Source organism: Drosophila guanche, unplaced genomic scaffold, assembly GCF_900245975.1.
Source record: "Drosophila guanche unplaced genomic scaffold, DGUA_6, whole genome shotgun sequence".
In the NCBI taxonomy this organism is placed as follows: domain Eukaryota; kingdom Metazoa; phylum Arthropoda; class Insecta; order Diptera; family Drosophilidae; genus Drosophila; species Drosophila guanche.
Window position 1 is genome coordinate 5029135 of NW_022995751.1, and position 133212 is coordinate 5162346.

Genomic DNA, 133212 nt, shown 5'->3' on the forward strand with positions numbered 1-133212 from the left:
TTCATTTTGCTTTTATGCATTGTTTTGTTGTTGCTGATTATGCCTTGCTTTATTTTTTCCTTTTTGATTTCTTTTGGTTTTATTTTATAACCGGTACAATCGGGTATATTCGATGCGTTTAGATGTGGCAAATAGGAATTCCTATTATGGGGAGTATGTGGATAATAAGTTGATGTTGGGCTCTTTGAACAGCTGGTTGTTGGAGTACTTTTAATGATAAATTTAAGTACTTGGTTATAGTTTAAAATAGTTTTACTGCTTACAGGGTATCTGAGTGTTGTTACGAGTGCGCCGCAATTTCCAACTTTTGTTTTGCCGGCAACAATGGATTCTAGATTCAAGAGGGAGAGGTACTACTGCCCCTGCCACAGTCTCCACCAACAACAATAGAAAATTAAATGTATAAAAACTAAACATAACAGCGCTGCGTCCTCTGCACTGCCCTCCCTCTCCCAGAGAAGGCTCTTTCGCTCCCTCTCTTTTCTCACTCTCTGTTCGTATCTTTTCTATAGTATTTTTCACACAATAATCGTGTAGTAGAGCCGAGCCGCCAGAAACAACAACAACAGCTACCAAATTTCGGGTGTGTAGAAAAACTTGCGAAATATTTTCCACTTGGCACGCAACGCAGCATGGCCGGCCCGTATTCGTAGACTTTTCTATGCGAGTGTTTAAGTGTGTCTGTTGCTATAATTTACTTCATGTGTGTGAGTGCATTTTACATTTTTAATTTTATTTATTTGTGATACAATTCTCGGTTGAATCCAAATGCACAACAGATTTGCCCGGTTTCAAGTGTTTATTAGTGGGCAAATAGCTGGAGAAGCTGTTGTTTGGTAGTGTCTGTCTAACGAATTGTTTAGTGCCCTATAACCAACTAACATTTGGCTAGCAACTGCAGTTTGTTGCCAATAAAATAAACCTTCTTGATTCTGCCATTATAAATAGTTTGGCAAAAATCTATTGCACAGTGTCGTGGTGCGGGTGGGTGGCTGCAGCAGTGTCTCGGCCCTCCTCTTTGCTATCATTGAAAATTCAATTTCAATTAGTGTAGACTTGTTGCTTATGAGCTATGTACTAGAGGATGATGGGGATGCTTCTGCTACCGCTTCTCCTTGTGGCACTTAAATGTCATATTTTACTCGTTTTTCCCCCCGCTTTTTGGCTCATTTTCTTGGCTCATATTTTCGCAAATTAAATTTTTATTGAGCGTATCGTTTGGGCATAATTAATTTTAATTGAGGACACAGATAGAGAGACTCTTGGAGGTACACACAAACACGGTCATTGGGGTTCTAAATTTAAAGGTTTTTATTGGGTCAAAACAGGAACTTGTGGCACGCTGGCAGATAAGAGCAAGGAACCGTCCTGAGCTGTTCGCAGGAACCGCACAGAGGAGAGCACTTTTCACACCTCAAAAGCCACAAAAGAGAGTGCCTGTCTGTCAGTCCGTATGTCCGTCTTGCATTCTAATTAACTTCCAATTCAATCATGGCATTCTCTGGGCCTTAAACTGGCCCATCCTTGCAGCATGTGCGGCATTGTGTGTGCTCTCAAGTGTTACAAGTGCAAGTCCAGGCAGCAGCAGCATCAGCTCCACAAAAGGCCAACCAACGTCAGAGGGCGCGAGGGTGGGAGGAGCTTTGTATGCAAAACATGTCCGATAGCCAGCCAGTGCCAGGAGGCCAGAAGAGCTCTCCTTTGCCTTCTCTTCTGCTGCTGCTGCTGCTGCTGCGTGTGTGCCTCTCCAATTGACTTTTGCTGTCCGGCAATTGTGTGCGTGTGGCACAGGTAAGAGTGTAGCAGCAGGAACAGCAAACCGCAGGCAGGACAGGCAGAGGCACTGGCTGTTGGATGTTGCCTGTTGACGTTTGCCGCAACTCATTTGCATGCAACAGTTGAACAAAAACAGTTTTTAATTCAATTTCTGTCGAGACTGCCGACTCGAGACTGCAATGGCAGGCACCCAAAAGTAGACGACCGACTGCAGCTTATTAGCAGCCATTGTTTCTGTATAGAAAAAGAAGAGGCAGCAACAGGAGGGTGGCTTCTGTGTAGCTTGGCCAAACAATCAACGCAATGAAGCGTAAATATGTCAACAGTAGAGAGAAAATGTTTTTTGTTTATCAAGAGAGTGTCCACATAATGCCAGTTAAGTCGCCCACCTCACGCCGCTACCCACTCAAACAACATAGTTGGTCAGGCAGGCAGTCAATCTGTCACTCAGTCAGTAAGTCATTCAGTCAGTCAATCAATCGGTCAGGTGAACCAACCAGCGACGTCACGAATCACAACAGCGCGCACGGCAGCCACCGCCGCTCCGACCAGTTATCATTCAGTTTACCGGCGTCCGCTATACATGACAGACGGTCGATATCTGTTCTCTCTCTTTCTCTCTCCCGCTCTTTCTATACTCCCACCCGCGCTCTCTTAGAGACTGATAATGCTTCAGTCGTGCGATTAGTTTGAGGCCTAAACGCTGATAACAGCATTAAAATGTGCCCGTCTCATATTTAATCCCCCCCAAAAAAGTAAATAAAAATAAAAATAATAAAATACACAAAAATGATAAGATTTAAACCCACTTGGGCGTGTTGAAATCAATTGAAAAAAAAGTGTGATAATAAATATTATTTCAAGTGGCGAAAAAGTGAGAAAGTAGAGCAAAAGCAGGAAAAAGAAGATTTATAAATGGAAGAAAAAGGAAATAAAAATCATTAAAATGCAGTAACAAGCGATAATGTGATTTATAGGAAAAATATTCAAGAGAAATACTCAAAACGGATTAAATTTTGGATAAAGTTCAATTAAAAGCTAAAGGTGATTTATGGCAGAAATGTTTAAGAATATTGACGGGCTATAAATATTAAGTGGTTAAAAATAGTTACAGTAGAGTTTATTTATGGGAAATATTACAAATAAATACTCAAATGTAGTGCACAAGCAACAGACTGACAAATATAATCAAATTCCATTCAAAAACGGTGTAAAAATAGTTAAATAAAACAACAAAATGCTACACGAATGCTGAATAATCCACATAGTTCATGGAATATGAATTTGTGTTGTTATTCCCTTAGAATTTACATGGAATAAACAATTGTAGTCGTCGTTTAATGCTACAAATACAAATCGCCACTACCTCCCCCAATACCATGACTCACATGCCCATTGATAAGGCCAGACAAAAAGGTCGACAACAAAAAATTGCACTTGGCAGATCAGACCAAAACAATATTTTCCATTTTCAATGCCAATCGGAGCGCCGCCTGCCTGCCTGCCTGCCTGTCCAAACCCCCCGTCAAAAATACAACACGCTCCTGCAAATTGTGTGTTTGTTGTGCTGTTTCTTTTGTTGTTTTTATTGTTGGTTGGATTGTTGTATCTGTTTTGTTGCGTTGTTATTGCCAGAGCTACCTGACACTTGTCAAACGGCGATAACATGCGAAATTTCTGGCAAACAACAAGCCAATATCGATACCAAAAAGGCAATACAAGTTTATGCATATTAAAAACTATAAAATAAAATAAAGCGCCTCGCCATAGATTATTTTATTATACATATGTACAGACTATACACAAATACATTGTATATTTTCGATGACTGCTGCTGCTGCTGGTGTTGCTCTGTGGTACGAGTGGAAAAACACGTTTCCAGCATTATGACCAAAATGAAATGAAATGAAACGCGGGTAGATAGAGCGACGCTCCATTCAGTCATTCGCTTGGCAATCGCCAAACGATTTCTTGGCGCTGGTGAAAAGTAATTTTCATTTGAATATAAATACACTTTGAAGGAGGTTATTAGGTTTTATGTTTGTTAGTCCTAAAAGGGGTTGAGAAGTTATACGAAAAGTATCTAAAAATGTGCACTGAACTTTAACTTTCGATAGCTATTTTGTCTCGCTTTTATCTGTGTATGTGTGCCCCATAATGAGGCAGAGGTTCTCCTGTAAAACTGAAGTTTTCTATTTTTGAGAATTTATTTACTTTAAACCTCCTGCAAGAAGCTTCGTCTCGTTGTTGCTTGATTCTATATATTTATCCATAAATCGTTCTTTGTTTTCCTCCTATCAGCAAGTGTATCTATTTCTTCGGTTACCCAAAACCCAATCCTTTCTTTCTTGTTTTTTTGTTATGGGGTATTTTTCTATTCTGTTCTTTTTCACTGGATGTACTGTATGTGCGAGTACGTCGGTGTGTCTGTGTGCCCCCGCGCGCATTTAAATGGGTTTTCGGATTTCGTCTATGACGTCTCTGCGTATTGTTTACAAATATACGTTTCAATTTGCAGCCTTATATACATTGTACACCAGCGGATTATCCACGAGTATCGTACACCCACCCAACCCAGCGACAGCGACACATGGCACTGAGGCTATCCGAGTATTTGTTGTTGCTACTCTCGCGGATACATTTGAATTTTTGTTCTTTCTACTATGTTGTTTTTCTACGTTTTCCTTTTTGTTCTTTCTCTCTGTATTTTTTTTCTGGTATTCATGGCGCTTGCATAATCCTCCTTTCCTTTGCGCTTGTCGAAGCTGTCAGCAGCGATGTTGCTGCTCTTGCTGCCGCTTCTAATGCTTGTTGCTGCTGCTGTTGCAGCTGTTATTGGCATTCAAATGAATATGTAAATGTCGCATCTCTTCGATTGCAGTTTTTTGCATTGGTCACGATTTGCAGCAGTGTGTAGAGCGTGGGGGGGAGGGTCATAGAAGTCAGTGTATGGCACGTTTTTGGTGTGTTTCTCTTTTTAATAATTAAATGCCACAATCGTTTCCTTTATTTGATGAGCAATAAATTTGCCACGTGACTAGACAAATGGGGCAAGGTGGGTTTCACTTTTTGTTGATTTATGCAAGAAAGAGGGGGCCCAGAAGATAAACTGCAAAAAAAATTGGAGGTTTATGCAGCCGCCGACAAATTGCCAGGTTAAATGCGAGCAACTCGTACGACAAGCATCGATTATGTTGAATAGTAACGTTAACAGCATCCTGTTTCCTCTACCCCTCTCCCCAAAAGGAAGTTGTATCTTGCCGCACAGGTAGAGACGGAGCAACATTTGGCAGTGTGTGGTGTGGCACAAAGCGACCTCAATGTTGTAGCATACTTTGCGGCGCGTTGATTCGTGTATGGCTCCTGGCATCTTATACACCCATCTACCATGCCATCAGCCCACCAGCCAGCCGTATACATAATTGATGTTTGCTCTGGAAGTAACGATGCCACACACACACACACACCCACACACTTTTGTAGGTGAGGAATGGAATGGAATGTGCTACAACTTCCGCCTGAACTTCCGTTACGGCCACTGAATGATTAGTTTTGGTCATGGAGTGCCACAGTTTCTGTGCCTCCTGCAGGCCCATGAAATCAAACTAAGTGCTGAAGGGTCATTATGGTTTTGTGGCAGAAAGGGAAGTAATTTCAATCTTGAGAAAACAAACCAAAGATGCTGATGTTGCAGCCCCACTCATAACATATTGGAACCCTGTTTGCTATACGTCATTCACCAGGGTATCCACACAGCTTCCACTTCCATGGCTACCCTTTCCGTCTTGGTTTTACACTTGTTCCAATTGACTGAACGAACCCTTAACTTGCGTGTGTGTACCTGCAAATGCTTTCATGGCTCCTTCAAGGTTATAGTTTTGTCAACGCCTGTACACACCTGTTTCTACCACTCTCTCTCCACCACACTTTCGCTCACCTCCACTCTTTCTCTCTCTATATATTGGATTGTGTAAAGGTTTTCCTATTCTCTATTGATTCATCGTAAAGTGCTGTTTGTTCTTGCTTTGATTATATTAAAAATATAATTCGTTGAATATTAATATTCCTCTATATGTATTTTGGTGTGTTCCTTTTTAGCGCACCATTAAGTTTTCACTCTCATTTCCTTTGTGTGTTCTCCTTTATATTGTTTTCTATTGTCACTTGACAAATTGCAATGGCCAAGGCGTTGCCTCCTGCCAGTCTCCGCTGCCTGCCGCTTGCCCCCCGTGTGTGCAGCCCCTGAAAGTTGAAGAAGCGCGTGTGTGAGTGTGTGTGTGTTGTGGCCAAGAGAAACCACTTGCATTCGCTGCTGCTGGCTGCCACAGAAATAGAATTGGCAATGGCTTTGGTGGCACAATCTCATGCCATGTGCCTGCGTGTGGACAACATGTCGCGCCACCATGCACATAGAGCGCAGTGCGGCAATATGCAATGATGAAAGCTATGCTGCAACAAGCCAGCAGAAAGGCGTGGGTGGGTGGCGTCGCGTGGTGCATGTTTGTTTGGTTTCTTGGCGCTCTGCTTTAATGACCAATAAATGCAGCAGAAGCAGCGGCAGTGGCACACAGAACGGCATATTTATCTATTTATTTGCATAGCGATTTCAAATTTAGTTTAAATAAACAAACGACAGAGTAGAAAAACCGACAAACTAAAAGCATGAAAGTGTCACAGCAGTCGCCCACGTCACAGCAAAGAGAGAGATAGAGGAAGATAGTGAGTGTGCGGAGGGGAGGAGAAACAGCTGCTGCTGCCGCTGCTGCTGCTTTTGCCGTCCTCTAAAGTGTATTAATAGCCGCCATAACAATGTATGCAGAACCTTTTTAAGCTCCGCACAACAGAAATAACAATCAAAGTGGAAGCAGAAAGCCAAAAAGACCATTTGCCAAATATAACCAAAAAACGAAAACAAATAACGAACAAAAAAAAAGGAAAAACATTTGACAAGTGCATGTCATTCCGTCCGTCTGCCCGTCCGTCCATCAGACTCTCATGTCTGGGTGGGTACGCTATAAAGGTTCTAAACCGTTTTTGTCTTGCCCGACCGACCTATTTATACACCCCTCCGAAATGGTGGCTAAAATAAGGATTATTGCATAAGCTGAGGCGTGTCTGGGAATGTCCGCTTTGGGGCAAATGATAGCCACATGATGCAATGCCCAATGCGGAGGTGCCAAGTGCCAAGATATTTTCGTCGCAATTCGCATTACTGTCGCCACCAGTTAAATCATTTTGCGAATCATTTTATTTGTATGCAATTTTCGATATGCATCTCCCATTCAACGCTATTTTATTTGGTGCAATTCTCAAGTCAAAAACATGCCATAAAAATCGGAGAAACACTCGACTCGGCAAACGCGTAAACAGAAAGGGGGAATATCTGTAGAATAAAAAGACTGAGATATTCTACAAAGAGATACAAAGAAAGTTACAAACGGGAGAGCTACAGAAGAGATGTTGAAAAGAATTTGTAAAATAAATACAAAGTACGCGCTTTGCTATATTTTCTATGCGATGAATGGTTGATGAGGCAGGGAGCTAGGAGGGCTGCTGGGTTGGTTGCTGCTGCTACAAACTAGGTTACTTGGCAGCGTTTAGTGTTTAGCATAAATAACTAGCACACAAGAGGAAGAGCTGCCTGCTCTACGCCACCAAAGGGTGGTGAAGCATTTGAATAAATAAATGTGTTAAAAGAGATGGAAAAACAAAGAGAATACAGATAGAATATGTACATACAGCAAGTGAGAGGAGGAGAGGGCAAATTTAATTAACACAAAGATTCAAACACCTAATGCAATAGGTTTAAATTGTATGTATGTAAATAATTTGTTATTGCATTCCATTTTTTTATTACAAATACTTCTCTGAGATGCACACCCCTAGGCTGCAGCTCAGTTCTAGCGATTCTGGTTTCTGCATTCAGACTAGAGAAGCTCCTCGCATTTGTCTTTTCTCTTGAACTTTAATTCGACTACCTGTCTTTTGCTTCTCTCACGCAATTTTACACTGTCTCGCAATTGAGTTATTCCATTGCCCCCTCTCAGCAGCAACAACAGTCGCCACACCTGATTCCTAGCTGCTCCGATTTTTGCATTTACAGTGTAATCTCTCTTTGTCGAACATGTCCGATCATGTTCTGTTTCCACTTCAAGCTGCGCTGCAAACTATGCTCCCTCAACAACAACAATGCACCACCCACGGCTAAGACGACGACGCTCCCTCTCAAGCCTCGGTCGCAGCAACCCTCAACTTCCACTAACCAACGGGACTTTACTTTGCTGCGTACCTGCGTGTTCGTCAGTATATTGCACTCTCAGCAGCAAACGGTTTCAGCAAACAAGCATAAAGAGGAATAACCAACAACATTTGCTGTTTAGTTTCTTTGTCATTTGTTTCGACTTACCGACTACGAAAACACCCTTTATTCTACAAATCTGCAAAATATTCATTCTTGGATGTAATTTTGGAGTAGCTTTAAAGCTAAAACAAGTAAATTTAATTACACATATATTAATTATAACCATAAAGAAGAGGTTTTCAAATACTAATCGAACACATTATTTTCTGTTGATCTCTTTGCAGAGTCTACGCACAGCGTGGACGGAGGACCTGCATCGTGGCGTTTAACGCTCGATCAGGATCTATTTGACACGCTCAAGGGTAGCTTTCCCAGTTGGTTTCAGAGCGGCACGGGTGCTGCAGCAGCAGCCAGCAAACAGCAGTTGCAGCTGCACCAAAAGCACCATCAGCACCAATTGGTGCCCAGCCACAGTGTCATACCCATTACCATAGACACGAAAATCGCCAGCGGCAACAGCAACAGCAACAACAATCATACACTCCAACAGCAACAGCATCACCAGACAGCGATATTGAGCCACAGCTCGAGCTCCGCATCGCCCGCTTCCTCCATTAGCTCCAATTGCTCAAAGAAATCCAATAGCAGCAGTCTGAGCAGCTGCAGTAGCAGCAGCAGTTGCAGCTCCCACTCCAGTGGGGGTGGTGCAGCGACGGCGGGCCGCTTCCTCAACAAATCCACCTCCACGTCGCCCAGCAAGGGGCTGGCACGTACGCTCAAGGCCACCCAAAAGACGACGCACAACGGCAACAGCAACAGCATCAGCAACAGCTGCCAAAAGGTGGGCCAGCTGGTGAAGTCGGCCTCGTTGCATAGCCTGAGCAGTGGCAGCAGCGGTTGCAGCAACGGTAGCGGTAGCGGCAGCAGTGGCAGTGGCAGCGGCAGCTCCTCGCTGCTGGCCACCATATCCACATCGCCACTGACCACCGTAGAGCTCATCTCGAGTGCCACCTGCAACGGTCTGCTGGCCACCAGGCTCAGTGGCAAGGCCTTGCAGCACTCCTTTCAGGATATCATATTGCTGCACGAGGCCTACGACGATATGTCAGAGGGTAAGTCACCGAATTATCTTGTGGAGCCTCCTTTTAATTAGCATTTCTCTCTTTGTGTGTGCAGGCGAGCAGCGACTGCATGCTACATTTCTGGGCAGCAGCGATGATGGCAACAATTCGGACTGCTACGATGCCAGACAATCACCGCCAAAGGCCATCGTGGATTCCAGTCCCCTGCAACCAGCCATGGACAAGAACAAAGAATGTGAGTTTGCCCTCAGCTGAATGCTGAATGTTGAATGAAAGAGCAGAGTAGGGCCCTAGATCATAGTCCACACCCACGCCCACGCCCAAAAGAGCCATCTTGTGGCGGCTGTTTGGCATTTGTCATTTGGTTTTCTGTGTGTGCCTGTGCCTATGCCATTGGTTTTTGGTTAGTCATAAATGCTGCTGCCTCATCATCAGTAGCAGCAGCAGCAGCAGCAGCAGCATCACCGTCTAGAGAGCGTTTTCCCCGCATTTACAAGTTTTAATGAAGCTGTCACTGGCGCAACAGGCAGGCACTTGGGGCATACGGCAACAACGCAGCGGGTACCCATTCATAGACTGAAAAATGTTCTCTAAATTGTCAACAGTTTTTCCCCTTGCTGCTGGCCTACATATTTTCGTTGGCAGTTCGCTCGAGTGAAGAGAAATATTCTTATTAATTTTGAATGGCCAAAAAAGATGACAGCCGTGTCGGGCCATTGGATTTCATGTGTGTGTCTGTCTGTCTTTCCGTGGCATGGGGATGCACACTCGCTAATAGTTTTGACAGCTCGTGTCGCCTGCATCAATTGCATGGCATTTTTGTTCTTGTTGGGCCTAACCGGAAATGCCAACAAATACGAAAGAAGTTCACACGTTGTCTGACCCTGACAAAAGGTTTCAAATATTTACGAATTTTGCTGGGTTTTTCTTTTTGCAAGCCAAAAACTTGCCAGAAATAAACAAAATTGAGAGAACTGGGGCAGGGGTTGGTGCTGGGGCAAGCAAAATGTTTCCGGCAGGCGCCCAAAAAGTTATCTAACAATAAACTGCATATTTAGCCGCAACCACCAGCTAGAAAACCTGCCACTGCCACAGTCCACCGTCCAGAGTGCACAGTTTTTGGGTGCAAGTAAACATTTTGCCAACAAATTTATTATAAACACATGGCTGGCCCAGCGCACACACAGTCAATAATGGGGCGTCGTTGGCAGTGGCAGGTCGGTGTCGATGCTGCAAAATGTTTTGACAAATAAACACGATGCACGCGACCCCCAGGGGGGACAGCACAGACGAGGCAGGGAGAGAGTGGCAGAAGAGAGGCTGCGGCTGATTCAGGAGCGACAGTTGCAGCAGGCCCTGTTTGTGAATGAAAGGAAGCATACAGAACTCTACAGTGGATCCAAGGACTATCTTTCTGTGTAGATATTTGTTGTAAAGAAAAACTGTATAAAACTTTGAATTGTTCCCATTTTTGTGTGCGTATTTTCTTACCCATCTAGCCCACTGTGGGCTCTCCTCTGGCTGCCATTTCATTCATTTTCCTAGCACTGATGATGGGCCAAATACGCCATCGTTTGATCACGTAATCGATTTTATAATCCAATATATAAATACACGTATCTGCTTGGGCTCTCTACCCACTCTCTTTCGCTTAAATCTATCGCTCTTTAGCTGCTTTCTCGTTCTCTTTAGACAATTGTTTACCTGACCTTCGTGTTTCGGGCAACACTCATGGGGTGGGACTCTGAGAAGGGCCACCGCAAACAATGCCAAGAAAAAGAAAATAACATTTGTTGTAGGTGGGAAGCAAAATGTCTGCACAATTTTTATTGCCTTACGCATAAAAACTTTTATGTGTTTAATTTGGAATTTATGCTATTGTTTTTATCAATCGGTCGGTACGGCCCACGTGAAACGTAAACAGAAGTATCGGAAGATTTAGCAGCCAAAGCAGAACACCAACAAAACACAAAAAATTTCGCGCATAATTAATTTCTCAAGGGGAGAGCGAGCGACAGTGTCGTCATCGAGATATGATTTTCCATGGAACCAGCGCCATCTCCCATTTGTGTGTTTGTTACATGGCCAAAATATTTTCGCACTGGCTAAATATTTGTAAACAAAAACAAGACCTGGGTGATTCTTGGAATTTTCTATACCCTTTTCCCAGCTGAGAGCATTACGATGGCCAGCAGATGTTTTACAGATGCTCTGCGGCAAAGTGTATCAAAAGATTCGGCAACCTTGGTTTGTTTTCCTCTCTTTTTGCGCACATTTTTGTGTGGCACACTTCAATCGTAAATTTGGGCGCCTGTTCAGTCAACAGCTGCCGGTTCTGCAACTGCCTCGGCCCCTGCCATTTCGCCTTTTTCCGTCTGAGACAATTACGCGCCTTGGCAGCTCGCTTGACTCTTTGTTTTTTTATGATGATTTCCGACAAAGAGCCTAAATTACTTTAATAACGTCATCGTCGCTTTGATGTCGACTGTGTTGTGGCGTCAAGTGTTCCACCGTTCGGTGTCTGCTGCTTGACACAGGCTAACCCACTTACTTGGCTGTGGCAGAGAGTACACGGGCAAACCGCAGCAAGGAAATCCACCCGATCCACCCGATATTTTTGTTGATTTTTTGTGTGTGTGTGTGTTTACATTTAATTTCCGGGTGCTACTTCATCCCTTTAGCTCCCATGCTCATCCTCTAAGGCCCTTCCTGCTTTGTCCTTAATTCGCATTATTTCGTTTTAATTATATGGCTGGTTGGTCATTTTGTGAAACATTTTCGCACTGCCCTCTCCCTATGGTGCTCTGTCCTGAATGCTAATTGAAGATAATGTTATTTGTGACAACAGGTCGTATGCTTAATATGTCAAAGCATGAACCAAAATTACATTAACCGAAATGCAGCCGGCAGGCAGCAGCAGCTTTCAGCATTTAAGGCATCCATTTTGTGTAGCTAATGAATCAAGAAAGGGGAAGGGGCGAGGCGACTAATGCCCCATCAATTGATTAATTTTGGCTACAGTTTTCGTTTATAATTGAAATTGGATCTTAAGTGAAATCCAGTCACCGTAATCAATACGATTTTCCGTATAGTCTCTGCCTCCATGTTGTGGGGGGGTACAGTCGCTCGCTCTGCCTCTTTTTTGTGGGTGTTTGTGTCTGCTGGAGTGGCAGCCAGTCGCCAAAGTTAATTGACATCAATCTGTCATTTAGTCAAGCCGAAAACAACAGTAGGATGTGGGAATCTTCTAATCAGATTATTACCTAATTCTTGTGCTCCTTTCTTAGTCACTTTCTCTTGTTTTTTGTGGGGTCCTTCCTGTCTTTCGCACTGGCTTAAATATTTCATTTTCGAAAACGCACAAACTTTCTCTCTCTCTCTCTGTAAAGTTCCTGGGAACATAAATACTCTTCACACCATAATCGCCCGCACATAAAGATATTAAAAAGTTTTTCTTTTCCTTTTTGTTGTGTCTGTCTGTTTTTTGGCCCATTTGCAGCTGCCTTCTGTGTGTTTTGTTTGGGCTCGACATTTATTGCGTGCGCCTCCCTCCATTGTCAAAATGCTAGAAAAAAGGCGAGAAAAGTTTTTTCCAACGCAACAAAAATTAACTACGAGTAGATTTTACCCCCACAGCGGTTTTATGGGCCTTCCATGTTTGATCTCTGGCATTGTTCTGCGATAAATTATGTTTGATTTGTGTGTCGGCAACTTGTTGAATGTTTCTACTATAATTTCTGCTCTCTGTGTCGTTTTTTGCAGCGCTCAAAGTGAAGCTAATGGTGCGACGACCCCACTCGCAGCTGGTCGAACAGGGCATCATACCATGTAAGTATTACCGATAGGGAGAGAGGGAGTGTTCACCACTAGATCCGCAGATCGATAAATTCCCCATTAACCCCACTTATTTGGCTCAAAGCAGCTGCTTTACGGCCCAAAAAGGATATGCAAATACATTTCATTTGAATGGCTTTCAAATTTATGCGCGGTACCGCCCCCAAAATGAAACGAATAACGGAAGAAGCTAAATCAAAAAAATGACAGCGAAAAGAAAAGAAGGGAAAGGAAAGGAGAGGCAGATAGAGTCCTGCCCTAGCAAAAAATACGCAAATTTACAAACTAATTCAAAGCTCTCGAACGCCAAGCGAAAGTGAAAGTAAATTTGAATTTAAATGATAGATTTTCCACAGAAAAGAAGGAATATCCATAGCCAAACTTGGAGGGAAAAGCATACTTAAGGCAGAGAGAGACCAAGGAAATTGAGGCTTTACTTTATTTAGTTATTCAAAAATGCATTAAAGATACACAGAGAAGCTTAGTATTCCTGGGGGGTCTTTAAACAAAGAAAAGTGAATTTACGCGGGGTACAAGTTTAGCCAAAAGTCTCTGCAAATGTAAGCCTAGATGGAGAATAGTTAGAGGCAATCAAAGATCACGCCTTTCCACACATTTTTCCGGCAGTTTTAATCCAAATTTTCCCTCTCTCTGTATCTCTTCCTTAGCTCTGAAAACCTCGCCCGCCATCCACGAACAATGCAAGCAACTGGAACGCGCCAAGACCAGCGATCTGCTGAAGGCCAAGATCCAGCAGCGCCCGAATCGCGAGGATCTGGAGCGGCGTCACATACTCGAGGAGGATGAGTGCCACATCGATCCCAGTCTGGCGGAGAAGCAGCGCATGCTGAAGAAGGCCCGACTCGCCGATCAGTTGAATTCACAGATTCAGCACCGTCCGGGGCCGCTGGAGCTGATCAAGAAGAACATTCTGCACACGGAGAAGCCCATCGAGAAGATCGTGAAGGAGGGCCTCGTCTCGTTTAAGGCCACCAGCGAGGGGCTGCTCACGCGGCCCCAGCATCCGCACAGCTATGTGACTTTCGATGAGGATTCGCTCAGCTCCGAGAGCGACACACGACAGACGCCGCCACGTCTCGATGAGGCGATGGTCGTGACACCCACGCTGCTGACAGCACCCTCACCGCCCACGGATGTGCTGCAGGTGGCCGCTGCCTCCGCTGGGATTGTGACGATGGCACTGACAATGCCCACAGTCAGTGGTGGTGGTCAGTTGATGGTCAGCTCGCCGCAGATCATCCAGCAGCAGCAGCAGCAGCAGCACCAGCAGCCGGCACAGCTGAAGGCAATGGTGCTGGCTGCACCTGTGCCTCCGCCACCGCCTCCACCGCCGCCGCTGCCAATGGCCAGCATCGTGAAGGTAAAGCCGGAGACGGCCAATCTGTTCGAGGAGCTCTGCCAGAGCGTGGCCGGACCGGCGGCCAATCAGTTCCTGCCCATGCCCATGCTGGCATCGCCCTGCTCACTGGCCTCCAGCAGCACCTCCACGCTGAGTCCGTTGTCTTCCATTGCGTCACCGCCGCCGCCAGCCATCACCCGTCTGCATCTGCAGCCCGTTTCCGTCAAGTCGGATGCACCAGGCAAGGACAAAAATCGCAAAAAGTCCAAGTCCAAGCCGGTGTCCAAGGCGCGCACCATTAAATTCCACGAGTACAAGGGTCCGCCGAGTGCTGCCGGCCAGAAGGTGGATCAAACGCAGCCGGAGGAGACCTCCTACCAGCTGATGTTGGAGCAGCAGAATTGTTTGCTCAAATTTCTGGAGAACCTCAACAAGAATCAGTCCATATTGCCGTCGTCCGCTGCCGCTGCAGCTGCAGCATCAGTGGCTGGCCCAGCCACGCCCTCAACGCCTAGCAACAGCATCACGGTGACGACCAAGACAGTGCCGGCTTTGGCCTCCGCTCAAACAGCACCGATTCCAGCTCCCATTAGCTTGCCCAACACCATCTCCATCACGAGCAGCTCAGGCGGAGCTCCGATGAACTTTGGCGATGCTGCCATGCTGACCACGCCCACGCCAGCGGTAACACCCACACCGCCCATGCTGTCGCTAATAGCCACGCCCCACCAGCACCACCATCAGCAGCAGCAGCTCCAGCAACACCCACCAGTAGCTGCTGTGGTGCTGCCGCCAGTGATTCTGCAGCATCCCCCGCCACTGCCCTCGCCAGCGCTGTCTGTGAGCTCCTCCATACCGCCCAGTCCGGCCACCAGCTATGCAGAGTCCAATGCCACGACCCACAGCAGCGCCTGCATCACGGACATAACGCGACTGGAGAAGATGAAGGTCTCCGATCTAAAGCAGCACCTCAAGCGCTGCAATCTGCCAGTGTCCGGACCCAAGCCGCATCTGATTGAACGCCTGAAGCCGTATCTGCCCCTAGAGCCACTGGAGCCGCCCACTCCTGCCGCCAGCACCACAACGGAGGTGATCACAATCAGCGATGCAATGGACACCAGCAACCCGCCACCCGCGACCATGGTGGTGTGCGATGCCGGCATGGAGCACGAGCAGATGGATGTGCAGCAGCAGCAACAGCAGCAGCAAATGGACACCTCACACGCCATGACGATTGTGCCACAGCAGCCACAGACAGCGACGATCATTCTGACGAACGAGGAGCTGCTACGCGAGCAGCAGCGAAAGATTGACGAGCTGCAGCGTCAATTGCAGCGCTCGCAGCTGGAATTGCAACAGATACGTCAGCGGCAGCATCAGCAGCAACAGCATCACACAGTGGTAAATGCCATGCCGCCACAGCAAATCACGCTGATCACCACAACAACATCGAATGGGGGGCCACAGAAGACGCTGACGGTGCTGCCACAGCAGCAGCACGTGGAGAAGAGCAACAGTAGCAGCATACCGGCCAAGGTGACAGTCAAAGCGGCAGCAGCGAGTGCATCTAAGCTCAATGGAGTGCAGCAACAGCAGCCACATGGAGCAGCCAAGAAGGCAGCGCACGCCAACAGCAGCAGCAACATTGCCACAAACCCCAATCAGCCGCCAGCGCCAATTAGCCAGAAGATGGTGGTGAAGCAGCAGCTGGAGGCAAAAATACAAAAGCAAAAGGCAGCGGCAGCAGCAGCAGCAGCCGCACAACAGCAGCAACAGCAGGCGCTCCAACAGCAACAGCAGCAACAACAGCAGCAGGTGCAACAGCAGCAGCAACAACAGCAGGTGCAACAGCAGGTGCAACAGCAACAGGTGCGCCTGCTCACGCAAAAGACACAAACTGTACTCATTCCATTCAACACCAACAACAACCAGATCAACAACAATCACATAAGCAATGCTCCAGCCAAGAATCAGGCCAAGAAATCGCATGTTGCTGCTGCCACAGTGCCCACAGCAGTCACAACAACTGCAACAATACTGCAGGCAAGCAAACCGCTCACAGTAGGAGCAGGAGGAGGAGGAGTGGGAGCCACCACACCGCACCACAACAATGTGGGTCTGCTGTGGAACGAGGGTAACCAAACCATCTTCCTGGTGGGACTCAACGATCAGCAAATGACGGCACATACGCTGGGGAATATCAGCCTCACCGCCACCACCGCCACAGCAGGAGCAGCAGGAGGAGGACCTGCAGGAGCTGCACCTGCGCCCGTGAAGAAGCTGCTGAATGGCCATCAACGCACAAACTCCCTGCCCAGCATTGTGTTTCCCATTGAAGCCAAGTCCATTATAACGCAACAGCAATTGCAGCAGCTGCAGCAGTCGCACTTCCAGCAGCAGCAACAGCAGCAGCGTCCGCCACAGCAGCAGCAGCAGCGTCCGCAGCAGCAGCAGCAGCAGCAACAGCAACTCATCCAATTGGACATCAAATCCACGACAGCTCCACCGCCACAGTATGAGGAGGCCACCAAGCAGCTGGCTGCCAGCAAGGCAGCGGCACTCAACGGACTGGTGCCGCTGGTCAAGATCAAAGAGGAGCCTGTGCAGTCGCCAGCACCGCCATTGGCGCTGCCAGTGCCAGCTGCAGCACCACTGAGCAATCAGGTGAAGCGCAAGTCGGCGGGCATCAAGTCCGAACAGGTCAGCGATGTTCTGGACATACTCATCAAGCAGGGGGAGCTGCCCGAGAGTGCGGCCCTCGAGCCAATCACACCGCTGACGCCACTGCCCGAGCTGTCCATGTTCAATGGAACTGTCACACCGACCACAGCAGCGGGTGGAGCCAGCATTGTGCCACTGGTGCCCAAGCTGGAGGCACCGCCCACACCCCAAGCGGCTGTGGCCACGCTGGACATGGCCATGGACACAAATGACTCGCACGTGAGCTTCGGCCAGCAGCACACGCCGCATGGTTTCATCGAGAACATTGACATGGGATCACCGCTGCAGCCGGACACGAGTGCCATTGATGCCGAGAGCGTGGCCAAGACGCTGGACATCTTCCTGGAGCAGCATCACGCCACGCCACCGCCCAGCACGCCGCCAAAGAGCAGCCACAGCGGCAGCGAGAAGCCCAACAGTCCGGATGCCAAGCTGAATCATTTCGATGAGTACGAGCTGCTGGAGCTGATGTCGCAGCAGCTGGAAATGGACATGGGCGACGACTCGAACACCTATTGCACACCCAACACTCCCAAGGGTGGCGGCAACAACAACAGCCTGCGACGTGATCTCAATCCCAGCCTGCAGCCGTGCATCAACGAGCTGCTCGATGCCAGCAGTCCGGAAAGCGTGCTGCTGAACAACAATCCCGGTGCGGATGTGGACTTTGATGCGGACAGCTTTGTGGCTCAGCTCAGTCAGCATGTGACTGGCGGCAATGGCAACAGTCCCCATGTCGACTCCAGCAACTCCTCGAACAGCCACTTCAATGGCACGCCCATGGACTGTGATGACTTTGAGAGCACTCTCAATTCCTTCATGCAGGCCGTCACACAGCCACAGGCGGGATCGCACGGGGGAGATTACTCCTCAACGACGACAACGAGCATGGCCAATGGCATGAGCGGTGGCAGTGTTTTGGGTGACTCCAGCGGCGGAGCAGTTGATGCGTTCAATGCCAGCGGCGATATCTTTGATCTGTTCAACATAGATGACTACAAAATGAACTGGGCCGGCGATTTCACTGTCTGATGCTACATTTAACAGGAGCAAAACTTTCATTTCCCACTTCCCTTCCACAAAAGTTTCTTCGTTCCGTGTCAAAAACACAAAACACAATCCAGCGTGGTGCTCACATTTTTTTTTTCTCAAAAAATATATAATTCCTGAAGAATTCGAAGCAATTTTCGAAGATTACAACAAACACACACCAACACACACTTACACAACAAATCCTATTTATTTTCTAAATGCATTTAAAACATTTGAACGTCAGTTGAAATTTCGAAACTTTACTATTTCCAAGAAACGACAAAAACAAAAACCAAAACACAATGCCAAGCAAAATTGCCGGGGAGTGACACTCCACCACAACAAAAAACAAAACAAAAAACATAAAAAAATACACCATATACCATACTTTTGCACCCTTTCCTAAATAAGCAACAAATACAAGAAAATAAAGAAACAGCAGCCAAAACAAACCATTTAGAAAAGCATAAAAACTTCATCATAAAACGTAAGCCAAAACCATATAAAAAATCAAAAAAAAAAAAATGCACTCAATAATAATAATAATACTGTAAAGATTGATAAAGAAAAGAAAGAAAAAGTACATGTTTCTAATGAAGGTCATTCCAATCTGAAAATAATGCGAGTGAAAATCTAACCAACTAAAAAACAAACACAAGAAAGCTATAGACACGCAGAGAGCGAGAGAGAGAATGCAAATGCGAATGGCAGAGCGGAAGACATGAATGAGCATGAATGAGAGCGAGGAACCAGGAAATGGCAAAAGCAAAGAAAACCCCATAAACCCAAACTACAAAAAAGAAAACACAAAAAAAAGCAGTTTATCTACATAAGAGATCGCCCCACACCCAAGTGAAAACACATTCAGTAATTTTGTTTTAAGTTCTATTTAAAATGAAATGAATTAAATTATTTAAGGCTTTAAGGACAAGCCAGGCTTAATTTTAGTAACAAAGCGAAATTATGAAATTACAAATTTGATAAGTATTTCCTGCAAGGAAAGAAAAAGCCTTTAAAAAAAATGTAGTCGAAGAAAAACCAATCTAAATTAAAATTAAAAAAAACAATTTTTCTGAAAGTCTTTTAAGCCAATTAGTGAAAATATATATATAATTAAATATTTATATATATATTCTTTTTGTTTGCATTCAGCGAATTCCGTTACTTAAATTAATTCTAATGCAAATTTTATGAAACGTAAACTTAAGGCGAAAATATTTCTTGGGGTTTCGATCCTGAAAGCGGCGTGTACTTAAACGCACATTTCTAGGCAGTTCGGAATTGTAATTGTAAATCCAAACAGAGAACCCCACGCACCCCCTTTCGGCTAAGTGTATTTTGTAGTAAATGTAAATGTAAATGGAGGGCATGCCAAGCATTCGGACATATATTTGAGTGTTGTGCTCAATAAAATAAATTACAATAAATAACATGAGTTAAGGCAATGGAAACATTTCAAGTAGGAAAACGAGTGGCAAAACACACACAAACACAATTCAAAATTGCTAAAAACTACAACCACAAACCCCATATATTTGTATAAGTATATATATATATATATTTTTATATAAGCGAATTACATATGTATATCGTACATCTACGTTTAGCTCTAGTCTCTAGCCGGGCATCCACACACTCACACACAACTACATTTCTCATTCTCCGAAACACTTGACACTCGTTTACATCTGCAATAACCCACTCTAATTACTCTATTCATATTTGAATATCTAACTAATACTATGCTAAAGTACTCTTGCTCGTACAATATACAATTATTATTAATTATTCAATCATTGACGCTAGCTTCGGAAGAGAAAAGCTTAGAGAGAAACGTTTCCATTTGATAACAATATGAATTCATGAATTAATTTAAATACGTTTATTGTTAGCAGCAATCTTAAATACCATTAAAAACTAAACTTATTGTTTGATTAATTCTAAATCTTAATTAAATAAATACATACATACTACAATATATCTAATTTAATGTTGGCTTGAACTATTTTTTGTGCGTTGCGTTTAAAAGAGAAATTCATTTAAATACAATACAAAATAAACTCAATCACGTCATAAACAAACTACTCGTATGTGTAATTTTTTTGAGAAAAAACAACAGCAACAAAAGCATCAGAAAAGAAATCTAAAACAGAAATGAAAGGATTAAAAAGGATCTATAATTACATAACAAGTGATATACCGATATACTTATATATACAATACTATATATATTGAAGATGTGCAAGAATTTAATGCGTAAATAAAAACCTTATTCATTTTTCCAAAAAAAGATTAAAAAACAAAAGTGTTTGGTTTGATAAAAAATATATCCCTCGTATAGAAATTGGATGCATCCTCAGCAGATTTTATTATACAAATATTCAACCCCAAGGATAATGTTCTGTTTCCTTCTTTAATTATTTTACCGATTGGCTCCCTCTGTGGCTTAATGCTCCCTGGAGCATAATAATTACGCATTTAAGCGCATTAGGCTCCAAACACAAAACACAGAACAACAGACGAAAGGATAAATTCCACATTAAAATTAAAATCAATGGGGGTACGGAGTATTTGTATAATACTTATAATCATAATAATTTTGTGGCAGCCACTCCACGCCCACAACAGGAGCAGCAAAACAAGGCTTATCATTAGGAAAGGCAGCCATTGCTTGATTGGTGGGCGGTCCACTGTCTGCGGGAGGTTGGGTGTGTCGTGGCAGCAACCTCTTTAATACGAGTTGTTTATTTTTAGAGCCGAAACGAAATCAGCAAACAATATGGGGCAAAATTGCAGTGGCAGCAGCAGCAGGAGTAGCAGTAGCTATGGCAACAATTGTCGGATATTTCGTAGTTGGACTGCTGCCAAGCGTTATGGCTATGCCACACGGCTCGAGGCCCACACAGACAGACAGAGCGACAGGAGAAAGACGGGCATGCGGCTGTCTCCTGCTGTGTTTTGCTGTCCGAAGCATGCCGAAGCAGAGACAGTCGGCGACTCATCAGTTCTATCTGTGTGTATATCCTTTGATAATAGACTTCTCGAAAGCTGCTTCTGAGCCACTGCACCCATTGTGTGCGTGTGTCCTGTTTGGGTAATCAGCTTTTGTTGGCAATTTAACAAGGACAAGGACAATCAATGGTCATGCAAGGATTAAACTCTACTCAAAGCAGTCATAACTGTTGTAGTATGTGCTTACCATTAGCTCGAATAACTCGTTCATATCCATAGAAAATTATGCATCTAGTTAGAGTTGTTTTTCGACATTGTTGATGGCACCGCACCACAGCGTAAACAACCTTTGACAACAGCTGCAATATGTGACAGCAACAGTTGCCCCCCACTCATAGCCCGGCCAGTGTCGCTCCATTTATCCACTCATCCCAACACCCCGCCCACAGCGAACTAAATTTATACAAACGCTGACTGTAATTTGCGTTATTAAAATGGCGTCAGTTGCTTACCAAAGCGAAAAGTAACACCCTGCCCCACGCTTCGGCTCATACAGACGAACGACACCATCGCCAACGCCAACGCCAACGCCCACGCCCAGGTCCTTGTCATTGGAGCCCTGTGCGGCCATGGCTCCTCTAATTGTGTTCGAGCTGCGCTACAAAAGATGGAGAGAGACCCCGAGACCCACCACTCAATGCAGGGTGACCGGCAACAAAAGTCAAGGCGAGCAAATTGAGATTTATTTTCGTAAATTTGCTGTTTGGCGAGTTCCATTCTATGTATGGGTAATCATTCGATTGCACAACTATCTTGATAAAGTTTAGTGGATATATTAGAAGAAATCGTATTGTAACTTCAGTAGAGGCTTCCTGTTTCACTGTGGCCGACACTTTAAATGACCCACGCAATGTGCGTATTTTCCCATAGCTTTTGTCTTTTGACATCGTCAAGCAACAAGTTGGCCAAGGCCAGGGCTTGGGGGCTTGTTTTCTTGGATTATTTTATAACTTAAAGTCCCTTTCAGAGCTGGTAATTGGTTTAAAATCTCTTTCTTCCCATTTAGAGCAGCTCCACTGCAGTTCTAGAGCCTTTGAAGTGGTGTGGGTACACTTAATAGTCACTCAGAACCAGGCAGAGCGCTTCCATTTATGTACACTTAGTCCCTTCACTGCCCCACATTCTTTTAATATTCCTAGGCTTCCACGCAAATACAAACACACACCAGTGTTAAATAAAAGTCAGATTAGCAGATTTACATTGAACAAACTAAAGAAAAGAAACAACACAAACTAAAACATACGCAGTTCAAGAAAAAGAACGCCAGAGTACGCAAGTAACGGGATCCAATGAACATATGTACATACATACAGATGTGGGTGAAGGAGATGGAGCATCGTCGTTATTGAGAGTGACAAGCAAGAGAGCACAAGTATTGTGAGCATTCCTGAATGAAGGGTGAGAAGGTGGTGCGAAATGTGATGGCATTCGGCAAGGTGTGAAGGAAGGTGGTGCCTAAGTCAAGGTTAATCCAATGACAGCGTGATTTTTTATTATATCCCATCTACTGATTAAATACCATTTAAAGCTATTCAACTCTTTTAATTACTTTGTCAGACCCTCATTTTATGACGTCACAAGGTAAACATTCGTTAAAACTTTGATAGCGCAGCCCTGAAATCGATCAGTTGCGCATGCAGCCCTCGTTCTGCGCGAGCAAAGAAAGAAAAGAAGATGCACAGAAGAAGAAGAGTCAGTTTCTTTACTCTTTTCGCGTCGCGTGCATTTGCTGTATCAAAAATATTAAAATACTAGTGAAATATTCAATAAATATAAAAAACAATGGGTTTTAAATTGTTCCCGATAGAATGCGGAAACTTTTATATTGAAAAAGGTGTAAAATGGATGCCAGTTTACCCCCGCACTCCCTGGAGGCTCTAAATGCGCATTTTCTGTTCCCTGCAGTGCACCGTTTTGTGGTTGATGGATACTCTTAGTGTTAAGTAAGTGAGACTAATAAAAAAAGAAGCTGTTCTTTTTAGAAATGCTTATTAGTAATAGCTGCCAAGCTTTACTAAGTGCAAAAACTACCTAAGCCGGTTACACCGCAATTTCAGCATCAAAATGCCACAAGAACAAAATCGAAAGCAGACGACACGAAAATGTAAAAGTGTATGAGAGCGAGAGGGACCATGTATCGTCATGTGACGGATCTTCCTCATAACCTGCGTTCATATGTTTTAAGTGCGTACGTGACAAATATGTGGGTAAGAAGGGGAAAAGAATAACAGCGTGTAGAAATGAACTGTTGCTTCTTTTGCTTTTCCTACATTCCATTTCATTGGTGTGAACTTGTTCCAATTGTTATTCCGTCTGATCGATATCAATTAATTGGTCAAAAGCATACCTGCCCGTGCGTACTATAAGTATTATTTTCAACTTTCCATTTGAATAAATAGAGGAATTTCCTGAGCCCGACAAGTTATGACCTACTTGACGGCAATTTCCATGCGCATTATTCAGAGTTAATTACTTTGTCAAATAAATCGTTTTGCGACGCCATGCCGCCGCCACATAGCTAGCTCTAGGCGGTAGCGGAACGCGGCACCCCCGCCATTGTCTCCCACGATTTTGGTTTTGGGCGTGAAAATTCAATTAACTTTGTTGTAAATAGACAGAAAAATACGCGCGAAGAAGGTGGCTGAAACCCCACAGCGGAATCTGTGGGCCCAACTATTTCCATTGTAGCAACATTCAACAAGGCCAAACGGCGGAGGCTCGTCGCGATTTTTGCGTCCTTTAGTCAAGTTTATGCTAAGACCACTTGTCGTCCTGGCAAATTGTTCTAATTAAGAAGACCAACTCGGCGACAAAGTTGGCCAAGACCAAGACCAAGACAGGGCAAAGTTGCGAGTTTGGGGCAGGTAAAATGCCAAATTAAAATCGTAATGAAGCACTTAAGTTGTGTTCTCTGAGACAGACCTTTTTTGCAAAGAGACTCTCTTCAATAGAGTCTTTCGACTTTTGTTTAAAGTTTGTTTTGTCGTTGAAAATATGCTAAAATTTCCATGAGATGTTGAGGTTCTTGTACATTAGTTTTCCCACGAAGTGTAGGCTGGTTTGCCCATAAATAGGGTATTAGGCCTGTACTATGGCTTCTCAGTTAATCTCATCTTGCGATGTTCCTCTTAATTTTGCTTTTGCTGGTGCGTGGGCAAGGATTTGAGATTCAAGTGGCTCCGGGCATTAGCGTCAAGTGCTCGCTCTCGGCTGTCTTTCTTGGGGCTTCCACATAATTAAGTTGTAGCCATTGAAAGTGGGCAAAGGATTATGCGGGCCGGGGTCCCAGTTCTGTCCAGTCCAGAGTCCTCTGTCTGTCCGCATTAATTGAGTGTCATGGCGAATGCAAAATGAGCTTACGCCTCCGGCAGGACATAACCATCACGACAGAGAGATAAACTGTCAGATGACAGTTCTCTTCTGCCATTGCATTTGCACTTGGCCCGTGTCACGATGGTTAAATAGATTTTTAATCCAGTTTAATGGCAGAACCATTAGCTGGGAATTGACTGGGGGATTTGCTTCTCTCTGCGGAAGATCTGCCTGGACAGATCAGAGATTAACTGACAGTTGCACTTGCACTTGACAGACGTACAACTCAATCGAATTCTAAATCCAATTTAATGGCCAACCATTAGCACGGGGCATGGGGCATACATATCATATGAAGTGTAGGTTTTTCCTTAACGTTTTTTTCTCTTTTTCTTTATTGATTGGACTTGCTTCTGCTCCTGCCCCCGTCCACTCTTTGGAACCTTCCACCTTACCGACCCCTGGTCAATATTTGTTTGCTGTTTGCTGCGCTCGGTTTGATTTTGTTTGCCTTTGCAACAGCAGCAGCGAGCTAGCGAGCGAGTGTTGTGTGCGGGTGGGGAAAAAGTTTTGCCACAAGACTCTCCACACACACACACACGCGTCCCTCCCTGCTGTAGCGGGTGGCGTTTGCAAATGCTGGGGGTATTCCATGGTTAAACAAAAGCATTTGCATGAAAATGTTTTACTTTTACTTTGAGTTTTGTTTTTATTTTTTTCGTCTGTTTGCTGCAAGAGCGGAAAACGCTCGGTTTGTTTTGTGCCTCTCGTCCTCCCTGCACTGCTGCTAATTGAAGCTGAATGTGCGGACTGCTGGCCCTGGCCCTGTCCCTGGATTTCGGGCAACATTTTTGCCGCCTCTTATGTGGAGGGGGCCCTGCGGAAAGTGCGCAGACAGTGACGGTTGCTCGGCTCGGTTTACAGCTGCCTGTGAAATGGAAAACTTAATCTGAAAAAATCAATCTGCAATAAAAATAAAATTAAGCAACGGCTCGTGAAAATCCCGGAGACGATGCGACGGAAGGCACTAAAAGAAAAGCGGGAAAGCGCCTAGTGTGGCGGAGGGGCGGGTGCTGGAGTAATGGCGCAGGAAGCTGCCTAAAGAGGAGAACCGAGGACACGCAAGACCCTTGCCGAAAGGCGAAAGGTGTGCGTCAGGATTACGCGGCATTTCGAGCGGGTGGGCGGGTGCTGAGACTGTGCTGGGGGCATAAAGGCGTGAAAGGGACTGTCTGTGTGTCGGGATGGCCGTCGGTCCAAAGGATATTCATAAATAAATATCTGCAGGCATACAAATTGATAAGCTGCCTGCCTGCCAGCCTGCCTGGTGCTGGCTGTCTGTCATGAAGGGTCCTGAGGTAAGACCCCCCTCCGCCACCATCCAGAAACAACAACAACAACAGGATGCCAGGGCCTGGCATCTTAATCGACAGACGACGCTGCATACCTTTTTGGAGTTCCACGGAATCGCCAGGCTGGCTCACCGTGGAAAGGATGATGCCAGGGCCTAAGGATTCCGGACTAAGGTTGAAGCACAAACACAACGCAATACGATGACTGGCTGGCTACCAGGTAAACAAAGTGGGTAGCCCCTTCCTCTTCTCTCTCGTCGTGTGTGCTCTCTCTCACTCTCTCTCTTTTTTGCAGCATTCTAATGCCGTTCGTCCTTCGGCAGGCGCTGCTCCTTTCACACGCAATCCCTGTCCGGCTTTGGCTGGCCCCCCGCCTGGCATTGGCACATTTTCCTTTTGCTGCCACCTCAGCTTTTTATACACTTTAATCGGATAAGAGTATTTGGATGCCGCTCGTTCCGCTTCTGTTTAAAGTATTACCATCCTTGAAGGTTTTCCCTAAAGCTATTCTTTCTCAACATACACCCTGTATTGCTGAAGATTGGATTTCAGCAGCTTTAAATATTTTCCCTACATTCAGTGAAAAATAATTTAAATTTCATAAATGTCAGAAAAATTCTTTGGGAAGGGCATCCACGTCTCGAAGTTCACGAGCCTATACACAATTCTTCTCTGGTTTTTTGTTCTCCATTTTTTTTCTGTCCCCTTTCTTTTAGTTGCTTCCTTCTCCTGCGTCCATTGAATTTTATTGTGCGCTCAAATTGTTTTGGTATTCAAGCTTAAAGCACGCGACTGCCTCTATGGCCTGCCTCGTATGGCCATCCTCTTTCCTGCCTTAGTTGCTGCGTGTGTTTCTGTAGCTCCTGCTGCTACTCCAGCTCCTATTTCTCTTGATTCTGTTGTTCCTGAAGTGCTGCTGGGTCCATTGTGGTGTTTGTTGTTGGCGCTCATCCTGTGTGAAGGTGCTAGCTGTTGCCTCGTGCTATGTTTTTCTCGCATCGGCGACGTTTTGCACACAGTGAGAGAGAGTGGCAGAGAGTGCTGGCCTTCCAGCATATCCTGTTGCTTGCGAAAACGCAACCAGTTGAACATTTCCAGTGGCGCTCTCTCTGGGATTCGGCCCTCGGCCCTTGTTCTTCGGCTTTCAATGTCGGCCTTGGTAGACTTTCTCTCTCTCGCTCTCATTCTTTCTTTCTCTCTTTTGGTTTGTTGCGCTCTGTCGCTCTCTCCCTATCTTGCTTAGTCTCTATCTCCCTCTTGCGTTGGCTTTCGGCTGTTGCTCTTGGCACATGTTTAACGCGCAATTATTTTGGTCCTGTTGCGCTTTTTCCCTGTATCTGTGTGTGTAGGTCTTTTGGCCGAGTGTATGTGTGGACAGTAAGTGTGTGGGTGGCTGGTTTTATGTGTGTGTGGTACTGCGTTTTTGTGTGCCTATAAAAGCCAAATTTGAAGTTAATGAAAGGATGTCATTTTCATAACTTTTTGAACGGGTTTTTCGAGTATTCCTTATAAATTTATAAATATAATCAAATTTAGCTAATTCTCAATCCTTTTAGTGGAAAATTATAAACCAGAAAATATGCAAAGAAAACAACAACTTTTTTAAGATTTATTCTCCTTCGTAAATATTAAAAAATACTTCCCACTTTTCCATACATTTAAATAATAAATAATTGATCAAATAAATAATATCCTGTTGCATATTTAACTTGCCAAACATACATACATATACATACATAATTTATTATGGATTTTTCATTAATTAATTAAGTAATCTATTTTGCATTCTCCAACTTTCAGGGGCCACATCGTGAGTCGTGAGTCTGGGCACAGGACACCTACACCTACACCAACAAATCATCATCGGCAGGAGTCTCCAGAAGCAGTAGTCGTCCCCAACCATCGAATCAGCGTCTGGGCTGTGTGGCATGCAACAATTATGGAAAACTCTCCACATCGGTGTATTCCGATTCGTGTAGAGAGAGCGCCGCGGCGCACCTAAAGCAAATGTGTGGGCGTGGGAGGCGGGGCCCCGCATGGCCAGAAGGACTTACACGGATACGCAGCAGTCAGGAGGCAGCTGCCGCCTGCATCCGCATCCAGGGAAATCGTTTAGCTGTTGCTTTCCACTCGAGACGCGAGATACGAGACGAGACACGGAGGCACGGCTTCGGGTCGGGTCGTCACGATGCTGGCAAGGTGGAAATTGATATTACTTTTTAATGCCGTTGCCAGCTGTGTGGCTCGCGACGAGAGCTTTCCAGTCCGAGCCTCCTCTGAGTGGGACAGAGAGAGAGATACAAGCAGAGAGAGAGAGAGAGAGCGTGAGAGTCGCACGATTGTTGTGTGTGTAGCAAAAGACTGCCAGTGCCAAGCTCGTCACAGTTCGAGTTGAGCCGTCTCGTGAGCAGGACATAAAGCGCGGAACCTGCCACAGATTAGAGTGCGGAGGAGGCCCTGAAGCGCCACCAGCAGTAGCAGTAGCAGTAGAAACACCAGCAGCAAGCAGCATCAGCAGAAATCCAGTACGAACCTGAGAACCGCGTCCGCGTCCTGCAATGTGTACTCCCAACAAAACTCTGGGCAAAAGGTGTGTGTGTATGAGTGCGCGAGTGCCGTGCCCCTTGGCCTCATCTCCATCTACCGTTCGTGTGTGTTTTGTGCCGCATCTAAAGCTCCAGTAGCCAGTAGAATGAATGAATGAAGGGAAGAATACCCCGAAGCAAAACTCCTCCCGATCCAAAGAAAGTGTCGCAAAAACGCAAAAAACGTGAACTAAAATTTAAATTAACACGTTAGCAACACAAACACACCTACGCTACCGCGTACCTGTCCGCAACAGAAGTACAAGAATATAATTCAACATAAAATAAATGTAATAAATAACTTTAAAAGAAGAGCAGAAAGAAGAGACCTTTAAGCGAGGGAATCCAAGGGCATTCCGGCCCACCCCACTCTTAAACACAATTCACGAATCAAATCACAGGTGAGTTTCAAAAAAATATTCAAGTGCCTGTCAAATATTTTGTTGTTATGAGACGAAGGCCGCAGTGACTGCTGCTTGCCGCCTGTCAAACAAATAGTTTAATTTCCGGTCTGGCCATCAAGCACGCATCCGGTTTCAGTTTTTATTTCCGTCTCGACTTGGGTTGCTCGCTGTTCATAGACATGTGAACACAAAATATGATTCAATTTAATGGGTTTTGCTTTTATTTTTATATTTTAAATTAATTTCTGCAGAGCAGAAAGTTTCGATTGAGAGTTCCGCTCTCGAAATGGGGGAGTTTTCATTGGTTATTGATTTTTTTAGAGTTTGAAGGTCGGCAGCTTCCATCCTCACTCCAGCCATTTTTTTGCTCCTTCTCCTTTGACTTGGCCAAGATGATTTTTGTTGTGCTGGAAAACTAATTCAAAATGTATTAAATAGGCTTAGCTTGTTCCCAAGGGGGGAGGGTTTTTCTTGGCCACCATTGGGGGATTAGGCACAAAAGCCAAAAGGCCCAACGCCTCTCGGACCGGATGCCAGCGAAATAAAACAACTTAATGAAGCAAGAAATTGAAAACATTATCGAGGCGATTAATTATTGATACTTTGATGTCGCTGCCACTCCACGCCCCCACCAGACCTAATTAATTTATAATTAAGTTAATCATTTGGCAAAAGCAGCAGCAACAGCGGCTGCCGCTCCTCCGACGGATGAGAGGCATCCTTTCTTTAAGTTAACGTGGACATGGACTTTTTCTTGGCTTTAAGCTGTCTCCTCCACCTGCTTCATGGAGTTTCAGTTGCGATTGAGACTTTTATGAACGTGACTGGCCTGCCGTATCGATGGCAATCAACCAGAATGGGAGTGATGGGGCAGCAGCTTCTCGTTTCTGGGTGTGAGGATTCCCAAATGCCTGCCAAAGAGTGGACGCGCCAGAGCTGTTCAGGGACCTGGGTGTGGGCTTGGCTGGCCAACTGTCATTACTCTTGGGTCCTAATCCAAGTGGCAAAGTTTACGAACCACGAACTCCACGGTGGGGCACCTGGATCCCGGATCAGGAGCCCTGCTCTGTCTGGCTAAAGTCTGCACCAAAGTGCTTTTATTATGCCATTTTAATTTAGATTCTTATCAATCAGTAATAAGCATTTTGTCCACTCAAACAGAAAGCACAAGCAACAAAACAAAAGGACATTAGCTGCTGCCATTAAAGCCACTCCGAGGGACATTAGCGATAATATTTGCTTGATTTTTTATTACCCAAAAGTGCAGTTTATTGAAATTTTAAATATGTAACAAAAATGATAGGAATAGAACGGAAAAACTTGTAGGGAAATAAAAATACATGAATTTATGCTTTAAAAAATTCGTAGGAAAGTTTTCATTGCAGTACTTTTGTTGTTTTAAATTTAATTAAATTTTGTATAAAGGAAAGCTCATGCCATTTAAAACTTTTCGAAACAACAAGACAACTTTGCTAAAAATTTAGGAGAAACCTGACAGAAGTTTTTGTTGTTTTCATAAATTATTTGCATATTTATTAGCATATTAAACTAAACCCATTTTGATATTTATTTTGATATCTCTGTGTCATATTTTTTGTACATTTATTTACAATAATTCAAACATTTATTATTATTGATGGCATGTTTTTGGAAATTTCCATTGGTTTCCCATTTGGCATTTAAAAGGAGTAAACAAAGTTGTTTAGTTTTTCCTGTTTTTGCCCACGATACGGCGGGTCACGATATGCAAATTGAGTAAGAAAAAACTAATTTCAGATTCAAAAACAACACAAAGGCAAAGCAGTGACGAGCTAGGGGGACAACCCAGGGGGGTGGCATGTGGAGGAAATCTCCCCCACTCTTGATCACCTCGTTTGCATAATTTTGCGTCTTATTTTGTTGGCAATTTATATGCGCAGCCGAGTGACACACGAATTTTAATTGAAAGCAAATAAAATACTCTATAATATATAATATGACAAGAGCCCGTAATCCTGACAGCAACAGTTATCCGTGCTGACAGCTCCACAGCCGCCTGGGTTGTGGCAGAAACATCGGAGTGGCAGGAGCAACCAGTGGATGGGACAGCAGGCGATCTTCTGACAGCCAGCCAGCTGCCCATCTCTCTCGGCCTGTCTCACTTGAAGCTTAATGGCATTTTAAATAACTCGGTGTCTCTTGTCTCTGTCTCTCTCTCTGTTGCTATCTCCATGGCCAATGAGGGGGGGATATGTGTATGTCCATCTCTTTTGCTGTTCTGTCTGTCTGTCTGTCTGTCTGTGTTGTCTGTCCTGCCTGTCGAAACATATTCATTAATGTCTCCAGAGTGAAAGTGTTTAGGAATGTTGTACACGCTCTCGGGGCACGTACCGTACCAGGCCTTTATCATATTCGTAGCCATGCAAACACTTTCCCCCTGACAGGACATGCCACTGCTGCCACACACACACGGGATGACATCTCTCTGCCCCCACAAAGGACACGCATGGGTGCTGATGTCTAAGCCTTTTGTTTTGCCCTACCGCAGCGCATTCTGGTTGGCTTTTAATCAAAAGCAAAAATTAATTAACTTTATTCCTCAGACGCTCCGGCTGCTGCTCCTCCTGCTGCCCCTGCTCTTCCTGATGGCACCTCTGATTTAGCTTTGGTGTGCTCTGAATAATGAATGAATAACTCCCCGTGGCAGTAATCCCTGCCGCCTGCCCTGCCCCGCCTGCCTGCCTGCCTTCTGTGGAAATGCAAAATACCAAAAATTGCCGCTTCATTTGCACAACAATTTTTAATAAAGCAGCAAAGTGAACGCAGGGCAGGGCCGTACCATGTTTTTCCATGGAATCATTTCAAGCTGGACTACGGTGTGGGGGCGTGGGGATCTGCAGATAAAAAATGTATAAAAGCAAATAACCAGCGACGCCAATACGAGTAAAGTGAATGATGCCTGGCCACAGACGCAAATATTTATTTAACATTTTTAAATAAGTCGCTGAGCATACATTTGTTGAATGTATTTATATATTTTTTCTCTGCAGACGACAGACTATACACAAATTGTTTGCCACACACACATAGACAGAGGGAGAAAGTAAAACAGAAAGAGTATGAGTGGAATGTACATAATTAATTGCATTTTTCTGGCCCTGGCATTTCGCTCGAAAAGTTTTTCGCATGCAAAGTGCAGGATTTTATGCACACAAAAAAATCAAAATCAAATGGCTTTTAAAGGAGGTAGTGTGCTGCAGCCTCATGCCACATGCCTCCTCGGTCATGCATCAGAACCCTCAAATATGTCGTTTGCAGTCATCGTCATCGTCATCGTCGCTTTGGGGGCCACTCCTCTATTTACTCCTGTGGCTGCCGCCCGACTCAGTTCTCAATTAAAATGTTTACTCACTGTGCGCTCAGGTACTAATTTGCATATCTGAATAAGGAATGGTAATGGGAATGAGTGTGCTGCAAAAAAACGAGTCTACACATTTCACAAGCCAAACAAAAAAGTAGTGCAAAATGTGAGCTAATGGAAATACGTTTTCCCACACAACATGTTGACTATAAACGGAATAATTATGAAAGAATCACTGCTCGAACTTTACGATTATTGCGTTGGGAAGAGAAATGAAAGGGAAGAGGAGCTTTCAAAATATGCTTTAAAATTCAGGATTTATGTAAGGGAACGATCATCCAGCTACCATCGTCCTGTAGCTTTATAAACATGCAACAAAAAAATCGAAAATAGAAGCCAAACTTTTCTATGAGCTTGGAAAAAATGAAATAAAATTAATCCATGCCGCACCACGAAAGAAAATTAATCTATCCAACGCTGTGAAACGATTCCAAAATGTACCACTGATTTCTTTCTTAAGATTTCCATCCATTGGCAGAGCAGCCGCTTGACATAGACAAAATGTAACAAATTTTAAAATTTCCTTGTGCCATTTCGGAGTCTCTTTTCTCATTCTGGTTGAACTGTGTGATGGCCGACGGCTGTTAGCATTGCCATTACCGTTATGCGGACTAACCTTAATATCCGGCACACACAGAGAGAGAGAGAGAGAAAGACACAGGGAAAAGGAGACACCAGAAGAAGGTAGATATTTCATGGCGTTGTTTGGGCTCTGGCCCTGGTCCTAGTCCTAGCCCTGGCCCTGTCTCATGTTTGCATTTTGTTAAACGCGACCCTGACCCGCGTCCAACTCAAAGCACCACCTCTATCTCCTACCTCTACCTCTCTTCTCGTTTTCTGCCCAATTGTGTAATCTCTCAAAGCAGCTGATAATGGCTCAACAGTCCCCCCAGCAGCCCTCTCACCCTTTGCCGGGCAAACAAAAATTTGCCGCATTGCTTGGCTCCGCTCTCCCAGCTCTAGGTTCTGCGGAAAATTGACATTTTATGCGCTTTAATAGGTCCCGGCTAGTAGATTTTTGCTGCGCATGGAAATTAAATAGAATGATGGGGGCTGGCTGGCAGGCTGCAAGAGGGGGGCGTGGATGGATTGTTGGCCTAATGAAATATTTGAGCCGGGACCCAGCCCAGCCCAGAATTTTGTGTTATGAGTGCAGCTTTCGTTTAACGTTTTTACATTTGATTAATGTAATTGGCGTCCCCAGGGTCGAAGTTTGGCACTTTTGAACCGGAATCTCAAATCCCTTTTCTCTGTTCCGCTGCCCGTCCGTGTCCTGTGTACTCGCAAATGATTAATGCATGTGCTGCTTGCCCGGCAGGGTCCACGAGGCAACAGGCTAAACCGAAACTTAAACAACAGCCCACAAACAAACTGTAAGGAAATGCACAAACTAAAAGAGAGGAAGGAGAAAGGTAAGGTGTAACCTTTAAGCCGAAAGGTTAGCATAAGAGGCCATACTTCCGACAGTCCAAGGGCCCTGGCTTAGAGCCAAGGCCAGCAATAGCGAAGGCACGAATATCCTGGCTGGCAGGCAGGCAGGAAATATTGCTGTTCCTCGGATCGAGAGTTGTTTGCTTAAAGTTTTAAGTAAATTTCACCATTTTTTTTACTCTTCTTTGACCGCATAGCAGAGCAGGGCTGACTGCCTGGCCTGACATTCACTGATATCGCCACTCCGTACGGAGTGTACAATGCAATAGCAGTGGAAACCCCAAACCCGAACCCAAAAGCCAGGGCCAGAGCAACAGTTTGGTCGAAAAGTTGGCACAAACATTTATCAAACGAGCTGTGCTGTGGAAAAGTTTTTCCTTTTTCCTCCCAAATGCGCTGTAAAAACTCGAGGGAAATGGGATAAAAACTATTTGCGGTTCGTTGACAATAAAATACCCTTTTTGGACAGAGTAAATCTCCGTTTATGTGGCGCTAGCTACTCTCGTGCAGTTCGTTCTATTCGTATTAGTGCCTTAATATCCGCTTCAATTTGAGTACCATTCGAATGGGGCAGTCATTTCTTATCTTTGCATATTTACTCTGAAATGAAACGAAATTTCAGTTTGATTGGCAGTACATTTCCCAGAACGTGGCAAAGGGTAGTATTATCCTATGCAGCCAAACATCCTTCTTCCAAGTAAAATAAACTTTTTTTTTGCCAATTCAGTTTTCTGTTTCCCCATCTTTTTTCTGGTTATTGAGCAGAAAGGGAGGGGAGGGAGGCATGTTGTATTTGTGCAAATGTTTGTGATAAACTGAAGAAAGAGTTTCTTAGAATTATATTATTGATGTGTAACTAGAGCACTGTGTGAGGCAGGCGTGTCTGTGTGTCTGTCTGTAAGAACACCTTGTTTTCGTAGAATTTATCCTTGAACTTTTAAAGTCGTGAAGTTATAACTACGAAATCTCCTAATTTATGGCAGTTGAAAGCCTGCAAATCTCACCATTATCTCCGAGGCTGTCAAAACATTCGAGGGGACATTCGAGAAAACTATCAAAAATTGTGCCTCATATTAAGCTGTTCACTTAATTATACATGACTATAGTTGAAAGCCAGAATGCACACAATCTGCTATGCATGTGGCTAACCTTATGTTTTCCGCTCTTCTGTTTTTACGACTGGCTTTTAAAATAGCTTTGCCCCATTAGCGGGTATTTTATAGTCCTAATGTTGTCTATTCTACATCTCCAACAGTACTCCTTGTACATGTCTCTGTTCGTTTTTCTACCGACTGTTGACTGTGTTATCCACATTTTTTGTTAGCCATTTGTTGTTTCTGTTTTCATGGCTGTGGCTGTTGCGGTTCTGCTACACACACACAAAAATACAGTCACACATATGCAGAGCAGAGCGCAAATTAGAAGGCGGTTTGTGCCAGTTTTCGGCAATTGCCGCACCCAAAGAGCCAAAAGGATTGACAGTTATTAAAAATGAAACGAGGCAATTACGTTTTGGTTTTGTGTTGCCTTCTCCTCCTCATCCTAATCCTCCTGCCATGTAACCCTCATCCCCCCCGCTCAGCTGCCTCCGGGGGCTAGGGCCCTGTTGCCAGTTGGTTTTTGGGGCGTGTTTTGCTGGCATGTTTAACGGCGCTTTCATTTGCATATTCGCGTAAGCGAACATGTCTGTGCATGTTGCTGTGCATGTCTGTTCCGAGTGTGCTTCTCTGTGTGTGTGTGTGTGTGCGTGTCTGTGTCTGTGCGTTCTTTGTTTGTGTTTGTTTGGCGTGGCCGTGCATATGCTGATGATTGCCGGGGCGGCCAGCCCTTCGTCTCGTCTTCGGTCGTCGTTCGTCGTATCCGTCCTCGTCGTTGTCGTCTTATCGCCACAGTCGTTGCTTTAAAATTGACAAACCAACCACCAGAATTCGAAACTCGCAGTCGCAACTTTTCTTCAGCGAAGGTACGAGTATGTACCATAAATCATATTCGTATGTACCATGCATTTTCGTGTACATTTTAAGACAGCACTCTGCTTCAGTTTTCATGGCTCGGCGAAATTTGCTGCCGCATTAAGCGCCATTTTTGGGCCAATTTCATACCAATTGAATTTCGTATTTCGCCAGAAAATAGAGAGAATTTTATGCGAGTAGAAAAAATGCCAGACCAACAAAAAGAAAAACAGTCGCAAGGCGTAAGCAAAGGGAAATGAAAAGGAATTCATTTGAAGATAAACATAAACATATAATTTATATTTATTTATTTATTTTAAATATGAAATTAAATCAAATATTTTCTTTATTTTGTACACTTTGTTTTTGCCAGCACTCACTAAGCAAATTAATTGTTTCTATAAATTTTTAAATCCAATTGCAAATTATTAAAAATCTCACTACTCTTTTCTCTGTGTGTACATTTTATGTGTAGTCATTTCTGTTTGCCAAAAGAAGACTCGAGAGTCGAGAGCCAAAATCCCGGATGTGAAATATAAAGCATTGACCAGTCATCGGCAGTCTCTTGTTCCATTCTCCATATGTGCCACATGCCATACACACACAGAACGGCCATTGGGTTCTCCACTTACAAAAGGCCAATTATAACCAAAAGTTCGGTTGTCTGGGGGGAGAGGTTGAGGAATTTTCTTCGAGGCTGTTGCTTCTCCTGGCGGACCTTGAGTTGTGCTCAACTTACACGAAGGATAGCGAGAGAGAAGGAGGAAGAGAGAGAGAGCGAGGGAGAGTGAAAACTTTACATAATAATGAGCAGTTTATTTGCCTGCATGTGAGTGTACGCTTGGCTCAGTGTGTGTGTATGTGTGTGTATTATAGAGCGGTTTCCGCTTACAAGTTTCCTGCCTTGCATGCGGATAAGCGTTTTTCCGAGCCGAAAGTTTTCCACTTCCCCACCGCCTTGCGACTGTTTTTCTTTCATTTAGTGCAAAAATTGTTTCGTTGTTTTTCCTGCTGCCTCGCTTTGATCAGATTAGCGCCTAGACATTTTCTTAGAGACTTTTCCCCCGGCTGTGGAATTTCAGGGAAAACATTGATTCCACAGAGAGCGAGAGAGAGAGAGAGAGAGGAGTAATCAGGAGGAATCCTGCCTTAAAGTTTTCTGTGGAAATTAACAAGATTGCTCAACATCAAATTGGTCGACAAATGTTTGTGCCTTGGTAAAGGGGGCTAAAAGGGAGGGATTTTTGCCAGCTTCAAGTTTTGTGTTTGCTTTATTTTAAGTTGCTCTGTTTGCCATGCACTTTGGCCTGGTAGTGCTGCTGCTGTCCAAGAGAACCTGCACGATGAACATTTGTTTGCTCAGTGCTCTACGACGGCATGTGGTGCAGCCGCCACACACGCTGCCACACACACACACACACACACACACACACACAGCGGGTGGCAGCAGCGGGGGCCAACACCCGCACTCATTTCTCTTGCTAACAAAACGCACATCAAATTTGCATAATTTTGCGCAAAGTAACATTTTGCACAAACAGAAGGAGCAGATTGAGGGGAAGGACACACCCACTTCCGTCCGGTTTCCCCTTTAAGCAACAGGCAGCACTTGTGGGGTGGTAGGTATGTAGGTAGGTGCCGCATTAGTTGGTAGATTTTATTAGCTGTGTTATCACATTCACTCCCAGACAGTCAAAGAGCATTTTCATTTGCATTTGCAACATGTGCGAGGCCATGAAATCTGGTTTCCTCCACCCACACTCCATGAAAATCTGACTTTAGAGCCAATTAACGATACAGTTTTGGGGGCGCACTAAAAATGTGAGGAAAACGAGGAGGCATTCACACTGATGAATGAATGGCACACGCTCCGTGTGGCAGGCAGCGTGCGTGGGTGCGTGTGCAAGGAGGACACTGATTGACTGCTCTCCTGTCAGCTTATTAAGTCGAAAAATGTGAGCGAGAGCTCACACTTGCGACGTGAATTATTGGCACTGCTAAAAATAAAACAAGGAATAAAACCCCAAACGCCGCAGGAATTTAAAGCCACTTTAAGCAGAAGCAAAAGTCAAGAAAAATATGATCAAAATTTAACAACGAAAACGTGACTTGATAAATACGCGTATGTATCGCGGCAAATGTTAATGATGTGGCAGCACTTGTTGAGGCTCCGGCACCAGTCTTTGGGCAGGAGCACTGTAAATCCTTGTATTGATTATTGCGTTTATGGGGCAAAATCAAATACAGGCAGGCAGTCACTCCTGCTGGTAGCGAGAGTGAGTCTTTGGCAGCAGAACAAATAACAATACAAATACGGGAAGCAAGACAGGAGCAGAAACAGAAGCAGGCACAGGACTAAGCCCACGACCAAGGCACAAGTACGAGTGTGGCAGCAGCAGCTGTCTTTTGATAGCAGGTAAATCAATAATTTCCAATATAAACGCATCAACGGCAATATTTTTCTGTGTTTCTACACACGCCTCGTGTGTGGTTCTTGTGTGAGGGGAAGAGGGAATCCTTCAAATCCTTTTATCAAACAAAATGGAACCTTCTTTGTTTCTTGATTCACAATTCCCTGCTCGGCTCTTCTATCTCCCTTTCTATTTATATTTACTGTGTCTACCCAGCTCTATATGAGGCCCAAACAAAAGCTACGTATACGACCAATGTGTGTTTGACTGAAAATGAAATCTGAAATGATACAACAAAAACCACTGCAATTCCATGCTCAGAAATACTCACAAAATTGATGAAAAGATTCATTCCTCTCCTTTATTGCGTAAAAATGTAAGGAATATTGCTTCAGAATATTAATTTCTGATAACCAAGAAATGTTCGGCAATACCAGAATCCTATTCTTATTAAGGGAAATCCTGCATTTCCATTGTGGCTGCATCCTTTTTATTATTTTGTGGTTGTGTCTTTGCTGCTGCCAGCTCTGATGGATTTTTCATTTGCATTGCAAGGTTTTTCGCAGAACCAGCAGCGCAACAGCAGAAATTTAGTTGTCCGTGCGAAAGACAGAAACTGTAGTTTGCTCGACATTGAAGCATTTAGAACTTGGAGCTCTGGACTCGAGAGCTGCCACCATCGTGGGCACTTTAATCCGCTCATTAGGCAGCAGCTGCAGCAAGTGGCAGCTTAAAATGTTATTTATATAAATGTTATGTCTTTGCTGCTGCCAACGGGATAATGTGACTTTTGGACAGACAATTTTCCACTGAGGCGCAGGGACCGTGGGCGGGTGCGTGGGGAAGGTAGTATAATTTATGGCCTTAATGGGGGTGCACAGAACCCAGACACGTAGCAAATGTTGGCTGTCCGGAATTGTTGGTTCTTCAGTTGCAATAGCCTGGCAATGGCGCTGCATCTTATGGGGCCAGCTTATTAGGCTCTTGGCATTTTCTCCCCATTTACGAGTAGAAGGAGGAGGAGAAGCATCAGCAGCAGCTGTCATTCGTTGCACACACCCGAGGAGGAGGAAGAGGAGGCACCAACCAGCCACTCGCTGCTGCATTGCTGCTGTTTGTGTAAGAGTTCCATTGTGCCTTGCCCGCATAAGTATGCTACAATTTCTTACCCATTTCCTTTTCTTTTCGCTGCTTTTATGCGCTCTCGCTCTCTCTCTCTCTCTCTCTCTCTCTCTGTGTTCCGCTCTTGTTATTTATTTATTTTCGCATAGACATTGAGCATGGTGGGAGACCACAGCCCGAGGGGGTAGGGCAGATGATCTAAGGCTACGCCTTGAGTAAACATTATTAAAATTGCCAACGTTGTCGGCCCGTTGCCGTTGCCAGAGCAATCCTAAAATAACCAAAGGCATCCAAGGCACAGCAGCAACAGAAGCAACAGCACCATAGGGAGGGAGGAGCAGGCAGTGTCGAGTGTCGTGGTGGAGGCTCTTTCTAGTAGTGGCAATGGAAATTGTCATTTTCATATGGGTAGAAAGAATTCCCTAGCATTCAGCCACACACATTCTCCAACATGAGAGAGCAATGTGGCGCTCCCTCTCCCTCTGCCACACACACACACACACATTGAAAAATGGATGGCATCTCTCATGGCAGGCAGCCAAGGTTATTATTATTGCTAAGCGGAAAGTGGACAGGGGACACAGAGACCCAGAGACACAGATACAGACCCCACAGATGTCGTTCTACTTGTTGCTTGGACTCCCTTGGACTCCTTTAGCCAACCCCCTGCCCCTGTCCTGTGTCCCTGTCCTGTGTGCTGTGTGCGGGCCGCTGATTATCCTGTTTCTCTATCTCCATCTCTTTGGGGTTTATTAGAAAACTGTCAGCACACGACCCGACGCACACTTGACATTTATTTATGCAAAAATGTGAAATCATTTGTGAAACTGTGCCGTCAAGGCACACCCAACGAAAGGGATCCATACGCCTCGTTGAGCGCTGACCACAGAATATGAAAGCAGCAGCAAAACAAACAAAAAAACACAGTCCTCGGTTCATGAATCAAGTTTTTTTTGCTGGGTTTTGAGGAAAAATGTGGCTGGCTGGGGCTGCTGAAAAAAACGTGTGGACCACAGGCGGGAGGAATGCATTTTCCCTGGAAACCACTTTTGAGCTGAAGCTGTAGCTGCAGTCACCATGTGACGTACCACCAGTGTGGCATGTGGGTTATGGAATTTGCTGATTAGATTAAAAACTTTCCCCTTCCTTCAATTTTGTATGCACTTTCTCATGGCCACATGCCACACGCAGCGAGCGCTTGCTGTCATAACTTTGACTGGCAATTGCTTTAATGTTTAATGTTTGGGGGGAAACATTAATCCTAATGTGAAACTAATTTCTTTTGTCGAAGAATATTCGAAATCAAAGGCACACACGTGTGTCCGGTGCACATCCGGCTGGCGTAGAGAGGAAGTACCTCCCTCCAGGACAGGGACAGGGAATCCGGCGACGACTCGGAAGGCTCATTAGATGTGAAAAGATGTTGCCTGTCTGGTTGTCTGCCTGCCTGCCTGCCTGGTTATTGCTCTATCGAGAGTGCCAGCAAGTACTCCCATTGTCATATTCCATGGATATGGAGTGGATACAGTCATTTAGGAATAGGGAAGGACGGGGACTGTGCTGAGCCTTAACCCGAAATGTGCTGCCTGCTGCTGTTGCTTGAACGCATATCGGGCGCAAATATCTGTGCCACACTCCACTGAGCTTAGACAAACACAGCCAGGGCGGTGCGAGGACTACAGCACCAACGATGGCACTGGATAGATATAGCTTTATTGTTGATTGAACAAAAACAAGTTAACAGAGAGAAGTGAAGTGGCTACGTGGCCGAGAGTTGAGTTTCCTTCCCCAGGGTACGTCTCCCCCAAAGCACGTACAATACGAGTGCGAGTATGAGGACTCCTCCTCCTCCTACAGGATGTCTGTCTCACTGACTTGTCCCGACAAATTTGAATGAATTTTCTATACATAATTTCGCCTACGACCAGACTTTTGGCCAAGTTTTAGACCCTGACTCGTGTGCTTGAGTGACTTTGAAGCTGTCGAAAATGGACTTTGACTTGGACTTGAAGCTTGATGAAAGTTTCGTAGAAATTTCAGAGCCATCGTCATAGCGTCGGTCGGTGTCCGTGGCAGTGCGTATGCTTCATGGGCTTAAGTTTTAGCCTCCCCCTGTCTCTGTGCTTATTTATGCTCTTGCCTTTGTCAGAGCTGTCGACGAATTGGCCAAGGCCGTGGGCTGCCTGCCACGGCCAGTCTTGCCACTCTACGATTCTGCCACTGACATTGACAACTTCCGGGAGAACAACTATCCAGCAGCAGAAGGACTGCCACTGCTGCCCATTAACTAATTTAAATAAGCTTTCAACAACAGGCAGCGGCAAAAGCCAAAGCAAAAGCAAAACTTTTTGTATTGCCACTCCAAAACGAGAACATAATGAGGATGCCCTGTGCCAAAAATTATACCGACACTATCATTAGTTGCCTGCCTGCCTGCCTGCCTGCCTGACCGTCGAACGGAGAAAGCCAAGCCTCCAATTTCCGTGCCACACAATTTTGTGTTGCACACTTGAAGGCGGCTGGCATTGTCAAGAAGCTGTATGCCCATGCCCCAAGGGTAGACCGCAGCCCATCAGGCAGTTGGAACAACTTTCATAATTACGAGAGAAACGGCACAGCAGTCGGAAAGTTTTCCACGAATTTACGATAGAAATATACTTCGTACTTTTCCTCACTTTTCCTTCTCCACTTGGACGAGGCTCTCACTCTCTCGCTAGCACTTAGGCGAAGGCTTAGTAGGTACTTAGTACCCGCTGCAAATGGAGGCCCATGCTCAGCCGCCGCGTTGTGATAAAGTATTAATAAAGGTACCTCCAGGTAGCCTCCCGCCAAAACTCGTTGCAAATATCATCCAAAGCACAATTAAAAGTATTGTAGAATTCCGAGAAATAAATAATAATGAAAATGTATAGCCAAGAATCAGCAATTATAATGCCAAGGCATCGACTTAAAATAACTATTCAATTGAATTAGAATGGAAAATTGATGGATGCTTGATTGCAGTTCGTTCCGCCCGAAGGAATATGCCGTATAACATTTTGATTTATGCGCCACATTTCGGATTCCGACAGCCTGTCTAATGCCAGACTCCTTACATCCTTACATATATCCTTGCAGATTGACGTTAATCAAGGAGCACGGAATTTCAAATCGAAAGCCAAAAAACCGAATGCACATCGACATAAAGGCCACAAATCGAGCAGCAGGCATCCCATGATGATGATGAAGACGAAGGCTATGCCTGTGGCAGTGGCAGTAGCTGTGGCAGCAACAGTACAACGGAAATGAAATCAAATCGCACAGGTAATTTGTTGCCACAATGGCCAGATGAGAGGCCTACTTTTACTCCTTGCTCTGACGATGCTTAGCCAGGAGTGTGTTTACATTTGTACAATACACTGGGAGAAAAACTTATATTTAAATTGAATATGAGGTTGAGAAATAGGAAGATTGGGGGATTAAGTGGTATTTAAATTGCTGAAGACTCTGACTAAAAACCACTTGCTTTTGCACAATTTCCAATAGCGCTGTAAATCTTTTCAATGTTGGAACTCTTTTCTCTCTCTGCACTCCTTCGTTTGGCTTCCCTCTCTCTCTCTCTCTCTCTCTCTCTCTTGTGTGTGTGCATTACAAATGATGGGATTATTGTGCGCAAATGATTAGGTTTTTGGTGCCGTTAGCCAGCCTGCAGAGGACAGGCGTACAAAGTGGGAGCCGGCACCCCGGCATCGGCACCATCACAAGCAATCCATTGCCGGCCAAGAGGCAGCAAAGATGTGGTTGAATAAGGGAGCTCTTCGGTTCCACCTCAACAGACAAATTCGCAGCAATTAAGTACTGCTGTGCGCATTGCCGGTGGAGGATCAATTTAAATTGTGGGATTCAATAACAAGAGAATGCCAGGCAACATCCCATATCCAGTTTCCTTCGAGCGCTCTTTGATTAATATGTATGTTAAATATATGTTTTATCATTGGGGCAGCCTCTCTGTATGTGTGTGTGTGTGGGTTTATAATTAATAGGGCGACGACATCAAAGGCTGCTGGAAGGAGTGCTGTTTGCACGTGTCCCTCAATTTGTCAGAAATCAAGCACCATTCATGTTGAATTTTTATGAATCAATTATGGAAAGCCGTGTGTCCAATGATTGCAGCTGATCCACCCGAATGGAATTAGCTTGAATTTCATTTAAATTTCAGTGGGAAACTCTACTGCATGCAACAACTCGCTTTTGCAATCAAATTAAATGCATATAAAATGTTGAATATTTTATTATTTTGCAGCGAGAATGATTGTGGGAATTAAACATTTGTCTGACATTTTGGCCTTACGGCAAGGGGAAACCCCTATCCGCCCCAGGGGCTTAAATATTGCATATAAAATGGGAATATGTATTATAAAGAAATATTTCACATGCAATTCAACATTTGCTAGGAATGTTTCCCGCTGCAGACAGCTGGAGGCGCCGCAAGAGAAGACAGACAGGCGGAGAGACAGAAGGCAAACTGGCAGACAGACAGACACATGTTCTGCGGGGATAAGTAAGCAACCAGCCAGGGCACAAAAGGATCCAAGCAAGCAACTAGCATAACAATAAACGTAATTACAGCAGAGACAGCAGGAGACTGCTGTCGAGCAAGCGTGGGGCGACACTTAGAGCCAAAGAATGTCATAGTAACCATGAATAATGCCACGAGTACAAGCCACAACCCACATAATAAATCACATCATCAGTAGAGCAAGCCCCAACAAAAAAAAATTAACTACAAACAGGTCGGGCACGAAATTTGAGTTTATTTCGCTCTTTTGCATATTTATGACAAATTGTATTTAGTTTGTGCTCAGATTTTTAATTGACTTTTGCTGCAACAGCAAGAGCTGACGAGCCACGAGGCCATGTCCTTGCCAAGGACGAGTTGAAGACACGAGAGTGGGCGGCGACATTGAATTCGCATTAGATGCTTCGCTGCTAAAGTTCATCAAGGACATGGGGCCATGGCCATGGTCGACAGTTTTAGGGGCATTTGATGTCTGATGCCTGATGCCTGACATTGACATTGGCACGGACTGTGCATGCGGACTGTACTGTATCATTCATGAATGTGCAATAGGCCTAACCTTATATGTATTTGTATGTGTAATCCCGCAAAGCAAGTGAATAATTAATTTGGCAAATATGTTTCGGCAGCTAAGGTCGGTCCGACAGGCCCTTTGGCCCTGCTCATGGCAGCTGGCATGTGGCATTTAATTGCACAATAAATGTGCCGTCACACTTAATATTAGATATTTGATTTGCATTTTGTATTTTCTACAATTCTGCTCTAAGCCCAGTCAAGTTTTTCCAACTTTCTGGCTGTCTAAAGCGTTTGCTGGAAAATAATTATAATTATTTTTTATGGCCAGCGGCATCGGTTGTGCCACCGCCTTGTGGTTTAATTAATTGCGGTCACTCTTTTTCGCCCTCTCTCCCTCCACTCTCCTTTTGGAACATCCTTGCGGTCGTGCCATCGCTTAACGTCCATTAAGCCTTTTCTTGTTTTTATTTTGTTTTATTTTTTTGGCCTGTTATGGCCTTTGGTTTTTGGTTTCTTTGTTCTTTGTGCCATTTGATTTAATTTTGCCTTGCCCCACAGCCACAGCCGTGGTGCGTATCTGTGGCGCCTAATTGAAGAGCATACATAACTCAGCGGATGCATAAAAATGGCGAAATTTAGATGAAAATTAAGCTGCGGGGTTGGCTTTTGCCGATTTTATGAAAAAGCTGTGTTGCTGCTAACCAAATTGATTGCAATTACTGCTCCGCTCTCCCGCTCCGAAGTTTACTCACCCTTTATGTCCCCCTCTCTGACGGGCTTTTTAGCGTGGCTGTTGCTGTTGTTGCTGCTGCTGCTGCTGCTGCTGCTGCGTTGAATTTCACGCATTTCTAATGAGGAGTTGCCACGTCGCGACGCGACATCATAAATGTGACGCCCAAACCCCACGCCTGCTTCCCCGTCCCCTGTCTGCGAGACTTCCATCGCTCTGTGGTGGCATTGCGAGACTCCATTGCGTGCTGTCATGCAAGAAAATGGTCGCCAGGCTGCACATTTTACAAAGCGTTAATGAGCACTCGGATTGCTTTGTATTTGCAAGGGGGAAGGGGTGGCAGGGGAGGGAGAGTAACGGATATGTGTGCACCCAGAGAAAAGAAATAACTGAAACCAAAGTCGAAATCAAAAGATTTGCCTTCGAGTGTGGAAACTGTAACAAGAAAGTGGTTTTCGCTTACATTTTGACTTGAAATTTAAAATAATTGATGAAAATATGAAAATAATTGAAGAAAATATAATTATATTAATTCTATTAATTATATTTATTTTCCCCAAGTTTGTATTTAAAAACCAAATATTTATTTACAATTTTGTTGTATTTCTTTTACTCTGTCATTTTTCTGCGAGTGTTTTATACGTTCTACTCGTTTCCGTATCGCTGACTTAGCGTATGCGTAATATTTGCTAAACTGCCGCTGGATGTACATCCTGGAATTGCATTTTGCTTTGCTTCAGTTGCTTTGCATAAACAAAGATAGGCATTTCCATTTGGATTTGTGGGCATTCTCTCCTACTAATATTGGTTTCATAATCATGTGCCCCAAATCACTTTGCCAGTCCCAAAACACGCACTGGCATGGCCTGGCATGGCTTCTGGCAAATGTTGACAGTATCCACTGCCAAACAGTCGCAATCCCCAATGCCAATAGCAATCCTCGATTCCAGTTGATAATCAAATAAACGCAGGACAAAGCAAAGCAATTCAATTCCCTTGGGGTAGACAGACAGAAGGACAGACGGGCGGAGGGAGGACACACACGAGACAGAGAGACAGAAAACCAATAAAATTATACAATAAATAATTTATGAAACAATAAGCCACAATACCAGCAAATTGAGTGTAAAATCGAGAGACCCGACAACAATGGACAGTCATTAGTTGCTGCAGCAACTGTGGCAGCCCAAAAAATCAACAATGACCAAGAGCCAGGCAGTCTGGCAGCAGCAGCAGCAGACAATTTCATTTGTGGAGTGAAAACACTTTGATTTGATTTCAATTAAGATGAAAGTCAGGCAACAGGCGACAAGAGGAGGCGGCGTGAATTCCGAGGATAATGCGTCAAACAGGAGACACAGAGAGCAGACCGCAAAAAGCGGCACTCGAACGGATATCGAGGCATGCAACACTGAGTGGCATTTTCGGTTGGGTTTTCGCTTTGATTAAATGTCAAGTTGCAAACCGCAAAGCGAGTGCCACTTGGGGCTTGAGCACATGTGTGTTGTGTGCGCCGCGGCGTTTGCCACGCCTCAGCAACGCCCATTTGAATAATTGAGTTTGGCAGCAGTTTAAACGATTGCCAAAACCAAAAGCTGCCTTTGTTTGTATTACAGTTCTTACAGTTGGACCAGAGGGGGAAGAGTTTGGGACTCAGACTAGACTGGTGCTGGTAATGGTGGGCGTAGTTTTATTTCATTTGGTTGTTGCGTACGTGCCCTGCATGGAAATGGGAATTGTTTTACCTAAAAAGGGAAATTGTGAATGGAAATGGCAAACGGGACTATTCGAGTCGTAGTGGGAGTGTCGGCAGCATCTGTGTTCTGTGTGCTTCGAGTCGGAATAAGAATGAAAATGAGAATCAGAATCAGGCAGCAATCTGTTCGGTCAGCCCACAACAAGAGACAAGCCATGACATTTCCACCCACTTTTGTTTATTCTCAGCAATTAAACCTTGCCATGGAGCCAGGCAGCCAGGCCAGGCCAGGCCGGGAAGAAGACCCAGAGGCAGAAAGGGCCCAGAAGAGAGTGAGAGATCATGTAGGGCCCTCTCCATCTCTGTCAATTAGTTAGAAACGGGCGTTGACAACGGATGTCCACTCGAATCCCAGGGCTAAAAAGCAAACAGAAAGCCCTCTCCGCGGTCCACAGCAGCAGGTTCATTAGAAGTCCTTCCCAACAATAACTAGTGGCAGCCAGAGAGAGAGTGTCCTTTGAAGGGTTTTAGTCAGTGCGCTCTGGCAAAATTCATTTCCTCTTGCCTGATTGATAATCTACTGCAATTTTTCAAGTGGCATACCACCTTTTGTTGCATGTCATCTTAGCTGGCACTGGAAGTGGAGTAAGTGGCATTCATTTGTGGCTTGTTCTACAGATAAAGTCACACAAAGACAGAGACAGAAGCAACAGCTGCAGCAGAAGGAGGAGGAGCAGCAGCAGCTGCATTGAGGGGTGTTAACAAGGCAACAATCAACAGCAACAAGGCAAGGCAGGCAGGCAGTCAGCCAACAGGAGAGTTGGCGGGTTGTGAGGGTTCAAGGGTTTTGTGGCACGGCACACCCATCAGTTTGTCTATCGCTCCCTCCCCATCGTTTGGTTTTGTTGACAACGCTTCATTCATGCCCCATTCATGAGGTCTCGGTACCAGCAAGCAGCACCAGCAACAGCATCCGCATCAGCATCAACATCAGCATTGCTCCTGCTGCTTGGACACGGAACACGGGCACCCTGCTGTCCGGTTTTATTTATGAACTGCGCTGCGATTTCTCAACTGCAATTGGAGCTGCTGCTGGCTGCTGCTGTTGTTCCTGCTCCTGTTTCTGGCTTTTGCCCCCTCTTCCCACTTTGGCAAGCGCGTGCTGCTGTTGCGCTTCATTTGTGTGAAGAATTGCTGCTGCAGGTCTTTTTGTATATTTGCTGCCATTTATTTTCGCACTGTCGTGCACTTAATTTGTGTCCCACACGCACACACACATGTGTGTATGTACTTTCCGGCACAACAATTCACTTTGACACTGCGCCGCCTGACATGAGTCGGCAATAAATTGACTGGACAAAGAAAGAAAACAAAAGGACGTTGGGGGGGGGACAAAGAAAGAAAAGAAAAGCAAGATGTGTGTGTGTGTGTGGCGTGGGTGCTCCTCCTACATGTTCTATTTTAGTTTCAAACATTTCCATTTCGATTTCAATTGATTTACGGCGTGGGTTTTGCCCTGCCTGCCTGTTGACTGTTGGTGCGTGACAATTTCCGTGTCCCTTGCCCATTGTGCGTGTAATAAATCTACTTGGAACTTAATGCATTTATTACTAACACACTCACACCACCCACATATAGGCTGACCTTTAACTCTAATGGTAATGCGATCAGTTTTCAGTTTCATTAGCATGCAAGAGGGCGAAGGCATTGGCGTTGGCGGTACGTTCGCCCTGGGCTGGGTCTCTCCCTGGTCTTTGGCTTTGGCTACAGTTTGGCTTTGGGCTTTCGGCTCATGCCTTACCCAATTTCCCAATTTCGCGCTAATTAACTGTGTGCCAACCACAGGCAGGAAGCAAGCAGCCCTCCAAGTTTTTCGGCAGCCTGGCGGCAGCCTGGAACTTTGCCAAGCCAAAATCTGCCTGCCGGTTGGAGCAGGCTTTTACTCGGAACCGCCTTCTACTGTGAACAGCCTCCTCCGCTCAGCAGTCACCTCCTCTGAACAACCTCCTGCTCTCCCCATGCCTCTCACGCTCTGTGTTTGTGTGTGTTCTGGTGATTTCATGCTCGTTGGCAACACCAATAACAGCAGCAGCAGCAGCTATGGAAATGTTACAATTTATGAGCACATCCTTGTGTAAGCCTGTCGTCGTGGTCCCGCGGACAAGCACTTGTAACACTCTCTGCAGCTCCCACTCTAGCTCGTACATTTTCCACCGAAAATCATGGCGCTGCCCCGTGATTTGGCTGCATGGAATGCAACGATGCTGTTGCCTGCTGCCAGGCATTTTGACAGTTTCAAGCGGCAACTAATTTTCGCATTTAACCATCCCCCGATCGACCCACTGAAAATACAATTTAAAAGTTTTGCGCTACTCCTCCACTCTGTGTGCTGTGCGGCTGAGCTCATTTAGCAAGTCAGGAATTTCATTTGGCGTAAACACACTTTTCCCATGTCATGCCATCGATGCGAGGATACACGCGAGAGTATCCTTTCCGTCCTATACTTGGGGTGCAAAAATCTTCTCGTCTCGGAAGTGCACTTCAATGAGTTTTTATGAACTTTTTTCAATGTTTCAATGAGAGATAGGACATGGGATAAGGGGTCTTCTTGCTCTCTCAGAGCAACAGAATTGACCAAAGTTTGCAACTTAAAACTTGAATGAGTGGCCCAGCCCCATGAATCCCATTGCAAAGTCTATTAATTCCTCTATGACTAAACAAACTGCCAACAGCAATGGCAATGGGAATTGGAATGGGCAATGGGCAATGGGCCAAGGCAAATGTTAACCCCATTGCATGTGGAAGATGGAAAATTGCAGCTGCAATGGAGCGAAAACGAAATGCTCGACAATTGAATTGCGTTTGTGGGTCATTTGATTTAATAATTCCATTTGCAGGCGGAAAATGCAAAGCCACATGACTCCTCCACTACAGCGTGCAGAGTCCTTTGGGGTTTACCCCATTCTCCATGCTCCACCGCAATGAGCTGCAGTTGCTATTCCCCTCCGCCTCCTATAATGCTACCCCAATGAACTGCAGTGAATGGCCGATAAGCTCTCTGCAAAGCTTTGTGATTCGAGAGGGTACGGAATGAGCAGGAGCTTAAGGACTCAACAAAGCAACCAACGACCCACACATCAGCAGCTCGGCAGCTCAGCAGCTCAGCAGCTTTGTTCGGGCTTTCAGTTGCGAGAGGGGGAAACAAAGGCAGGAAGATCTGATTGGGTAGGGGGAGCTGCAGTAGCTATACATATATCACCCTGCACATCGATGATTTTTGATGATCTATGAAATGTTCGGTGTGAAATTTAAGCAGCAGAAGGACTCCGAGTGTAGAGGAACTTCTACAACAAATCTTGGCATACAAATGTTGATTGAAAATCAGTTTTCGGCGGACTGCTCCTTTCGTTAACCCACTTGGCAGGCGGCGGGTCAGTGTTTATCGCGAAAAGACTTTCTTGCATGCCACAGGCGACAAACACGAACATTATTTCCGCCTTATAAACTTTCTACGCTTGACTTTTCAGCACAGTTTTCCACGGTGCGGCATTCATGAGCGTGTGAAAGGGATCGGGCTGGGTCTAGGGACTGGCAATGTGTTATGCCGATGCTTATCGTAGGCAAATTTATGGAACGAAGTTAAGTACGGTGTAAGCCGGAGAGGCCCATTATGGTTATACTTTAAGCGAAACTTTCGCCCGCTCTCTGCCTCTCCCAACCTCCTTCTGCCTTTGGCCAAATGACTAATTATAATATTCTGCTTATTCCGTGTATATTTTCATGTTTTCGCTGGGCACACACACAACACAGCTGCAGGAGAAACGCAACGCAACAGCAACGCAAATAATAATAACAACAGTTGTGAATTATGGGAAAAAGTTAATTAAAAGCCCAAAAATACGGCACATAAGTGGGGCTTAAAGCGAACGGCATAAGCGAGAGCCCATAAATCAATCGGAACGAGAGTAAGCCAGCCGGAAAGAAGGAGAGAAACAAAGGAGCGAACGAGCCAGAATATGTAGAGTAGAGGCTGGAATGCATGCCCAATGTCAATGCCTACTATTTACATGGCCAATGAAAAATGGCCATCAAATTGAAGGGCATAACGAGCAAAGCCAGCAGCAAGAACAACAGCAGCAACAAGGATAAATGCAGCAGCAGCAGCAGCAGCAGGAGGAGGAACAAACCAAACAGAAGAACCCATTCAAATTGAAATGACTTAAAGCGGCTTACGAGTGTGTGTGTCTCTGTTTACATTGAACAACAACACAAAAAGGAACAACAAAGCAACCAAAAAAACCGAAACAAAGCGCAGCACACAGGAGGACACAGGATACACACGGCGTGTGCGTGATTAATTGCACTTTAAACACACACAGAGGGAGGGAAATACCAGAAGGAAACGCTGTCAAAATGTTGCCAACCAATGTGATGACATTCATGAAGAAGGTAAGTGGCAAGAACGAACGACCGGTAGTCAGGAGTGACACTTCGATTTTTAATTAATGAAAATATATAAATCAAAGGCAGAGCCCGAGAAACTCTGGTACTGAAGCTACTCCTCCTCTTCCCTGTTGTCACAGACAGATGCCCTCGTAATTTATGCTTAATTTCATTTCAATTTGTGCCATTTGTGATTGTGATTTTATAATTACTTGCCAAGCGGTGGCAGTGGCAATGCACTGAAAATTTAATGAGCAGCTGCGCCATAATGAAATGCAACAAAAGCGAATGAAATTCAAATTGAAATTGGGGAGGTGAAATGAGATGCATAAATAACGAAGGTAAAATAACGTTGGGGGCACTCTGCATTCTTCTAAACTGAACCGATCGTTTAAGCTTTGTTTTTCAAACAGCATTCAGGGAAGAAACAACAAAGTGTAGAGTTGTTAGCTGGAAGGGTGTGGTCGGGTTGGGTGGCAGGTTGGACAAACAAAACTTTTTAATTAAAAAGCCCTTTAAATGCTTTTCGTTGCCTGACTGAGCCTACGCCCCATGCCACACCCTCTTTGCTGCTGTTTATGAAGCCAGAAATATATATAAAAATATACACAAAAAAAGAGAAAAGAGACCAAACGGATACGCAGCAATCGAAGCTGTTCAATTGTCCTGCGAAAGCACCTGCCTGCCAGTCGGGTTGTCCCTTTTTTTCGGAAAATGCGGAAATTATACACAAAGTCGTCGTCTCTGTGTGAACCCAAAAATAACACAGAAAAGGGAAGAAAATAAAGGGACAACCTCAAGCAGAAAATACCCAAGCTGGAAGGAAAAAGTGTAAATTCCAAGGAAATTCCCATTGGGCATAAAATTCTTTAGCAAAGTTAATAAAAACCAAGTTGAGAATTAAAAGAAAAGCGTTGAAAATGCCAGCTGACAAGCAAATGCCAAAGCAACTAAATGCTGCAGATTTTCGCCAGGGGGGGAGAGAGTTAGGCAAAAGTTTTGATTAGACCAAATGAAGCACGAAATCAAAGCGTTCGTGGCCGAAAGATTGCCAGATTCCACGACTCTCAGACTTACCCAACTCAAGCAACTCTCAAGACAATGATGGTGATGAGCCTGAGAGCCTGTTGACAGTCTGTTAGCCAAAGAAGTCCGTTAGGAAAAGGATTTTCGCACAAAGTTTCTTTTGCCTCTCCCTTTGGCACATTCAAAATGTGCACAACAAATGCCCGAAAGAGCCACAGAGAACATCAAAGGACAAGTAAGTGGGGCATGAATGACATGGATACACGGCAGGCAGGGGTATGGCTGCTGCAGTTTATTCGCAGCAATTTTCTTAATAGTGCTCCCAGATGTAAAGTTCCCTCTGCACAGCCATCCATCCGTCCGGTCATGCCATGCCAGGACATGCATCCTGCCCCTTCTTGCGGTTGCTTGATGTCTCGCCTGTGGACTAGCCTGTGGCCAGACATTGACCAAGCAACAGCACACACACACACACACACACAGCGCAGCACAACATGCCGCCGCACTCTGCCGCAACATCTCCTGCATCAGTCTGCAGTTTATTGTGGAGGGAACAAGGCAACAAAACGTGTGGCTGGCTGCAACAGGCAGCACAAGGTCAGTCTGCATGTAATGAGAAGTACGCGCGTGCCTGCCACAGAAACATGACCTGAACTTTTGCCAGCAACTTTTAAGTGGTGTATTTTCTCATTTCGTATTGATTTCCAACTGCAGGGAATGCCCTGTCATGCCGGCTGCTCCTACTGCTCCTCCCTGCTTGCCTTCAGCTGCCAGCCAGTCTGCCAGCCGTGTGCCACATTTTCGCATTGACTGGCATCTTTTATGTGGCATACTCTGCGGCCGTAAAGGGAGCACATATTGCCAGAGCCGCCATATTATTGTTGCCACCGCCACCATGCCTCTGTTACACTGACAGTGGCAACAACTGTGGCAGCACTTAAACGTCAACACATAATTTTCGGCACTAAACATGAAACTATTTGCGGCTTCGGGTCATAAGACCCTGGGAAGCCCCAAAAAAGCACCACCAACAACAACAACAACAAAAAATCATCATAATAAATGACAAAATTAACACCGTAATAATTGTGTATGCAGGAAGAGCATAGTCAGAGGCAGCAACAGCGAGTGAGTAAGGGAAATGGTAGGGGAAAACTGAGCAGAAGAATAAGACCTGAGGTTGAGGTACATCCCCTTGACTGAAGAAAAATGGCCACAGCCACCTGAGCATATAAATTAAGTCGGTTGCCGGAGCTGGAGCCACATGGAAAAAGGTTTACGCCGGTGCTTCTCCTTTTACCTGAAGAAGGGGCAGTGAAATATGGTGCCACCCAAAACAAACAAATATATATTACAATGAGTCCACTAAGATTTCATGGAAGCTGGATGGAGGAGCGGAGGAATACCTTACCAAGGCAAAGGTTGCGCTGGCTAGAAACATTAATCCGCCGACCGAGCCACACCGACATCAAATGACATCATCAAAAATGTAGCCCAACGCGACCATAATCTGACACTAGATGGCGCTTAGTCCGCTCTCTCATCCTCAACTTTAACCTCACCCTCCCTTATTTTTGGTTTAGAAGGCCCGAAAGGTAGGCAACCGAAAATGCTGCAGCCGAAAGCACTTAGCGTAATTTGCGCCAGCAGTTTACTATACATATATCTCTCCTGTGTGTGTGTGTATTACTATGTGTGTGTTTGTGTGTGTGCGTGGATGGCCTTCATGTGCTGCCTGGCTGGCTTGCTGGTCTGTTTGTTCCGGTTTACTCGTTGGCGCTTTGGCAAATAGAAAATTTCCACTTCATAAAACGCTGACAGAGCAAAGCACAGTGGAGCGGAGGGACAAGAGAGAGACAGGAGGAGAGAGAGCACTTATGTTTTCGGCCCTTTTCAATTGTTATTCCTCTCTGACACACACAGAGGCTTTCTCTTTCTCACTCTCCCTTTTGTGCATTAAAAAGAATGACGGCAATTTTTGGAAAGCCGCCGCTGGGGCAGCATCAGCCGGTCTCAGTTTCGGCTTTGCCTTCAGCTTTCTTTAATCAAAAATTACTTGACACACTTTACGATTTCTAGGCAATTTGTTGCGCGTCAGCAGCAGCAGGTTTTTTCCCGGAAAATCAAATAAAACGCAAGGCATTTCGGTTCACCTGCCCTGAGAATGACTGGCCGGAAAAGCGTAGAGAAAATCTTGGAGAGGAGTCTAAAAGGTGTCTCCAGGGTTAGAGACCAAATCTTAAAAGGGAATTACATCAGCCTGGATTTGCTTTTCTGTTTTTCCCTTTGTGCATTTTCTTCTCCAGTAATCTGCAAATGAATTTGCACAAAATAACTCAATCATTCCATGATGGGAAATTCTCCTGCATCAAATTAAAAATCTTTAAAAAGAAATTATTAAACGAAAAAGTTGCATAAAACTTTTAGCATGATGGAAATACAATATACCCGATCGTCGGTTATGCAAACGAGTTCAATATGTTGCCACAAATATTCATGGATTTTCCATTTCTTCTTCTTTTGCAGATGGTGGCGACCGATGAGCCGAGCAACGAGCGGCAGCAGCATGCCACGGACTCGGGTGGCGGTGCCTCCAATACGGGCGCCTTGAACAAAATGAAGGCCACGCTGTCCTCGTCGCTGCTCACCGTAACAGACAAAGGTAAGTGGTGCTCAAAGCTGACAGCAGAGTTTATCCTTTATACCTTATCCCTGCACCAGCCACCAATTGCATGGGTACTTATGGCAAGCTTCAAAGTTTTCCCCACACACCAATCCAAGAGGGGAAGGTAGCGAGGGCGGACTCATAACAATGAGCATATCCTGGGTAACGGCGCGTATATGCCATATTGTGCCGCTTACGCTCGTTTGCATCACAGATTTGAATTGTGCAAAAGGGTCAAGCAATGCATCAGCCATGAGCATTACCATTACCAAGTCATCGACATCTCCCCATTTACCATTCTGCAGCAGCAGCAGCAGCAGCAGCAGCTCGTACCATTGCCATTGTTATGGTGACCATAAATGTGACACCCGCTCATGTCCACAACAAATCCAGAGTCAATAAAAAGCAGTGGGGAAACCAAACAGCAGCCAACAGATTCACCAGCTTCAGTCGCAGCTTCAATTTCAGTTTCGGTTTTGTGGCAAAAACACAGCAGGAGTGATGGAAAGGGGCAAGGGAACACGACAGCGACACTGCAAATCACAACACGAAAAATGTTGTGTTGACTTTTGTGTTATTTTTATCGCATTTTAGTTGGCCACTGCTTGCTTCTTGCCACTTTCTCCTTCCTCCCGTGGCTTGTTGATTTTATGGCAGTGCCAGCAGATTTATTAGAAAGAAATGAAATCTTATTTCATGATGTTTATTTAGTTGTGTCGTAAAACGGGAGGAGACGGAACCACAGACAGAACCACACGCTGCCCCGCAGTCGCAGTCGCACTCGCACTCGCAGTTTGCTTTTTGTTTGTTGCCATAATTTGAGCAAATATTTTGGCACTTGTGTTGCTGTTGCTCGGACACATAATTGAGGATAATCGCAGCAGTCCCTCCCTGGAGATGCAGCAGCAGCTGCTGCAACCACAGGACCTTCAGAGCAAAACCACATCCTGTTGTTACCTTGCCACAGGCATTTTTCAGCAACGAGTTTTCTTCTGCAGATTTTTTGAGGGTGCCTCAGGGCACACACATACCAACATAATTCACACACAACTAAAAGTTGGGCAAATGCCTTAATAACTTTATGTGGCAGCTCGTTTCCATTATGCTGCTCCCCAGCCTTCCGCAGGCCCGCCTCTTGAGTGCTCCCTTGAGTTGCAATCGTTTTCGTTTCTTTTTTCCATCCCCCCCTGTGCAGTTTTTCCTCGCTTGCAGCTTGTCGCATGCAGCACTTGGCGACTCTTTATTGTTTCAGGCTCGTTCGTTCGTGTATGCTTTTGCCACTTTTACGGGCTGCAAATGTCAAGCGCCCAAAGGTGAAAGCACAAGGTGCAACTGTGCGTATGAGCAATGCAGAAAGAATAGTCAACCAGCCAGGCAGCCAGCAGAGCGGTGTGTGCAGAGCAGAGCCTTTGTCCTTGCTGCGCTGCTCTGGCTGGCTGGCTGTCCTCCCCACCTTCTGTGACTGTGACTAATGCACCGCGACTTTGTTTCCCGTGCCACACATAAAACAGTTGCACCATTTTCTCAAGGGTGAAACATATACACACACACACACACAGGTGCAGTCTCACGCAGACTAACGCAAATAAATGTGAGGATAAGTGCAGGCAACAGCAAAGGAGAGCGCCGTGTTTGGGAGTTAACCGAAAATGCCGATACCCTAGGGCAGGTGGAATTTCTCTGAAGATTGAAGAGTTATGCAGGTGGAAATTTCTCTTCACTTGGAGTGCTGTCTGCACCGATATGCCCTCCATCCCTTGCTCTTTTAGGGTATTAAAAGGCTTCACTTCTGACTGCTTTGCTGCTGCTTCCAACTTGAGTTTAAAATTTACTTCGCAGCTGGAAAAAATATATTCCTACAATTTATAGCATTTATCACGAATCCCCGAGTCCCCGACAAATAATTCAATTTAGAAAACTTTCTATTTTCCGGTTAATTTCGATGGCTGTCGCTGAATTTCCGCTGATAATAATAATTGAATTTATCGCATTTCGTGGCCAGCTGTCTGGCTGTGGCAGAGCAGCATATGAATTATCTGAACTGTTGGCTAATTGAACTAGACTTAATGCCACGCCTCGTTTCCACGCTGTGTGCAGGGGAGGGCTGGCATTGTGGTCAGTGCTGGGTGGTGGTGAAAATCAACAAGTTTTCTTTTATGGGCGCCCTTTAGTTGGCTCGTAAATTGATTACATGACTTACTCCCTTTTCTCTCTCTCATTCTCTCTCTTTGTTTTCTGTCCTCTTTTCAAAGTTAATAAAATGTCGCCACGCCCCTCGCTGGTGCCGACGGATGCGGACACAAGCGGCAGCTACGGCTCGCCCAGCTATCAGCAGCAACAACAGCAGCAGCAGGAGTCCGGCAACCAGAACAACAACAACCACAGCACGACAACAAGCGGCAGCGGTGGAGGCGGGGCAGCGGCCAAACAAGAGCCCGGACGCAGAGCTGGCGCCTGCAGGGTGTGCCTGAAGTCCTTCAAGCCGGACGACTACCACAAGACGTGCTTCGAGTGCCAGCAGCGGGTGTGCGAGGATTGTGCCAGCTACAGCAAACTGGACGAGCACGAGGATGCGGTAAGTGCCCAGGGACAAGCCAGGGAGGGACAGGCAAGAGACTTCCAGGCCACTAGGCAATGTCCTGCCCAGTGGCAAAAATAAACATAGAATGCAGCAACGGAAGCAGCAGCGGCGGCACTTAATTAATATGAAAATATGTATGCAGGAGTGGAGTGTCTGCATTCAACGATTGCGAAAAGGGGTGCCACAAATTAGATTATCCAGCGTGCAACAATAACCATTCACCATGGGGCATTAACAAGATAAAAGCCGCATTAACGAGATTAAATGGCCCCAGCCGCATGCCGCGCACAGCCTCTGGCCACCCCCAAGAAGGTTGCACCTTCGCCTTGTGTGGGAGAGCATCTGTCAATACTTGCCGCATAATGATCATTGATAGGCAGAACACAAGCCGCCAGCCAGTCGGCAACATTGTCTTCACTTGTGGCAATTTGTCAAGGAGGTCGAGCGGGCGACCGAGCGACCAACCGCCAATGCCAACAGCCAACCGCCAACGCCCTGAACATAAAATTTAACGTTTGTCTGTCAACCTGGCCACTTTGGCTAATTGAAATTGATGTTCATGGGCGTCATGAACACAGTCACACATACACACCCATACACACAGAGAGGAAACAGAGCCGTAATTATGGGCCTGGTTGCGGTGCTCTGGCTACGCCCTGGACATTTAGCAGCTGCCTTGGGTGGCCCGGGGGGCTTTGGTGGATATGTATGAAATATTCATTTAAGCCGGCATACGAACTCCCCAGTCATAGCCGAGGATAATGGATAATGGTCTCGTTCTCTCTCTTTGTCAGAGATTCATTTGTTCGTAAAGGAGAGAAACCATAAATATTTCTGACTGTCTCTTTGTGGCTTAGTTTTGCCAGTCTCTCTGGCTCTCTGTCTGTCTCTCTGCTGTGAATCGATTATGAGATTTATAAATTAAATCTTAAATGTTGCACATCCTTCGTTGGCTCGTTGCCTGCGTTGCTATTCCATGTCCTGTGGGCAAGTTTGAAATAACTTTTCAGTCGATTTCTCAATGGGATCATGAACTACTAGCACACACTGCGATACACACTATGTAATTACATTTTCGCCTGCAACCTGGGGGGAAAACAAAAGCAATAAACCAAAGCCAGAGCCAGAGCCAGAGCCGCCTGCTGGCTAGCTGGCAGCTGCGTTCGCCTACGCTACGGCTACAGTGCGGGCCAAGCGCATAGCACCTGCAACTTAATTAAAACGGCGACAGTTGCCGCTATGCGCTGCCCGTGTGTCAGCCAATAGTGTAGCGACACATGACGACGATTGAAGCCGTGCTGTGGGGCCAGCGCAGTCAGCTGGAAGCTGTAACGAGCATTGTGTGCGGGCGTTGGCGTGTGTGTGGATGTGTCTGCGGAAGTGGAAAGTGGCAAGTGCAATGCATGGCAGCGTGTAGCATGAAGGTTGAGAGGCAGCCGCAGTGACCTTCCTCGCTGCGCTCCCATCCTCCTTTTGCTCTGCTGGAAATTGAATTTGCCCGTGCAACGATGTGCCACAACTTTTTGTTCAGAAAGTAATTAATATTTATTTTCGCGTTGCCACAGGCAGCACAGCGAGAGCAGGTAACGGTAACTGGCCATAACATAATGGGCAACTTTTACCAGCAAACAGGAGGAGGCGCAGTCCGCAAATAGATTTTTTTTAGTGTTTGTTGCGTCGCTTAGCCAACAGTTTTAATTAACGTTGCGTATACTTGATGTTTCTTTCCCTCTTTCTTTTAGACCATGTGGCGCTGCAGCGTTTGCCGCCGCAAGATGGCCTCACGCGTCTGCATACCGCAGGATTCGACGGACTCGATGCTGGATGTGCCCGTTATGGAGGCGCTGCAGCGTCGCCACTCGGACGCCAAGCTGGGCAGCAGCACCCAGACCCTAGCCCCAAGCAACGGGGCAGCATTGGCACCGCCACGCAGTCCCGAACTGCGGCGACACTCGGACGTTTCGCCCGCCTCCCTGAAGGAGTTGGAGCGGGTAAGTTTTGCCAGCTTTATGGCCTGCCATCAGCCGAACATTAAGAACTTTTCACCAACTTTAATAATTTCCTGCGTGTGCCCTTTGCAGCAGCTAAAAGGTGGCCGCAGCATGGCGCCCAGCCGCTCCAACAGTCCACCGCGCGGCGATGGCCAGGAGCCGCCGTTCGGAGCGCCCCTATCGCGCATGCAGTCCAGGCGCGGCTCACGGGTGGCTCGACAGCACAGCTACGACGATGACATGAAGACGGGCCCCGTGGGCGGCAGCATGGGTGGCGGTGGCCCCGCGTTGGGCATGGCAGCGGATGGTTCCGGCCTGGGCATACCAGCAATGCCGCGCAGGTAAGAGAGATAGAAGCCTCGTAGATAGTCAGGGGCACAGCCATCCTCACACTCGATTGACTCCGACCCACAGAAAGTCCGCCTACGATGTGTTTGCACCGGGACTGGTCCAGGGCGGAGTGTCGCCGGGCGGCGGCGGAGGAGGCCAGCAGCAGCAGATGCAGCGTTCGCCGTGCGATGGTGGCGGCATTATGCCACCCATACAGTTGCCCGGCTCGCGTAGACCCTCGTTCCGGGTGCCGCACCCATCGGAGGATATACAGAACGATGATTCGCCCGGCTCGCCGGACCATGGAAGCCCCGTGCTGACGGTAGACGACGACAGACGCATGCGACGACGCGGCTCACAGCTGTAAGTAAACGGGAAAAGACTTTCCGCTGGCTCCCAGGGACTCAAACGTAATTTCTTTCTCTCTTTTCCTTACGGCACCAGACCCGACATTGCAATGCTGCAGAATCGCGGCGCTTTGCCAGCGGTGCCGCCTTCCTCGATTCCGCCACCGATGGCTGCGTTCACGGGCCCCAATCTGGAGGATTTGGAGGCGCCACGCCGTCAGACCTCAATGGATGGCGAGGCCATACGCATTGTAATACACGACGTGGATTCGGGACCGATTTGTGCATCCAAGCGGCGCATCATACTGCGGCGGGATCCCACGGATAAGGCGCACCGCAGTGAGTGAAAGCTTACATCCGGGTTGGGGGATTTTACCTCAATGTCTGTCCGAGTAATTGTGGGGGTGTTGGGCAGGGGTTTTGGCCATTTTAGGAGAGATGTGCCATCCGGCTTGGCCTTTGGCTTGGGCTTTGGATTTAGTTGATGTGCTGCCACTTCCTTGCCACACCACACCGGAAATGGCCAAGTAAACAGGACTCATTACAACGTTTGGTTATGCTAATTCAACAGGACGACGACAGCCAAAACGACCGACAGAATGGCCAAAACCGACGACCGTTTCCTGTCATCTCCCTAGACCTCTCTGGTGACTCTGTGGCTCTCTGTGTGGGCTCTTTGGCTCTCTGTGGGTCGCTCCTTTAATTCCCCCCCAAACAAAGTGCACGACGGGAGCAGGACAAGGAGTGGTGGGGTGTGCACAAGGGATAATGTGGTTGAGGCCCCCGTGGGCCTTAATGAAACCCAAAGCGGAAGCAAAACTGGTAGCAGATTAAGCAACTGAGCGGATTTTATCGACATAAAGGCACACCGACCGACCAAAGGCTCAACGCTCTGATGGGAGCGGCTCTGCTCTGCCAGTGCACTAGTCCTGGCAAGGACATAGCCCCATACATATATGTACGACATTTAGCAGCTCGGCATTATTGGACCCTCTTTTCCCAACCCCCTGCCTGGATGTCCGTATCTGTGTGCTCTCTGTGTTTCCTCTCCTGGTCCTGGTGGAGCGGGTTTTAATTATATGCATTTTTTTGTTGCATTCCTCAAGAGTCAAGCCAGTCTGCAGCCCAAATGAATTTTTAATTATCGGGCCGTACAAAAATCAATTCGGGAAATATCCATGGCCACTGCCAGAGCAGTGCGGGAGGGAGGAAGGGAAGCGGCGCTATTAGAATTCCAAAGAATATTCAAATAGAGCGCATAAAAAGTGTACGTAAAAATATCGAAGCAGAAATTGTTGGCCAGCAGCAGCAGCTACCAAATGCCAATGAGAAATGCCAGTGGAGAGGAAAGTTTATGCCTTGCTGGCCATAAATAATAAGGCTCACACGTACATGATGTGTTTGTGGATGTGCTGGCCAAAATGCATGCATGGCCCAACACGAATCGAACACTTTTGCTCTGCACTCGAAAGCCGTAAAAAACTGGACAAGCATCGCAGGCTCAGGTCCAACCTTAAGAGTGAAAAATGCAGCTGAAAATATAAAAAATACTAGGAGGAAAACTGCCAGCAAAAGTGGCGAAAGGGAAAGGTGGAAACGTGGAAACGTGGCAAAGGGAAAGGTGAAACGGTGTAGCAGTAAGAGTAGGAAATTGATTTTCCCCAAGTTAGCTACCAACGCATTTCATTCGATCAGGGTTCGGGTTACATTTATGCCAGGAATCCCTAGTAGAATATTCACAGAAAACTATCTACAAGGCCACCTCTGAGCTCGTCTTAATTCGCTTAGAGCATGAGGAGCATCAGACATACGCCTGAACCAACAACAGCAGGAGAAGCAGCAAGCCAAGAGCAGCAGCAAAAGCAACAACAGCAACAACCTCTTGCCCCAGCTCCTAACGAGCGCCTATAATTCCAATCAAAATAACTAGCCGCTGGCTGGCTGACTGGCTGACTGGCTCACAGAGCACACACACAGAGACTTGTTTCCCCCTTTTTTTTTACCGACAGTTAGTCACCTGTGCGACGTGCGCTTGCTTATATAAAATTTCAATTTGCATATCATAAAAAAAAATGTCAATACCCAACAAATGCGTATAAGCATCAGAGTATCCGAGCGTCAAGGAGGAGAGTCTCAGGCCGCAACTGCAGCACATGACTTGCTCGGCGTATCATGAGTTAAGCCTCTACAACCCCCAACCGACTTGCCGTACAGATTCTGTTGTCTATCCGTGGCTGTGTGGCTGTGGCAGTGGCTGCTGCTGCTTACCCGGCATATTTGATATGCAACGAAGCAAGTGGAATTTTAATGTGCGAAACCATTTCCTTGGCTGCCGCTGCCGCTGCTGCTGCTGCTGCTGCTGCTGCTGCTGCTGGTGGTGGTATTTGCTCGATCCCCAGCCCACATCCTTATCCGTATACCACCTGAGACGCTGGTCGCGTCTTCTCTCTCCCCGTTGCCCTGTGGCTTAACCACAAGGACTGGCAACCTGCTGCACACGACGCACCCATGCAACATGCACATGCAGGAGGCTGTGGTTGTGGCAGCTGTGCTGCAATTTGCCTTGATATATTGACTGGTGCAAGGTTGTGGCAGGATGCCGAAGGAAGTACAGAGAGCACACACACAGTACAGCCAGATGTGGGCCTTGTAATTTGAAATGCCGAACATGGTGCACATTTTTTTCTTGTTCTTGCTGTTCTCTGTGCGTTAACATTCATACGGGAGCGGTGCCCGTAATTAGCAGCTGCACTCGACTAATGGAAGGGTTTAATTAGGGTAACGCGATGGCCATTCATCCATCCATGCAGTGCAACAGCCAGTGGCAAGTAGTGGCTGATTCGGTTGCTGTTCCTGCTACTGGCGAATGGGGCATGTAATTGAATTGTTTCCTGTTTCCCGTCAGCCATTCGACTGTGCCTTCAATTATGCAACAGTTTAAGTGTTTGCCATGGCAACTGTTAATCGGCTTGCCGAGGGCAGGGGAATGGGGCGCCCCCACAGGATGCGAAAGTGTAGCACGAAATGGCGCCTTAACACGCCTAATGAAATTTTATGCAGCCTCACTTATACACAAACACACAGAAACACACACGCGTCCACTCTCACATTCACATTTATTACTGCAAATCACGAAAGTGGAGGACCGACTGCGACTCTCTGGCATTGCGTGTGTGCCCACGACTGTCAACAGGTGACCCACAGCAGAGACCTCTAGCAGTACTCACCACAGTCCTTAGATTTCCACTTGAGTGCCTTTTCATAGTCCTGCCACATGAGGCGAGCAGCGGGCACACTTTAAACGAGCAGTTTCTTCATGCATGCCAGCCAGCTATGTATCTTTCAGGAGTTGGTTTAATTTTGCCAGAGCGAGCTCTCCATTTCCCTCCGCTCCCTCTCTCGCTTTGCCTCTAGTTTAATTAAGACTCAATTTTTATGACAGCCGATAGAAGCCACTAACGCTCATGACGCCTCCGCAGGAAGGATGCACACACACAGAGCCAGAGGAGAAGCAAGAGCGAGGTGCAGGTGCAACGTGCTGAGGTGTCCATCGATTAAATCCTTCAATGTGTGTATGTCAGCTAAAAGTTTGCTCTGTTAATGTCATTACTGAGAATGTGGAGCTCTGCGTCTCTGTGTGTGCGAGTCCCTGGCCAAGGTGCAAATTACAAACTTGTCAAAGAATCCCGAGCGAAACTTTAAACTTTTTCAACCTGTTCAAACTCCCAGTTCCATGAAGAGTTCTCCGTACCATGTTCTGCCAGTGACTCTTCTTCCTGCCGCCAATGCCAATATGTTGGCATTGCTGCACCCCTCGCATAACAAAAGGAAATGGTTGCTACAAATAACCAAAGGAATAACCCAGCAACCCCTTGGACCCTTGAAAGACCATAAACAATGCTCGTAACACCTTTTCTCTGTGTGGTGTGTGCCGGTGTGGCTGACTCCCACTCGTTTGGCTTATTAAATCCCAATGATGGCCACATAAAAAAATAACTGAGCATCCGGCAAACAAATTGTATCGTAAAAGCCGGCCAGGCAGGGCAGGGAAATGGACATCCCGTGGGTGGCTGGTCAGTCGCCACAATGAGACAAAAGACTTTACACAAAAAATAGCCAAACAGCCAGAGCCGCGCCGCACCTCAGCTCTGCTCTGCCTGCTCATGATTTTTATGACCAAAACGAATCGAAAATTTCACTCAGCGACGCACATTTCGTGCATGTTAAGTGCCGGCTCAGTAAAGGAAAATAGCTACAGCAGCAGGAAAAGAAAGAAAAAAGTGGCACACAGTCGTGGAGTGTGTCCCGTGCCGCAAACCAAAAACTGTTGCGTCATCGAATGAATAATCTGTGGCAGAGGTTGTGGCTGCGGGAATTTTCTCTACTTTTTTCTTCGCTTTCCTGCGCTGACAGCAAAAGGATTTGCGTTTTTATTTATAAGATTTTTATTGTCGTCTTAGGGCCGGTGTGGGTGGCAGCAAAAAGAAAACAACTTTTGATTAAAACACACCTTCAACAAATAAGGGGGCAGGGGGGTTTGGGATGGAGATGTTGCCTTATCCCCTAATTGGGTATCAATGCGCCTGAATCAACAGCAATGTGCGGATGCGCAACATTTTATTGCATACTTCTGGCACAAGTTTGCCGCCATTTCCGGCGCTCAAACTTGGACCTGCCATAGCTGGCTGGCTGTATGTCTGTATGGCTGTCAGGCAAGTCCTCCACGTCCTTCCTGCTCACCTTGGCGACACAATTTCATTGTCATCGCGGATGCTGCTGCTGCCTGCTCCTGCCCTTCCCCTCCTCCTCGTTCCTGGTTAACTTTCTTAGCCATTGTCTGCAGCAAGCGCTTGAATGTCGTGACTGTCGTCCCAGGGCCTCGAGGCCACAGTCGCCAGCGAGCGCCGGAAATCCGTTTTCCCCCAAGTTTTCGGTGCACAAATTGTTGAAATTAGTTTTCTGTGCCCCGAATGATAAGTACCTGGAAACTGAACTGAATACTGCACAGGCGTGTGCACCCAACCTTCCCCCGCACTCTGCCACCCCTGAATTGCAATTTAATTAATTAAATTGTTTGGATTTCGGCAGGGAAATTGATTCAGTGCACAGGTCTCTCCCCCGTCCATTTGGCACACTTAAAGTGCAATAAATGTCGATAAACCTCAAAGACGACGAGGGTCAGGCATCGGGCCAAAAGGGGCAACAGCGGTCAAGACCGCACAAGAACAAATAAATTTGTGCCAAGCATTTTGGGGAAAAATTCTCAACAAATATATACAGCAGCACATCCATTCATCCTGGGAGGGACTGTGCAGACAGCAAACGAGAGCGGACACGTTGACTAAGCAGAAAAACTTGCCAGACACTAGGGGCGGGGGCGCAAACAAGACCAAATACTCCTAGACAACAGGGCGTAGACGCAACGTTTCTGGAGGATGGTAGACTGTGAGCCGGCCACTACAAAGTGCAAATGAAATCAACGCAAATTGTTGCCACATGCCCGAAATTTGTAGCCTGCCCCAAAACGTGTCGGCGGCAAGCCACAAATTTGCTCCTTCAAGCGGCGGCACTCTCTCTTTTGATTATTCTGCTCTTAGCTTTTCTTTCTGTCCTGTTTTGTTCTGCTTTTTTTATACATAATCACTCGAGTGCTGAGTGCTGAATCTTATTATATTTGACATTGTCTATTCCCTGCAGCACGTGGCTTTGGGATGCGCGTCGTCGGTGGCAAGACCGGTGCCGATGGCCGACTCTTTGCGTACATTGTGTGGACAGTGCCGGGCGGAGCTGCCGAGAAGAATGGCCTGCAGCAAGGAGACAAGGTGAGTGGAGTGGTCACACAAAGGGTATATGGGGAAAGGGTAGGGGCAGGGTTTTAGGCTGAGTGAGCAGCTAGTAGCAGCGCTGCCACAATCGAGTGGTTGGGGGCGGCACACCGCAGAGAGCAACGCTGACTACCAGCAGATGATGCCTGTCAACAGCTAAAGCCCAAAATGAATATCCCAATGATTGATGATAGATGATTTGTGTATTTCTGCTCTCATTTTGAATACCAAAACAACATTCACCCACACCACCCCCTTACAGATACTCGAATGGAATGGCATGTCCCTCATCGACCGGAGCTTCGAGGAGGTCTGCTCCATTATGGATCGCACCGGGGACGTTGTGGAGCTGCTGGTGGAACACGCCACCGATTTTCGTATGTGCGATCTCTTCGATGAGAATCTGCCGCCGGGCAATGCCGGTGGACAGAGCGGACCACGACGTTCGGGCGATGGACCCGTTGGCCTTGGCCTCATTGCGGGTAAGCTCACGCTTCGACTTTATCTTTATCTAAGCTCTCTGTCCTTTACATTGTTGTGTATATAATGTGTATGTAAACATCTCTCTGAAATTTACATAATTTTTTCATTTGTTGCTCTCTCGTTTCTTGTTAAAAACCCGCAAAAATGTATGAAAATGTGAAAACAGAACCCGAAACCACCACAGACAAATCACCAGCATCGCCCACAAGACGGAAATTACCAAAAACTCCGGTATAAAACTATTTTGTTTTATTCATTTTTGCATAAGAGAAGGCCTCGGGGGTAGCAGCACTCCAGTGTGAGAGTTTGCAGCCCGAAAATATATATTTAAAATATATAGAAAATATAAAAGAACAAATGATAAATATTACTATATATACGCATACCATACTACTACTTACTACTACTACATACCTAAAAGTACATGGCTATTAAATGCAGCTTAAGCATTTGGCAGCAGTTTTTAACCCCTCCCCACCATACACACTCACACTCACACTGACACACACATACGCGTTTTCAGCTTTTCACAAAATGCGCTCACGAAAATGCATTGAATTCTCTTTCTCTCTCGCAACTGATTGCAGCTTCAAGGCTATTTAAATATATGAAAATTCACCCAAATTTTTGACCCACTGATAGCCAGCTATCAACGATAACAGCTCCATTGGTACTCCCGTTTTCCTTTCGTTTTTTGGCCACACATTACTCGTACATGTAAACCAGATTTTAAACCAGTAGCTAAAGAAAAGAAAAAACCAAAAATTTACTTGATTTCGATGTGTGATTTTTGTTTTGAGTTGGATTTATGTTCAGTTGGTTTATTAACCATAACAAAAATGGATAAATTAAATGTGTTCATTGCTATTTTTCTGTCATTTATAACCACAAGATGTACTTAACATACTCGTATATATTTTATTTTATCGGTGTTTTGGTAGTAAACTTAGTGATTTCGAAAGAGAATAAAAACAAATACATATATTACGTGTATGCCCAACTAATCGTATGTAGATACATGGTTAAAAATAAGCAGACAAAAACACTACTAAACTTAGTCAGACAAAGCGAGAGTTCAGATATGCTCAAAGATATACTCGTACTCGATAGATTATACTCGTTCCTTGTTTCCATAAAATCAGTTTTTGAAACCTTTTGTTGAACATTCTTCTTGCCTGTGGGGCAATCGAATTGCCCGGCAGCTGCAAACACCGTAAGAACAAGCACCAAAAAACAATAGAGTTTTAAGCGATGATGAAAATATCTACATGTGTAGCATTTTAACTGATAGTCGGATAACTGATAACTAGCATTCGTGTCTACTACATACATACAACCATATATTCGTGTTGATAACACAACCCTCTTGCGCCTATGCCGAATATACGATATCTATACATACATAATTATAGTAATGCCGCTTGTGTAGACCAGCAAGTACTCTTAGGCTCTACGAATTGATACAATAATAACTAAGGAACACAGGAGAATTATTATGAAATGTACTACAACAAAAACAACTACTACTACTACTACTACTTAATAATTACCCCGCCAATTGATGAATCGTGTCTGAGTGCGGTCTCAGCTGGGGTCGCTATATACTTGAAATAGATAAAACAAAAATCTTTATAAATGTTATTTAGTGCAAATTTGTAGCAAAACAGAGTTTAACAATATTTGGGTGTGTGTTTTAAATGTTATTGAATTTATGATAATTAGTAAGACAAACAAAAAACGAACGAAAAAACAAAACAAAACAAAAAAAAATAATAATACAAATTGAGAAAAAAAGAAACCACAAAAACAAAACATGAAAAAATACCAGTAGTTTGTTGTTGAAATGTTTAAATGTGTTTTTAAGCCACAAAAAAAAGAACATCCAAGAAATGCTACTATTTACATACATACATACATATATGTATACATATGTAGATGTATACCCGTTTGTATACGTTTATGTTGGATGTACGACCCCCCAGTTACATACATGCCTACATACTCGTATTATATGCCATCTGTGTGTGTTTTTTGAGTGTGTTTTGTTGTGGTACACCTGCATACATATGGCCATTGTTAGTGATGTGTTTTGATGTGTTTGTAACTGTTGAAACGAAGGCAAAAGCGAACTCTGTGGAGAGAGCCCACCTACCTAAACATGTTTAAGAAACTAAATAGAAAGAGAAGTAGAAAAAAAGTCGAAGAGAAGAGGAGTAGAAAAGAGAGTAGAGAAGCGTAGCGAATGAGGCAGAAGGCAAACTGAATTGACTCGTTAAACATTAACTGAATGAATGAATGAATGGCTTTTGTAGCTGTGTAACTCCTGTCAGATGGGTGATAACATTTAACTTGATTTCGATTTCGATCACACAGACACCACGATAACACTTTTTGTATAGCCCCACGCCACACCACACCACACCACACCACACCACGAAATGAAAGCGAAAGCGAAACTCGAACTGTATCTGTAATTGTAACTTTAACCCTAAATATACATTTAAATGTAACTTTAACATTAACTTATAACTGGTAACTGTAACTGTGTATTATGTGCTAAATTTATAAACCTTTACAAACAAATCCAAGCTCCTAAAGCTTTGTATGTGACGTGACGCAGGTGAAGGTGCAAAAAGGCAAGCAAAAGTCCCCCCCGAACTGATGGTACTGATGGCACCCACCCCACCCATTTTTTTTAGATTACTAATTAACGTAATGCCAGGGACAGCCATGGCTGTGGCTGTAAGGTTTGCAGCTAATTTTGAATGGTGCAGAAAGCCAAACTAACAAACTTTATCTACGGTGTAAATGTGTACATTTACACGTAAGCAAACAAATGCTATACGCTATACGATACACCCACTCTATATATACATAACATGCATACAACATACATACATACATTTATCTACCATATACATACATCCAGTTACATATATGTATATGTATATTAGTCTCTAATGCGTATGTATACCAACAATGTGCTAGCAACCTAAATCTAAAACTAATTCTACAAAAAATCTAACAAGCGAAAAGACAAGCAAAAGAAACGTGAAAAATAAAGTCTCTCTATTTAACTGCAAAACAAAAACAGAGCTCGCATTCGAAATCCCTGTCTCTGGACTTAATCCTTTCGCACAGCAGCAGTTGCAGCAGCATCAGCATCAGCAGAATCGTTGACCCGTCGTCCCAGCCCCCACACCTGACTGAAGCCATCAATCTCTAATGGTAAATGAAACAAACAGCAACTCGTAACACAAGTACTCCTCTGTACATTCAGCATCCCCCTCTCTATACGCTATATACCCGATATACTCTATATATACCCATAAACTGTACAGTTTTAGCGCACCCAAACTACCCGCTAGAAAACTAATGAAAAAACAAGACAAAACAAATAACAGAGAGTAATAATAATGATACCTATACAGTGATTCCAGTGTAATATAGCTAGGCTCCTACAACTCGTATAAGCTATACTGTAATGTCCCTTCCCCAAACCACTAACCACTAGCCCCCAATCGAGATTGTATTGTAAAGTGCGCTGCTTTCTTTCATTTTTACTTTTACTTTTACTTTATGTAAGGCTTTCATTTCATTTCATTTCTCTTGTTCTGGTTCATGCCTTTGGTTTCATTTCGTTTCGATTGTTACGCTCTTTTTTTCTGCCGCTGCCGCTGCCGCTGTGCCGTGTCCGTGTCTCCGTCTCTGTCCCTCCTGTATACAATTTCCACTTTCACTTTCACGTTTCCTTCTCCTGTCAATTTATGAGCTTTTGTTTGGCTTTCGCTTAGCAAATGTTTACCTTTACTTTACTCTTCCTGTTCGTTTCGTTTCTTTTCGTTTGGTTTCCTTTCCCTTCGATTTGTTACGTTTCATTTCTCTCTTTGGTTTTTGCTTTGCATAATACACCCGACTTTGACTCTTTAATTATACCACTCTCTATCAATAGGAACTATAGTGTTGTATTTGCTCTACACTCCTCATCCTTCGAAGTGAAGAACCCTGTACCATACACACACAAACACACACTGTCGTCTTTTTTCTGCAACGAAAAACCAATGCCTAGATGCCTTTTTGTTGTTTTTTGCATTTGGCTAATTTGCCGAAACAAAAGCCCATTGTGCGGTAATGTAGCCATGATATTAATGTACATAAATGATGAAACAGCAGGCCAATCAAGCTGATTGATAGCTGCTGGTCCATTGGCAGCACTTACAGGGTATTTCAGTGTCGCAAAACAAGAACAAAACACCACACGACACAATGTTTGAGTTAAGTTTTTGGATTTTTGCCTGATTTGCGATTTAATTTGAGTTTTGTTGAGTGGATTTTCCTCTTAGATTTCTTCACGTTTCTGTTGACTAGTTTTGGTTTGCATTTTCAATTAATTTGCATACAACTAACGCCTAAGCCTACGAATTTGTTTTTGAATAGCATTTAGTGGCTCTTGAAGCGTGTCTTGAACCGATATTAGCATTTCTCCTAAACGACTTGCGATTAAAAATACTATATAAATAAACAAACAAACTCAAACTCAAACTCAACCTACAAACAAACCCACACACTTACCTACTACTTAACTTAACTTACTATATGCTATAATTGTATTATGAACATTGAACTCAATTTTCATTTCCTGTGTACAAAACCAAATGTAACCCCAGCTGGCACGAGTTATGGCTATAAACAGATTTAAAATAAACAAAACAAAATAACTTTAACAGAAAACCAGAAAAACTGAAACAGGAACCGAAAACTGAAACGAAACCTGCCCTAAAATTTGAAACTGAAACAGAAAACAGAAACGAAACCCGAGTAAAAACCAAAATGAAATAATATATGTACAAAAACAAAACAAAAGAAATTAAACAACAACCGAAAGTATTTTATGACTGTCAAACAAATCGATTGCAGCGTGTGATTGAGACCTAATTATGAGCTATGCTGCTTCCAGCTTAACCCAACGGCCCGCAACCCACGCCATGCGTTTGATTGATAGATTTTTATTGAATGTAATGATATTATTTGTACAATTTGCATATGAATTTTAACCACTCACTCGGTAGCTGTAGTTCGTAGTCTCGTATTGGTAATTAATTCCATTTGTTCTTTCTGTAAATAAAATGTTTGTGTGTTTTGTTTGCCATATGGAATATGTGTACATATATTTGTGTATGCTGTATATCATTTTACAGTATATATGTATGTATGTGTGTGTTTATGTGTCGTATCTGTGTATGTGTCTATCCTTTGCTGCCATGTTTTAATATTCATGCCGCGAAAACTTTTCCGTCACTTTGAGTTACCTTTTTGCAGCGCGCGAGGCAAATTCGAATAGAAGTGGCATAAAATGGAAACCGCAATATTCCTCTAGACTGGCGCGAAGTTTGCAGCCCAACGAAGACCCAAAACCGTTTCTTGTTGTTGTTGCTGGGCAGGTGTCAAGTTGGCGTGTGAGTTTTTCATTGGCAGAGCCACCTGCCTGTCGGGTCTACAGCAACAGGTGGAGTTGGGGTTGGGTGTCCTTTCCTGTCCTGTCCTGTCGCCCTTTAATTGACAGCTGGGAGACATAAAATGCTCAAAATGTCGAAAATTAGAAAACTTTTAACAACAATTGGTGGAACGCCCAACCGTCCGTCCGTCAGCCTGGTGGGAGCCTTCATCATTATGATTATCGACAGGCACAGGGAGGCACATATTTTAAGTCTGTGTTCTGGCATTGGAAAGTTTTCAAGTGCTTAGGCTTTTATCGCTCCAACACTGGCTGTGGCTGTGGCTGTGGCACTGGCTCGGCCTGATGCCTGATAAACTCCAATAATCCAGCAAGTACATGTGCCTGCTTACCTGGAGATAAAAATAAACGCGCCATCGCCCCCGCATCCATCTCGGTCTCCATCTCCCTCTCCTCGTGCATCTCCACTCTTGTGGCTTATAAACAGTCCCGACACGAATTCGATTTCCACAGATGAGCGACAGAAGTGGGCGTACGGGCGGTAGGCGGCATAACGTAATAATTTTCGTCTCTTTTTTTTTGGGCATAAAAAGTTATCGAGCAACAGTTCGCAGTTGGCAATGATGCAGCAGCAGCAGTAGCAGCAGCATGTGTGTGGTGGTGTGGTGTGGTGTGGCATGGTGGTGGTTGCCGCGTGTACGAGCTCCATTTCCGTTTCGGTACACGTTATTGCAATATGGCGGCTTCCGCTGCTGTTGCCGCTGCAGAGAAAGTCAATTCATGGCTGGCTGCTAGTATTTGTTCTGTTTTAGTATGTGTGTGGGTGCGCATGTACACGCTATGAATATGTTATATGTGGATGCCACGCCATTACCAACGGGCACACATACAGCCAGTCTGCAGTCCATAGGCTACCAGCGAGAGCCCGTTGCCACTGGGCCACTGTGCGGCAATGACTTCCGTTTTGGCGGGGGGATCGAGACCATGACCATGCCTCTGCTGTTGGTAGTGTCACACCCCACGATAGCAGATTGCATTTGTGGTGCTCCGCTTTTTTGTTTATCTGTAGATGTGTCTGTGTGTGTGGAGCTTTTGTTTAGGAAAACACATGTGCAATTTCATGCTGCCGCTTTGTTTACCTTTGCCTGAGTATTAGTGTCTGCCTGTGTGTGTGTGTGTGGCAGCATCATAATTTGCATTATATTTATGTGTATCTCTGCGCATTGTTCGTGGCATGCCCCCTGAGGCGGGGGGAGCAAGTGCACTGCAATTTATATGGCATGCTTCAACCATCTATGTAGCTCTCTCGCTCGCTCTCTCTAGCTCTATCTCGCTCTCTGTTGATTTTGCTTCGTTTAATTTAGTTTTTATTTGCGTTTTGATTGCTTTCATTTCGTTGTTCAGTTTATGTACACAAACAAAAAGCACACACCCAAAAACACACACACCTCACACATACACAACTAGAAGGCGAAACATTTGCATAATTGAGACACCGAAAAACAGCTGTAAATAGGCAAGAAAAGACGACAGACAGTCGTGCAGTTTGCTGCTTCTTTTGCTTAGGCTTTAGACTTTAGGCTGATTGATGAACTCCCATACGAATACTTATACCCTACAAATACACCACATAAATAGTAGAACAACTTCCATAGAAGCAGGCACACCCTGTCTCTGTCTCTGACTCTCTCTCTCTCTGTCTGCCTGTTTTTCTCTTTCCTTACTAATGAGCTTCTCCCATCCGCTGCAGGAGCAAATTGCACGCGAGAAAATGGTCTCGGGACGTGTCCAGATTCAGGTCTGGTATCACGCAGAGCGGCAGGAGCTGGTCGTCTCGTTGATGGCCGCCGATGATCTGGCGCTGAGGGATGAGGCATACGGGCACGGCAATCTGCCGGAGGCATATGCCAAGGTCCGCATACTGCCCAAGTGGTAAGTGATTTTAATGCCTCATAATTCCTTTTCAATCTGCCATAATTCATCTTCCATTTTCATCCTCACACTCTCTCGTAATCCCTCTGCAGCGGTGATGGCAGTGTGCAACAGACGGAGGTCAGTCGACCCACACAGAATCCAATTTGGAATGCGACGCTGACATTTGGCCATGTCAAGGCCGACAGCCTGATGGATCGCTATATAGACATACAGCTGTGGGATCTGGTGCCGCACACCGAGTCCATATTCCTCGGCGAATGCAGCATCGAGCTGCAGCAGGCCTTCCTCGACGATCAGGCCATCTGGTGCCGGCTGGACGATATGAAGGGACTGCGTGGCATCAGCATGAGCAAGTCGCCGAGCGTGTCGCCGCGTGGCTCCATTGCCGCAGGCGCCGGGGCACCGTGTGGCGATGTCAGCCGACTGTTGCGACGCGACTACAACATGCAGCGATCCATCTCCGATGAGGTAGACTCCATTGGAGATGGAGCAACGCTGCTGCATCCGGACACCGCGTGGATGGCGGGCTCGCGGCGTGGGTCGTCGCAATCGGAGACCATGGAGGTGGAGGTCTACCAGCTGGGCAAGGACTTCTCGCGCTCATTGCCGGGCTCGCGTCGATCGAGTTTCCAGGATGCCGAAAAGCAGCGGCTCGAGGAGGACGCCATGGCTACGCCACCCACATCGTATCTTGTGGGCAGGCGCCGCTCCTCCGTGGCTCGACGCGATCCGGATGAGATCTTGAAATCCTTGAAGGCTGTCCGCGGCGAACTAGGACGCACCATGAGTCTGGGAACCGAGCAGCACAAGCGCATAGGATCGCGACGTGAGTAGACCAGTTTGATATTACCTAAAGGGGATACTACTAGCTATGGGGATATATAATATTTGGTAGGAGTATGGAGTACTCCTGAAAGCTGCTTCTAACCTTTTATGATTTTTGCCTATATAGGGAGATCTCTCAGCACCCCCTACCCTGGGCGACTATTATGTGTCTGTCTCTTCTCTGCCTCTCTGTCTCTCTGTCTCTCTGTCTCTCTGTCTCTCTGCTCTCTGTGTTTTCCGTACACCTCTCTCTCTCTCTACACTACTTCTCTGCAATTCCCAAACTAATCCTCAACTGTGCCTTGCTGCTAGTTGTGTGTCTCTCATGATAATAATAATAATGATTTATGCCACACAATAGATATAATACGTCTGCGCTGTCACTGCATTGTACACTCTCTCTAGATATATATTTACCACTTGCTCTCTCTATCTCTCTATCCATCTATCTAATGTCTTCTTCCATATCTTTCCCACTATTAGCCACAATATCGGTGTCGCATTATCAAAGCTTTGACACACCCCACCACACACAATGGAAAAAACATTAAACGAGAAATTCACTTTACACACACAATAATTCACTTAAAACAAAACTTAATTTATAACAAAAATCAAAGCAGAAAGAAAGCACTAAATCCACATTTAAATCAACGCCCCACCTTTTGGCACTTTGTAACTTGCTTTTGCATACAAAACTTGACTTGATTTAACTTGATCAAAATTGCCCACACCCAGACTTGCCACACTGCAACATTGCACTCCACACTCTTTCCACACCGTAACACAAAACCCGCCAGCAACCACAGGCAACAGCAAAAAAAAAGGTTGCAGCAGGCAACAGACAAATGTTAACTCTGAAAACTGAATGCTAAAAATACCTTTGTAAATTATACAAGCCAAAAAACATAAAACAATCCCTGCAAATCCCTGGCAACTCCAACTTAAAATGTAAACTGCATTCAAGCAAGACAACAACAGATACATTTAGCAAAACAGAAATAACTAACATCACCACCAACCACCAACCACCAACCACTACATCCACCACTGGTAAGAATGCAAAATGAACTTGAGTTGAGATTGAGTTTGCGTTTGCGTTTGGCATTTTAGTTGCTACTTCTAATACTAATCCGCATAACCCCCAACCCAAACCCCTAAAAAAGAAGCATCCTTGCTGTCGTAATTACTGGAAAGAATATTCCAAGCTCCCAGCTCTAGCTGGAGTTGTTGCATGTTGCCACTTAATTAACGCTCGCTTTCACACACAATTACGCTCTCTCACTTCTCACTTCTCCACTCGCATGCATGTTTAAGAGCGCGTCTCGCATTCGCAAAGTCTGCCAAAATCTTATTAGCACCACAGACACACTGATACACACACAGCAGCACCAAAAATCTACCACTTGATAATCCAGTGTTCCAGTGCCAGGACACACAGGGAAAACTTCTGATGCCATCTTCGTGGCTGGCGTATCTCTGTGGCTCTGTGGCTGGAGCTTATTTAAGCTTATTGATGCTATTTGCACAGCCCCTAAGAGCAGGGAACAGCACAAGTAAAAACGAAAGTAAAATGTTACGAAGAAAAAGGAAAACTCACAACGAAAGGCAAAAAACTCTCAACAAATTTTTTGTTTAAAATGCACAGCCACACGAATGGCAGGCTGGCTGTGCCCCACTCTACGACCTTATTACCTGTTGCCCCCACATAAACCCTTCAACGCGCTGACATCCCAGAGAGCTCCGTACCGTGCTGGAATAGCTCAGCCTTGAAATTAACTTTTAAAAGCCAGGCAGGCTGGCAGGCAGGCAGGCGGTAGGAGAATGCAAAATATGAAAACTCTCTCACTCGCTGGGGGGAACAAAAACAAACGCGATAAGAGAGAACAAAGCCAAAATACGCATTTGCCTGAGCCACAAACAAGCCGTTAAATATGAAAATAAGTAGCAGCCTCTGTGATGTCTGATGACTGTGTCTGATGTCTATGTCGGTGCCTGTCCAAACGTTGGCTCTAACTCAGTCTCACGTTCCTAGGTAGCTGGCAGGGTAGGAGATTCGAAGCAGTAGCCCCGCGATTCGACAGCTCTTAACCTACCAAAGAGACGTCCCTATTACGAGTATTGTGCTTGTTCGGCACAAAAAAACTTTGTCGTTCTACTCAATATGTTTTTCTCGTTTGCCACTCCAGCCCCCAGCTCCACTTCAGCTCCTGTCCCGCTCCCTTTTTCGATTTTCTTGCTACGACAGTTATTATTAAGCCGCTTAGCGATTGCCTTGCCTGGCCTTGCCTTCAGTTTCCTTTTCCTTTCCTTACTCTTCGTTTTCATTTTCATTTTCATTTCGTTTCCCGTTTTTTGCCTTTTACGCACTTTCATATCCGCTATACATATACACGTACATAAAGATATGTACATATGTACATAATATGTATCCACTCTTTATATAAATGTATATTTATCGTACAGCAAAAAAAGAACCTCACAGTAGCAGCGCATCTGTCGCCAAGTTTATTTGACGTTTATTTTATTTTTTGGCTGGCGGTGGCGGTGAACAAAAAAAATCATTTCAACTTTTGCCATAATCCTTTCTTTTTTTTTGCTGTCGCCGGAAGGCGGATATAAAATTTGCACTTCGTGCTGTGCGCCCAATTGATTGAATGATTGATTGACTGATTGCCAAGACAGATAAGAAAGCCCATTGCCCTTGTCATGCCCTTACCGTACTCCCAGTACTCCCTGCCCCGAGCTGCTGCCAAAAAGTTTTAATGAAGCCTGCCGCCTGCCTGCCTGTGCCTGTCAAATAATTACGCATATCACGTATACGCCATGCTGTATATTCTGCTTATGAAGCTGTGTTTTCACCTGCTTTGGGTTGGACAAATTCATTAGGGAGCCTGCCAGCAGCCGACAGGTTGTGCTACTTGGACAGGTTCTCCATCATTTTACTCTCCGAGGGCAGCAGCAGAATGAGGATCGCGGAAGCTGTAGACAGGGAGGGGAATTTATAATTATTCATTAGCTAGAAAAAATATATATTTAAATTATTCTAATTACCAATGATGGCCAGCACAAAGCCATTGAAGGTCACATAGCAAAGCTGCCTGAGGGTGTAGCCAATGAATAAACTGGAAGTGAGAACTCCAGTGCGTCCAAAGATCAAGCAAAGAGCAACGGCTTTGCCCCTGGAGACAGATAAAAGAACCAATAAGGAATATGGAAAATCATAGAGGATTATCGCTCACCTGAGATGTGTGGGAATCAGATCTATGAGTAGCGATGTAGTCAGTCGCAGGCTGCATAGCGGCGGCACAATAAGCAGCAGGAATACAATCAATATCAGTGTATCGTTCGTGACAAAGTTCACCAAACAACCAGCCAGGGCAGCTGTTAAAAGGTAAATCACGATAATTGTTCTACGCCTAATGCACATCAGCAGAAAGCTCGTCAAAATGAAGGCAACAAGCACAACGACACCGTGGTAAATGGAGTCCTTGACGTTTGTAAAAGTTAAATCACACTGCAAGACCAAAGGGGGGGGGATATAAGTGGAGGAAACAAGATCTCTCAGCTCTCAGCTCACCGTGGGCAGCTCTATTTTTGTATCTCCATGCTTCTTCATCAGCTCACAGATCGTCTCGGTCTCCTCCACTTGTAGAATGAGATGGCGTACCCGCAGCATCCACACGCCCAGACCAAAACTCCTGCAAAGAAAGACTCAATATGTCTAGGGATCTGCCTTGGGGCTGCCACAACTCACACGCCAAATTGGACAAAAACACCTGCGGATGTGAGGAAAAAGCTGCGAAAGTAGGGCCGCTTCAGCAGCGGCAGTGACTCGTACCACAGGCGAGCCAAACAGCTGGCAGAGGAATGAATAGAGAGATATAATTGTAGATGAATATACCCCCTGTAATTGATGTGCCCTTTCTTACTTCCTCTTGATGGTAGCACCACGCAAACGTGGCTGCGTGACAGAGTCCACGCCCAGGCTGGCCAGGGTGACATCCTTGCCCTTGTTCAGGCGGCAGCATTGCTCCAGCACGGCCATGGCCTTGTCATCCTCATTGACCGACAGATAATACTTGGGGCTCTCGGGCAGTCGATAGAGCAAGATGAAAGCAGTAATGCCAGGCAGCAGATTCAGCAGGATCAGCAGTCGCCAGCTAGAGAAGGTGTAATTGTTGTAGATGGGCAGGTTAACCTTTATCAAAGCAGCAATAACTGTGGCAGTATACATGGGAATTAGTTCAGGCTTGAGTTTAGGATTAATGGTCAAACTTACATGGCACATAGATCATGCTTATACCTATGGAATAGCTAACATAGTTGAGCACTTTGGGTCGCAGGGAGAACTTTGTAAACTCGCTCAGGTACGTCTGCATAGACACTGTGGGTCCAGTGACGCTTTAAGGCGATAGAAAGAGAGCAAAGGAGCAGTCAGCATGGAAACAATTCCCCTTTAGATACTTACAAGACACCTACAAGAAAGCGCATCACCAGAAACGACCAAAACTCTGGCATAAAGGCCGACAGAAGAGAAGTGAGGAGCATGAGGGAACCCGTGATTAGTATCAATTTTCGTCTGCCAATCTCATCCGCCTTGTCGCCCATGTAGTGACTCGCCAGAATCTGTGCGGTAAAGACAGCGCTCATCAGCCAGGACATGCGGTGATCGTCGATTTGCAGATCGCAGGCACTCGAGGCTACAATCAAGGACAGGCCCAACTGTTCGTTCGTTATGTAGATCTGAATCAGCATGCAGCAAAGAAAGATGATTCGCTGCATGCGCCCAAAGCCTGCAGATGATCAAATATTGATCAAGATTGCTGTTTGGATTGGTCTTTAATGCGGGAAGGGGCTTACCCAACATATGATAGACGTCGTCAATGTCTGCCATGTTTTTCCCATATATAAGTCCAAGTCTGGAAAAGTAAAAGAAAAGCTGAAGCTTAAGGCAAAGTCGGCTTTTATTTAAACTGACTTTACACGAGTACTAGAATGACTACAAGGAATCCCTTCTGGCTCTGTCAGACTGTTGAGGAGAGCATTTAACGATGTGAAAATTTATTGTTAAAAGCCAAGAAATCTTACACATCAAACCCAAAACAAATGAGTATCGAGAGAGTCAGCCTCAAACTGCACAGCGGCGGAACAATTAAAATGAGAAATAAAATGAGTATCAGCGTCTCGTCTTTGGCAAAGTTCAAGAGGAAACCAGCAAAGGCAGCAACCAGAACATAGATTAAAACGATGACTCGGCGACCGAACCAAACGTGCAGAATGCTCGTGAACACAAAGAAGCCAAGTACAACGAGGCCATGGAAGGCAGAGTCCTTCAGATCATCCATGCCTAAGTCACACTGAAAAGACAAGCTGGATCACTGGGCAATCACAATCACTGATAGAGTCTCTCACCTTTGGCAGCGTCATTATAGTTTCATCAAATTTGTCGAGCACCACACAGATGGTCTGCGATTCTTTGTTTTTGAGCGTGAGATGACGAACACGCAGCATCCAGCTGGCCAGACCAGCACCACTGCAAGACGGATAATGAGTACAGCTTCAGACGGATCCCTTATGAGCAGAAACTTACGTGCCCAAGAATACAAAAATGACAGCGGAGGCCAAAGCAAAATACCGGAAATAAACGCCACGCAGGAGGGGAAGCACGTCATACCACTGCCGGGCCAAGGCACTGGCAAAGGAAATTATATTCACTGCATGAGATTGAATCTATGTTTAAGTGAAAGTATCACCTTCGATGGATCTTTTTCTCGGGCAGTCGCGGCTGCGTGACAGACTCCACACCCAGACTGGAGAGGGTCACAGCCTTGCCCTTGCCCTTGCCATGGCCATGGCCTTTTCCTGCTCATCGACGGCCAGGTAATATTTGGGACTCTCTGGCAACAAAAATAGCGAGACAATGCCAAAGAGGCTAGGCAGCAGATTGAACAGAACCAGCACACGCCAGCTGGTGAGTGCGTAATCGTTGGCGATTCTGTGGTGCAACTTGAGGGCCAGCAGTAGCGAGGCGATACCTGCCTGAAAGCAGACAGCAGGGAGCACAACACACTGAGAATCAGCGTTATGAGAAGCATCTTGCGTCGCCCAATTTCATCCGCCTTGTAGCCCATATAGGGACTGATCACAATCTGTCCAGAAATAACCGCCGAATAAAGCCACGACAAGCGATGATCGTGAATGGCCATCTCACAGGTGGCACCCGCCAAAACCAACACCAGTCCGAGCTGCTCGTTGGTCACGTACACCTGAATGACGGCGCAGGTGCAGAAAATGAAGATTTGCATGCGGCCAAAGGCTGCGTGACCCGAATCGAGTGTAAAGAGGGAGAGAAGTCGTGTGTCTGCGGCTTACCCAGCGTGGCAAAAACATCATTAATCAATAACGACTTACAAAAATCACAAAAACTTCAAGACAAAATTGAAGTCTAGAGCGGGGTCTACTCTGGCAGCAGGAAGCACAAAATAATGCAAACTGAAAAAAAGGAGAGTACGAAGATGAGAGCACTGATTGAAGCCCAACTGGCATACACCACTTACACATGAGATAGGCCACAAAGATGTTGAGTGTGGCCACGCAGGAGACCTTCAGCATGAGGCCCACGAGCAGGCAGCCGAAAATGGAACCCAAACGGGAGAGCGCTCTGTTCAGGCTGAGAGCCTTGGCACGCAGCTGTGTGGGCATGCAATCAACCAGCACCGCGGACACCAAGGTGATCATCACACCGGGCAGAATCATCATCAGGCTGAAGCAGATCAAAATGGCAAGTGGTTCCTTGATGAAGTTCAGGGCCAGGCCGCAAAGGGCGGCGGTGCTGACGTAGCAAACGAAGACATGTTTCCGCGACACGAACACCAGCAGAAGCAGAGCCAAGAAGTAGAAGCAAATGTAGGCGATGCCATAGTAGATCGGATCGGTGAAGTCTGGCAGTTCGGTGGGGGCTGTAACGTTCTTTGCCTGGTCAAAGTTCCTGGGTTTGCTCAGCACATCGCAGAGCAGTCGGTACTGGCTGTTGTCCTGACTACGCAGCAGTGGAAACCACATGCCCAGGCCAAGGGAGCTGTCGATACAGGTCGGAAATGAATGCTGAGAAGTACTGGAAAAAGCGACGCCACTCACATCAGAAACATGCCAAACGACAGCAGCGTGCAGACCATAAAGTCACGGCAGTACGGTGGTTTCACCAAGCGAATGCTGTCATCCCACACGAGCTTAAAGTAATTGGACTTAACCACAATTGTCTGCCTGCGAAAGTCCGCCAGCTCGATGTGCAGCTCGTCCATGTTCTTGCGGTTGCGGCGACACAGCCAGCGGAGCACCTCGTAGGCATCCTCCTTGCGCTTCACGGACATCAGATAGTAGGGACTCTCCGGCAGCCAGCACAGACCCAGCAGCGCAATGACACCGGGCAGCGTGTACAGCATCATGAGGTAGCGCCAGGAGCGCTGCTCATAAGCGTCATCTGCCGATGCGCAGTATTGTTTGGGCAGAAATAATTTCGCCACCAGCGGGCAGTAGATCAGCGACAAACCCACGCCCAGGCTGAAGACGACAACGAGCTTGGGGCGGGCATGTGGCGCTGAGAATTCTGTCATGTAGCCAAGGATACATGTGGCAGGTCCACAAAGGCTAAGGGGAGAGGGAATAAGTGAGGAAATTATCAAATCAAAAACGATCTACATACAATACTCCAACGAAGAATCGCGTTGTCGACAACGCATACACCTCCGGCATAAGTGCCGACGTCACCGACAGCACAATGGTAACGAGCAGCATCCAGCGTAAGATTCTAACCCTGCCCTTGACATCTATGAGGTAGCCCACGTAGAATCCAGAGAGCGTCATGCCCACCATCAAGGAGGTCATCATCAGTGACTTTTGGCCGGAAGTTGTGCCCAGATCGCAAGACGAGGCCACAACGATGATCGACATGCCGAAGCTCTCGTTGACGGCCAGCAAATTGGCGAAACTGGAGAAGACCAGCACCAGCACCTGGCCACAGCCAAAGCCTGTCGAGGAATGGAGCTAGATGGGAGCCATAGAAAGGCCTGCAAAGACTTACCTATCGAATTCAGAGCTTCGTCTAGCTCCATGCTGTGTGCTCATTTGTGTTTTTCTGTTTATTTAAAAAAGAAATGACAACTCTCACACAACTTACACCTTAAAAGCACATTTCAACTTGGTTCCGCATGCTTTGTCTTTTTGTGTAGACTTTTCTTTTCTCTTTTACTTATTCTAACTCCTTTCTTAGCCTTAGTTTTAGCTTTTGTTTTAGTCTTAGATCTAGTTTTAGTCATAGACCATTTAACACTTTTCATTCTTCGCCAAGTAATCGTTTGGTTCTTTGAGTTGAGTTGCAAAAAAAGAGTTTGAGCCACTGCCATCGTGGAGCCACTGCAGGAATGGTCTAAGTTTGCTCCTGTCTCCCCCTCAACACCAGGTACCAGTCGCGTCGGTCTGCCGAGTGGACCCAACAGTCGCAAGAGCTCCATTCTGGATCTCACGCAGCAGCAGCAACAGATCCAGCAACTCCAGCAGCTGCAGCAACAGCAACAACTCCAGATGCAGCAGCAACATCTGCCAATTGGCATTGGCAACCATGATACCAGTCCGCCGTCCGATGAGGAAGACAAGCGCTTTCGACCACGCTGGAAGGGCTCTGGCAGCCAGCTGCCACCACAGAGCCCCAAGCAGGCGCTGTCGAGACTCAAGCAGGCCGCTTCCGTCTCGAATGTGGCCCAGGAGCGACACAACCAGCTGCTGGGCTCCAATCTGGGCGATGGTTCGCCGCAGCATCAGCAGCAGCAACAGGCGAACCTGCGGAAGGGCAGCATGATTAATCTGCGCGGTCAGGGCCAAGGCCAGGACATGCTCTCCGCTGGGCAGTTGCAGCAGCAGCGCAAGGGCAGCATGTTTCAACTGGGCGAGGCCCAATCGCTGTCGCAGCAGCCACAGGCACAGTCCCTGCAGCGCAAGGGCAGCATGTATGTGGGCGGCAGCGGCAGCGACACGCCCACCATGGGCACACCGACGCGGAAGGGCAGCATCTATCAACGGACCAGCACGGACAGCGGCGATAGTCCGCAGCGGAAGCAGAGCGTGGTGAAGACCCTCAGCGGCAGCTATGTCAATGTCTCGGCCATCACCGGCAGCGAGTCGAGCTACGGCCTGAAGCTGGGTCCCTCGCAGATCCATCCCAAGGGCTACCGCCTGTCCACGGCTCGCTATGGGGAGCTCAAAATGGGTTTTGTGAAAATCAAAGGCAACGTCGAAGTGGAGGTGAGTGGACATCCAGTTCCTGTCTGTTTCTTCTTGTCTGTTTCTCTTGTTTAATATTTCCCCTCGTTGCAGCTTATGTGTGCTCGTAATATTGTCAACGAGGACTGTGAGACGCCGCCAGACACATATGTCAAATGTTATATCAAGGATGGAGAACGATTGCGGCACAAGAAGAAGACGCGCGTGGTGCGCCATTCCGCGGAGCCATTCTACAGGCAGACCATCAAGTATCAGGTGAGCAAAATGGTAGCCATTGTTACAGGTGCCAACGATGTGGCTGCGTATGATGTGGATGATGATGATGATAATAATGATGATGCTGCTGATGGCCAGGATGTTATTACCTTCTGCCGCCTGCATTGTAATGCGATTAATGGCAGCCTCGACCACGCAGCGGACGCGGCACCATGGATGAGATGAGGCCAATTTTCGTTGCCAGCAGGGAGCTGCAGCCAGCGCTTAATTTATTGGTGATGGTTACAGGCAGCGGGGAAGCACGTGCTGCCATATTTATTTTCAGTTTATTACACGACCAAATTTGTATGTAAATAAACCTGACCTGACTGACCGACCATCCGTTCCTTCACAGAGCTCGGACGTCTTTGGGCGGAACATTGTCATCATGGTGTGGCAGCGATGCGTGGGATTCGAGCACAACCAGGGGCTGGGCGGCACGGAGGTGAATCTGGACAAGGTGAACATTGGACAGCACATCAATGGCTGGTATCCGCTGTTCCCCATGCACAGCTACGGGGGCTCCGACTCGGACAACTCTCCTTGACCGAACACGCCAGCGCGTGAGACATCGAAAACAATAATTCAAATGAAATGCACGACACCAAGAGAACAAACACTCGTAACACATCAACTGAAAGCTCAATTTGTTAGCGCCTAAGTATGGATCAGCCATATAAAATATTACACAAAGAATCCACACACTCCCCTCCAAGCAGACACAATGAAATCCCCAGCAAAACCTAGAAGCAAACTGCATTATAATTATGTGTCCCCCCCTTGTAGTTGTAGTCAATGAGCTTAGCATCGGTTGGCAGTATGCAGTGGGCAGTAGGAATGGGTTTATTGGGTTATTTGGGTTATGTTAAGTGTATTCACGGTGCGAGAGCTTTGTAAGTAAGGTACACGGTAGGGTAAGGGTCAGGGCAAGCACTGTACTACTACATATATCAGACAGCACAATAATTGACAAGAGATCGACATGAGAGAATGGGAACCGAGAGTACCAGAGAGAAATAACTACAATATATATATAGGAAAGCACATACAATATTTATGCGTATATATTATATATTTTTGCTTGTTGTGTTTGTGAAAGTTTAATGAATGTTGTTTGCATTTGAATCGATAAATGAAACGGTGGGCACTGAAACAATAATATTGAAATATCTAGGCAAAGAAGACAGACAAACAGAGAGACAGAGTGAGAGTGGGTCAAAGTATGGCAGAACGTCAAGGAATAATGGGTATATCTAAGTGTTAATTAAATGTGGCGCAAATACCAAATTACAATAGCCTCCAACTATCTCCCCAGTTTAGTGTACAGCCGAAAGGTTTCAACTGATTCACACGTTGAAAATAACAAGCAAGCAACCCATCAACCAACCTAGCTATCAACTCAAGCAGAAGGAACACAAATGATATCTTTCAATTTAATGTGACAATCTTTATGGGTGTCTGGTGTGTTGTGTGTATGTGGATGTGAGTGCGACTGAAGCGTGATTAAGACGAATTTACTGTAGTCATTTTATGGTAGGGCAACATTTGTAGGGCATTGATTGCTACACAGCAGCAGCAGCAGCAGCATCAGCAGTGGTGAGGCATCCTTCTGTTCCTTCCTTCGTAACGCTAACTCTTAACTCTCTGTAACCCGTTCCACCCGATGCTTTCTCAGCTACGAACAGGACAATCTCTTGTGACGACAAAACGTGTGAAATTTACAATTTCGGAACTTGTGTATTAAATCGAATCAACGTTCAACCTTAATGACTTGGAGTTTCAAACTAAACAAATTACAAATATATACACACTTATTTATATATGAAGCTATAGCTATACACTTAAGCCGCATCCACAGAGGCGCAGGGCATTGTGAAACTTTTACTATCCCCCATCCGAAATGTTTACTGCCCTTTCGGGCAGGCGGCTCTTTTTAAACGCTAGTTATGGTAGCTAAAAGTCTTTAAACTAAACTCCTTAACTCTTAATCTGTACTCGTAAATCCGTTCTTATTGTTAGATTGTTGCTTTGAGAAAACAAGAGCAGAATAGTGCCCATTGTCTGTGGGCATAGTCATTGTTGTAGAACTTGTAAGTAGAACCTAATACTATCTACATATGTATAGCGCGTACACTTGGTAGTTGAGTTGTCGTCAAGGTAGTCAGGGTAAAAGTGAAACTAGAAGTCGTATATTCCCTTCCTTGCTTTACCGTTTAGTTTTGGGCAAATTACTCTTCACAATCTGGCTGTCGACTTACCCGAGTTGTTTTTACTATAAATGGAATAATGGGAAAACGTGGTTGGGTGACGAAGAAAACTAAAAATGGTTGTGCTATCTCAAAAAAACATATATTCTAAATGTTGAAACTATTTTTTTCGGCAAAAACAAAGACGAAGAGAAAACTGCTGCTAAAATCTACTACTTAAGTCTATTGATCTTTTCTACTATAACATACAAAACCTACTGTTACTGTTACTATTACTATTACAATTAACCCACTTATTGTACTTTTCCAAAGTGTTAGTTATGGATTTAAAAACAACGACTAGGACTTTGAACACTGTAAAAATAACACCATATCAGCGTGTAGCGTTGGAAAACGATGATTGTTTGTAGATGGGAGGATTGCGCTTTAAAAGTGCCGATTGGGGGGGGCTGCAGGGCAAGGCTTGTAAGAATACTATATACATATATAATAACTATAAATACCATATATAAATATAACCTTAACGATTTGTTAACAATTATTACCTAGCAATTACCTGCATTACACTATGTAAATCAATATATAAACCGATGTGAACTCCATAAATACCTAAATACATATATGAATATGATTATTATTATATGTATTTAATATCTGGTATTTGGTAAACTGTAGCAAAACCAAAGGAAACCCCCACATCAATGTGTGTATCCAAATGAGTTTCAATAAACAAAAAATATTTATTTGGAATCCCTTGTTTCATTTGCATTTGGGAATGGGAACTGTTGCTGCGCACGATCCTGTAAAAGATGGTAATTCTTTTAGGAAGCCAGGATTGATGAAATCGGAAGAGAAAAGGATTACGTGAAGGCATTTAATGGACAAATATTAGAAGGGCGGTATCCTTCTTTTCCTTTATACCAATCTGCATGCAAACAAGCGAGGACATTCTGCCGATGACGAGGAGACACCGAATGCCCAGAACGGACACGAAATGGCAAAGATATAGCGACTTAATTAATGACACCTATTTCCCACATTTAAACTTCGCGCCAAATAGAACATTAACATAAGCAATGCCTGACAAAAGCTCGTCGCCATAAAATGTCATATGTAGTACCAAATATTACCGATTGGCGCCACTTCTCTTTCATTTCAAAAATTCAACGGTGGCGCCCTCATCTTGTCGGCGGGAATTTTTCGAACTAATCAAATTTAGTTCCATCAGTGGCCGTCAAAGTAGGTCTAAAACGGCGGCGCCACTGTGCTTGGATCGACCGATTCGCAAAATTAACAAAATATATGTTGCATACTTTTAATGTTAAACCATACCATACTTTTGGGGATATACAAAATAAATTGTGCACTTTTAATGATAGCCCATAGCATACTTTTGGGGATATACACATTTAGTACAACAAACACCTTCAGGTACTCAATGTACCTCAATACCCCTCTACCCAACAAAAATAAAGGACAGCATGGTTGATTTTGTTAAAATAATGATTTTTTATTTTATTAATTTACAAAAAATACACAATTAAAATATGCCACTGCATACACGCGACTCGCACATGTACGTATATACAAGGGGGAAATCAAACAAATATGATTACAACGAATTGAATAGAATACACAACTGCAAGAACACAGAAAGTGGTTTACATACATCTTTCAGGGCAACATATTGTATCTCTAGTGCTCCATTGGAGAGGTGGAGAACCCAGGAGGTTTTTCTTACGTTAGACAGTAAAGTAAAATCATGTTTAGTGCACAGTAATAAATTGCATTGAAATAACAACAAAGTGAAGAACAGGATCAAAATTGTAAAGATTACGATTAAAGGTTAGATGTGAATTCGTTTTGGACAAATTTTGCTTGCATTATCGTATATGTATGTTGGCAATTAATTGGCAGATAAACACGCAGACAACAGGATGCACGAAATTATAGAATCGAATAGTCGAATAGCGATAGTTAGGTGTTAATATTAGGCCGATTATATGGTATGGGTAGATAGTGTATAGATGTAGTTTTGCTATTGGCTAAATACAATTAATATTACATTATTCCTATTAGTATGTATATGTGGGTGTAAATGTTAAAAGCACAATTGGCAAACATCGACGTGGCGCCAGGCGAGTAAACATTTACTTAAGCAACTACTAGAACACGGTGCGGCCCCAGGCACTGCTGGGCACTCATTCCAATCGAAAACTGTGCTTCTCCGTCTTCGTTTCAGAGCGGGATTCCGTTGTTGTGGTGAAAGACTTTCGCTCCATAACGCGCTGCGTCATCGAAGTGAGCCGCTCCGAGCCCTGATCGACAATGCTAAGCTTACCGCCATCTGTGTTGAGTGTCATCTGGGAGAAGCTCGATTCCAGGGGCTTCACCAGCGCCTGCTGTTGTTGTTCACTGCTGCTGGTGTTGTTGCTGTTCGCTGACTTGTCGAAGTTGCGCGTCTCGTATCTAAAAGTAAAGTATAAACCAGTATTAGTATCAGGCATAAGAAGTTACCATTTTTAGGACCCTACCTTGACGTGTAACCTTCGTAGCTTTGACCGGGATAGCCATTTCCTCCCGTTAGCTGTACCACGCCGCCCTGGCCAAAGGTCTTGTCATGCAGGTCCTGCACGCATGCCTCCAGATTGCGGTTCACTTGCGGTTTCTGTGGCACAGCCGGTGGAGTAGGACCAGATGGAGCAGCAGTGGAGGAGGATGAGTTTTGCGTTTTAGTGCTGGACGATTCAAAGCTTTGCTGGTAGTTGGCATTAGTGGGTGTGGTGAGACCGCCGCCAATGGGTGCAGATGTTAGGCCATTGCTGCCGCCAGGACTGCCCGGGTAGGGGCGTGGCACTGCATTGGCTGTTAGCTTGGGATTAGGGCGGAAACTGTGACCCGAGGTGGCGGTTTGCATGTTAGAAATGGTCGTCGACAGCGGCGGCGGTGGTGGTGGAAAGTCTCCAATGTGATCGTGATCGTCCATTCCTGGATAGTTGGCAGGCGGCGGAGACACGGCTCCTGGATGATGGAAGTGCTGCGGCTGTGGACTGGCATAGTTGTAGTGATGCTTCTGCTGACTGCTGCTGCCGCCGCCGCCCGAGAAGTAGCTCGGGGAACTGGGCAGCTCCCCAGACGCATAGTAGCCGCTGCGACCCAGAGTCTGTTAAGGTTAGGGGTTAAAGGAAAGAGAGAAAGAGAAATACGGTTGGTTAGACTGGTTAAATGTTAGATTATCATCGACCAATTAGGGGCCCACACCAACTACTTCTAATCAAAAACTAAACAACTAAACAATTTGTGCCTTAATTTCGTCATCAATCTCAATGCCAATCTCTATCCCTGGTGCAGCAGTCATCAATGAACTAAAAACAAATTCTAACAAGGTTGTGGGGTAAAGGAAACGTTTCTCATACATTGTTCTGGCTCTTGTTGAGCGTTCCGTAGGCGTACTCCGTGTCACTCTCGTCGGTGGTGAAGCCTTGGGGGTTCTTGGCGTAGCGCTGAGCCTGTCGGACGTGCTTCAGTCGCTGGCGCGCCTCTTCCAGTTCCTTTTCCTTGCGCAGCACGGCAGAGCGGGCGTTGATCTCCTGCGCCATGCCATCCACCATCGAGGTGTTGATCTTCAGCGAGTGCTCCTCCTCCGCCTCCAGGCCCTGTTGGGCGGCATGCACCAGATTGTCAGTGGACTTGATGACGGCATTGCCAGCCGCCTGCAGACGACGTCCGGCCTCCGAATTGGGATTCGACTTGACCTTGCAGGCAATTAGCAGCTGGGCCGTCGAGGCAGCCACCTGCTTGGCCGTGGAAATGAGCATCTCCTCGGTGCCCACACCACGCACCAGGTTCTGTGCAGCCTCCACCAAACTATGTGTGGCAGCGGCCACGAGACGAGCGGCCGAGATGAGACCCTCAGACCACTGGCCATCGTCGGAGCTGGTGAGGGGACGGCGTGCCACCTTGCCCTGGTCAATCAGCTCACGCTGTGCGGCATTTGCAGCACGCACCAGGGCTGCGGACGCTGCCATAATGCCCTTGGCAGCCTCCAGGATCATCTCATCGAACTTCATGTTCTCATCCAGCTCGATCTGTGTGGGGAAAGGGAAGGAAAAATTAATGTAAAGTGGCTCCATAAAGAACAGTAAGTAAGGTTGGTTATACATATATAACATATATAACATATATAACACCATTAAATTTTAATTGTGCAGGGGTTTAGTTCAGGCCTTGGCTTGGGTGTTTAGTAGATTTCCGGGTATCACAGTAATAATATGTTTGATTCCTGGGTGAACTCTTGAATGTAACAACCAAGAATATCAAACATATCTCACTGGAATTCCCAATTAGTTCGTTTGGTTGATTGGTTGGTGAGCGGATGAGAGTTAAGAGTTACATTTTGGGATATTTCAAGCACCGCTTAAACACTAAAATGAGTTTCGATCGTTAGTTTTTGTTTCACATTCACCGTACATTAGCATTAACATTATTATATTTATAACTAGGTTTCCATTAAGAAAGAACTTTGAACCCACCTTAACATCTGCCTGTCGTCTGGGTCTCAGCGAGGCCAACTTCTTGGCCGCAGCATCGATGGAGGCAGCGGCACCCAACAGCTCGTTCTCGGCTATAACTGTGGGATCTTCGGGATCGATCCAGTCGGAGCCCTTCAGCAGCCTGGCCATGGCCACCAGATCCGTCACACACTTGGCCACGCGACGCGACAAGTGCATGCGATCATCGGCACTACAGTTGTGCAGAATGCCATTCAGCAGATCCCTGTAGGACTCGCCCACGGATGTGCCCGCCTCGAGCGTGCGTACACGCAGCTCCTCCGTTTCGGCACAGTTCCAGGCCACGGAGCGGCACACAATTAGCATGTCAGAGATGGCACGACGTCCCAGATTGGCTGCGGACACAATGTCCGCCTGCAGATTGGAGGCACCAGCAGCCACAGCCTTGGCAGTGGCGGCCGTCACATTCATCGTCACACGAATCAAATCCTCGGGTGTCACCTGGGTGCTGCCCACTGGCGGGGGTGCCTGCATAGCCTGAAGGGACAATAAGAGAATGAGTTTCGGTTTTATATAATCTCTGTGGGAAAACACTTACGCGTATCTCCTGGGAAATGGCTTCGACGGTTGCCTCCATGGCACGTGTGCCGCGCGTGTGCTCATCCTCCACAGCCTTGACTGTCTTCAGCAGCGATGAAACATTCAGCACCATAACCTGATTGCGTTTCGAGTGTAAGTTCGAGTGTTTTCGAGTTGAGTGGGAAGGAGCAGAGTAGAAATGTTTATGATTAATGTTTTTGGTTAATAAATAAGTGGGGGATAAAGAGAGAGAAAGAGATAGTACTTTTACTTATAGATATGACAGGACTATGAGCTACTCTCTAACAATCATCTACTAAAGTACTACAATATATCTACTAGAATGGCTTTGGCTTTGGCACTAATACAAATCAATAGAAATACAAATTAAAATATACGAGTAATACATATGTTTAAATGATGTTCCAATTGTTTTATTATAATTCGAATAAGAAGTAAAAATTGTTAAACATTTGATTAAGGCAAATGGGAACTTTTAGGCGTTAGCTAGGGCCAGGGGCAGCCAATTCCACACCCTTATGTACCACTTTCTGGTATTGCCTTTAATGGCGCAACTGTACTTTTTTTTCCCTGCCTGACACCCAAAAGTTCTCTTACAATTTGAAATGAGTTTCTCATGTGTGAAAATTATGTTTCATTTGTGCATTGGATTAATGATTAATGTAGATAGAATTTCGTTCGATTTCCCGAGTTTACAGATGCCGCAACCCCCCGCCCCTGCTCTCTAAATGAACTCCATGGCTGACTGCTGCTGCTGTTGTTGGGGCTGATGCTGTCGTTGATGTTGGGGGGGTCGCAGGTCGCATGTGGATGGGTTAGTGTCTGAATGACCCGTGGGGACAGCGGCTGACTGGCAAACATCTTGAAGCGTCTGCTCGTTGTGCGTGATTGTTTGGACATGTACAGATGTATAGCATATAACGAGTATATGGATATGGATGGACGATTTTTGGTTTGTTTTCGATATCGATTTGATGGCAGATTTTATTGTTTGCATATTTTTCCACAGCGAGCGCAGCGCATGAAGAGAAGGAGGAGCGTGTGGAGCGTTTTTGAATTCGATTTGCATTTACATTTGCATTTTTGTACAGTTCATGAGAGATTTTTGTTTGGTTTTGGTTTTTGTTTGTTGTAGGGAAAAAAGAAGAGCAGAGACGTCGAAGGCACAACGAATTAGCAAAATGAAACAAAATACAACGATTTATGGATGTTTGGTTTTGTACAAGGTGTGGTGGCAAATGTGTGGGAGGAGACTGGCTGGTGGGTGTACAGGAAAGGGTGGGTGACATGGGTTTTGTGGGGGTAGTTGGATTGGGTTTGGGTTTGGGTTTGGGTTGGTGGTTGAGAGAGCGCCGCGTATCCATGCAGAAGAGCCGGTAGCAAAGAGCACAGAGCAGAGCAGAGGAGGGTTGCAAGTGTTAGAGCCAAGGGTAAGAAACTAGGGTTTCTGCCTCATTCTGTGGTTAGGGCAGGAACGCAATGCGTTTGTATGTGTTCATTTGTGTGTGTTAAACATTTATAACAAATTAATAACATTCAAGAAAACAACGACAAAGAGCAGCAAAGACTTTAGCCCTGGAAACTAAGTAGTTGAAATCGAGCCAGGCTGACCATCCTAGGGTTAAGTGTGAAAGGGCAGAGAGCAGCAGCAGCAGCAAAATTAAGAGAAGGCAGAAGGCAGAAAACAACTGCAGCAGCCACAGATCTCCTTATGTGTGCCGTTCTTTTCTGGTCACTGACAGCAGCAGCAGCAACAACAAGAGAATCCGTTTTTAGAAATAATATAACAAATACGATGTGTACACACTTATTTATGCTGTGGGTGGGATTATTTAAGGGGTTGCTTGGTGGTGAGGGAGCAAAGAGCAGCAGAGCGGTATTTAATCTATTAAGTATGATCTTTTTTGTATGGTATACAGAGAGATATGAGTGCCAAAGCCATTTTGATGTTGAAATATTCAATATGCCACAAAACAACATTTATGTATGCGTTTTTTGTTTAAAGTTAATTAAATTAAATTAAAGATGGTTCTTTTTTTATATAGATAACAGTTAACACTTCACACGTTGTATGCATATTTAGTGTCTGGCATTGTTTGACTGCATTCTGATAAGTTTCTGTTAACCTTTCTGTTAGCTACAGGGGTAAAATGATTTCCTAAGAGTATTACCGCTACAAAAAAATATTTATCCAGTGTTTTCTTGTTCTAAATTAGGTAGAAAACATTCACAAACAGTCAAATTCACAAAAACCTTCACAATTTTCTTATAAGAAAATATATATAAACAGGTCCAAAAAGAATAATTATCATCATATTGGAAAACGCTCTGAGCGCTCTTTTGAAATATTTATGGTAGCAATGTAAATTCTTCTCTCATAAAATAATGTAATAAACACTCCCAGCAGTGCTTACACACTCTATAGATAGTATTTCCCTCACTAACAGTGTGACCCCTTCACCCAAAAGTAACAGAAACACAAACCATAACCTCATTTCGAGTGTGAGTGGGTGTGTGGAGGGAAGTAAGAAACGAGTACCAAAAGAAAGTACATACTAAAATAAATATACTTAAAGCCACAACAACGAAAGCTTTTTAGCAAGAGATTAAAATAGAGACTACGGTAATAAGAGTAAGAGAGAGTCGAAGAGAGAGACGGGGAAAAGATAGTACAGAAAAGGTTGGATGGACTTACCCTAGCGCTCTCCTTGAGATCCTGCATGGATGGATCACTGATGGACTTGCCCGACGCCAATTTTGTGCAGTTGATCAAATCTCCAAGAGCAGAGGCCACATCTTTGACGGCATTGATGACCATTACCTGGGAATCGGGCTGGGAAGAGCCCAGAGAGCAGGCGCCACGCTTCACGGCCTCCGCCAGTTGGGCTGCAACGGACAGAAAATACTTCTGGTCAGTGGAAATTTCTATAGGAGGCTTGGTAGCTGAAACTCACTTATGGTAGACACAGCATTCTGTGCAGCACTGGCCAGCTGATCCTGACTGCCAGCTGCGCCTGTGACCAACACTTTGGTGTCCTCGACGAGAGCCTTAGCCGTCTGCAGGATGTGCTCGCGATGATCGGCAAAGCTGCCATCGCCCTCCGAGTGCAGGGTGCCAGCTGTGGCAAACATAATCGTCGTGTCCAGATCCCCGATGATGCCCGAAACGGTGTGCGCCGCATTGATGCAGGCCTGAGTGCCGCGGGAGCCAGCCTGTAGAGCGGCCAGCACCTGGGCCACCTTCTCCGAGACCTCGCGGGCATTGCGTGCAATGTCCTTTTGGGCACCCACATCGTTCGGGCGGGCTCCGCCTGCGGATGACTGAATCATGGAGGTGACAGAGCGTCCCAGATCGATGACAGTGGTGCGAATGCGCATGCCCACGTCCTGCGAGCTGGTTGTGGTGCTCGCTCCCACCGAGTCTTGTGTGAGCTGCTGGTAGTGCTGGGTCATATCGATGGCCAGCTGTGGCAGGGCCGCCGGCTCCACGCTGCTCTTGGCATTCATCTCGTTGGCCAGGCTGGCGATCTCCTTGGCCCGTGCCACCATACGTGTCTGGTAGTCGACAAAGGTGTCCGAGTACGAGGCATTCAGCAGTGACTGCCGCTTGTCGGTGAGGCGCGTAATCGATCGATTGATCTGCTCCATGAGGCCCGTGACAATGCCAGTCTCTGCGTTAATTTTCTCCACGGTCTGCTGCAGCTCCTGGATGGCCTCCCGTGTGCCATCGATGGCCTCGTCCAACCGCGGATGGGCATGCGTGGCTCGGGGATTGCCCGCCGAGTCCTTGGCCGACTGCACAAGTGTGATGGCACTCTCCACAACGGAGCGTGTCTGGTTGATGAGGGACATCTGCTGCTGGCTGTGCACAATGTGGGTGCAGGCACCGATGGCTCCATTCACCATGGGCACCACATACCGCGAGATCTCACCGACGGCATGGCCCAGCTGCTCGGCATTATTCTTGCCGGCCACTCGAATGGGTTCCAGTTTGTCCACCAGTTCGGCGGCAGAGTTCAGGGTCTGGCCGCTGAATCCGTGCAGATTGTTATCCCGTCGCTGGCTCAAGCCTTGGGCATTGACGGCCAGCGCACAGCTGTCCAGCTCGCGGGTGCACGTGCCCAGAGTATGGAGTACCTGTTCGCACTGCGCCTGTCCGGGCGCCTTGTCCCTGATGTTGTCCACCAGCCGCTTCACCGACTCGGACACGGGTGTCGAGTGCATGGAGAGCTGCTGCCACACGGGAGGATTATCCGGGGAGAGGGCCAGCGATTTGGCTGCCTTGACCATCTCCACAACGCCATCGATGACACCGCGTCCCGCCTGGATGACGGGCTCTTGCGCCTTCCTGCCCTCCGCCGAGATCTTGGCTGGAATCGATATAAACTCCGGACTGGAGGCATACTGACGCACAGCCTTGACAGCCTCCAGCAGAGGCTCAACCAAACGTTCGCGGCTGCCGCCCTGCGGCTGCTCCTCAATGGCCTTGATGGCCTGCACCAGATCCGAGGTGGCTGTGGCCACCTGCTTGGCCAGCACAATGAACTCGTTCTTGGCCACCGGATTGGAGGTGTTCATCGATGCCTGCCTGCAGATGGAGCACAGGTAGCTGGTGTGCTTGGCAATCACCGTCAGAGCGGAGATCATCTGCGGCTTCGACGATTGCTGGCTGCTCACTATGTCGCAGTGTTGGCGGATGCCCTGATAGGCCCACGTCAGCTGTGCCTGATCAATGATGCCCGGCCGTCCGGCCACGCTTGAGGGATGCGACACTCCAATCAAATACGCCGCCTGGGAGGAGCTCTCGATGAGACCCTGAATGGAGTCGTTTACGTTGTTCACCGACTGACTGAACTCCACGTGCTGTGATTGCTTGGCATTGTTAATCATCTCGGAGATGGCGTAGCCGAGATTCCTCGACTTGCCCGTCGCCTGCTCCACGCAGTCAAAGTATCCCTGCTCGTTGATGGGCTCGTGTGGGTAGTCCAGCATCCTGCGTAGCGCCTCAATGTTCCTCATTGCATTGTCGCACTCCTTCTGGCCGGGCGCAGACTGTATGCTAGCATCCACCAGCTGATTGATGCTCTCGGTGACGCCACGGGCAGCGGCATGCAACAGATTCTTGGCATTCGGCTGGCCGGGATCGGCGGCAATTGACTTGGCCGTGGACAGCAGCGAGCACGACTGGGTGGACACATGCCGCAGACACTCGATGATCTGCGAGCGCACCGAATCCTCCTGCGTCTGGCCGGCCATTTCCATGCTGACGGACAGCAGATCCCGATAGTTGGCCGCAAAGTTCTGGCTCGTCTCGGCCAGCAGGGCTGGCGAGTTATACGAGACCACAATCTGTCCGCCGGAGCTGCTCAGATGCTCCGCCACTTGCTTCAGTTCTGATTGGAGGGTGGCATAGGGTCGTCCCGAGGGTGGGAATTCGCTCATCGACAGAATCTCGCTGAGATCGCTCACATTCCTCAGCGCCACATCCACCTCACGCTGTCCGGGAATGCAGTCCACGGTGGCGGACAGTGCTCCAGTTACATCTCGTCCCGCTTGGGTCAGAGCCTGCGGATCGGATATGCCCTGAAGCGTGCGCTGTGCCTGCTCAATGAGTCGCGTTGAGCTGGTGACCACATCGTCCGCACAATCAATGATTGCCGGGTTCTGTGTGGTGGCCGCCACTCCGTGCACGCTCTTGGTGAAGTCTCCCAGTGCAAGGGCCGTGTCCCTGCCCGCTGCTCCTGCATAACTGCGCTGATTCTGCAGCACTGAGGACAACAGTTGGCTGAGGGCGATGCCGACATTCTTGGCTGACTTGCGCAGCTCATCGGCTGTGTTCTCCACCGTCTCTCCGGGCAGGGGACGCAGCTGGCCGGCGAGTGCCGCCTGACGTGTATCGTCGAGGACATCGTGCAACTTCCTGACTGCCTCCAGCGCTGACTCCAGCTCCTGTCCGCCGCACGCATCCCGTGCCCGCTGTGCCACCGAATGCAGCTCCGACACACTTTGACCCAAATGGAGGGCACTCTTCGAGAGCTGCGTGGCCGAGGGTATGTCCGTGACGGTGGGCTGCAGGGCGCGCGATGACTTGGACACCTGTAGGGCTGGCTCGATAAATTGTTCAGCTGCCTCGATGAGATTCAGCTGGGCATGCGGCTCGTCGGGCTGTGCTCGCGTTGTTTTCAGCGAAGTCACAAGCCTGGGAATGGTGTCCGCCACTCGCTTGCAGTCCTGCAGCAACGACTCCTTGGTCTGATGGTCCTGGCTGTGCTGCACTGCATTCTGGGCCGCCGAAATGCATTGGGTGGCTGCTGTGGCCGCCTGTTTGGAGCAGTACTCTAGCCGCTGGATGAGTCCCCGCTTCATGGCCGGCGTATTCGCCGCCGACGTGGTGATCTCACGCAGCTCTTCGGCGGCACGGCGCAGGGCGTTCTGGTTGTCCGTATCGTGGGGATTAGAGGAGCACAGGCGTGCCGCCTCCACCAACTTAGCGGTGGCATCGGCCAGCTGTTTGGCAGCGGACAGCAGGCGACGCTGCATGTCCATGTCCTCCTGCTGCTCCGCCTCGCCTTTGATGCTCTGAATCAGTTGAGCTGTCGTCTGTCCGAGGGTGCGGGCATGGCGCACCATCTCCTGTGGATCGTGAGTGGACACGAGGATGTCGGTGCCGATGATAACGTTTTCGACGGGACTCAGCTCGGTGCTGGTGCGGCTGGCATTCTCGCGGGAGCTCAGTTTCACGTGCTCCAGCATGTCGGTGAGGCTCTTGGAGACGTCTCTGGCCGCAGCCAGAAGGTCGGCCTTCAGCTTCGGGTCGTTGCTGGCCTCGTTGCATACCTCGCAAAGGGAGTTGACGGCACGAGCCACGTTCCTGGCTGCAGCTTCGAGTTGTTCACGACACGCGGCGTTATGCAGAGTGGGAGCCACAACTTTCGCACAGGCCACAAGTTGGCTAGTGGCGAGGGCGCACTGGCTGGCCGCTCCGATGACACGGTTACGCGCCTGCTCATCCTCACAGCTGGCCGCTATGTTCTTGGCCCGCAGGACGAGGGCGGCCGTGGTGTTAGCCACTGCCTTGGCCAGGGCCAGGAGCATGTCATGCAGGTCCCGATTCTCGGGCACCTCCTCCTCGGCAATGCTGCTGAGGACATGCGTGGTGGCCTCGCCCACACGGCTGGCCGCATTGATCAGATTCTGTGGCGGCTCCTTGCTCTCCGGTTCGGCTGCCTTCAGTAGATCGCTGAAGGCGTTGCACAGATTGCGTGCTGCCTCCAGCAGCTGATCACCGTTGGTGTCGTTCTCCATGAGGGCGGCAATCAGACGCACCTCTCGCGTCACCTGCGGTATGGTTTGGGCTATTTGCGAAACCGAAGCGGAGATGGCTTCAGTGTCCACTTCGTCTGGCTGCGAGGCGGTGATGATCTGTGCAGTGGCTGCACTCATTGTGGCCACATGGCTGCTGACCGCCTGCTTGGAGGTGTCCAACGTATTCTCGCGCCATTCAATGGAGCGCAGATCATTGCCCAGCTCCTGGATGGGTGCCTGCAAGGGGAGAAATGCATAAGAAAGGGATTTCCATTTGGATTTTATTCCTCACCTTTGTGCGCAGCTCTTCGTCGGCTCGTATCAAGACATCCTGGCCAGCGGATATGTAGCCCAGCAGTGCCCTTTGTGGCTCCGTTAGATTCACAGAACTAATACGAACTTCCTTAGTCTAGAGAGGGAAATCGAAATCGAAGAGGATCGATTAGTAACTGAGCAGCAAGAAGACTCCCACAAGATGCCATACTTTGTGAAACTTTGGATCGCCACTTTCTTTGAGATTCAGAGATTTTTGCAGCATGTCAGAGAAATGTTGAATGTTTAATGTTATTTTTATTCATTTATGGGATGATTAGGATTAGGCCTTGTTTATGGAGATTTTGTTTATGTTTGTATCGTATTATGTGCAGTGGCAACTCAAGAGAAAATCGCATGAAATCAAAAGCTGAGTAACTGACGAGTGCGTGAATGGGTGAGTGGGTGGATAGGGAATGGGGCACAGGGTAACTCCTACTTACCGTTGGTGGCTGGTGGGCATGGTTCACCTGGCCAACGAAGGCGCCATACTGTACAGTCTGCACCTCGTTTTGCGTGAATGAACGCTCGCCTATAAATTGAATCGTTTGGGGGGATTCCGGGTGGGTGGTACAAAAAAAATTACAAATTAAAATTTAGCATACACAAAAGAAAGGCAAATAAAAACAAGCAAGTCGATAAATATGCGCAATAAACTATTAATTATTTCTGATGTAATTAACGTTGATTGTCTGGTATTTTTAGGGAATTTAATTTAATTTTTAGCTATTTAACATTGAAATTTGCCTGAAAAAACGACTGATTAACAAAAAATATTCTGTTTTAGAAGTTTTGTTTGCTAATATTCCTAACCTTTAAGATCCGAGAATCTATTAGAATATTTTAGTGGGAAACCCTTGAAAATTATATTTTTACTACTTTTTACTTTAATATTTTCTGATTTTAGCATCTAATTACAACACTCTTGGCAATTACTCTAACAAATTAATCAAAAAGTCTAACTCTGAATAGTCTTAATATCAGATCGGATTATACAGACATCAACAACATTCAAATCATAAAAAGCTAAAGCTTAAGCGCGAGTGCAAAGTCAAGCAGAGGTCAAGAGCACTTACCGTCATATGGACGCATAATGCCCGGATGGGCTAAGCTTTCAACATTGAGCTGCTCCACGCGATTCGTTTCGTGTTGCAAGAAGGTGGCCCTAGAAAAAGTAGAACCACATTTAGATACAACGATCTCTCAGACATACAATCAAAAATCCTACTTTGATGGTGCCACAGACTCCTCCACCATGGTGGAGCCCTCATCACCCTCAATGCCAAAGTGATCCTTGGTCTGTTTTTTCTTCAGGATAATGTCAATGTAGCCGGCAATCAGTTGGACAATTTGCTCGGCCTCCGTGGTCTGCACGGAGTAATATTGATTGGCATAATCGCCAAAGTCCAGGGTGAACGTGTTTGGCGAAGCGCCCCAGCGACGGACTGTGGTGAGGGGCCACGAGATGAGAATCTCCTTGGTGCGCTCATCCAGCCGCAGCACCGAGTCCTTGGTGACGCCCAGCAGGCGGGGCACCAGCTTGTTCTTGCCGTTCATCTTCTCCTTGACCAGAAAGAAGGTCGTGCCGTAGGTGGGCAGCTCTCGGGCGGTCTTGGTGTACAGGACTTTGGCATCGATTTCGGAGATGTCCGAATGCTTTTTATGCTCCATAAACACTTTCTTTTCGATGCCCTTCACACGCACATACGACTGAGGCAGAAAGTCCTTTAAGCTATGAGGTTAAATAAGGATTTAATGGATGGTTCTTCAATGACCAAATGATTAACGTACTCTAGGAATCCGGGCTTGTGCTTGGCCTCGTTATGTGGTCCAAATTGTATGTGCACTTGGATGCCAGCGAATTCGCAAGCTAAGGAAAGGACAATGGACATTAAAAATGGTTCTTTGGTCAGCCATGGAGCTATAGACTTACCCTTATCTTGCGTGACTGGATGCGTGCCATCTAGAATGGCATCTCTGGCCTGCACATAGAGAAGATTCAGCTGAACGGGATCCCGCGAATCAATGTTCTGATCGGAGAAGAAGAACCGACGACGCAGCAAAACCGTTTCGGCTTCATCAATGCCCTGCTCACGCAAGGTGCGGCTGACATCCACCCAGTTCACTGTAAGGGAAAATCAATCATATAAATATCAACTGCGGTAGATGCTAGGGGGAGACTCACTCTCATCATCCGTTTTGAGCTTCTTGCGGAGACTCTCCATTTTGGAATCGCGATCCTTTTCCATAATCTTGCGCTTGAGGGTTAACGTCCCGAACTTGTTGTCCGGCAGATTCTCATTCTGCGCCTCATTGTCCTCGCGCACCAGTCCGTACTCCTCGTGATTGGTAATCCCAATCTTGGTGCAGATCACGACCATCAGCTGCGACACCGGCTGGGAGTCGTCCACGAGGATGGTCTTCACGGCTCCATCCAGCATGCGAACGCGCAGGGTGCGCAGCTTGCGGCGGTACTCCAGAGTGTCCTGGTTGTGCAGGATGTAGTAGCCAAGGGTGCGACCCGCTTCCAGCCACACTCCCTGCTGGTTCTGCTCGTCCGAAATGAACAGGCCATATTCGCTGGCTGTAAAAACAAAAGGATTTCCATATTTAGTAGGGGAAAGGCTTAGGGATGCTCTGCCGCTTACGTTGTCCTTGCACTGCCTCGGCAAACTTATCACGGATGATCTTGCAGGCATCGAAGACTGTGGTATTTGGTTGGAATTGGATCGTCTTGGTCACACGACCTCCTTCCAGCTGTATGCGCAGCGATAGTGTGGACATTTTTCTGGCGACTTCTTCCTCGCCTTCGTTCTTCTCCTTCTGTATGTTCTCCTCTTTCTACCACTCGTCGTCGTCGTCTCTTTCTTAGGCTTAGTTTGTTTTGGGATGTGGAAAATGCAAAAGGCACTGCACAAAAAGAGGCGAGAAGGGAGGAAAAGAGCATTAGAATTATGTTAAGTGACACACAAAAAATAAAACAGAAAATCAGTGAAAGACGAAAGGGGAAATCGGAAACCAGAGAATCAGAAGAAAAGCCCAAAAATAAAACCAGAAACCGAAACCACCCCCAAAGGCAACAAAGAGATACGCTGGCAGGCGGGGGGCAGTGGCCGCGTTCCTGATGAGGCGACACTGGCAGGCAAGGGCTGTGCTCTATGCTGTGTGTTTCGCCGGATGAGGGCACTGGCAGCCACCACCCAAAAACGCAGACGACCGATAAAATTGCTGATGAAAATCTTCTGGCCAAACACACACACACAAAGTCGCTCTCACAAAGAGAGAGAGAGAGGCAGTGACAGTGGCAGCAAAAGGGAGGAACACACACAGGACACTTATGTTTGCCAAATCAAAGCCTCAGTCGCAGGCCTATTGTGAAGTGTAGTTCTGCAGCTGGTGGTGGGGGGGAAGCCTAGGGTTAGGCCATTGTAACCCCACCCCAATCCGGCACTGACTACGCCACTGTCCTCTAGCCGCTCTCCGCTCTTCTCTTTTTTTTGCTGCCTTCTTGTCATTATGCCCAAACGCCAACGCCGCTGCCGACGTTTGTCGCTTTTGGTGTTTTTTTTTTTTTTTTTTTGAACCAAGTTTGCCTCATTGTACATTTTCCTTCTTCCTCTCTTTCCATCCCTTCTTGTACACCAATTGCCGTAATTGATTTTCTGTCGACCGCTTTTCGATCCTGCTGCTGCCGCTGCCGCCGCTGCTGCTGCTTCTGCTGCTCTCAAACTGTGTCACTCTTTGGGATGGTTTTTTTCACTGCTTCTCTTTTCCTTATTCTTATGCGAAATAATCAATAATTTACACAAATGTTTTTTTGCTTGTTTTCTTCGCTTTGTTTTTGCCCACAGAGAAGGAAATTCGTGTTCCGGAAGCACTTGAAATATCCGGCAGATGCCAAACACACGCACATATGAAGAGGACACACAGAGACGACACTCATAGACACACACACACAGGCACAGACACTGGGACATTTACTTTTTACAACAGGACAGGACGACGCCTGTTCCATATGGCGGCTGCTGCTTGCTTAGCTTTCCGGGGGCGGAGTAGTTGTAGCTGTAGTTGTAGCTGCTGCTGCTGCGAAGAGATGGACTGCTTGCCACAAAATGTGGCACGTAACTGAATCATCATCTAGCCTCTGCCACGCGATGGACCAGTCGCCCAACCAGGGGTATGGGATTGGGATGCAGTGCTGTGCTGTGTGTAACGGCGACGTCAGCATCCCGTTAAGCGTTAACCGTATTTACTGTCTGTCTCGTGGGGTGGAGTGTGGTTCTAGTCGCAGAGAAGCAGAGAAAGAGCGGGAGAGAGCACAACGCCTGCGCAGTGCTTTCCAGAGCGTAAGTAAGAGTAAGAGAGCCAAAGCTGCCTGAAAGGCTGCAAAAGTCACCCTCTCTTCCATGCCAAGTGGAGAGTTATCTCTTACGTTCTCTCCACCCTTTCTCTCCAACGGTCTGATTGTATGTAGACTTTAGTGCGCCTGAGCGGCGCCACCCGGCAAAGTGGACAAAGTTCTGCGCAGTCTAAACGGACTGCGGGCAAGGTGGGTGGTAGGCACAAAGGGGAGGCGAAGCTGTAAGCCACTGCGTAATCTGATCCGCCGGAGGCTACGGAGCTGCACTGCGCGACACGACGACAGGTTTTAGGGGAAGGTTTGTGAGCAGGACTTGACGCTGGACGCGTGATGGCAAGGAATATTAATAGATGCTGGAAAATGTATTCTGCTAAGCACCGAATGGAACAAATTTTCCATTAATTGACTTGACTTTCAGCTATATTTTATTTACACTGTGCTCTGAAAGGGGTTTGCGAATGCCGACAAAAAAGAAAATAACAGGAAATCAGGAGGAAATAAGTAGAACCCAAATGCACATTACATTCACAATTTCATTTCACTTCTCTACTCAGCGGATAGCGTAATCCGATACTTTGAGCCCATGAATTCAATAAACGGCATGTCCTGGCATGCACCCATGGTAAACTACTAACAAAACATCATCGTTCAGAGAAAAAGCAGTAGGAAAACTGTCACTGTGACAGTCAGGAAAATGGATGCACGACAATTATGTGGACTTTGCCTGGATGGATTTCACTGAGAGCTCAAAGGCAAACAATCAGAAAACACAAAAAGGAATACATCACTCAATGGCACAAAAGATCTTTTCAAGAAATATAGAGAGTAGCACTTTGCCTCCGCAGTTTTTCTTGATTCCACCCCAAGCAGCAAACCGAAATAATAGATGGCTAATAAAACATAATAACAAACAAGAAAGTATTCGTTAATTTTAGTGCAAGCTCTGGCACAACTCAGCAAATTTTCCCCGCGGCTCACACGAATTTTCACAGTGGGCGCCACAGTGTGCCACAGAGTCCGCCTCCTACTACTACTCCTCCCTTCTACTTAGCCGCAGCTGGGCCCCCAACCGACAGCACATCCAAATGCAAATGGTACCCCCCTACCATGCCAGGAAACTCACGAGGTGGAGTCGGAGGTGGAGTCGATGCGGAGCCACTAATTGGCAGCCACTTTCCACCCAGAAGTCACACTGTGCTGCTAATGGATGTAATTTACTGCCAGCTACGTTTTTCTTACGATATCCCACTAATTAATTAGATGTGGGGGCATGCATCCAAAGTAAAATTGTTCATGCCTCCCGGTCTAGCGAAGTCGATGGAAATTGCAGATTTCTGCTAAAGTTTTTGATTCAAATTCAAGGGATCGATTCGATCGTCGAAAGCAGTGATACTAGCCAACACCTAATAAAAATACTTTTTTCATTTCCATGCCCGAGAAGCCAATACAGGGTTGTGTTATCCCGAGACTGGGACCGAGAATTCAACAACAAAATGACATGCCTCTGCTTAAGATGGTACTATTTATAGGGACTATAGTATAGTATTTTGGAGAGATACAAAATTAAACCAGGAAACTGGAAGTATCCAAATCATAAATAATTCCTATCTCAAATCCACTAAAATCTTCATCTTTCTTCTATATTCTACATCTTCAGTAATCTTTACTTACTTCTTGTACATCGTGTACAACTCATCGTGCTTTATGGTTAGTTTGTGTTGACAAAATCGTTCTCCTCCGTTCGTTTCGTATTTGGAAAACGTTAAGGCACAGATCTTAGTGTTAGTTAAGGTTAAGGGCTTAACTCTTATATAAAAGGCACGCACAGGCGTTAGGTGTATTTTTGTTTGTGTTGTATGTTGTATGTTTTATGTTTTTTGTGTGTGTTTTAAGTGTTTTTTTTTTGTTTGGTGTTAAAAGATCTCATGCGATCCGAAAGGCGTAACGGTGTGGTGTTAATTTTGTAGATTTTTGTAGGGGTTCGGGGAGATTTTAAAAATCGTTGACTGCGACGGCAGTTCTGACGGCCGACGACAGAGTCCTGCGACTCCTACGGGGGCACGAGCTGCTCGACGAGCTGAGGCACGTTTGTGGTGTTATTTGGAAACGGAGCGGCGGCACGGAGGAGCGCGTCCTCTCCCGTTTTTTGTACAAGAAATTGTACGGAACCGAAAACTGAATATAATTTTTAAAAGTACTCAACACAAAGTATATAAATGGCAAAAACTGCTAACAATTTTGGGGCGGGGATCTCTTCAGCATTTCTTTTTAACAAATAACGTTTAAAATTTACTTTTCTAAAAGGCTTCAATTTCGTGGTGTATATCGTGTATATAATAATAGATTTGTGTGTGTGTCTGTGTGTTTTTTGTATACATCTTTAAAAACGTGTAAGATTTTATAACAAATTTTGTTCTTTTTTTTTGTGTTTTGTGTGTTATTTTATCTGTTTTCTAAGGCAAATTAGTGGCAGAGTTGTTAGGTTTTTGTTTTGGGCCTATGGCTCACTTAGGGTCTATTCTATAAATAAGTAAAGTATCTCTCTCGGTTCAAAGGCACTCGACGACAAACAACGACAACGTATAATTATTATTTAATTTAATATATTTAAGGCACGATCCTATGACGAGTAAAAACAAGCAACCGCAACGGTACAAAAAGGCACTTGTCCGCTGGTGAGCAAAAACTTAACGAATTTAACAAATCAGATCAGATCCAGGCACTAAACGGTTTAAAAAACGCGCAACTTTAACTTTGATTTGAAGTCTGTGAAGTGTGCAGTCGGCAGTCTGCTGTATGCTTTGACTGTGACTGTGCCGTGGCAGTTTCGTTTGGCAGAGTGTGGCATGTGCTGCCCGATCAGCGGCTAGGCCTAGAATGATGTGCTATGCCGGCGACACATCGTGAGCTTCTGATGCAAACATCATTCATTCCACAAGTCGTAAGCGTTGTGTGAATCCACCGCCAGAGTGGCGACGCAGCGTCGCCAGCGGTCACATGGGAGAAGCGCATGCTCCAGGAGTCCAAAAGGACAAAAAGCCTCGACTTCTGCCTCTGCCTCTGCTGCTGGATGCTGCCTGCTGTCTCTGCTGCCGCTTTGGTTGATGCTGTGTGCGAAATTGCATGTGTTCTGGGTGCTGGAAAAGGATGTCTTTGTCTCTGCACATGTGCGAGAGGAGTGCGCACATCGATGAGATCGTAAAAATTGCCTAACAGGGAGGCAGGAGGCAGAAGGCAGCAGGATGACTTCTAGCAGGGAGGCAGCAGCAGGATGAGGCGGAGGGAGTTCGTTTTGGGGTGGTGGCTCAGCATTTTGGCTTTTTATTTTCACTTTAGTTTTTGGGTTTTTATGGAACAACCCGCCACCAACTGAGCAGTGCTCTGTCCGCCACCCTTCTCCTCCTACTCCTACACTCTTTCGTTCGCCCAATGGGTGGCCCGGTGGACCACCAATGGCTGAACTTCGCTTTCTTCGCCTTATGTACATTGCCCAAAAAAAAAACCTTGTCTTGCTGTTGTTTTCCATTTACTAACGTGTTTTTTAAGCCCACCTCCCCACTATGCAAAATGAATAATGTTTTGGGACACATCGGCGGGGGATATATCTGGTGGAACTGGGAAAAATCTGACGGCAGCAGCAGCGGGAGATTCCTCGCTTTATTTCTGTATTTTCTTTTGCTTTTTGCTTTTAATTAGTTGATTTTCTCTCTGTGATTAATTGTCAGATGTGCCACAAACTCTAGAAAGTATGCAACAAATCTCTAAGTAAACACATACAAATGGCATAGACTGTAAGCGCCCTCCACCCTTCTCTTCACTTATCTGTGCAATCGCATCTACTGTGGCATATAAAGTGAAGAAGAAACGAGAGGAAACAACAAAAAATAAGCTCCACTGGCGCGACATTCTGGCGCCAAAGCCACCATTTTGTCTGGGGGCCATATAACGGTGTTTGTTGGGCGTGTGGAGTCCTGCGTAGGAGTCCCGTTGCGGCAGCCACAGCAGCAGCAGCCAAGGAATCTGCACAGTTTTCACTTGTCTCGGGTCTCGGGACACGTTTACTCCTTCGCCTTCACCACCACCACATTCGATGCGAGACGAGGGCCATGTTTCAGCCCCCTGATTGCTTCTCTGCCTGCCCCGTGTTCGACCCCCTTGCTCGCTGGCGAGGATAACAGAATGCCAGGGTTGTGGCCGCCAATGTGGAGCCTTTTTATGTAATTTGCACAGTTTTTATTTATATTTGTTAAGTGTGGAAAAAATTGTGGGAATTGCCCAGATACAAGGAATTCATTTTCGTGGCGGTTCAGTCAGGGAAAGCCATAAACATTTGAGGGCAGCAGAAAATGTATTGGATATTTGCGATCTATTTTCAATTCATTGAAACAGACACACAAAAATAAGAGATATTTTTATGGCAAAACTCTTGATAAATAACTAAGAGAAATCCGATTCCGTTAAGTTAATAATTTACAATCGCAGAAGCTACATTTTCGTTATAATAACGATAACAATTTGTTTGATAGCAGTAATAAAGTACCTCTATGTGGTACATAGTTAAACAATTACAAAGAGCCCTTGCTAAGATAAGGTTTATAGTTTCTTTGAATTCAATTCACATTATCAAATCAACTGGCTCATCATTGAGAAATTGTACATCGAAAATCCATACAGAAACAAGATAACTTTACGAGGAATACCTATTCCTACGATCATGCCCCATTTTCTGACAAAGTCTGTCATTCTCTATAGCATTTCTGGTGTAAATTAACTTTTTAACATCACATGCAACACTCGAAGTACAATTTTTGATCTCAATTATATTTACATCCTATATTTCTGGAAGCTTTGAATTTGCTGCAATTCAATCAATCAATTCCATTCAATGATGAATCAAAAACTCTTTGAAAAAGCCGCTATCGATTCCATTGCAAGTTCTCAAAGGAATTTATGACCGCATTGCAGTGGAAATATGTACATTAAAAAAACCCTACCAGGGCAGATTTCGTCGTATATGCCGTAAAGTTTTTTGAAATAAATAAACAACGATCAAAGGCATAAAGGCTAATAACGGAGGCCGGATCAGATACGAGATCATTCCTGCTACACCCTTAGTGTAGAAGATCATCCAGATATAACTGTCTCTTGTTATAGACCATGTTGTCCATAATCATTCAAAATTTGCTTCAACGACGCCTTCAAGGCAATGAGAACCTTTCACGAATATATTCCCCATAGTGACATTCGTAGTTTTGTTGTTTTTTCACACCTTAAACCCAGTTGTTGCAGCCCAAAGATGATTATAATTGAATGCAAATACTTATAACTATAAAAAACGTTTAGCACCTTTGAGCACTCACCTTTCGTTTTAGTTCTCGTTCTTAGCCGCTGCTCGTTGTCTTGGCTAATGTGATCTTCGATTCACTTTTGAGTTGTTTCTTTAGTTCGGTTGAAGGAGTAAACAATATCTAACGAAAGTTGGTCGGTTTTCTATATTTATTAATGGTACGTGGTAAGTAAGTGCGTTTGTTAAGTGTTGCTGTTGTCGTTGTTTGTTTGTTTGTTTGTTACTTCGTTGCAATTGTTGCGGTTGTCGTTTGTGTGTAGAAAAATCTGTAAATAAAAGATCAGAGAGAGAGAAAACGGTTAAAGCATCAATGCAACAGAAGGAAAGGGGCAGATACACAGCTGTGTACATAGATAGATAGATAGATAAATAGATAGATGGAGGATACGATTACACTCAACACTGCTAAATAGAAAACTGAAAACGCACTAAGCATTTTTCCTGTTTTCATTTTCCATATTAGCCGCGACTCGACCTCAAAGGAGGTGGCAAAGAGGCAAGCGGCCAAGAGAGGCGGAAGGAGGCAATGCTGAACATGGGGCATGCATTGCACATATATGGCTCTTGGATGCTGCATGTTGCATGCTGGCATTGCGGTTAATGCCACCAAGGCTGCAGCAACAGCAACAGCAGACAGATAGACGGACAGTCGGAGCGGAGCGGAGCATCAAACCCCCGATATATCCATTCGTAAGGAATGCTGCTTGTCTGCCACCAGACTTTTCCATTAGCAGACTTTTGTTTCAAAGCAACAACAACAAAAATATCAATCAACACCCAAAGTGCTGCATGGATAGCCCCCAAAGCAGTGCAGCACTGCTTCAATGGGAGAGGAGAGATTGGCGCGAGAGCGAGATTATCAGAATGAGAGCGAAAGAGTGGCTCCAGCAATGAATGGAATGCGGCTCTCTCTCTCTCTCTTCCGTTCTCTCTTGTTGCAGGTGCTTGGCTCTGTAAAGAAAAGCGTGCGTGGGTGGCTGTTCGATCCTCTGTTCTCTTCCTCTCTCGTTCTCCCAATGAAAGCGAAACTGCGATAGTTGTAGGCGTCGCTTCCAAAGGGGACGTGGGGAGCGTGGGGGCGTCCATGAACAAGTTTTCTGCCTTAGTAGGTCGACGGTTGATTGGGTATATATCTCGGCGTACAAATACTCGAACTCCCATGTTCCATGTTGCATGTTCTTTGGCGTAGCAATCAAAATTACAAAACGATAACGTCACGTAGTTATAGAGAACACAATCGGAGACCTTGGCACGATTCTGACATGCGGCCAGATGTCGGCTCTCTGCCACACAGAGACACAAAACGACACTCGCATTCGCTCAGAGGTGCCCGCTTGCTCGCTCGACCAGAGGCACGTTCCACTCGTTTCAGTCGCCCATAAATGGGAGCAGCCAGTGCTGGGAAGAAGGGTTCCCGCAGTTCCCGGAGTTGTGGTTTATGGCCAAGACAGACGACAACAACAAGCAGGGACACTTGGTCACATTTCACAAAGAGGAGAGTTCACTGAACTAAACAGACACAGAAACAAAGAGATCATCTCTCGATTAATTATGTGAGTGGAAAGGCTCATGTGGAGGGATTGTTTATATGAAGATGGAGGCTCAACTATGCTCAACTATCACGTGCTCTATATCACCATATATGAATAGTTGAGCTGTTCAGAAATCTAGAATCTATAATCGGAAAATAGCGGAAACAAGTTAAAATAATCTCTGATATAATCCTTATAAGTAATATGTATGTATGAGTACTGTAAGCTAAAGATCTTTTATATAAATCTTATCTAAAGAATTTGAGAAATTCCTTACTCGCACTGGCACTGGGTTAAAGATAATACCTTAGGGGAGTGAGTATATTATACATCACTATACAAATAAATAGTTTATTCATTTGATATTCCCCCTCTTTTCCTGATTGATAAGGGAATATTCCTTATGTACAAAGGCGATAACAATTTGAAGCTTTTATGCGTGAATCCCAGGAAGTAATGCAATGAAAGATTACCTCATCTTTACCTCACGAGTAAAACAAACAGATCTCATTGATCACGCCACAAATTAATTTCAATTACAAATACTGTCCCTAAATCCCATACAAAAAGTTCAATCTTTTGCTTACAAATTGATAGAAAACACCTCACAGGTCGTATATTCCACACAGCAATGTATCTAGAATAATACATCATATATTCCGATGACGATACGTTGACTACTACACATGCAAGTGCTTAAATCAGCTTCCACTGCCATAAATCACATCACAGCCCAAAAAAAGCAACAAAAACAAACGAGCGAAAGCGAGAATAAAATTTAAATAAACTGTTGAAAAAAATACACAGCGTAGCGTGAAAAAAGCAGCACAAAGCGTAAAATTAGTTCCCTCTACGATAAAAGCAAATGCAAAAACAGATTTCAGATTTTTAGACTTTTTCTCACATTTTAATTAAACCAAAACAACATTTTAGACCTCCAAAAAAACACCTACTCCCCCCTTTGCACTACTCATACGCGTTTTATTCTCATGTGTGGATCTGAGCCCTCAATCCTATATCGGATCTACATTTGTATATCTATGGGATATGTCCATTCTATATATACAGGGCGCTATAAATACTCAACAGCAGCGTGAGAGAGAGAGAGAGAGAGAGAGAGCGAGAACTATGATTTTTTCAAGGTAAACAAAGCATTAGCATTTGAAGAGCATCTGAAATCTTTTGGATCTGCCTTTTCCCTCCTGAACTAACAAATCAATGAATGGAAAGGGAGAGTGTTTGCCGCCCTCCTTCTCCTGACACGATTTCCACGCTAAACTGGAAATAGATCTTGGCAGAGGCAGCCGTTGTGGTCCCTCGAAAAAGCCGGCAGAATCAAACAAATTAAATATGTCTCTTTACAGCAGAATCTCCGCCAGACGAACACCACAGCACCTATTACTAGATGACACGTCCTTGCTTCCAATTGCACGCCGGTTGCTGCGAGATTTATTATTCGACGCACAAGCAAAAAGTGCAGAAGAAAGTGCCCTAGAATAAAATCAACAAAAAGCCTGCGCATCGCTGCTTTATGATATTCTAGAAAGATGCCACAGAGAAGCTGTAGCTAGAGGCGATCTTCAGGATGATTATATTCTCTAATGATCATTTCTTATATGTAGCACAGAATCTCCCCATAGGCATACACCCACTATGTAAAGCCTTTTTTCTATTCATTAAATTTTTCTATTATATTCTCCTACTAGCTTTCACTGTACCTCAGATGCTGATGATGACCATTCCCGTGGCCGCTTCTCATTCATTTGATTATTTTTTGTGTTGCCCAGTTGTGTCTCTGAGTCATCGCTGAATTTATAGAAATTTCAATTTGTTCGAGTATTTCTATGTACTGCATTTAGAGGTACAACAGATGGCCAGACCAAAAAGACCAGAGGCCAGACCCCAACAATGATTAGTAGTCCGTCTCGCCTGAGCGAATCATTTTACATTTGATGTCAGCGAAAGATGACGATCTGTATGGTCAACAGAAAGAGCAGAAGAATATCAGCAAAAGAAGCTGCTTTTGCCTGTTGGGCAAATGTGTCACGATCCATCCAGCAGCATTTTCTCAAAAAATGATTAAATTATTATTAAACGATTGCCATCTTAAAAGAGCTCTGGTATGTGTGTTTGAATTTGTCGACAAAACAAGTTTCAGGAAAACAATTATGAGATTTTATGTCTGTGACAACCAACAGCAACCAACCAACTCTAAAAACAACCTTTAAAAATTGCTAAAGTTATGAATATATTTCTACTTTATTTTCCCTTCTTTCAACTGCAATTTTGCTTAATTATTTGCTTATTCCAGAGGTCTCGCACTCATATTTCAAAAGTTATACATGCAACCAGCTCAGCTCTTCTTTTTTTACGATACGAACAAGTTGGACAACGAATAAACAAATAATGTTTATTTGGCGATTTTTTAATGTTTGTTTTTTGTACATTAGCACCTCATATATACAATAGTCACGTTCCCTGGGTTCCCTTCTCTCGCGCTTTGGAGGGCATTCAACTGAGACGCTTTGAAACGATCAATCGATCCATCGATAAACGATTTTCATAAACAATTCTTTGATGGAAAAACAAAGGACTTTCTAGGGTCAAGTGGTCACAAATTTGACTTGTGGGAAGTTCCTTTTTTCTGTACTAATATCCCACCTCAGAGATAACCCCGTCCGACGTCTGTGGCTGTAATTTGAGTAAACAAGACATCCCGTCCGTCGTCAGGGAAACCTCTCCCAGCTACCATCTCCGTCTATCATCGTGTGGTCCCGTGTGGTCGCCAACAATGGGGCACAAATTTGTGTATCGCTATCATCATCATCATCATGGAATCCACAAGAGCAACAATGGAAATGCTGCACAGCCAATGATGTTGATGATGGCAAAATCCCAGATAAAATATGCATTAAAAGTAACAAAATACACAATAAATAAACAAACGAACAAACGCAGTGGAAGAAGGTTGGTGCGGGGAGTATTCCGGGGTTCCATGGGTTTGGAAAAAGGCAAACAAACAAATCAAATCGAATGAACATCGACACAAGTGACGTCAAAAGGAAAAGGGGGAGGAAGACAGGCAGGCAGACGGCAGTCGTATCAAGTGCCCGCGTGGGAGAAACCCCTGGAGATAGACAAAAAGGGTTCTCTGGATGGATGAATAGATGGATGGTCTGTAATTTTCAATTAGCCTCAAGGGCCTCAAGGTGGTGGCATATCTCATAATGTGGCCAAATTATGTCAACCGACTGATACGTATCAATGTTCCAATTAAAGCTCCTTTATCCAAGAGCGTGTTTGCGTCCTTGAATCGTGAGCTAATTAGCTAACGCTGCTTATCAAATGGAACAATGGAACATGCCTAGCGACACTAATGGGTGATGATAAGTAGAAATATTTCACTCCTCGACTCGTCTTTCATCTGGAAAAATATTAGCATAAGTCCTGGATATCTGCGATACATTTATGAATATTCTTTATAGAATTTCTGCCACTAATATAATGTTTTAGAGTCTCTGCGATAGCCACAGATTTCTTAGATGATGGAGTCTACAGAGATTTAAAAAAAAGATTTCAAATTTCCCCTTATTCACTTTGTTATAATTCTTTCAAACATGTGGCCTGTCAGCATATTTATTGCAAACAGTGTATGGCCGGGTGCGCCCTCTAGAAATTTCACATCATTTCCTGCAAACACATCCCCATAGACTTTGCTTACTTCCTTCCTTCCTTTGTTCGTCGTTTCGTTCCATCTACATACGAAAGACATTGCCAAGCAATTTTATGATTGGATGCCAAGACTCTCGTTCCCCATTCCCCTAGCCTCTGAGCCTGCAGCCCACTTAAGGAACCCCTCCACGCACAGTTCTCCGCCTCCCTACTCCGCTGCTGCTCTGCTCCTTGGACGGCGTCAATCGTAGACGGCAAAAAATTAGGCTCCCGCCAGTCGGGCTCCAATGAATTTTCGCACAAGTGAGTGCCAAAAGCAGCGACACTGCCACATAAACAAATACATACATGAATATACATATACTCGTATGTACATACATATGTACATTTAATGCATAAAATATATGTAGATATACTTGCTAGGCGATATACTTGCAGCTGAATTGACTTTGAGAGAGGGGAAAACAGACTACTGCCACACTTGAATGCCAATGCATCCATAAGCCAAGTAAGAAAAGAATACATAGCACAGATACAAATACAAAGCAGTTCCATTGATTAAGAGCGAAGGCCCCACCATGCCTCCACTCTTCCCTATGGAGCAGATATACATTGATGAAAATAAATTGCAAGGCAAGGCAAGGCCAAGCGCTCAGCGATAACTGCCAATGGACACGCCAATCTCCCGCCTCCTCCAAGGGAGAGTCACGGAAAAAAAGGGGAAAAGTCCACACACAGATAATCAAATTTTCAATGAGAATGGAATGCTGAAAATGTGAGGGGGGCCAGCAGAGCATTGCCATAAAGAATTTGTAACAGATTTCCCGGAATTTACACAGCGAATTTTTATGGTACTACATCTGGCTTACATTCGATGATAGATTTCTTGTGATTTGTACCCATTAACCCCTTTTCAGGGCTCTTCCACCCACAGTGCAGGGATGCAAACCGCAAGCCCAAAGCGTTGGAAATCGCTTAACAAATGTCGACTGACCGCATCGAATCCACTGGCTGACACTCGGACTGGCTGACTGACTGACAGATTGATGAAGTGCCTATCTGCGTGTTGGCGCTGCCCTCAAGCCCACCAAAAAAACAATACAAAAAGAATACAAATTGAAAACCAATGAATTACTGACGTAATCAAGCAGGGATTTACGATGGCCACAGAGACAGACAGAGACGCGACAACCCGATCGGGTGGGGACCCAACCCCAAAAACCCAACCCACTTCCACTGGAGATAAACTAAATAAACTGACAGGAAAACCAGTCGAAATTTAGCACACCCTGGCAAAATACCTTTCTACAAATGATCTAAGTGGTTCCTCTATTTGTTATCTCTACATCAATAAGGAGGTTCGACGCAAAATTTCAAAAAAAATATCTTCCAAACTTAGAGTAAAGTTTACTCGATATATGTTTTGTTATTATATCCACATGCTGGTGATCTCCATTTCCTTCTTTATAAATACCCTTTACGCAGGGTATCAAGCAAACACAGCTCCTCTCTCACCTTTCCCACCTCTCTCTCTCTCTCTGTCTCGTCACTCAATGCTTTCAGTAGTCGATACTGCAAATTAATTTTTGCATAAATCTTGTGTGCACATTCGCATTCAAATACGAGTATGGAGAGATACTCGTCTGGTGACGATGACAATGACAATACTCGCTTCGTTTTTCCAGAGTTTATTTTTAGAACTGAATGGCAGCAGGCGGGCAGGCATGCATATTCTTTATCAGCATTAATAGTAAACAAGAAGGGTCCTCGCTGGCTCCTCCCTACACCACTACACTCTTCCCTCACATTCTTAATGGTTGTTGTGCGGATGAGTCAACGCGATGAGTGTGCGAGCAAAAACGGGTAATGTAATGGGAATGCGAATCGAAAAGGAAATACTCCGATATTCCGATCTCCCAACCACACAGATGTGCGTGTTGTGTGTCAGGTTTTGCTGCTGCTTCAGATCTTAATTCCAGCTACCACTTCCAACCTCCACCTCCAGCAAGCACTACCTCCGCCACCAGCACCACTTGAGTTCCGCGTAATTAAGAAACATTCCAAAACAATAAACTATTCCATAATACGATAGAACGGACCCCCAAACCCAATCCCATCGAACTCTATATGGAATATTGCTCTGCTGCTGATCTGCTTCTGCTTCCTACTCCTTCCTCCACACACTATTCTTTGTCTCGCTTTGTTTATTTGGCATTTTTGTTGTTGCTTCGCGTCTTGCGGTACCAAAGAGAGAAGAGATGAGAGATGATGATGAAACATGTGTGCGGCAGCAGTTTGAAAGCAGCATTAAAAACCTACATAACTCGTACACACGAATGTATACGTTTGGGTGTACACTGTACACATGTACAGTGGTCACCCATTAACTAGAACCTAGGAAAGTTATAAGAGAAAAGTTAGGAAATTGATTTCTTTTATGGTTAGAGGCTTACAATGGATGTAGCGTACAGATAACCATTTCGGGTTTTTGCGGTTAATAAATTTATCTGAAATAAACCCACTTATTTGAAGTCAACTGCTTCCTTTACCTAAAAACTGCATGCGAACTACAGAGGCAGTAATATTTTTGATCATGTGAATTATTGCTCTTATCGAGCTCAAGACTTGCCAAAAAATATTGTTCTCTTGATATCAAATTGTGCATACATGCTGTACATATTTCCAAGAAATAAGAGTGACTACTGTACACATTTATGCACGAGTCTGTACATTTCTGTATGTATGGATCGCCAGTTCAAATGCAATACAAAACCATTGTAAAAATGCTGAGGCGTTGAAAAAATAGAGCGGCACCAGTTGTTATTTTTACTTTTTTAATTGTTATTACACTGTTCGCGTCTGCTCGACATTACATTATTATTTTTATTATTTTTCTTTTTTAGTTGCCGACACACAGAAATGTTTGTTGTAGCTATTGTTGGTGTTATTGTTCTGCATTGAATTCTGGTACATATTGTTGTTTAATTTACTTTAATTGAGCTTGTCATTTGGGGATAGAAAATTGTAACAATTGGTTGGAAAATTATAGGAGAATCACAGATAAATTTATATTTAATGATATGCAGTCACAGAAAGTGATAACTTCCCTTTTTGGCAGGGACAGTTATTTGTTTTGATTAACTCGAGAGTTAGATCTGGATCTTCGCAATGCCATAAAGTACGGGATGACCTGGATTTACAAACACACCTACTGTAAGCCATAAAAAAAAATTAACTGAGACTTCTCATTATAAACACATCAAAATCAATCAAAAGTTTTTAAATTGTACGCAAATCACAAATCCCTGGCACATCCCAATGTCTTGCTCTTTCGAAAGTTGTCTGTCCAGCACTCAATGAGAGACCTCTCCCCCTACTACCTCCTACCGGAGAGTACAAAAACCAAGTAATAAATACGGCTCAATTAATAAAAAAAGCAACCACAAATATGCAAAAAACACAAAAAGAAACAAAAACAGAGGCTACAAAATACTCGTACAAGTGGAAAATGCAGTCACTTGTCTGGCGGCGGGATTGCCCACAAATGGCAATGGATCAGGGGGGCGACCGGGGACGAGACTGCCCACAAACGTTTCCAAGTGACCGAGTTACGGATAGATTGGCGCTTGCTCAATGGGGGGATTGTTGCTTATACATACAATATCGAACACCGAATGTACACGCAGAGATCAGAGCCAGTGCCAGATCAGGGGCAGTAGGCACCACTTTGGGGCATGGCGGATGCAAAACCATCCACACGTCCACAATCCGCATCCACATTCAATATTCGTTGGGGCACTGATGCACTGCCCACACAGACAGCAGACAGCAGAGACAGAGACATCATGGAGTGAAAATGAGCTTGGATTTCGATTTCTTTATGTTTCCGAAGCGTGTTTATGCGGCGGACATTCCAAAAACGAAACCGCTAATAAGGTCAAAAAGCTTTGCCGGAGACCCAAAACGAATCGAGCGAATGAAAGAAAAATAGAGATACAGATAGAGAGTGCGGGAGAGGCAGACGGATGGAGAGCAATAACAATTTCGTAAACGAGCATTGACATTTTTAGATAATGGATAAACAACAAAGAATACGCCCCCACGAAATGGAGCGACTGGCGAAATTTGCCAAACAAACGGTACACAGAATGTGAGAAAAGCCACACAAAAGCAAAGGCAAATTCAAAGGCAAAGGCAAAAGCAAGGGCAGGGGAACCAATGAGGGAGTAAGGAAGAGAAACCTGGCACGATCGCTGAAAATGACTTATGACAACAACAGCAACAACAAAAGCGAAGGCAAACGCGAGAAATTGAAAAGGTAATCAAACATACGAAGAAGAGAGAACAACCAGCAGATATGAGGCAGAAATAAGTAAGAGTAAGTAAATAACCTTACCGACCACTGGATACCTGTTAATTCGATTTCACAACTAAATTTCCCTTGTTTGCTTCATCTCTTACATCTCTGTGCCCAAACACAACATAAACTGAACGTCCACTTACATTTCCAGGGTATAAAAACAATAAATCTACTTACAAATGCAAAACAAATCTGAGAGTATGTAAATAACTTGAAGATAGTTTTTATTTAAGCATACTGGGCTCATAGAGGAGGAGGGAAACTACGAGGGAGGGAAGTAGGTGGCAGCTAGCAGCTGCTGCTGCTGTTGCTGCTTTTGCTAGGCAAACAAGAAATATAGAATGAAATATACATATGTTTGTACGCAATGTGCGAGCGAGTATAAGCATAAAATCAGGGGCAGACAGCGTCAGACGTCGACGTGTTGGGCAGAGCGATGAGGTAATTTTCTGGTTGTTTTTAAAACTTTTGGAAGCACACACAACACACACATGTGAGAATTCAGAGATATACATATTTATATACAGATGATGCTTCCAATGAGAAAAAAGGCTCTTCCAGGCGCTGCGCAGGCGTAAGGGGCAAGGCAAGAGCATCGAAATTGATTGGAAAGGTCGTTGGCTAATTTCACAATTTATTTGCTTATTAATGGCATATATATACCAAGATCTATATACAATTATATATTTATATTCCTGCTGCTGGCGTAAAAATAACACCATATGTCACGCCGCACTAACAAACAAACACACACACACACACATGCACATGCACTCATGTACACTTATCGAACATTTTGGCGATTCTTTTTATACCTTTCTTATTTGCTTTTATTATCCGCTATTTTTCACAATTAAGCCTTAAACTTTTTGTTGATTCTATGGCTCTTTTTCCGTATATAAAAACAAACACGTAAATGGTAGATAGGGCAATGCGATATATATGTTTGATTGGATTTGATATATATATGTATATGTAAGCGATATCGGCCACGGCACTTGTTCGACAACGATCCGGCACCGACGACGGGTAAAATTCAACTCAACTGTTGTCCCACCGTGCGCCGAACGCAGGCGGCTCAAGAGAGCAGCAACAGTTGGAGCAACAGTTGGAGAGCGCCAATGCCTTGGCGCTCTCTCTCTCTCTTTCTCTCACAATTTCTCAGCCTGTTGCTCTTTGATGATCGTTGGCGAACAAAGCGGGAGGAGAGAGACGTGCGGCAGACAAATGTAAACAAAACAAACTACGAAAAGGAAGGTGATTGTGGGGGGAAGAGAGAAAGAGAGAGAGGAACAAGGTGATGGACCCGTGCCAGTGGGTTGCCGCCTGTCTTCCCTACCACTTGCGATGACTAATCTTCTTTCAATGGCTGTTTCTTTCCTCTTCTCTTTTGTTTTACACAACTTCCGACCAAGTGCCAGCGGAAGCGGGGAAGTGGAAGTGGGCAGCTTACTCATTGGAAGTTTCCCAGAAAAAGTATTAGTTAAGCAATTTGGCGCCAATGAAAGCAGAAGAATGAATGACTCGAGTGAAAAGTGCGTAAACAAATGAAGCGGAACGAAAGGGGTATTATTTGTTTCTCCCTTTCTCTCTCTCAATTAGGCCCAATTATGGGACACAATTGATCTCCCAGTCAGACCTCCAGCCAGCCGGCGGTTGAAACAATTGTGTTAAAAAGTGAAATCTTTTTGAACAGCAGGAGGCCCGCACGAGCCGGGGGTTGGACCGACAGACAGCCTTGCAGTGTACAATAGATTGAGGGTTAAATTTCATAATTAACTTGAAAACATTTTGCAAACACTGTCTGGGATGAGAGGGGTAGGGGTAAGGGTAGGGTCTGCAGCTGTGTCAATCAGTGGATTCTTCGAGTCAAGCAGTTTCATGCCGCATCGTAGCACTAATCTTATCGTCTGGAATGCTTTCCCTCTCTTGCTATCCCTCTCTGCCCGACTGGGTTTTCAATCAAAGGCGATAAAGAAGTTGGATTGATAAGTGCGCGGCACTCCAGGCCGTCCGCAGAGAATAATCGTTTCGGGGAGAGAACTTTTTTTGCCTTAATTGAATTATATTTCGTTTTGCTACTATTCCAGGACTGGAAGTTGCATTTAATTAGCATCAACGCGTACGCACATACACACACACACACACAAAAACACGTTCCAGCTGCGGGTGTGTAGGCGTCCAGTCGCAATCATTGGAATGGTGACCAAATGTTTTTTGCCTTTAAATGTTCGCGTGACCATCATAAACAGGCGGCATTTTGGGAGCAGCCTCTGGGGGGTGGTGGCTACACCCAAGAGGAGCACCCCCACTCACCCAACCAGCCACAGCAGCAACAACAACAAGCGCCACAAAGATACGATTCTTGTGGGGGCCGCCGCAGCCGCCTGCGTCGCAGCTGAATTTACACACGCTTTATTTGGCCGCCCCCCGCACTTCCACTGGGCTCACCGCCATTGCATATCACAGTAGGCACAATTAATTGTTGATAACTTACAGAATAACAGGAAAAAGCGAGTTTAAATAGTGTAAAATTGTGTAAATAAAACTAACACTCAGTGTGTCCGCGGAATTATCGATGCAACATACCGACAGCCCCTCGGAAATATACTGATACCCTTTCAAAATATACTGTAAATATACCGTAGATCTAAAATCATTCACTCGACTTTTATCTTCTGTTTAATATGATCAGGTAGTTTAGACTTTCAGCCTTAAACATACAATTTTACTCGAATCATCATCCAATTCTCCACAAGGCTGGCTAATTTTCATGACTTGTCTTTATTGGATTGATTGCAAAACAAGGTTTAAACTAATAAGGTCAACCAAAGTCATAACATTAGAAGTTACGTGAGTGGGAATGGAATGTTAAGTAATTTGACAGCATGGCCCCTTGTGTACCCCACTTGTTATACTTAACATTAAAATGCCAATTTAGCAGCTGCTTTTAAATATTAAAATTCACTTTGTCTTAGACTGAAACGCTAAGAGCGTGTACATACGTGTTTTATATGTACATATGATTTGTTTTTGCATTGATTGGCAAGAGATATCAAAATGTTCCTCCATTCGAGGATATCCATCCCTCCAAGGGTACTAAATGTTGCTTATTCCGTGCCGAATGTTGGGGAACAGTGCTGCTCACATTTTGGGTCACTCGCGCAGACATGTTATCGATAGACAGCCCACTGTTACGCGCAACAGGGCGCTGTTAAGTGCACACTCATGCTCTCCGGCAACCCTAAGTCGTGGGTGGAGAGTGCGGTGCGCGCCATATTCAAAAATCTACAGCCAGCCAGCCAGCAATTTAAAACAACTTAAAGCGGCAGCAGATTTGTATTTTTAAGCGGGCAAGTCAAACGACTAAGCGTGATTAATGATGTCGTACGGCTTAAGGGCGCACATTTTGATAAATTTGTCTGCCTTTCCGTACGATCATCATTTCCGGCATGATTCTGGGCGATTGAAAAGAAACCAACCGGACGAGCATAAGTTATAGCCACCCCCACGTTGGCAAAAACAAAACGAGTGCAAAAACAACTTTCGCTAGCCCAAGACATAAAATCATAAAAATATACAACAAAAATTCATGACTTGAGAGAAGCCAAAAGGACCGCATATAGCGCTGGGAGTCTAAGGTAGGGGTGGAGGCCTTTCGCTTTGGGGTTGATTGTTGTTGGGCGAAATAAAAATATATTTAATGTTGCTGTTTTTGTGCCACTTCCCTCTTTTGGCTATTGTCAGGCATATCATAGATATCGAGCGAGAGATATGTGTATGCGATGCGCGTAATTTATGCTGGAAAAACATCTCAGCTCGAGCATAAACAGGAAACAAGCGCGTCCCACGCTACACGCTCCTCCATGCAGTGATTCCTGCCCCATTCTGCCTTTCATGCAGAGTCAAGACGATTGAGTCCTGGGCTGGTCCTGGGCTGTGCACAAATTCAATTAATTTCAATCGAACGCCTGTCGTTTTGCCCATCCGGCATTCGATGTACCCCAAATAGAGGCACAAAGATATGTCGAGTCCCACCCCTTGGCTGGATAAATCTCGGACTGGAATGGGACACACACGCCACGCCGTTGTTATGACTGGCTGTTGGCCAGAAAACCCATCGACATGTGTGTGTGTGCTCCTGCTGCGTCATTGCTTTGGTTCCGGTGCCAAGACACAAGATTTATGTCGTCTCAATGGCGAGCCCGCGAGAATCCTTTTCGAGTGACCCACTTGGGACTGACCAGCAGCAGCAGCAGCAGCAGCAGCAGCAGCAGCATTGCCCATTTCGGGACACTAATTGAACGATCTTCCGGTTGGCTAATGGGTTAAATCTCTCTCCGAGTGCGGGTCATATATCTTCCGCTGAGATAGGCTGTGATAATTTTGGGCATTTTATCAACCAAAATGTAGACGGGTTTTTGCCCAGAGATTTATGGCACTCTCATTTGGGTTGATAGTTTCCCATTTCCCAGAGATAGACTCTGAGTGTATGGTTTCTAATTGCGGCTGCATAATTCTGCAGCGAAGCCATAAAATTCTAGAATTATAATTAATAAATTTAATATTTTATGTGCTGTTGAGAAACGGGTAAAACTGCTCGAAGTGCAAAGAATTTTGATAAGGCAAAAGGGGAATATTTATGAGGAGTGCGGAGATCGCTCTCAAGTGTCGTTTTTAATGGCAGTTGTAATGAGCAAAAATATACAAAAACTTGTACAAGATTATTCAAATTTGAGGTTCAAATTGAGAGATATTGTATCTATGTAGCTATCTTGTTCGTGGTGCTGCAGATTTATAAAGCAACCAACACCCAAAGGATAAGTTTTCCACTTGAGGTTAGTTTTTGTTGAAGCATTTTCATGGTTAAAAATTGATTAAAATATATTTGACAGCACGTAATAAGCTCTTCTGCAACATATAGAAGTGTAAAATATACGAAACTCGTTTTCAAATCAGCGAAAAGATAGTTCCGCCGCAAGTGCGTAAAAACTCTCCTTTGAATGATTTCCACCCAAAGCGAATTCCCCGACAAATTCGAAAAGACATTTGCATGCCACACAAACAAAGAAAGGGAAAACGAGAATAAAAAACTTATTTATTGAGAACAATCAAAATTTATGAAAACGCATTAAGAGGCGGCTGGAAAAACAAGCAAACGACTACAAATTGCCGGCAGCCGTCAGAATCCCAGTCTCAGTCCCTTGACACGCTCTTACCCCTTGAAACGAGTGGCGGGGTTGGGAATATTTGGCCGCAAATTATTTTTATAGCTGCGTCCGATCCCAGGCACGAGCCATGAGCCACGACAAAGTCATAACCGATCCACGAGCTAAGCCCAAAGAAGTCTCCGGATGGACGTTTCGCTCGTAAAAAAGGAGCAGAAATGCAGAAGGGGGAAAGGGCGGATGGGTGTGTGTGTCATTGTCATTGCTGTGCCTGGGGGGCATGGTCATGGAAGAGAGCAAATTTTAATTGATGACAATTTCATTAAAATGTTGAGCAGCCAGCAGCGGCAATCCTGAAAATCTACGTCCTGCAGTGTGGGCGAAATGATGTCCTTGCTCCAGATGAAGATGATAATCATGATTGGGGTTGCGGATGAGCCAGGCACTGGGCAGAGGAAAGGAGTTAGCCAAGCATGAAGGATGCAAAAAGTTAATCGCTCAGGCGGTCGGGCGGGCGGGCAGAGGCACTTTGTATCTGGACAGATGTGTTAATGCTCTCGTCTCGATTCTCTTCTCTACACTCTTTCCAGGGGTATTTTTTATTGCCCAGGGCATCCTGCATGCTCTGTGTGTTTGTTCAATAAGTAAATTGCGTAAATTTATGGCTGTGTAAATTGTTTAATGACTCAACAGTCGTCCAATGAAGTATTTAGCACGGCCCGCGCCAGGGCAGGGCCAGCAAAGACATGGCAATGGTCGTGTGTCCTAATGGCCATGTTTGAGGTTGAGGTTGATTCAGTTTAGAGTGGAGAAGTTGCTGAAATGGTTTGGGTTTGTGTGTCCAACTGCCAGTTGTGGGCCATAAACAAGTTAAAACTTCGCATTTATTGATAGATTTTATTGTTATAGATTCGAATTGCGGCATTAACTTATTTATGGCGTGGAATTTACTTCCTTCTGGTTATTCGCCAGCTAAAGTTTTAGTTTCTAGTTTTAGTTGCTGTGCGCTTCATGTGAGTTTATGTTTGCATTTTGTTTATGTTTTAATGGCTAAAGTTGGGACAAAGTTATTAAAATAATGAAATGAACATGAATACTCAAAGAGCCTTGAAAAACAGCTGAGGCAACAATTATTAGATGACTATTAATTCTACTAGACCTTTGATATACAACCAATCAGGGATGGAAATACTTTCAAAGAGTTTTAATAATAATCATAATAAAATGTAATATTTTTTGAGCATAAAGAAAGAACCTTTCGATCTCAATAAGTGTGCGATGGTTTAACCATTTCCATAATAACAAAAAGTTTGAAGATCTGGCTGAAATCTCTCCCCAAGACATGCCACTCTCCTCACAAATGGTTTTGTTCAACCTCAAATTGACTTCGCTATAAGTTCTCAACAAAAACATGTACTAGACTTCTCCCTAGCATTTACCCCTCTAACGCACTCACTTGCCAAGATTTAGGAGACGATTTCCTCTTATCCGAGCTCTGTCATCTGTCAGAGGTCCAGTGCCTGGGCCAGCAATTAAGCAAACATTAAACATGTAAACAGCTCGCAACGCCCCAGAGATGGGTCCACACCACAGAGGATAGCAAAGCGCAGAGGTTGAGCCGAAGGATGGAGTTCCTCTGTGCGTTTTCCAATTCGCTGACTTGTCGCACCCAGTCAGAGAGTGCTCGACGATAAACGGCACTGATAGCGAGGCAGCATTTAACAGGAGGGGAAGGAGCAACCAAGAGATACCCAGAGGAACAAGCTTGAGCTCAATTGAGTTTCAAATTGATGTCACCATTATCGGGAGCTGTCATCTCGGCAGCCGTGATGGGGTGACGCCACAATGAGGGATGGGCTGTGGGACGGCACGGAATGACACGGAATGGAGTGCCCAAGAGAAAAATGTTTCCCAGTATTTATGTTCATATAATTTTTAGTCATCATTTATCAGCGGGAAACATTTTCACATGCCCGCAATTGCATATTTATGTAGATGCAATGTGCAATTTTAGTTTGCGCTTCGATTTAAGTGCTCATAAATAAAATCCACCCCTTAATGGAATCGCCCAAGAGGGACGCGAACTCTGGGTTGTCTGAGGGTGCCACGACCACCCCAGAAACTGTCAAAAAGGCAACGGGCAAAGTTTGTAAACAAAACTAATGCCGACATGGGTGTTGATAAAGTTCTCCAAGTTCTCCCTCCCCCCCCCTATCAATACCAATACCATTCCCATTCCCATTCCCATCCATTCTCCTCTCCTTATTGAATTGCCCTACACGCTTGATTGCCCGCTAAACGGATGTATAGCGGGGGGAAGTGGATGGGGGGTATATGTCCATTCGATTCGTGTATGACATGTGGATTCGTCATACCAAAAAGCGCAAAATATTATCCCAGACTCGACGTTTGTTCTGGTTTCTCGCCAAAAACATCATCCACAAAGGGGTGCACCATTTGGATGCAGGATGCACAGCAACTTCGACCTCATGGTTCAATGGAATTGTGACTTGTGTCTAATGGACTATCCATTGTCATCCTCTGGCCCGCGATCCTCCTAATGGCAGCGCAGAAACTAAAGCAGTTGCACAAACACAAATATTCGAAGCCGAATCCTTTGTTCCCACATTGCCACTGTGAACTGGGGATAGAGAGACTTTCCTATGGAAATTATACTGGAATCTATTCGGCAGCTGTAATGATTTTGGGTTGCCTTTCTTTACGCTAAAAGGGTGGGGTTACATTCGGGAATCTACTTTTAATTATGTCTTTGAGGCAGTAATCTCTTTTGTTAGTGGAAGGCAAAACCAGAGGCAGGCAAAGACTCCTTGATGATATTAATTTGTAGGAATAGATTTTATATACTTTGTTATCTATTCGGTCAAGAATCTAAGAAACAATTCTTACCAATCCTGGAGGTTAGTACACTAAAATTGTACCTAAACAGATCAGAATATCATTGAAAAATGCATGAAACTCACAGAGAATACACGTGAAAGTCACTCAGCCAATAGATCTCGGGGATCAGAAGAGTGAAACGCGGGTAATCAAGATTGGTATTGATCGGAGCAGCATTGACTTTGCTACTTACATCTCTTTAGCACAAAAAGCCAACTTAATTTGAATGAAATTAAGATCAAAAACAACTGCCCAATCTTTGCTGTTTATGAAACTTCATCCCTAAGTAACTCCACTGTGTAAGCTCTGTGCAGATCATTGGCAAATTACGAGTCAAAAATTCAATTTAGGGATTTGCAAGAAAATTTCTGTCGTTTTGTCGCTATAAGCTGAGTAATCCTGTGATGGCTAATTTGTTTCACTATTGAGGAGCAGAGTTGCAGAAATACAGAAGAAATCTGGGCAGATCGGATGACAGTTATGGAAATTTATGATTCATTGTCTGGCGACGGATGGGATGGGGAATGGGATGCGGATTGCCCATTGCCCATTGCCCATTGCCCTGCCCAATGTAATCCATTTGTTTGCGCAACATTTGTCACGCTGCCAGTAGTGTGCTCCGCTCCGCTCCGCCTCCTCCTGCTCTCTCGAAGGGGAATGTGGCAGGAGATGGGCGAGGGATATGTCAACACAGCTACAGATACGCGTACGATCCACAGCCACCCCCCGTTTCATCGTAACCACTTTGACTTTGATTTCCATTCCCCTTCCCCTTTCTTTTTTTTGGCAAATGTTTGCCAAATGTTGCAAACTGTCGTCGGTTTTGTTGGTTTATGGATTCGCGGGAAGGAGAGCAGAGCGGATTCCGGTAGCGATTTATGAATTTCATTTACTAATGGATTGAATTGGATTGGATTGTGGCAAACTCTGAAACTCCACAGATGTGTGAATATGCAATATGGATTATTTTTAAAAATATTTTACATCTCTTTCGGGGTGGGCGAACACACCCGATATTGATCTGGATCTTAAATGGATTGGAAATGAATTTATAAATGTATCCACAAATGCAATTCATATTTCTGGAGATACTTGACAATCGTAAATATAAAATCTAAAACGTTTCGAGGGCAAACTATGGAGCCTATCGGAAGCCAAAGCATGCAAAAAGTTTAAGAAAATTAATTATAAATGGTATGGGATTATAGATGGATTCAACTAAAAACGTTGAATCTACTCAAATCAGTAGGAAACACTTAATAGATAACTCTCAGAATGAGTAGTTTGCCATACTCTAGGTATTCTATTACCATTTATTACATTTAAAGATAAGCTGATTTCTAGTAATAAATAGAAACCTGCAAAAGTAGATCGAACATCAACTTCTTGAGACAGATTTAAGTATATTCAAATCTTAAATGGCAATTCCTACTCATAAAGAGATAAACAACTTTGAAATCCTTTAACTTAGTTTGCTTAGGGAATATTTACATATGCTTAAGAGATTATCTTATCCCTTAAAGTATAAATATAGATTAAGTTGTTTAGCTCTTTAGTACTATAAAGATTAGATGAATCTTTTTGTATTTGTTGGGCTTTTTTTACAAGCATAAGAATTTACTTTAAATTATTAACTTTGCAAATATGTCGAAGAAATCACTTCTTAACAGACTTTAGTGCTATCTTTTTAGATCAGAGCTGGCTCCTACAATACTGCTCTTATCTATCTATCCAGCACACATCAGTATCTGTAAGGAGTAGTTTTCCTTCAGTGTATGCCTAGCCACACTGAAGCCATTTTCTATCCCTGTGAACCGCACTGCGATTGGCTGTTACGAAACATTAAAAGCCATTCCATTTCCCACTCGGAAATACCAGCCATGTGCGACGTGTGGACTGGTACTGGTGCTGATACTGCTCCTGCGCACTCGAAACACACTGGCGAGTACATAAGCGTCCTTTGGTTTATATAAACGGATGGGGCATGTGCCTGTGGCCAGCTTCTAGCCATCCAACCACACTCTCAACCCAGTCTTTCAAACCCCCAATCCAGAACTGAATTTATAGCTTGGACCATGACTGCCGTTGGCTTCTGTCCATTTATCTTTGGCTGTATATTCCTGACTGGGTTTTTTTGTTGTTTAACCAGAAGAGGAGGGCACCCAAACCACATGGGATTGTGCCCACAATGCCACCAATGGCAGTTACATTTTATGGCCAAAGTTCACCAGAACTCAACCCACTCCTGCCCATGCCAGGCCCCACGCATTTGGCGTCCAAGTGGCGCCATTTTTGCCGCATTCTCATCGATGTTGGAGGGGGAACGAACGCAGACGTTCGCAGAAATATAAAAATAAAGCAGAAAAAGTAGATAAAAGTTTTCGAGGACAAACTTTAGCTGATGATTTTCTTTCTATAAATGGATTTTTATTTATCAGTTTAAACATTTCTATCGAGAGTGGAATGGACAACATACTTTACTCGTACTCTCCTGATTCTGCTCCTGCTCCTGCTCCAACTTTGACTTCCACTTGTAAACATAATTTATCATTACTTTTATATTAATTAATATTATTCAGTATAAAAACTTTCATGGAAAAACAAAAACTTAGGTGAGCAGGCGAGAAGTGCTCCATCCTGTTCATTCATTCTCGTACATAAATCATTATAATCATTCTCTTACATAATTCTCACTTGCAGGCTAAATAACAACAAAAATCTGGCTGAAAAGATTTCTGCTTTGCCAAATTAAATCATAAATTCTATAGAAAATTAGCTACATTTACGGAATCATTTCATACACATATATTTAATATAGTTTTTTTTTCAATTTTTATGTTTTTGTTTTGCTTTTTTTTATAAGAAATGGCTGCACACGCCTTTGATATGCAGCGTTGAGAATAGTTTGGCTTTCGACTTGCCATCCTGCTGGAAAACAAATAGAAAACATCTTCATCAGACTATGTTATAGTGGGTAGGAATTGGAGGGGAAAGTGGTAAAGGGTTTGGGTTTATATAAAGGTTTGTCTTGTGGCTTCTTCGATCGGTTTTTTGTATTGCTTGGGCATTGTCATGAGGGCGACTGCATTGTTCTTCAGATTTCTTGTTCATTTCTTCAGTTGAAGTTTCAGTTTTAAGTAATTAATGGCTTCAATTTCGTTCGGCCGGCACCTGACTATCCAATCAATCCATATTCGTTAAACACAATACAAAAACGAAACAATTACACAATAATTGTTGGAGCACTCTACGCTGTAGTCTTAAGTAAATCATTTTCACTAAATTTAGTTGCGCCTAGTCAGGTGTGTGTGTGTTGCTGTTGTGTGTGTGGTTCCGTGTGGTGTTCGTTTTAGCATTCTGCTGGCCTAGTAGAACTTTTTCGCCTGCGCCTCGCTGCGGTTCCTGCAAAAGGTAAAACAAAAGTTTGTTAGCTAAAGTTTAAGATACATCTTCTAGTCCCATTACTCACTTGAAGATATTGTAGATAAATACTAGCAGCAGTTGCACCACGGTTACACTTAGGAACAATGTGACGCCCACACAGTTGCCAGTGGGACAGTTGCCAGTCTGCGCTCCAGCCTGTGGCGCTGATTGCAGTCTGGAAATGGAAAACGTAAACGAAAGTTGAGCATCATCAAAAATCATTCACTGATGTCTAAACTCACTTTTGTCCCACATGAGAGATGCCCTGCTTGACCTGATTCATGCCGTCACGCATCTCGGCTATGAGCGTTTGCACATCGTAGCCGGTGGACTGGATCTGTGCTGTGGGCGCGTGCTTCTGATTTGTCTGAATGTTATCAGTGCGCACATTGATGTCGCCCACCAGTTGCCGTATCTCCCGGATGGAGCTGAGCAGCACATTCTGATTGGTGAGCAGTAGATCCACATCGGAACGGCTGACCACACCGCCGCCAGACAATTGCTGCTGGGGCACACCGCCAGCGGCTGCTGGTGGCAGTGCCTGTCCAGCGTTGGCAGCCAAGCCGCGTGAGACCAGCGTTAACGTGTTCTCCTGGCGTCCAATGATCTCGTCCACTTTGCGGGACAGCTCACGCAGATGATCGGCAATTTGGCTCTGTCCCTGCCAGATTTGACGCAGCTCGCGTTGGTTCTCCGACTCGTAGAACTCCTCCCAATCCTCCTCCCCGTCTTTGTGCTGCAATAGAGAGTGCGGAAAACGAACGCGATTAAATCACAAAACAGTTTATGGCGAATCGTATCAATGGAGCAGATAGCCATTATCAGCTGTCGTCGTGGCAGCACTTACCTCGTTCGGATGATCCTTCTTGTATTCCAGCTTCTGCTTCTCCAGCTTATCCTGATACTCGTTGTACTCCGCCGTCAGCTTCTCCTGATTGTCCACCTTCTGGGGCTCCTGGACCTGGCCAGCAGCGTGCAGGGATGTGGTGAGGAAGTGGAACACATCATGATCATCAGCCAAACCGCCTGTGGCAGCCGAGATACCGAAGTAACCATTCTTGGGCAGATTCACGCCATCCGAACGCATGCACAGCTCATAGTCGTCGTTGTTGTTCGTCATGCCGTTGTGTATGAGAACGGTGAGCACATTGTTGTAGTATTCGATGCGCGCACGGGTGGGGAAGGGCTTGTTACGGAAGTCCCGGAGGCAACCGCTCAGCAACTGCGTTGTGCCATCGTTGGTATGATCGTACATCTTTGTTCCGTCGTTGACCACCGCACTGATGTAGGGATTGTTGTGCTTGTTGTCGTTATCGAAGGAATCAAAGATGATGCCCAGACCATTCCAGCGGTCCGACGAACCGAACACGGGCCCATTGTAGTCGCCCTTCTCAGTGGTGTACCAGAAGGCTAGACCATCGGCTCCAATGCGGCCACGTCCCGTCACACGGAAGACAATCTCCACATCCCACCAGTCGAAGTTGGTTTGCGTCTTGGTCCAGATGGCGCCCTTCTGCGAACGCAGCGATGGGGCAACACGCACACTCTCGGAGCTGGCGATGGCATCTGAAAATCAAAGCAACAAGTTGTAGTCGTGGTCCCAGTTGCTATATTTAAATTAAAACAAAGTGCCTGCGTGTCCACTTTGCCGCTTGGCAGCAACCAGCAGCCAGTTCGGGCCATCGCCGTCTCGCTCGCACTCGCTGGCAGCGGCGAATGGGCCAAAACAACTGACGTGGAGCTCTTCTACTTACTTCCCCCGTACTCCCAGAAGGGTACGGTGCCGTCTTTTTGGGCCAAGTACGGCGGCTTGAACGAGTACTTGTACTCGAATCGACGGTGCACACCAACGGCCCCTGGACTCAGGTTGGTCGTCGCATGCGTGTGTTTAGCAAATATGCACAAAAGGGCCAGGAATTTGCAAAATGTTGGCAGCATTTTACAAAATTTTATTTTGACAACAGCAGTGTGACCGGGGCCTATCGAGTAAATATACCGGCTGACTGTCTAAAATTTAACGAAATATACGTTCTCAATTTAAAAATATACCGTAAATATACCGCAGTCTTTAATCATTTCCTCGATTTTTATGTTCTATTTGATATTCCAAGCTTGCAAAGACTTTTATCACTGAAACACTATTTTAATCCGATTGAACAATCAATTTGACTTATTATAAATACTCCTTTTTATTGGATTGTATACCATATGACCTCACATTTTGCTCATTTTCATTTGGATTTTTCATTTAATGGTCAGGGAAATTCTCTCCTGTGTCTAAACGGTCAGGGAAATCCTCTCCTGTGCCTAAACGGTCAGAGTGTGACAGCGTATAAATACCGCGTAAATACCTTTCATTTTCAAAATATACTGTAAATATACCGTAGTCTTAAATAATATTCCTCGATTTTTATGTTCCATTAAATATTACTAGTTAGTTGGGATTCTTAGCGCTAAAACTGTAACTTTATTAAATTCATCAATCAATTTTCCACAAGATTGGCTAATTTAATTGGATTTTTAGCAAAATAAGGATAGACCTAAAAAGGTCAACCAAAAAAGAGCTGAAACCTGCGGGAAAATGGTACCAATGCTGCCAATTGTGGGGCGCCAAACTTCAAAAATTAAAAAACATGATATCAGGCTGTGGTCCTAGAATAGACACTATCATCACTTCTAGATATATGAGGATAAGCGAGTTTACCACTATTTGGCGTTGAAAATCATAATTTCTTTTAATTCCTGTCCTACCGAACCCCTATCTGAATCTTTCTTAATTACCAGCTGCAAAGTGTTTGCTCTGCTTTGTGGAGTTCAGTTGTGGGTGGAGAACATTGAGTTGCGTGTTGAGACTTTCTGAAATCGGAGTTGCTTATTAGCTGGAATTGTTAACAGAAGGGATGTTCGATATATTATACTGTTCACCCTACTGCTACTAGCTGCAGTTGGATGTGTCAGACGTCAAGACTGGGATGAAATCCGTCAGCAAATGAACGCAGAGTTGGAAGGAGCAGCAGTCAAAGTTCCGAAAAGAAAATGACATAAGTCCTGGTATTTCCACTACGTTGGATCCAATCTTCAAAATTATTGATGGAATAACTTTGCAATTGGGAGCTCCAAATTAGCGGCAAGCACCGGAAACTACATCTATGGCTAGGGGAAGTCACCAAATTCAAGTTACAGAGTTGTAAAACAGGAAACTTATTAAAGAAACATTTAAATCAAGTTTAACAGGGTTGTAACACAGGAAATACATTATAGAAACATTTAAATTAATTGTAACTGGGTTGTAAAACAGGAAATATATTCAAAAATTTTATTTTATTTCTGATTAAAATGTAAAACCAACATAAAGATATTTATCCATCACAGATCTCTTGGGGTTAATCTCGTTATCAAATGCTATGGAATATACTTAGTACTTATTTATGCGATGATCTGAATATAGGCAGCAGTTGGTTCAAATTTACGATGACACTCGAATGTGTTT

General features: G+C 45.2%; 7 protein-coding genes and 1 long non-coding RNA gene across 19 annotated transcripts in view; 2 read left to right on the plus strand and 6 right to left on the minus strand.

Moving 5' to 3' along the window:
• LOC117587072 (myocardin-related transcription factor B) overlaps positions 1-19612 on the plus strand; it is a 41945-nt gene extending 22333 nt beyond the window's left edge. The window contains exons 2-6 of one of the 3 annotated variants that reach the window (XM_034277525.1): positions 8362-9189; positions 9254-9394; positions 12922-12987; positions 13662-15853; positions 15988-16149. In XM_034277525.1, coding sequence (XP_034133416.1) covers positions 8362-9189; positions 9254-9394; positions 12922-12987; positions 13662-15853; positions 15988-16035 — 3275 coding nt within the window. In that variant the 3' untranslated portion in view covers positions 16036-16149. Of the gene's footprint in view, positions 1-8361; positions 9190-9253; positions 9395-12921; positions 12988-13661 lie in introns of all 3 variants that reach the window. The other 2 variants (XM_034277524.1, XM_034277523.1) reach the window with 2 other exon arrangements.
• A 507-nt stretch (positions 19613-20119) lies between these two features.
• On the minus strand, positions 20120-21691 carry LOC117587087. Its single transcript, XR_004574037.1, has 3 exons — positions 21571-21691; positions 21306-21511; positions 20120-20249 (listed from the first exon to the last, which is right to left on the minus strand). It is a non-coding gene; the product is annotated as an uncharacterized LOC117587087 (long non-coding RNA).
• A 29157-nt stretch (positions 21692-50848) lies between these two features.
• LOC117587074 (regulating synaptic membrane exocytosis protein 2) lies at positions 50849-86206 on the plus strand. Of its 3 annotated transcripts, none has more exons than XM_034277527.1 (15): positions 50849-51036; positions 54583-54718; positions 56974-57296; positions 59045-59293; positions 59387-59634; positions 59708-59986; positions 60068-60309; positions 65668-65792; positions 66058-66277; positions 66445-66509; positions 73484-73665; positions 73758-74494; positions 82955-83793; positions 83866-84027; positions 84383-86206. In XM_034277527.1, the coding sequence occupies exons 1-15, from the start codon at positions 51001-51003 to the stop codon at positions 84572-84574; spliced, it is 4035 nt and encodes a 1344-aa protein (XP_034133418.1). In that variant the 5' UTR covers positions 50849-51000; the 3' UTR covers positions 84575-86206. The 3 variants fall into 3 exon arrangements, with proteins under 3 accessions (XP_034133418.1, XP_034133417.1, XP_034133420.1); XM_034277526.1 differs by having other exon boundaries at positions 50851-51036; positions 59384-59634; XM_034277529.1 differs by lacking the exons at positions 82955-83793; positions 83866-84027; positions 84383-86206 and adding an exon at positions 74977-75131 and having other exon boundaries at positions 50853-51036; positions 59384-59634.
• Positions 77392-79434, minus strand: LOC117587078 (synaptic vesicle 2-related protein). 2 transcript variants are annotated; one of them, XM_034277544.1, is made up of 9 exons: positions 79357-79434; positions 78965-79289; positions 78776-78897; positions 78426-78714; positions 78251-78352; positions 78074-78194; positions 77736-78010; positions 77548-77675; positions 77392-77475 (listed from the first exon to the last, which is right to left on the minus strand). In XM_034277544.1, exons 1-9 carry the CDS (start codon positions 79388-79390, stop codon positions 77411-77413), a joined length of 1461 nt encoding a protein of 486 aa, XP_034133435.1. In that variant the 5' UTR covers positions 79391-79434; the 3' UTR covers positions 77392-77410. The 2 variants fall into 2 exon arrangements, with proteins under 2 accessions (XP_034133435.1, XP_034133436.1); XM_034277545.1 differs by lacking the exon at positions 79357-79434 and having other exon boundaries at positions 78976-79038.
• On the minus strand, positions 79865-120777 carry LOC117587070 (talin-2). 7 transcript variants are annotated; one of them, XM_034277517.1, is made up of 18 exons: positions 119049-119259; positions 108683-108935; positions 101611-101872; positions 101148-101546; positions 100896-101087; positions 100754-100832; positions 100191-100694; positions 100039-100127; positions 99406-99494; positions 98943-99059; positions 94300-98887; positions 94041-94231; positions 91344-91460; positions 90767-91282; positions 89651-90322; positions 88769-89397; positions 88434-88703; positions 79865-79885 (listed from the first exon to the last, which is right to left on the minus strand). In XM_034277517.1, exons 3-17 carry the CDS (start codon positions 101744-101746, stop codon positions 88436-88438), a joined length of 8586 nt encoding a protein of 2861 aa, XP_034133408.1. In that variant the 5' UTR covers positions 101747-101872; positions 108683-108935; positions 119049-119259; the 3' UTR covers positions 79865-79885; positions 88434-88435. The 7 variants fall into 7 exon arrangements, 6 of the variants coding, with proteins under 6 accessions (XP_034133408.1, XP_034133407.1, XP_034133406.1 ...); XM_034277516.1 differs by lacking the exons at positions 79865-79885; positions 119049-119259 and adding an exon at positions 120731-120777 and having other exon boundaries at positions 87724-88703; XM_034277515.1 differs by lacking the exon at positions 79865-79885 and having other exon boundaries at positions 87724-88703.
• LOC117587084 lies at positions 80093-80809 on the minus strand. Its single transcript, XM_034277552.1, has 2 exons — positions 80250-80809; positions 80093-80188 (listed from the first exon to the last, which is right to left on the minus strand). The coding sequence occupies exons 1-2, from the start codon at positions 80799-80801 to the stop codon at positions 80165-80167; spliced, it is 576 nt and encodes a 191-aa protein (XP_034133443.1). The 5' UTR covers positions 80802-80809; the 3' UTR covers positions 80093-80164.
• On the minus strand, positions 80923-82678 carry LOC117587079 (putative transporter svop-1). The gene is made up of 5 exons (XM_034277546.1): positions 82577-82678; positions 82199-82523; positions 81634-82143; positions 81054-81574; positions 80923-80988 (listed from the first exon to the last, which is right to left on the minus strand). Exons 1-5 carry the CDS (start codon positions 82605-82607, stop codon positions 80954-80956), a joined length of 1422 nt encoding a protein of 473 aa, XP_034133437.1. The 5' UTR covers positions 82608-82678; the 3' UTR covers positions 80923-80953.
• An 8352-nt stretch (positions 120778-129129) lies between the features above and the next one.
• Positions 129130-131700, minus strand: LOC117587019 (protein ERGIC-53). The gene is made up of 5 exons (XM_034277431.1): positions 131477-131700; positions 130570-131288; positions 129965-130458; positions 129769-129897; positions 129130-129701 (listed from the first exon to the last, which is right to left on the minus strand). Exons 1-5 carry the CDS (start codon positions 131658-131660, stop codon positions 129665-129667), a joined length of 1563 nt encoding a protein of 520 aa, XP_034133322.1. The 5' UTR covers positions 131661-131700; the 3' UTR covers positions 129130-129664.
• Positions 131701-133212: the final 1512 nt, after the last annotated feature.

Excerpts from the sequence above, each read along its gene's own strand:
- LOC117587070 (XM_034277517.1), bottom strand. The coding sequence starts at position 101,746 with ATGTCCACACTATCGCTGCGCATACAGCTGGAAGGAGGTCGTGTGACC. Across the intron at positions 99,060-99,405 it reads ATGCCCACCAGCCACCAACG|ACTAAGGAAGTTCGTATTAG; the intron begins GTAAGTAGGAGT and ends TTCCCTCTCTAG. Across the intron at positions 94,232-94,299 it reads GAATGCTGTGTCTACCATAA|CCCAACTGGCGGAGGCCGTG; the intron begins GTGAGTTTCAGC and ends TGTCCGTTGCAG.
- LOC117587074 (XM_034277526.1), top strand. The coding sequence starts at position 51,001 with ATGTTGCCAACCAATGTGATGACATTCATGAAGAAG. Across the intron at positions 59,294-59,383 it reads CCCTGAAGGAGTTGGAGCGG|CAGCTAAAAGGTGGCCGCAG; the intron begins GTAAGTTTTGCC and ends TGCCCTTTGCAG. Across the intron at positions 84,028-84,382 it reads GGCAGACCATCAAGTATCAG|AGCTCGGACGTCTTTGGGCG; the intron begins GTGAGCAAAATG and ends GTTCCTTCACAG.
- LOC117587079 (XM_034277546.1), bottom strand. The coding sequence starts at position 82,607 with ATGGAGCTAGACGAAGCTCTGAATTCGATAG. Across the intron at positions 82,524-82,576 it reads CGAAGCTCTGAATTCGATAG|GCTTTGGCTGTGGCCAGGTG; the intron begins GTAAGTCTTTGC and ends ATTCCTCGACAG. Across the intron at positions 81,575-81,633 it reads TCGTTTGGCATGTTTCTGAT|CTCCCTTGGCCTGGGCATGT; the intron begins GTGAGTGGCGTC and ends CTGTATCGACAG.
- LOC117587019 (XM_034277431.1), bottom strand. The coding sequence starts at position 131,660 with ATGCTGCCAACATTTTGCAAATTCCTGGCCCTTTTGTGCATATTTGCT. Across the intron at positions 130,459-130,569 it reads AGAAGGATCATCCGAACGAG|CACAAAGACGGGGAGGAGGA; the intron begins GTAAGTGCTGCC and ends TCTCTATTGCAG. Across the intron at positions 129,898-129,964 it reads ATCTCTCATGTGGGACAAAA|ACTGCAATCAGCGCCACAGG; the intron begins GTGAGTTTAGAC and ends TTCCATTTCCAG.
- LOC117587084 (XM_034277552.1), bottom strand. The coding sequence starts at position 80,801 with ATGCAAATCTTCATTTTCTGCACCTGCGCCGTCATTCAGGTGTACGTG. Across the intron at positions 80,189-80,249 it reads GAGAAAAAGATCCATCGAAG|TGCCTTGGCCCGGCAGTGGT; the intron begins GTGATACTTTCA and ends TTCCTTTGCCAG.
- LOC117587078 (XM_034277544.1), bottom strand. The coding sequence starts at position 79,390 with ATGGCAGACATTGACGACGTCTATCATATGTTGG. Across the intron at positions 78,715-78,775 it reads AAGCATGATCTATGTGCCAT|TTATTGCTGCTTTGATAAAG; the intron begins GTAAGTTTGACC and ends ATACTGCCACAG. Across the intron at positions 78,353-78,425 it reads GGTGCTACCATCAAGAGGAA|CTGTTTGGCTCGCCTGTGGT; the intron begins GTAAGAAAGGGC and ends TTCCTCTGCCAG.